The following is a 144,179-nucleotide window of genomic DNA, read 5'->3' as shown; positions in this document are numbered from 1 at the left end:
ATATGTTAAGTCATCTTTGCATTGCAGGAATAAATTCCACTTGGTCATGATGTATAATCCTTCTACTATGCTGCTGAATTTTGTTTGGTAGTATTTACTGGAATATTTTTCCATCAATATTCATAAGGGATATTCATCTGGAGTTTTATTTTCTTATAAAGGTTTTGTATGGTCTTGATATCAGGGCAATCCTAGCCTCTTAAAAAGAGTTAAGAATTATTCTCTTCTCTTCAATTTTTTGTTTGATAAGGATTGGTGCTATTTTTTTAATGTTTGGTGGTATATACCAATGAAGCCAACTGCTCTGGGATTTTCTTTGGAGTTTTTTTTTTTTTCTTAGTGATTCAGTCTCCTCACTAGTTATAAATATTTGTCAAATTTGTTGATCTCTTTGAAGAACCGACTTCTGGTTTCATTGATTTTTCTCTTATTTTTATATTCTCTATTTTACTTATCTTTATTCTAATCTTTATTTTTTCCTTCTTTCTGCTAGCTTTGAGGTTAGTTTGTTCTCTTTCTAGTTCCTTAAAGTATAAATTAGATTGTTGATTTGAGATCTTTCTTCCTTTTTAATGTAAGAAGTTGCAGTTATAAATTTTCCTCTTTACAGCATTTAGTGCATTCTATAAATTTTGGTATACTGAATTTGCATTTTCATTTACCTATAAGCATTTTCTAATTTCTTTTGTGATTTATTCCTTGATGCATTGGCTGTTTCAGATTGTACTGTTTAACTTCCATATATTTGTGATTTGTTTTCTGTTTCCCCTGGTTATTGATTTCTAGCTGCATCTTACTGTGTTCAGAAGATACCTTGTATATCAGTCTCTTAAAATCTGTTGAGGCTAGTTTTGTGCCTAAACATATATGGTCTATCCTGGAGAATGTCCAATGTATACTTGAGAAGAATACTTGAGAAGAATGTGTATGTTGTTTTTGCTGGGTGTTTCGTATACATCTGTTAAATTTATTTGGTTTATTGTATTGTTCAAATCCTCTATTTCTTATTTATTCTCTGCTTGGTTGTTCTATCCACAACAGAATAGGGTACTAAAATTTCCTCCTATTATTGTATGACTGTCTATATCTCTTAATTCTGACAGCTTTTTCTTTATATGTACTTTGAAGGTCTGTTATTAGGGGTGTAAATGTTTGTTATATCAACTTGCTATATTGAAATTTTATTATTATAGAATGTCCTTTTTCTCTCTTATAGACTTTCTGATTTGTCTATTTTGTATGATATTCATATACCCCTTCCCCTATTCTCTTGGTTACTTTTTATATAGAGTATCTTTTTCCATTCTTTCATTCTAAATATATTTGTATATTTGAATCTACAGTGAATCTTTTATAGACAACATATAGTTAAATCATTTTTAAAAGTCCATTTTTTGGGGGAGGAGCCAAGATGGAGGAACAGCATGGAAGTTTTTTGTGTTTCAAACATCCATGAAATACAGCTAGACCAACACTAAACCACCCTGCACACCTAGAAAACTGATCTGAGGATCAACACAACAATCTGCACAACTTGAACCACAGAATTCAGCAGGAATTCACCCCAAAATAAAGAGCAGGAAGAAATGAGAGCCAGGGACTTAACCAACACAGATACAAGCAAGATGTCTGAACCAGAATTTAGAATCACAATAATAAGAATACTAGCTGGAGTAAAAAATAGATTAGAACCCCTTTCTGTGAGATAAAAGGAGTAAAAGCTAGTCAGGATGAAATTTAAAAATGCTATAAGTGAGCTGCAATCTCAGATTGAGACTATGGTGGCAAGGATGGATGAGGCAGAACAGAGAATCAGTGATACAGAGGAAAAACTTATGGAGAATAATGAAGCAGAAAACAAGAGGGAGATTAAGGCAAAAGAGCACGATTTAAGAATTATAGAAATCAGTGACTCATTAAAAAGGAAAAGCATCAGAATCATAGGGGTCACAAAAGAGGAAGAGAGAGAAATAAGGTAGAAGGGTTATGTGAGCAAATCATAGTGGAAAACTTTCCTAACCTGGGGAAAGACACAGACATCAAAATCCAGGAAGAACACAGGATTCCCAACAAAAGTCCCAAAAAAGATTCAACAAAAAGTGACCATCAACGAGTCATATACTCAAATTCACAAAATACTCAGGCAAGGAGAGAATCATGAAAGCACCAAGGGAAAAAAAAGTCCCTAACCTACAAGGTAAAACAGATCAGGTTTGCAGCAGACCTATCCACAGAAACTTGGCAGGCCAGAAAGGAGTGGCAGGATATATTCAATGTACAGAATCACAAAAATATGCAGCCAAGAATTCTTTATTCAGCAAGGCTGTCATTCAAATTAGAAGGAGAGATAAAAAGTTTCCCAGATAAACAAAAATTAAAGGAGTTTGTGGCCACTAAACCAGCCCTGCAAGAAATTTTAAGGGGAACTATCTGAGGGGAGAAAAGATGAAAAAAACAACAACAAATAAGTAAGGACCAAAAGCAACAAAGACTAGAAAGGACCAGAGAACACCAACAGAAACTCCTACTCTACAAGCAACATAATGACAATAAATTCATATCTTTCAGTACTTACTAGAGTGATATAATATGTAATAAATGTTCTAAATGTTCCATTCGAAAGACATAGGGTAACAGAATGGATAAGAAAACAGGATCCATCTATATGCTGTTTACAAGAGACTCACTTTAGGCCTAAAGACACCTTCAGATTGAAAGTAAGGGGATGGAGAACCATCTATCATGCTACTGGTCAACAAAAGAAAGCCGGAGTAGCCATACTTATATCAGACAATCTAGACTTTAAAATAAAAACTGTATCACCATTATAACCAAATAACCTGTCTAGTCATTGTATATATTTATCTGTCATTTTTGACAGATTGGGGCCAGCTTGATGTTTTGAATCTTTAGCCCAATATGAAACCTAAAGTCTCATTAAATTTTTTGCCATTTTATTGAAAATATTTACAATCTGTTTTTGCAGTTTTATTGGTAATCTGTGCCATAAAATTTGAAGACCACCATAAATCAAGGGAAATTTTGTATTCAGTTCCTTTTCTAGTGTAATGTTAAAATTGTAGATTATTAATGCATGTCCACTGAATATAACCCTGGTTTTGTGATATAACTGCTTACATTTTATTGGTGATATTAGATTATTGGTTGCATTAAATAACTAAATTCCCATTGTGATTAATTGAAATTTTGTCTTTTTGCAGAAAATTATTTGTGCATATAAGCTTTGTGCTTAGAGAATGTATGTGTTTTTGTCAGTATGGGAGGATGTAAACTTTGCATCATTAGTGAATTTACTATATTTGTAATGCTTTGCAAAATATAATAGGTATTTGATGGAGCATTGAGTGTAGTGTGTGTGTGTGTGTGTGTGTGTGTGTGTGTGTGTTGGTGGGTTAGGTACTGTTTTGCCATCACTACCAATCAAGGTTTTGTAAAGTATTCTCTAAGTAACTTCTATACCCACGCTTTTAATTGAGGAACAAAAGGCTCACCAAATGTGGTAAGGGCCTTTGGATACATTCTCAATTTAAAATTTATTATGGTAAAATATGCATAACCAGATTTACAGTTTAAACCATTTTTATGGATACAAATCAATGGCATTAATTTAAGTACATTCAGTGTTGTGTACATCATCACTATCTAGTTCTAGAGCTTTCTCAGTATCCCAGAAACTCTGGACCCATTAAACAATAGCTCCCTATTCCTCTCCCCACCCTAAGCCCCCCAAGCCCCTGGTAACCTTTATTCTTCTTTCTTTTTTTGAATTTGACTATCCAAATCACCTTTTATAGGTGTAATCATATAATATTTGTCCTTTGCCTCTTATTTCATTTAGCATAATGTTTTCAAGGTTCATCCATGTTGTGTTGATGTATCATATTTTGTTTATCCATTTATCTGTTGACGGACACTTAGGTTGATGAACACTTTTTTTGCTATTGTGAATAATGCTACTATCAACATTTTTATACAAGTATCTGAGTCCCTACTTTAAATTCTTTTGAGTGTATATCTAGAAGCAAAGTTGCTGGGACATAGAGTAATTCTATGTTTAATTTTTTGAGGAACTCCAGTTTTCCAGAGGGGCTGCACCATCTTATATTCCCACCAGCAGTGTACAAGGATTCCAGTTTCTCTACATTTTTACCAACATTAGTTATTTTTGTTTTGTTTTTTGTTTGTTTTTAATACTATCCCAATGAATAAAAAGTATTAATTTTATTGTGGTTTTGATTTACATTTCCCTAATGGCTTGTGATACTAACTAAGCATCTTTTCATATGCTTTTTGGCTGTTTGTATATCGTCTGTGGAAAAATATCTTTTCAAGTCTTGCTCATTTTTAATTGGGTTGTGTTTTCTTGTTGAATTGTAGGAGATTTTAAAATCTGTTCTGGATATTAATCTATTATCTGGTATACAATTTACAAATAATTCTATCCCATTCTATGGGTTGCCTTTTTACTTTCTTCATAGTGTCCTTTGATACACAAAATTTTTTATTTTAATGAAATTTAGTTTGCCTATTTTTGTTATCGTTGCCTATGCTTTTGGTGTCCTATCCAAGAAAGAATTGCCAAGTCCGGTGTTATGAAGATCCACCTGTATGTTTTGTTACTCCTAAGAGTTTTAAAGTTTTAGCTCTTAAATTTATATCTTTGATCCATTTTGAGTTTTGTGCATGGATTCAATTTTGTTTTGTGTTTGAATATCCAGTTTTCCCAGCACCATTTGTTGAAAAGACTGCTCTTTGTCCATTGCATTGTCTTGGCAGTCTTAGTTGAAATTAATTGACCATATATATATATGAGGGTTTATTTCTAGTTATCATAACTAAGGGGTCTATCCACCAAGAAGACCTAACAATTGTAAACATTTAGCACCAAATGTGATAGCACCCAAAATATAAATCAATTAATCACAAACATAAAGAAACTCATTGATAGTAATACCATAATAGTAGGAGGCCTCAACACCCCACTCACAGCAATGGACAGATCATCTTATCAAAAAACCAACAAGGAAACAATGACTTTGAATGACACACTGGACCAGAAGGACTTAACAGATATATTCAGAACATTTCATCCTAAAGCAGTGGAATATGAATTCTTCTCCAGTGCACATGGACTGTTCTCCAGAATAAACCACGTAGTGGGACACAAATCAGCCCTCAGCAAGTACAAAAAGATTGAGATCATACTGTGCATATTTTCAGACCACAAGGCTATGAAACTCAAAATGAACAACAAGAAAAAATTTGGAAAGGTAACAAATACTTGGAGACTGAAGAACATCCTACTAAAGAATGAATGGGCTAACCAAGAGGTTAAAGAGGAAATTAAAAAGTATATGGAAGTCAATGAAAACAATAACACCACAACCCAAAACCTCTGGGATGCAGGAAAGGTGGTCATAAGAGGAAAGTATATAGAAAACCAGGCTTTCCTAAAGAAGGAAGAAAGATCTCAAATACACAACCTAACCTTAAAGAGCTGGAAAAAGAACAGCAAATAAAACCCAAAACCAACAGGAGACAGGAAATAATAAAGATTAGAGCAGAAATTAATGCTATCAAAACCAAAAAAACACACAAAAAAACCCCAAACAACAACAGCAACAACAAAAAACAATAGAAAAGATCAATGAAACCAGAAGCTGGTTCTTTGAAAGAATTAACAAAATTGATAAACCACTAGCCACTTTGATGAAAAATTAAAAGGAAAAGACCCAAATAAATAAAATCAAGAATGAAAGAGGAGAGATCACAACCAACACAGCAGAAATAAAAACAATAATAAGAGAATATTATGAGCAATTATATGCCAATAAAATGGGCAATCTGGAAGAAATGGACAAATTCCTGGAAACATATACACTATCAAAATTGAAACAGGAAGAAATAGAAAAGTTGAACAGACCCATAACCAGTAAAGGAATTTAATTAATAATCAAAAATCTCCCAAAAAACTAGAGTCCAGGGCCAGGTGGCTCCCTGGGGGAATTCTACCAAACATTTAAGGAAGAGTTTACACCTATTCTCTTGAAGCTGTTCCAAAAAATAGAAATGGAAGGAAAACTTCCAAACTCTATGAAGCCAGCACTACCTTGATTCCAAAACCCGACAGAGACCCCACTAAAAAGGAGAACTATAGACCAATTTCCCTGATGAAAATGGATGCAAAAATCCTCAACAAGATTTAAGCCAACCAGATCCAACAATACATTAAAAAAGTATTCACCACGACCAAGTGGGATTTATACCTGGCATTCAGGGCTGCTTCAATATCTGCAAAACAATCAATGTGATTCATCACATCAATAAAGAAAGGACAAGAACCATATGATCCTCTCAATAGATGCAGAGAAAGCATTTGACAAAATACAACATCCTTTCTTGATAAAAACCCTGAATAAAGCAGGGATAGAAGGATTATATCTCAAGATCATAAAAGCCATATATGAAAGATCCAACGCTAATATCATCCTTAATGGGGAAAAACTGGGAGCTTTCCCCCTAAGGAAGGCCAGGAACAAGACAGGGATGTCCACTCTCACCACTATTATTCAACATAGTATTGGAAGTCTTAGCCTCTGTAACCAGACAACACAAAGAAATAAAAGGCATCCAAATCAGCCAAAAGGAGGTCACACTTTCACTCTTCGCAGATGACATAATACCCTATATGGAAAACCCAAAAGATTCCACCAAAAAACTGCTAGAACTGATTCATGAATTGAGCAAAGTGGCAGGATATAAAATCAATGCACAGAAATCTGTTGCATTCCTATACACCAACAATGAAGCAACAGAAAGAGAAATCAAGAAATTGATCCCATTTACAATTGCACCAAAAACCATAAAATACCTAGGAATAAATCTAACCAAAGAGGTGAAAAATGTATACACTGAAAACTATAGAAAGCTTATGAAAGAACTTGAAGAAGACACAAAAAAAAAAATGGAAAAAGATTCTATGCTCCTGGATAGGAAGAACAAATGTTGTTAAAATGTTGATACTATCCAAAGCAATCTACATATTCAATGCAATCCCTATCAAAATAACACGAACGGTCTTCACAGAGCTAGAACAAATAATCCTAAAATTTGTGTGGAACCAGAAAATACCCTAAATAGCCAAAGCAATCTTGAAAAAGAAAACCAAAGCAGGAGGCATCACAATCCCAGACTTCAAGCTATACTACAAAGCTATAATCATTAAGACAGTATGGTACTGTCACAGAAACAGACACTCATATCAATGGAACAGAATAGAGAACCCAGAAATGGACCTACAATCATATGGCCAACTAGTCTTTGACAAAGCAGGAAAGAATATCCATTGGAATAAAGACAGTCTCTTCAGCAAGTGGTGCTGGGGAAACTGGACAGCAACATGCAGAAGAATGAACCTGGACCACTTTCTTACACCATACACAAAAATAAACTCAAAGTGGATGAAAGACCTCAATGTAAGACAGGAAGTCATCAAAATCCTTGAGGAGAAAGCAGGCAGAAACCTCTTTGATCTTGCCCGCAGCAACTTCTTACTCAACACATCTCTGGAGGCAAGGGAAACAAAAGCAAAAATGAACTACTGGGACCTCATCAAAATAAAAACTTCTGCACAGCGAAGGAAACAATCAGCAAAACTAAAAGGCAACCGACAGAATGGGAGAAGATATTTGCAAATGACATATCAGATAAAGGGATAGTATCAAAATCTATAAAGAACTTATCAAACTCAACACCCAAAAAACAAATAATCCAGTGAAGAAATGGGCAAAAGACATGAATAGATACTTCACCAAGGAAGACGTCCAGATGGCCAACTGACATATGAAAAAATGCTCAACATCACTCATCATCAGGAAAATACAAATCAAAACCACAATGAGATATCACCTCACACCTGTCAGAATGACTAACATTAACAACTCAGGGAACAACAGATGTTGGCGAGGATGCAGAGAAAGAGGATCTCTTTTGCATTGTTGGTGGGAATGCAAGCTGTGCAGCCACTCTGGAAAACAGTATGGAGGTTCCTCAAAAAACTAAAAATAGAATTACCCTACAACCCAGCAATTGCAGTGATAGGCATTTTTCCATGGGATACAGGTGTGCTGTTTTGAAGGGACACATGCACCCCCATGTTTATAGCAGCACTATCAACAATAGCCAAAGTATGGAAAGAGCCCAAATGTCCATTGATGGATGAATGGATAAAGAAGATGTGATACACACACACACACACACACACACACACACACACACAATGGAATATTACTCAGCAATCAAAAAGAATTAAACCTTGCCATTTGTAACTATGTGGATGGAACTAGAGGGTCCTATGGTAAGTGAAATTAGTCAGAGAAACACAAATATCATATGACTTCACTCACATGAGGACTTTAAGACACAGAGCAGATGAACGTAAGGGAAGGAAAGAAAAAATAATATAAAAACAGGGAGAGGGACAAAACATAAAATACTCTTAAATATGGAGAACAAAGGGTTGCTGGAGGGGATGTGGGAGGGGGAATGGGCTAAATGGGTAAGGGGCATTAAGGAATCTTCTTCTGAAATCATATGCTAACTAATTTGGATTTAAATTAAAAAAATAAAATTAAAATTTAAAAATTCAATTTTTTCCAGTATATATTCATTTAAGAGTTTAATCTATTTTTATTTTTAAACTATTTATTAATAAGTAGAAATTTGTTTCTGCCATTTTGCTTTTGTTTTCTTTAGGGTAATAGCTGTTTTGTCACTCATTTCTTGCATTGCTGTATTATTGTACTGAAGATTACTGTATTGAATCATTATTATTCTTTTCTCATTTCCTTCTGTGTACATACTATAGTTATTTTTTCTTTTTTAAAAGTTTATTTATTTATTTATTTATTTATTTATTTATTTATTTATAAGTAATCTCTACACCCAACATACAGATCAGACTCCCAACCCCGGGATTAAGAGTCACCTAGTCTTCTGACTGAGTTAGTCAGGTGCCCTGTAGCTATTTTCTTTGTGGTTACCATGGGGATTACATTTAACATCCTAAAGTTATAACATTCTAATTTGAATTTATATTAGTTCGAGTTTAATAGCAAACAAATTTCTGCTCCTATACAGCTCCATCCTCACCCTTTCTAGTTATTGATGGCAAAAAATACATATTTATACATAGTGTGCCACAAACCATGACTAGAAATTATTTTTCTATGTATTTATCTTTTAAAATTCATGGAAAATAAAAAGTGGAGTTAAAAACCCAAATTACAATAATACTATGTATTACCATGTATTTACTTTCATTGAAGATTTCAATTTATTCATATGGCTTTGAGTTCCTGTCTAGCATCCTTTCATTTCTACCAGAAGTATTTCCTTTAGTATTTCTTGCAGGGAGGTCTAGTGCTAACAAACTCCTTCTGCTTTTATCTGGGAATGTCTTAATTTTCCCCTCTTTTTCAAACAAATTTGCTAAATATACAATTCTCAGTTGACAGTTTTCTTCTTTTAGCACTTTGAAAATCTCAACTCAGTGCCTTCTGGCCTCCAGGTTTATGGTGAGAAACATGCTGAAATTTTAATGAGGGTCCCTTGTATGTGATGAATAAATTCTCTTTTACTAATTTCAAGATTCTTTGTTTAGCTTTCAACAGTTTGATTATAACATGTTTCAGCGAGGGTCTTTTTGATTTATCCTGCTTGGGGTTTGTTGGGCCTCTTGGATTTCTAGATTTATAGCATGCTTCAAATTTGGGAAGTTTTTAGCCATTATTTTTTCAAATATATCTCTGTTTCATTCTCTCTCTCCACCTTTAGAGACTCCTAAAATGCTTATGTGGATCTTCTTGATGATATCCCCTAGTCATCAAAGCTGTATTTTTTTTCTTTAATCTTTTTTTAAAATTTTTGTGCCTCAGACTTGATCATTTCAATTGTCCTTTCTTCAAGTCCTCCTGTTACTTCATCGTCCTGCCAAAATGTTTTTTTTTTTTTTACTTTTTTTTAACTATTTATTTTTGAGAGAGAGAGACAGAAAGCTGGGGAGGGGCAGAGAGAGAGAGGGAAAGATGGAATCCCAAGCAGGCTCCATACTGTCATCACAGGGCCCAAATCAGGGCTCAATCTCACAAACCATGAGATCATGATCTGAGCCAAAACCGAGACAGACATTTAACTGACCGAGCCACCCAGGCGTTCCACAAAAAAAATCTGTTTCTAAATTGCTTAATGTATTTTTCATTTCATTTGTACTTTTAAAATTCAGAATTAAATTTTGGTCCTTTTATGTTTTCCATGCCTTTATCATTGATATTTCTATTTTGCTCACACATCGTTTTTCTGCCTTTGTCCATGTGTTCCTTTGCTCTTTCAGTATCTTTAAGGAGACTGTTTTAAAGTCTTGGTCTAGAGCTAAGATGGAGGCATATTAGGAGGACCTTAGGCTTGCCTTGTCCCTCAAACATAGCTAGATAACTATCAATCATTCTGAATACCCAATAAATTGACCTGAAGACTTGACCTCTCCCCACCACCTCTGCATAGGTGCAGAGACCTGCTGAGGGTGACTAACCAGAACAAACTGCACAACTAGGGGGAGAGAAGACACCACATTGAGGAAGGTAGGGAATGTGGAGACACGATTTGCAGAGAAACGGATTGTGAGTGTTGCAGAAGGCAGGGAGCCCTAGTCCCAGGGAAATACAAGAGAGAGTGGAGTGCATAGGGATACACACAAGGAGAACACTTCCCCAAAACCATTGACTGTGTAAACAAGAGAGGCTGATTTTTGTTTTTGCAACCATAGGAGCTCAAACACTGGAGTCTTAGAGGTCAGCAGGCTTGGTTGGGATAGAGACCTGAAGGCACTTCCCTACTCCTGGAGAGAAAGCAGGCAAGTAACCCCATGGTAGACAGAGCAATCTGAGGACCCTCTAGGTAGCATGGGGAGAAACTGTTCAATCTTCTTGGAGCACATCTGTGAGAGATGGTGTTTGTAAGACAGGTCTCCCAGACAAAAGAGCTGGTCAGCAGCATTTCTTCCCCCCACCCCAATCTCTGCATAGATGCAGAGACATGCTGAGGGTGACTAACCCAGACACTGGCTGTTTAGCCTGCTTTGCTCCAAATCTCATGCCTCTGTGCTCTGGCATGAGTGCCCTTCTGGGTCAAACTTGCATTCACACCAGCATGGAGACACCCTCCCCCAGAAGACCAGCTCAGGACCCTGCCACAGTATGTCCCTAAAGTCTCGATTCTTAAAATCCAGCAGGCATAACTGGTATAAGGCCAAAGTGCACTGTACTCCAGGCAGGCAAGGAACTGGAAGACAGACAGCATGAAAACAGTTATCTGAAAAATGCCTGGGACACAGGAGGGGAAATTATTCGCTCTTCTGAGTGTGTTTCTCTGAGAGCAGCAAGCACAGAGACCCTCTGCAGACAAAGGAGCTGGCTGACACCATTTCCCTCTCCCACCGTTCATCATAAACCAACCTCAGTAAATAGTGCCAATACTGGCTTCCTAACTTACGCTGAATCCTGCCCCTTGCACTCCGCTAGTGCTGACTTTCCTGAGTAAGTGTGCCTAAGGACTAGCACAGTGGGCCCCCTCCCAAGAAGACCAGCTAAAAATCCCAAATACACCATATCTACTGACCATAGAGTTCTACAAGGCTTCAGTTCTTGTGGAAGTAGCATTAGGCCTCTTTTAACAAGCATACCAGAGCATTTCTAGTAAAAACTTGTCGCGCTGTGGACATCTCCAAGACTACCCAATGCAGGCAAAGAGAGCCTCTGCAGATGACTAACCTGAGGGACAGAACAGCCAAAACATAGCACCAGAGTGCGCGCACACACACACACACACACACACAACAAGTGATACGCCCTGACATTATATGATCTCTTCTTCATGAAGCCATTACTCTCAGGAGTAGGAAACATAACAAGATTTCCTAACACGCATAAGAAGATAGAGCTCTAGATAAAATGCCAAGACAGAGGACTTCATTCCAAAAAAAAAAGAACAAGAAAAGTTCATGGCCAGAGATTTAAGAGAAACAGATATAAATATTATACCCAATGGACAATTTAAAGCAACAATCATAAGGATACTCACTGGGCTTGAGAAAGGCATGGAAGACATCAGGAAGACCCACATCAAGTGATAAAATAGCTTAAAAAGTCAGCCAGAAATGAAAAATGAAATAACTGAGATTCAAATCTGACTGGAGGGGTGCCTGGGTTGCTCAGTCAATTGAGCATCCGACTTTGGCTCAGGTCATGATCTCGTGGTCTGTGAGTTTGAGCCCTGCGCTGGGCTCTGTGCTGACAGCTCAGAGCCTGGAGCCTGCTTTGGATTCTGTGTCTCCCTCTCTCTCTCTCTGCTTTTCCCTGCTCATGCTCTGTCTCTGTCTCTGTCTCTCTCTTTCTCTGTCAAAAATAAATAAACATTAAAAAAAAACTGGAAATAACAAAAGCAGGCCACCACCAAGACATTTGTATTTAAAGTGGCAAAATACAATAATAAAGAAAATCATAAAAGCATCAAGACAAAAGAAGTCCCTAAATTACAAGGGAGGATGCACAAGGCTAGCTGCAGATCTCTTCACAGAAACTTGGCAAGCCAGAATACATGATATGTTCAACATGCTGAGTGGGAAAAATCTGCAAGAGATGAAGAAGGGCACTGTATCATAGTAAAGGGAACTATCAAACAAGAAGATCTAACAATTATAAATATTTATGTACCCAAAATGGGAGAACCCAAATATATAAAACAATTAATAACAGTCATAAAGGAACATGTTGATAATAATATAGTAATAGTATGGGACTTTCACACCCCATTTATGTCAATAGATCATCTAAGGAGAAAATCAACAAGGAAACAATGGCTTTAATTACACACTGGGCCAGATGGACCTAACAGATATATTCATAACATTTCATTTTAAAAGAATCTGAGAGATTCTCATCTGAGAGAATACATATTCTTTTCAAGTGCACATGGGTCATCCTCTAGAATAGATCACATACTAGGTCACAAAGTCCTTAAGTACAAAAAGATTGAGATCACACCAGGCATATTCAAGAAGCAATAAAAATATCAAATCAACAACCTAATCTTAAACCTAAAGAAGATAGAAAAGGAACAACAAATAAAGTCTAAAACCAGCAGAAAATGGGAATTAATAAAGTTTAGAGCAGAAATAAATGATATGGAAACAGACAAACAAACAACAACAAAGAACAGGCCAGTGAAGGGGAGCTGGTTCTTTGGAAAAAAAAAAGTCACAAAATTGATGAAACTCTAGCCAGGCTTATCAAAAACAAAAGAGAAAGGACCCAAATATATAAAGATCACAAATGAGCAAGGGGAAATAACAACCAGCATCACAGAAATACAGTTATAACAATGTTATGAAAAAATATATTGCCAACAAATTGGACAACCCAGGAAGAAATGGATAAATTCCTAGAAACATATGAACTACCAAAACTGAAACAGGAGAAATAGAAAACTTGAAGATAGAAATGACAAGCAAAGAAATTGAATCAGCAAACAAAAGTCTCCCAAAAAACAAAATACAGTGCCAGAAGGCTTCACATGTATATTTTACCAAATATTTAAAGAAGAAATAATATCTATTCTTCTCAAACTACCCAAAAAAATGGAAATGGAAGGGAAACTTTCAAATGTATTCTATGAGGTCAACATTACCCTGATATGAAAACCAGGCAAAGACTCCACTAAAAAAGAGAACTATAGGCCAATATCCCTGATGAACATGGATGCAAGAATTTTCAATAAAATACTAATAAATTATATCTAATAGTACATTAAAAGTTTCATTCAAAATAATAGAGTCGGATTTATTCCTGGGCTGCAAGGGTGGTTCAATATTCTCAAATCAATCAACATCATACATCACATTAAAAGAAGAAATAAGAATCATATGATCCACTCAATTGATGCAGAAAAAGCACTTGACAAAGTATACTTGACAAAGTATAACTTCCACTCATGAGAAAAACTCTCAACGAAGTAGGTTTAGAGGAAATATATCTCAACATAATAAAGTTTATATATAAAAACTCCACACTAATATACTCAAAGAGGGGGAAATGAGAGCTTCTCCTCTATAGTCAGGAATAAGACAGGGTGTCCACTCTCAGCACTGTTATTTAACAGAGTACTGAAAGTCCTAGATGCAGCAATCACACAAGAAAAAGAAAACAAAAAGGCATCCAAACCAGCAAGGAAGAAGTCAAACTTTCATTCACTATTTGCAGATAACATGATACTTTATAGAGAAAAACCAAATGACTCTAATGAAATATTGTTAGAACAGATACACAAATTCAGCAAAGTCGCAGGATACAAAATCAACATGCAGAAATTTCTTGTGTTACTATACACCAATAATGAAGCAGCAGAAAGAGAAATCAAGCAATTGATTCCATTTACAATTGTATCAAAACCATAAGATACATAGGAATAAACCTAACCAAAGAGGTAAAAGATCTGTACTCTGAAAACTATAAAACAGTGATGAAAGAAATTGAAGATGACACAAAGAAATGGAAAAACTTTTCATGCTCATGGATCTCAAGAACAAATATTGTTAAAATGCCATACTACTCATAGCAATCTACACATTTAATGCAATCCCTATCACAATACCACCAGCATTTTCACAGAGCTAAAACTAATAATCTTATAATTTGTATGGAAACACAAAAGACCACAAATTCCAAAGCAATATTGAAAAAGAAAAGGCAAAGCTGCAGTCATCACAATTTCAGACTTTAAGTTACATTACAAAGTTGTAGTGATCAAAACAATATGGTACTGGCACCAAAACAGACACATAGGTCAATGGAACAGAATAGAAAACCCAGAAATGGACCCAAATCCATATGGTCAATTAGTCTTCAAAAAAGCAGGAAAGAATATCCAGTAGAAAAAACACCATTTTATCAACAAATGGTGCTGGAAAAACTGGATAGCAACATGTAGAAGAATGAACCTGGACCACTTTCTTATACCATACACAAAAACAAATTTAAACTGGATGAAATACATAAATGTGAGACAGGAAACCATCAAAATACTAGAGGAGAACACAGGCAGTAACTTCTTGAACATTGACCATAGTAACTTCTTACTAGACACACCAGTGAAGGCAAGGGAAACAAAAGCAAAAATGAACAATTGCAACCTCATCAAAATAAAAGTCTTCTGCACAGCGAAGGAAACAATCAACAAAACTAAAAAGCAACCTTCAAAATGAAAGAAGATATTTGCAAGTGACATAACTGACAAAGGGTTAGTCCCCAAAGTATATAAAGAACTTATAAAAATGAACACCCCCCAAAAAATAATCCAGTTAAAAATGGGCAGAAGACACAAATAGGCATTTTTTCCAAAGAAGACATACAGATGGCCACCAGATACATGAAAATATGCTCAACATTATTCATCATCAGGGAAATGAGATATCACCTCACACGTGTCAAAATGGCTAAACTTAACAACATGGGAATTACAGATATTGGCAAAGATGAGGAAAAGGGGAAACCTTCTTACACTGTTGATGGGAACTGTTGTAACCAGTCTGGAAAACAGTACAGAGGTTCCTCAAAATGTTAAAAATAGAACTACCCTACGATCCAGCAATTGCAGTAGTAGATATTTACCGAAAGGATACAAAAATACTGATTCAAAGTGATACATGCACTCTGCTGTTTGTAGCAGCATATCACAATAGCCAAATTATGGAAAGAATGCAAATATCCACTCACTGATGAATGAATAAAGAACATGTGGCATACACACACACACACACACACACACACACACACACGCGCGTGTGTGTGTGTGTGTGTGTGTGTGTAATGGAATATTACTCAGCCATAAAAGAGAATGACATCTTGGGATTTGCAATGAAGTAGATGGAGTTAGAGTGTTATGCTAAGCGAAATAAGTCAGTCAGGAAAGACAAATATATGATTTCGTTCATATGTGGAATTTAAGAAACAAAACAGATGAATGTAGGCAGAAAAAAAAGAGAGAGGCAAACCATAATACAGACTCTTAACTACAGAGAAAAAACTGAGGGTTGCTGGATGGGAGGTGGGTGGGCAGATGGGTTAATTGGGTGATGGGTATTACAAAGGGCACTTGTTGAGATCAGTACTGCGTATTGTATGTAAGTGATGAATCACTAAATTCTACACCTGAAGAAAAAATAAAATAAAATATACTATTGTAGCTATCAAGCAAAAGGAATATTATGTTAAGCAAATAAATCAGAGAAAGATAAAGACCATATGATTTCACTCATGTTTGGAATTTAAGAAACAAAACAGGTGAACATGAGAGAAAAAAAGAGAGGCAAACCAGGAAACAGACTCTTAACTATGAAGAGCAAACTGAGGGTTGCTGGAGAGGAGGTGAGCAGGGGGATGGGTTAAATGGGTGATGGGTATTAAGGAGGGCACTTCTTGTGATGAGCACTGGGTGTGGTATGTAAGTATTGAATCACTAAATTCTACACCTGAAACTAATATTACATTATATGTTAACTAACTGGAATTTAAATAAGAACTTCTTTTTTTTTTTTTTAATTTTTTTTTTCAACGTTTTTTTATTTTTATTTTTGGGACAGAGAGAGACAGAGCATGAACGGGGGAGGGGCAGAGAGAGAGGGAGACACAGAATCGGAAACAGGCTCCAGGCTCCGAGCCATCAGCCCAGAGCCTGACGCGGGGCTCGAACTCACGGACCGCGAGATCGTGACCTGGCCGAAGTCGGACGCTTAACCGACTGTGCCACCCAGGCGCCCCAATAAGAACTTCTTAAAAAAGTCTTTGTCTAGTAAGTCTCTCATTTGGTCTTTCTCAGTAATCATTTCTGTCAATCATTTGTACCTTTGAATGAGTCAGACTTCCCTGGATTTTTTGTTTTTGTGTGCCTTATGATTTTTTGATTTTTGAAAATTGAACATTTATATCTTTTAATGTGGTAACTCTGGAAATCAGAGGCAAAAGAAAGAAAGGCAGACAGACAAACTTTTGAATTATTGGGTGCATTAGGGCATATGCCACACAGTCTGACACTTTTATGTGACTTTTTATTGCTAGAAACTATTTACGAAGTGGGATAAGACCCTTACCTTATGTTTAAAAAGTGCAATTGTATGATAGATTTCTGATGTTTGCTAGGATATTTTCTGAGACCTTTTCCATTTCCACAAACTTGCAAATATATTTGTACCATAGCAGTTGAGTTTATTTCGAGGCACTTTCACAAAGAACAAAATCAAGTCAGACACTTAATCGACTAAGCCACCCAGGTGCCCCTCCCAATGCTATAAAAACTTAATCTTTATAGGTTTGTTTTCTCTTTTCCCAAGATTTCTTCAGAACATCTTTGGCTGTACTGTGTTGTTTTGTGTAAATGGAAAAATATATCAAGAACTTCATTTTTGTGGCTGAATAATATTCTATTGTATATATATGGTACATCTTCTTTATCCATTTATTTATTGATGGACAGTTGGGCTGCTTCCATCATTTAGCTATTGTAAATAATGCTGCTATAAACATAAGGGTATATGTATCCTGTTGAATTAGTTTTTTTTTTAATATTTTGGAGGCAAATACCCAGCAGTATGATTAATGGATCATACGGTAGTTTTATTTTTTTATAAGAGCAAATACATTTATTTGAGACCTAAATTGTTTTAAAATTTAAATCCACGTTATTTAACATATAGCGTAATAATGGTTTCAGGAGTGGAATTTAGTGATTCATCACTTACATGTAACACCCAGTGCTCATTCCAACAAGTGCCCTACTTAATGCCCATTACCCATTTAGCCCATCCTCCCGCCCCCCCTGCAACCCTCAGTTTGTTCTCTGTATTTAAGAGTCTCTCCTCGTATGTCTCCGTCTCTCTTTTTATGTCCTTCCCTTCCCCTATGTTCTATTTTTAACTTTTTGAGGAACCTCCATACCTCCATTCCAGAATGGCTGCACCAGTTTGCATTCCCACCAACAGTGCAAGGGAGTTCATTTTCCTCCACATCCTTGCCAACACTTGTTTCTTGTGTTTTTGATTTTAGCCATTTTGACAGGTGTGAGGAGATCTTACTATAGTTTTATTCAGCAATAATTGGAATGAAATCTTGCCATTTGAAATGACATGGATAGAGCTAGAGGGTATAATGCTAAGTGAAATAAGTCAGGGAAAGATAAATACCATATGATTTCAGTCATCTGCAGAATCTAAGAAACAAAACAAATAAGCAAAGAAAAATAAAAGAAAGGGAGAAACAAACCATGATGTGGACTCTTTATTACAGAGAACAAACTGACGGTTACCAGAAGGGAAGTGGGTGGGGGGATGGGTAAAGTAGGTGATGGGGTTTAAGGAGTTCACTTGTCATGATGAGCATTGAGTGATGTTTGGAATTGTTGAATCACTATATTGTACACCTGAAACTAATATAACACTGTATGCTAACTATACTGAAATTTAAATTAAATTTAAATTAAATTAAATTTAAAAAAGAAGTTCATTTTTGTAAACAATTCTAATTTTTGTTTCCTATATTTACCAGCTCCCCTTCCATTTCTCTAATCCTTTTTTTCAGTTTTATTGAAATATAATTAACCCATAACATTATATTAGTTTCAGATGTACCAGATAATGATCTGATATATCTATATGTTGCAAAATGAGCACCATAAAAAGTTTAGCTAACATCTATCACCGCACATAAATACAAAAATGTTTTCTTGTGATAAGAACTTTTAAGATTTACTCTGTTGGCAACTTTCAAATATACAATACAGTATTATTAAATATAATCAACATGGTGTATACTATATATCATATATATATATATATATATATATATATATACACTGTATATCAGAACATATTTATCTTATAACTAGAAGTCTGTACCTTTGACCAACTCTATTCATTTCCACCATCCCCACCACCTGGTATCCATCAATCTGTTTTCTGATTCTACAAGTTCTTTTTTGTGGGTTTTTTTTTTTTTTTAGATTCCACATATAAATGAAATCATACAGTATTTATATTTTTCTGTCTGACTTATTTTATTTAGCACAATGCCCTCAAGGTCTATCCACGTAACCACAAATGGCATGAATTTTTATGACTAAATAGTATTCCATCATGTGTATGTGTGTGTATATGTAATATTTCTTTATGATTCATCCATCAATGAACACTTAGGCTGTTTCCATGTCTTGGCTATTTTAATACTACAGTGAACATGGGGGTGCAGCTATCTTTTTGAGATAGTGATTTTATTTTCTTCAGGAGGTGGAATTGCTGAATTATATAGTAGTTCTATTTTTAACTTTTTGATGAGCCTCCATACTGTTTTCTACTGTTTGTAGCAATTTATATTCTCACCAATAGTAAACAAGGGCTCCTTTTCTTTACACCCTTGACAACATTTGTTATGTCTTGTCTTTTTGATAACACCATGTTATCATGTGTGAGATGATAGCTCATTGTGATTTTGATTTGCATTTCCCTGATGATTTAGTGATATTGAGCATCTTCTCATTTGTCTGTTGGTTATCTGTATATCTTCTTTGGAAAATGTCTAGTTCCCATCCCCAATTTTATTCAGATTTTATGCTAGTTATGAGTTCATTGTATGTATTTTAGGTATTAACTTCTTGTCAGACATATGATTTGCAAATGTTTTCTCCCATTTGAAAAGGGTGCCTTTTCATTTTGTTGATAATTTTCTTTGCTGCAAAGATGCTTTTTTAGCTTGATGTACTCCTACTTGTTTATTCTTGTTTTTACTGCCTTTTTTTAAATCAAATTAAAAAAAATCATTGCTAAAACTGATGTCAAGGATCTTACCCCCAGTGTTTTCTTCCAGAAACTATGTGATTTTAGGTCTTATGTTCATTCTTTAATCCATTTTGAGTTTATTTTTGTGGATGGTGTAAGATAAGCATCCAGTTTTGCATATGGCTTGTTCGATTTTCCCAATACCACTTATTCAACAGACTATCTTTTCCCAGTATATATTCTTAGCTCCTTTGTCACAAATTAACTGACCATGTATATATGGATTTATTCCTGGGGTCTCTATTCTGTTCCTTTGATTTATATGTGTTTGTATGTCTTACCTGTAGTGTATTGATTACTATAGCTTTGAGTTATAGTTTGAAATCAGGAAGTGTGATGCCTCTGGCTTTGTTCTTTCTCAAGATTGTCTTGGCTATTCAAGATCTTTGATGGTTCCATATAAATTTAAGATAATTTGTTCTGTTTCTGTGAAAATTGCCATTGAAATTTTGATAGAAGTTGCATTAAATCTATGGATTGCTTTGTGTAGTAATAGACATTTTAACAATATTAATCCTTCCAATTCATGAACATAGTAAATCTTTCCATTTATTTGTGTCTTCTTCAATTTCTTTTATCAACATCTTATAGTTTTCAGTATGCAGGATTTTTACCTCCTTCATAAAATTTATTCATAGGTATTTTGTTCTTTTCAGGCAACTATAAATGGGGTTGTTTTGCTAATTTCTATTTCTGATAACTCATTGTTAATGTGTAAAAATGCAACTGCTTTTGGATATTGATTTTGTATCCTGCAACTTACTTAATTTATTCTAACAGTTTTTTTGGTGAAATCTTTAGGATCTTCTGTATATTATATCATGTCATCTGCTAATAGATGCCATTTTACTCCTTCCTTTCTAATTTGGATGTCTCTTTCTTTCTTTCTTTCTTCTTTCCTAAAGAAAGGATAAAACAGGCATCCTTATCTTGTTTCTGATCTTAGAAGAAAAACTTTTAGCTTTTCGCCATTGAGTGTGATGTTAACCATAGTTTTTATCATGTTGAGGTGCTATGCTTTGTAAGTGTTGAAGGGTGCTCTGTGCTGGGTATCAGCCTACAGTGTAAAATTAAGGTCTTCTCGGGTCTTTTCTGAACCTGCATCTTTCCCTGGGCATGTGGGGTAACTTTCTAAATTCTCCCATATAAGCAATGCTTTTGAATGTCCTAATTCTTAAAGTCAGCCAAGCCTTTCCCTGAAAGCTGCAGGCCTTCCAGTAGACTTCCAGAGTCCCACAATCTGCCAGTAAAATTATTGTCTAGGTGGAGAAGAGAATTCCTGGAGTTTTCTACTCCATCATCTTTCCTGATCTCTCTACATTGAATTTCAGCATCTCCCTACATTGAATTTTAGAAGATCTCATCATCAACAGTGTGTATATATATATATATATATATATATATATGCCTAGTTAAAAAAATTACCATATATTTCATATATTACTCTGAGTTTTATACAATTAAACAAATATTAAAAATAAAAACACTTAAATCAGATTAATTCTTTTCTTAATATGAAATTTATTGTCAAATTGGTTTCCGTACAACACCCAGTGCTCATCCCAACAGGTGCCCTCTTCAATGCCCATTACCCACTTTCCCCTCTCTCCCACCCCCATTCTCAGTTTATTCTCAGTTTTTAAGAGATGGTTATGGTTTGCCTCCTTCCCTCTCTGTAACCTTTTTCCCCCTTCCCCTCCACCATGGTCTTCTGTTAAGTTTCTCAGGATCCACAGAAGAGTGAAAACATGTGGTATCTGTCTTTCTCTGTATGACTTATTTCACTTAGCATAACACTCTCCAGTTCTAACCACGTTGCTACAAAAGGCCATATGTCATTCTTTCTCATTGCCAAGTAGTGTTCCATTGTGTATATAAACCACAACTTCTTTCTCCATTCATCAGTTGATGGACATTTAGGCTCTTTCCATAATTTGACTATTGTTGAAAGTGCTGCTATAAACATTGGGGTACAAGTGCCCCTATGCATCAGCACTCCTGTATCCCTTGGGTAAATTCCTAGCAGTGCTATTGCTGGGTCATAGGGGAGATTTTTTTAATTTTTTTGAGGAACCTCCACACTGTTTTCTAGAGCAGCTGCACCAGTGTGCATTCCCACCAACAGTGCAAGAGGGTTCCCATTTCTCCACATCCACTCCAGCATCTATAGTCTCCAGATTTGTTCATTTTAGCCACTCTGACTGACATGAGGTGATATTTCAGTGTGGTGTTGATTTGTATTTCCCTGATGAGGGGCGACGTTGAGCATCTTTTCATGTGCCTGTTGGCCATCTAGATGTCTTCTTTAGAGAAGTGTCTATTCATGTCTTCTTCCCACTTCCTCACTGGATTATTTGTTTTTCAGGTGTGGAGTTTGGTGAGTTCTTTATAGATTTTGGATACTAGCCCTTTGTCCGATATGTCATTTGCATATATCTTTTCCCATTCCATCAGTTGCCTTTTAGTTTTGTTGATTGTCTCCTTTGCAGTGTAGAAGCTTTTTATCTTCATGATGTCCCAATAGTTCATTTTTACTTTTAATTCCCTTGCCTTTGGAGATGTGTCAAGTAAGAAATTGCTGTGGTTGAGGTCAGAGAGGTTTTTTTTCCTGCTTTCTCCTCTAGGGTTTTGATGGTTTCCTGTCTCACATTCAGGTCCTTTATCCATTTTGAGTTTACTTTTGTGAATGGTGTAAGAAAGTGGTCTAGTTCCATTCTTCTGCATGTTGCTGTTCAGTTCTTCCAGCACCATTTGTTAAAGAGACTGTCTTTTTTCCATTGGATACTCTTCCCTGCTTTGTCAAAGATTAGTTGGCCATACTTTTGTGGGTCCAATTCTGGAGTGTCTATTCTATTCCATTGGTCTATGTGTCTGTTTTTGTGCCAATACCATGCTGTCTTGATGATTACAGCTTTGTAGTAGAGGCTAACGTCTGGGATTGTGATGCCTCCTTCTTTGGTTTTCTTCTTCAATATTGCTTTGGCTATTTGGGGTCTTTTCTGGTTCCATACAAATTTTAGGATTGCTTGTCCTAGCTTCGAGAAGAATGCTGGTGCAATACAGACTGGGATTGCATTGAATTTGTAGATTGCTTTGGGTAGTAGTGACATTTTGACAACATTTATTCTTCCAATCCATGAGCATGGAATGTTTTTCCATTTCTTTGGATCTTCTTCAATTTCCTTCATAAGCTTTCTATAGTTTTCAGCATACAGATCTTTTACATCTTTGGTTAGGTTTATTCCTAGGTGTTTTATGCATCTTGGTGCAATTGTGAATGGAATCAGTTTCTTTATTTGTCTTTCTGTTGCTTCATTAGTAGTGTATAAGAATGCAACTGATTGCTGTACATTAATTTTGTATCCTGCGACATTGCTGAATTCATGCATCAGTTCTAGCAGACTTTTGGTAGAGTCTAACAGGTTTTCCATGTATAGTATCATGTCATCTGCAAAAAGTGAAAGCTTGACTTCATCTTTGCCAATTTGGATGCCTTTGATTTCCTTTTGTTGTCTGAATGCTGATGCTAGAATCTCCAAAACTATGTTAAACAACATTGGTGAGAGTGGACATCCTGTCGTGTTACTGATCTCAGGGGGAAAGCTCTCAGTTTTCCCCCATTGAGAATGATATTAGCTGTGGCATTTTCATAAATGGCTTTTATGATGCTTAAGTATGTTCCTTGTATCCGGACTTTCTCGAGGGTTTTTATTTAGAAAGGATGCTGTATTTTGTCAAATGCTTTTATTCATCAATTAACAGAATCATATGGTTCTTATCTTTTCTTTTATTAATGTGATGTATCACATTGATTGATTTGCAAATATTGAACCAGCCCAGCACCCCAGGAATGAATCCCACTTGATCATGGTGAATAATTCTTTTTATATGCTGTTGAATTCGCTTTGCTAATATTTGGTGAGAATTTTTGCATCCATATTCATCAGGGATATTGGCCTGTAGTTCTCTTTTTTTTTTTTTCTGGGTCTCTGTCTGGTTTCGGAATCAAGGTGATGCTGGCCTCATAGAATTAGTCTGGAAGTTTTCCTTCCCTTTCTATTTTTTGGGACAGCTTGAGAAGGATAGGTACTATCTCTGCTTTAAATGTCTGGTAGAATTCCCCAGGGAAGCTGTCTGGTCCTGGACTCTTACTTGTTGGGAGATTTTTGATAACTGATTCAATTTCTTCGCTGGTTATGGGTCTGTTCAAGTATTTTATTTCTTCCTGTTTGAGTTTAGAAGTGTGACAGATATATTTAGAACTCTGCATCCCAAAGCAACAGAATATACTTTCTTCGGAATTTGTTCATTTCTTGCAGGCTGTCCAGTTTGTTGGCATATAATTTTTCATAGTATTCTCTGATAATTGCTTGTATTTCTGAGTGATTGGTTGTAATAATTCCATTTTCACTCAAGATTTCATCTATTTGGGTCATCTCCCTTTTCTTTTTGAGAAGCCTGGCTGGAGGTTTATCAATTTTGTTTATTTTTTCAAAAAACCAACTCTTGGTTTCATTGATCTGCTCTACAGTTTTTTTCAGATTCTATATTGTTTATTTCTGCTCTGATCTTTGTTATTTCTCTTCTTCTGCTGGGTTTGGGGTGTCTTTGCTGTTCTGCTTCTACTTTCTTTAGGTGTGCCGTTAGATTTTGTATTTGGAATTTTTCTTTTTTCTTGAGTTAGGCCTGGATTGCAATGTATTTTCATCTCAGGACTGCCTTCACTGCATACCAAAGTGTTTGGATTGTTGTATTTTCATTTTAATTTGTTTCCATGTATTTTTTAATTTATTCTCTAATTGCCTGGTGGACCCATTCATTCTTTAGTAGGGTGTTCTTTAACCTCCATGCTTTTGGAGGTTTTCCAGACTTTTTCCTGTGGTTGATTTCAAGCTCCATAGCATTGTGGTCTGAAAGTGTGCATGGTTTTATCTCAATTCTTTTATACTTCTGATGGGCTGTTTTGTGACCCAGTATGTGATCTATCTTGGAGAAGGTTCCATGTGCACTCGAAAGTATATTCTGTTGCTTTGGGATGCAGAGTTCTAAATATATCTGTCAAGTTCATATGATCCAATGTATCATTCATGGCCCTTGTTTCTTTATTGATCCTGTGTCTAGATATTCTATCCATTGCTATAAGTGGAGGATTAAAGTCCCCTGCAATTACCACATTTTTATCAATAAGGTTGCTTATGTTTGTGATTAATTGTTTTATATATTTGGGGGCTCCCATATTTGGTGCATAGACATTTATAATTGTTAGCTCTTCCGGATGGATAGACCCTGTAATTATGATATAATGCCCTTCTTCATCTCTTGTGACAGCCTTTAATTTAAACTCTAGTTTGTCTGATATAAGTATGGGTACTCCAGCATTCTTTTGACTTCCAATATCATGATAGTTAGTGCTCCATCCCCTCACTTTCAATCTGAAGGTGTCCTCAGGTCTAAAATGAGTCTCTTGTAGACAGCAAATAGTTGGATCTTGTTTTTTTATCCATTCTGATACCCTATGTCTTTTGGTTGTAGCATTCAGTCTATTTACACTCAGTGTTATTATTGAAAGATATGGGTTTAGAGTCATTGTGATATCTGTAGGTTTCATGCTTGTAGTGGTGTCTCTGGTACTTTGTGGTGCTTGCGACATTTCACCCACAGAATCCCTCTTAGAATCTCTTGTAGGGCTGATTTAGTGGTGATGAATTCCTTCAGTTTTTGTTTGTCTGGGGAAACCTTTATCTCTCCTTCTATTCTGAATGACAGACTTGCTGGATTAAGGATTCTTGGCTGCATATTTTTTCCTTTCATCACATTGAAGATTTCCTGCCATTCCTTTCTGGTCTGCCAAGTTTCAGTAGATAGGGCCGCCACTAGTCTTATGGGTCTCTCTTTATAAGTTAGAGTGTGTTTATCCCTAGCTGCTTTGAGAATTTTCTCTTTATTTTATTTTGTCAGTTTCGCTATGATATGTCATGCAGAAGATTGATTCAAGTTACGTCTGAAGGGAGTTCTCTGTGCCTCTTGGACTTCAGTGCCTTTTTCCTTCCCCAGATCAGGGAAGTTCTCAGCTATGATTTGTTCAAGTACACCTCCAGCCCCTTTCTCTCTCTCTTCCTCTTCTGGAATTCCTATGATATGGATATTGTTCCGTTTGATTGCATCATTTAGTTCTCTAATTCTCCCCTCATACTCCTGGATTTTTTTAATCTTTTTCTCAGCTTCTTTTTTTTCTATAATTTTATCTTCTAATTCACCTATTCTCTCCTCTGCCTATTCAATCTGTGCTATGGGCACCACCATTTTACTTTGCACTTCATTTATAGCATTTTTTAATTCGTCATGACTATTTTTCAGTCCCTTGATCTCTGTAGCAATAGATTCTCTCCTGCCCTCCATGCTTTTTTCAAGCCCAGCAATTAATTTTATGACTATTATTCTAAATTCTTCCGTTATAGTACTTAAATCGTTTTTGATCAATTCATTATCTGTTGCTACTTCCTGGAGTTTCTTCTGAGGAGAATTCTTCCGTTTTATCATTTTGGTTATTTTCTGTCCCTTATGCATTTTAAAATCTTGTGTGCTCTGCACTTGCAAGCACTGCTATATTAAAAAAGAGGGTCATACACTGTCCAGGACCTGGCCCTCCAGGAGGTGTTTTCTCGGGGACTGTTACTTGCTCTCTGTTGTTGTGACTTTGGTAATTTTATTACCATACTCATAGTAATATTTTGTGCCTTCCACCTGGTGTGCTTTGATTTGTTCCTTGGAGTAGCCTTGTAAAGGAAAACAGATAGACAAACAGGAGACGATAACATGCAAACACACAGACAAATAACACAAATAAACAAAAACAAAAACCAAAGGCTAAAAACAAAAAAAACAAAAAGCACCTACTACAAGTAAAGAAGAGGGTGGAGGCAGTGCTGATGGAAGAGCATATACAAAGAGAGAAATGACAGGAGTGGGAGGGGAGGAGGATAAATGTTGATTAGGCAGAGAGACTAAAAGGCTTAATCCAGAAAGAGAGAAAGGAAAATAAAGAAGGAGGTGTGGAAGGAAAAAGAAGATAAAATTACCCAGACAGGGAAACTATATGGCTTGATTATTCCAGAGAGAGAGAAAGGAGTGTAAAGACAGAGGTGTAGAACATGTATCAAGACAATGGATTAAATATGCCTGTTTAGACAGATCAATAACCAGAGTAACCAGCCTAGGGGAGGGAAGAGATAAGGAGGAGAAATGGGGGGGGGGTAGTGGTGAAGAATATATCTATATATCCAGAATTGACGTAGAGTTAATCCAGGCAGTGCTGCATCACTTGTCAGGAGGAGCTGTCCGCAGGGTCTCTGCTGCTCTGGTGGATAGCTTTTACCCAGTGCAAGGGGGTGTGGTTTGGCTTATTCTGAACCCACCTCCACTATGAGCCCCAGGAGTTGATCCCTGAGTCCCAGCCTTGGTGGTGGCAGTGGTGGCAGAAGCAGGGATGCCGGGGGGGATGGTAATCTCCCAATCTCTTCTCCACAGAGCCAGACCCAGTGGACTCCATTTGAGACATCCTCACTGTACTGCAAGCGCAGACAGGGTGGTCCTTCTTGCTCCACAAACCCTCCCCCCCCCCCCCCCCCCCCCACCCCCCGCTTGGCTAGGATTCAAAGTCCTGGTCCATGCTCTCTGGCACTGGGGAAGTGCCTCTCATTGTGGCTATATGTGGCCCTGGCTGGCTTTGTCTGTGTCACAGCACTTCAAGAAGGACTGACTTCTCCTATTGTGGAATGAGCCACCGCCCTAGCCATGAGCCCCCAGGGGTGGCAGAAGCAGGCAGGCTTTGTCTTTTCCCACAGCACTCCACAGAAACGGAAACGGCCGCCTTATCCTTCTGCAAACTGAGCCCTCCACCCAGCCACTGTCGGGGGCGGGGGGGGGGGGAGACGCAGACGCAGGCAGGTTCTATGCTATCATGCAGCCCTCCAGGGAGGGAACCACTTTCTCCAGCTGTGGACTGAGCCTCTGACCTACCTCCACACCCAGGGCTGGCTCCCCTTCTCCCCAGGTGCGTGAACAGGGAGGGCCCCAGGCAGAAGGAAGCCCCGCAGTTAGAGATCAGATCCCTCTCAGTCTCAGTCTGAGGTCTTTGTCCTGTCCAGCTATGGTCCTGCACTTCCCTAGCCACTCTTTCTCTTCCCTTTGTCTCTCCGCAGAAGGGGGTCCCTCCCTTCCATGCCAGCATGGCTTTTTTTTTAATCTCCCCCAGTTCGCAGTTACCCACCTATCCTTTTTCCAGCTTTCCTATTTTCTTCCTAGTAGATTCAGTCTCTTTTCCTTCCAGGCTCTGGTGTTCAAAGTCCTTTGGCTTCTACACTTCTTTGAGAGATGTAGGACATATGGATCCCCCTACTTCTCCACCAGGTTGGCCCTCTCTCCCAAAATTAATTCAATTATTTTTTCAACAAAACATCCCAGTGAGAACAGACTGCAATTTGTTATACAAGTTCACATGTCAATAAATGCACTCCACTGATGCCTCACAGCCAACTTACCAACAAATGTCTGCTATAGACCACTATCCAAAATCACCCATATAGGTAAATCATTTCCAGAGGAATAAATAAGCAACAGTAAAGTTATAACTTCTTAATTATTATTGTAAAAATTTATTCTTACACTTTATATTTTTGGTAGAGTCCTCACTAGATATTCTTTGCATTAGCACATTAACTTTAGTCCTCATTACATGAGTTATATAAGATGGTAACATCCATTTGATTTAGTGACTATATTCCAACATCATTTTGAAAAACTTCTGCTACTACATTATGTTGGCCATTATTATCACATAATAAAATCATTACACAGCCATATAGTCAGAATTTTAATTTTTAAGTGTCCTTTATCCATGTTTACTTTGTAAGTATAAGACATCTCTTGGTTAAAGGTCCATCTCATAATGACCATTTCTCTAAGAACAGTCCCCAAACGCAGACAGACTTCTAGGGTTAGGACTCATCTGCATAAATGCCCCTGACCTCAGAGCCATAGTTAATCAACCCAAAGGTGGGCATCTGACCTAACCTGAGTCAAATTGTTTCTCCCAGGGATTTAAAATCTGGAAGTAAGAATCCAGAGATGAGGAGTTGTTGGAGGAAAATCATGTAATTGCAGTATCCAGGGAGTGAAGCCTCATGAGTTCCTACTGATCAAATTCTTGGAGACATGCTGGGTATATCTCTTCTGACTCTTAGTTGCTTTACTTTTCCTTTGATTCTGTAAGATAACCCATTGTTCACTGCCTAGCCAAGAACTCTCCTTTGTTCTTCTTTGCCTAAAAACCCCAGATATTTCCCATGATAGTTTCATGAGATGACTTTCCAGGGTTCCCAGACAACATAGATTATCTTTGCCAGAAACTCTATTTTTCATACTTCCTAGAAAAAAAAGTGGCCATAAAATCCAGTTCTAAGCAAGGACGCATAAGAGAAGTTTGAAGGAAGGATTCTAGAATGTGTCTCCCTTTTCTTTCTGGCCTTCAATGCAGACATAGTGTCTAGAACTGCAGCAGCAGCAGCAACAACAGCAGCAGCAAACACATTAAAGATGGTGGAGTAGACAGGGTGTCTAGGTGGCTCAGTGGTTAAGCCTCCGACTTTGACTCAGGTCATGATCTCATGGTTCGTGAGGTCAAGCCCTGCACTGGGCTGTGTGCTGACAGCTCAGAGCCTGGAGTCTGCTTCACATTTTGTGTCTCCCTCTCTTTCTGCCCCTCTCCCCATCCATGCTCTCTCTCTTTCAAAAATAAACATTAAAAAAAAAAAGATGGTGGAGTAGAAAGATGAAAGAGAAAAGAAATAAAAGATCCCGATGGACAACCCAACTTTGATCTCACTGCCTCCAGATCTCATTTTATCACAGAAAAAATATATCCCTATTTCTTTAAGTCACTATAGTCAGGTTTTTTATTTGTAGCTGCAAACATTCTTCACCAATGCTTTATAGTAGCCAGAATAATAGTCCTTCAAAGATGCCCACATTCTAATCCCTGGTACTTGTAAATATTTGCTTTACATGGCAAAAAAATGACTTTGAAAATGTGATTAAGGTTAAGGACCTTGGAATAAAGAAATTACCCTTGCCCAATGTAAACATGTGAGTCCTTAAAAGTGGAAGATAATTAGGGGTGCCTGGGTGGCTCAGTCAGTTGAACTTCCTACTGTAGCTCAGGTCATGATTTCATGGTTCTTGGGTTTGAGCCCCACATCAGGCTTTGCGCTGGCAGTGCAGAGCCTGCTTCAGATTCTCTGTCTCCCTCTCTCTCTGCCCCTCCCCTCTTTGCTCTCTCTCTTTCAAAAGTAAATAAACATTAAATAAAAAGTGGAAGACAATTAAAGAAGAGCAAGTCAGAAAGATGCAATATGAAAAGGATTCAAGCTGTCAATGCTTTGAAGACAGAAAAAGCACCTAGTGACCTCTAGAAGCTGTAAATGGCCCTCAGCTTACAGCCAGCAAGAAAACATGAACATAGGCCCTACAACTGCAGAAAATGAATTTTGCACACAAACCAATGAGAAGGTAACAGATTTCCCCCTACAATCTCCAGAAAGGAATGCAGCCTACCAATACCTTGATTTTTGCCCTTTGAAACCCATGTCAGATCTCTCACCTACAGAACTGTAAGCTAATAAATGTGTGCTGTTTTAAGCCCCCAGGTTTGTGGTAATTTGTTAAAGCAGGGATAGAAAACTGACACATACATAGTATCAACTTAGTAAATTCAATTTATCTCCTCTAGAATGAAAAGAATCTTCAGTAATTCAATAATTTAGTCTTGTAAAATTAAATCCATATATTCTCTGAATTAAAAATAAAATATGCTCTTCCCAAACTCTCAGATATGTGCCTGGCCTTGCCCAGGTTTATCTTTCATTAGTCCCTACTCTAAGCAGACAAGGATAGTTCTATATTGTTATGTGTTGTTCTTCAGAATTAGATTTGGAGTTGTGGTTCCTCTTTGTTGCTTCCTCCACCAACGTAGATGAACTCAGCCAAAAAAAGGCAAATATTTGGCAGATGTTCTCCTTTTAGCAGAATTAAAATCACAGTAGATGTCTAAAAATGTAAGTGCATGAAATTAAAAAAAAAAACAAAAGGTTCTAAATCTGTGATTCTGTTAGTTCAACATATAAGAACTCTGTTAATATTATTAAAAATTTAAAATAAGTTTATTATTAAAAAATAGTTGTTAGAATTCCATATGGGATTGTATGTGATTATCTATAATGAAATACAAATAGTAGGTAAGTATCCATACTGTAGAAAGAGTTCACATTAGAGTAATGGTCAAGTGCTATTGCTCTGAAGCCACACTGCCTGGATACAAATAACACTCCTTCCACTTACTCAGCACATGATGATGAAGATTTACCTTCTCTTAACTTCTCTTAGCTCTTAATTCCCAATTAAAATGGGCTTATAGTACCCAAATCATAGAATCATAAGTATTAAATCATTTAATATATTTAAGGCATGTAGAAGAGTGCTGGCCTACAACAAATAATTAACAAATATTATTATTTATTGAACATCTTATGAAGAATATATTATAAATGAATATTTCAAGTATCTTTAATGAGATTTATCATCCTGAATTGGCAAGACTATTTTATTTTACATCTGGGCATCATTAAGAAATATTATTGCCAAAACAATTGCTTTCTTATTGGCTATGATGCTTTTAGCTGCAACAAATAAAACTCAACTAAATGTGCTTAAATCATAAAGAAATTTATTGCTTATCCAATAATTCTAGTTCCCTTGGCTTTTCATATAAATTTTAGAACCAGCTTATTGATTTTTACAAGTAATCTTTCAGGGACTATAAATGGGATTTATACTGAATCTATAGAAAAACTTTGGGGACATTTTACATTTAACAATGTTGAGTTTTTCAATTCATGAACATGGTATACCCTTACATTTATTAGATATTCTTTAATTTCTCTCATCAGTGTTTTGTTAATTTTAAACACACAGACCTTACACATATTATATTTACATTGAAGTATTTCATGTTTATTGGTGCTATTATAAATGGTAGGTGCGTAGGGGGATGGTTTAAATAAGGTCATGGGGATTGAGAAGTGCACTTGTGATGAGTACCAACTGTTTTATGTTGAATTACTAAATTGCACATCTGAAACTAATATTACACTTGTATATTAACTAACGGAACTTAAAAAATATAAAAATAAAATACTTAAAAAAAGAAAATTAATGGCACTATTCTTTAAAATTTAAATATCCTGGGGCACCTGAGTGGTTCAGTCGGTTGAGTGTCCAACTTTGGCTCAGGTCATGACCTCACAGTTCGTGAGTTCAAGCCCCATGTCAGGCTCTGTGCTGAAAACTCAGAGCCTGGAGCCTGCTTTCTATTCTGTGTCTCCCTCTCTCACTACCCCTACCCCACTCTCTCTCTCTCTTTCAAAAATAAATAAACATTTTAAAAAAATAAAATAAAATTTAAATATCCAAACCGAGGGTTGATGGGGGGTGGGAGGGAGGGGAAAGTGGGTGATGGGCATTGAGGAGGGCACCTGTTGGGATGAGGACTGGGTGTTGTATGGAAACCAATTTGACAATAAATTTCATATTAAAAAATAAAATTAAAAAAATTTAAATATTCATTATTTCATTCCTATTTTATTTAAAAAATGATATTTTTATATTGATCTTGTAAGCTGTGGATTTGTTAAATTCACTTACTAGCTCTAGTGATTTTTTTGTATATTTTTAAAGATTCTCTATGTAATAATTATGTAATGTACAAACAGAAGCAGCTGTATTTCTTCCTTCTCAATCTCTATTATTTCTCCCCCTGCCCTTCTTTAGTGCTTTGTCTAGGATCTCTAGTATGATGCTGAATAGGAGCGGTGAGAGTGGACATATTGGCATTGTTCTTGATTGTAAAGGGACAGCATTTAGTCTTTCACCATTAAGTAAGTTTTTTTGTTTTTTTTTTTTAACAGAAATACCCTTTCTCAGGTTGAGAAAGTTCCCTTGTATTCCACGTTTGCTGAGAGTTTTGTTGGGAATGGATGTGGGATTGTGTCAGATGTTTTTGGTTTCTTTTTCTTTTCTTTTTTTTAATCTGTTCAAATGGTCATTTTTTTTCTGTAGTATATTGATATGGTGAATTACATTGTTTGATTTTCCGATATTGAATCAACATTGCATTCATAGAATAAGTCTCACTTGGTCATAATCTGTTATATTTTTATATATCAGTAAATTTGATTTGCTAACATTTTGTTTGGGATTTTCACACCTAAATTCCTGATAAATTTGGCCTGTGGTTTTCTTTTCTCATATTGTCTTTTCTGATTGTGATGCCAAGGCAATACTGGCCTCACAGAATGTGTTGAGGAATATTCTTTCTCTATTTTCTGGGGGATTCTGTGTAAGATAGTACTGTTTATTCATTAAATGTTTGGGATATCTAACTGTGAAGCCACCTAACCCTTGGAGTAATCTGAAGTTATTTATCAATTTTAAATTTTGTGGTAAAATATACATAACATACAATATGTCATTTTAACCACATTTAAATGCACAATTTAGTAGTGTTAAATATACTCACAACGTTGTGCCACCAAAACCACTGTCCATTTCCATAACACTGGCTTTTAAGGTTTTATTAAATTCCAGTTAACATACTGTATAAACATTAGTGTCAGGTCTACAATATAGGGAGTAAACAGTTATATACAACACATGGTGCTTACCACAACAAGTGCCCTCCTTAATACCTACCGCCTATTTAGCCCATCCCCCCCTGCTCACATCCCTCTGATAGCCATCAGTTTGTTCTCTATTAAGTTAAGAGTCTGTTTCTGGTTTTCCACTCTTTTTAACCCTATATTCATTTTGTTTTGTTTCTTAAATTTCACATATGAGAGAAATCATATGGTTTTGTCTTTCTCTGACTGAATTATTTTGCTTAGCATAATACTCTCTAGCTCCATCCATGTCCTTACAAGGGACAAGATCTCATTTTTATAACTGAATTAATATTCTGTTTGTGTATATGGAATTATAACTGAATTAATATTCAATTTTGTGTATATGGAATTATAACTGAATATCCCATTTTGTGTATATATATATATATCCTATTCCATTTTGTGTATATGTGTGTATATATATATTCCATTCTACTAGTATATATATATACATATATATATATGTATATATATATTCCATTTTGTGTATGTGTGTATACATATATATACACATATACATACATACACAAATATATATATATATACACACACACATATACACAAAATGGAATATACATATATATATATACATATATATACTAGTGGAATGGAATATATATATACATATATATGTATACATATGTATATTATATATGTATATATTCCATTGTATACATTGTATACATTGAATATACATGTATACATGTGTATATGTATATATATGTATATATTCCATTCCACTTATATATATATATATATATATATTCTATTGTAAGTGTGTGTAGATATATATTTATATATTTGAATCATAGGATAGGTCTGTTTTTAGCTTTTTGAAGAACATCCATACTATTTTCCAGAGTAGCTGCACCACTTTGCAGTGCAAGAGAGTTCTTCTTTCTCTATATCCTCACCAACACCTCTTGTTTCTTGTGTTGTTGATTTTATCCATTCTTATAGGTGTGAGGTAATATCTCATTGTAGTTTTGATTTGTATTTCCCTGATGATGAGTAGTATTGAGAATCTTTTCATGTGTCTGCTGGCCATTTATATGTCTTTGGAAAAAATGTCTATTCATGTCTTCTGCCATTTTATAATTGGATTATTTGGTTTTTTGAATGTTGAGTTTTATAAGTTCTTTATATATTTTGGATATTAACCCTTTATCAGGTATATCATTTGCAATTATCTTTTCCAATTCTGTAGATTGACTTTCTGTTTTTGATTATTTCCTTCACTGTGCAGAAGCTTTTTCTTTTAATAAAGTCCTAATAGTTTGTTTTTACTTCTGTTTCCCTTGCCTCAGGAGACATCTAGAAAGAAATTGTTATGGACGGTGTCAAAGAGATTACCACCTGTGTTCTCCTCTAGGACTTTTATGGTTTCAGATCTAATATTTAGGTCTTTAATCCATTTGGAATTTGGTTTTGTGTATGTTGTAAAAGGAAGTTGTCGAATTCATCATTTTGCATGTTGCTGCCAGTTTTCCCAACACCATTTGTTGAAGAGGCTGTCTTTTTCCCACTGGATATTATTTCTTGACTTGGTGAAGATTATTTGATTCATTTGTGGATTCATTTCTGGGTTTTTTATTCTGTTCCAGTGATCTGTGTGTCTATTTTGCACCAGTACCATACTGTTTTGATCACTCTATCTTTGTAATATAACTTAAAGTCTGGAATTGTGATGCCACCAGCTTCGTTTTTCTTTTTCAAGGTTGTTTTGGGTTCTTGGGATATTTTGTGGCTTCACACAAATTTTAGGATTGTTTGTTCTAGCACTGAGAAAACTCCTGTTGATATTTTGATAGGGATTTTTTTTTAATGTGTAGGTTGCTATGGGTAGTATAGGCATTTTAACAATATTTGTTCTTCTGCTCCATGAGCATGGAACATCTCTATTTCTTTGTGTTACCTTCAATTTCTTTTATCAGTGATTTATAGTTTTCAGAGTACATCTCTACCCCTTTGGTTAGGTTTATTCCTAGGCATCTTATGGTTTTGGGTGCAATTGTAAGTGGGATTGATCTCTTAATTTCTCTTTCTGTTGCTTTATTATTGGTGTATAAAAACGCCACAGAATTCTGTACATTGATTTTGAAGCTGGGGACATTACTGAATTTCTATATCAGTTCTAGCAGTTTCTGGTGGAGTCTTTGGGTTTTCTCTATAGAGTATCATGTCATCTGCAAATAGTGAAAGTTTGATATCTTTTATTGGATTTGATGTCTCTGATTTGGATGTCTTTGATTTCTTTTTGTTGCCTGATTGCTGTCAGTAGGACTTTCAGTACTCTGTCAAGTAACTGGTGACAGTGGCATCTCTGTCTTATTCTTGACCATACAGGAAAAGCTGTTTTTCTCCATTGAGGATGATATTAGATGTGGGTTTTTGTATGTGGCCTTTATTATATTGAGATGTGTTTCCTCTAAATGTATTTTGTTGAGGGTTTTTATCATGAGTGGATGTTTTACTTTATCAAATGCTTTTTCTGCATCTATTGAAATGATCATATGGTTCTTATCTTTTCTTTTATTAATGTGCTGTATCACTTTGATTGATTGTGAATACTGAACCATTCTTGCAACTGTGGAATAAATCCCACTTGATTGTGATGAATAATTTTTTTAATCTACTGTTAGATTTGATTTGCTAGTATTTTATTGAGAATTCTCGCATCCATGTTCATCAGGGATATTGGCCCATAGTTGTTTTTTTGGTGGGGCCTTTATCTGGTTTTGGTATCAGGATAATGGTGTCCTCATAGAATGAATTTGGAAGCTTTCCTTCCATTTCTATTTTTGGGTACAGTTTGAGAAAAATAGGTATTTTCTCTTCTTTAAATATTTGGTAGAATATATCTGTGATGCCATCTGGTCCTGGGCTTTTGTTTGTGGGAGTTTTTTGATCGCTGATTCAATGTCGTTGCAGGTTATTTACCAGTCTGTTAAAGTTTTCTATTTCTTTCTGTTTCAGTTTTGGTAGTTTATACTTTTTAGGGATTTTTCCATTTCTTCCAGATTGTCCAATTTGTTGAAATACAGTTTTTAATAATATTCTCTTATAATTGTTTGCATTTCTATGGTGTTGGTTGTTATTTCCCCTCTCTCATTTGTGATTTTATTTATCTGGGTCCTTTCTCTTTTCTTTTTGTTAAGTCTGGTTTATCAGTATTTTTTAAAGAATCAGTTTCTGGTTTGATTCATTGATCTTTTGTGTGTGTGTGTTGGTTGGGGGGGTTGTTTGTGTGTGTGTGTGTGTGAGTGTGTATGTTTTAGTTTCTATATCATTTATTTCTGCTCTAATCTTTATTCATTCCCATTTTATGCTGACTTTAGGCTTTGTTTTTTGTTCTTTTTCTAGCTCTTTTAGTTGTAAGATCAGGTTGTTTATTTAAGATTTTTCTTGCTTCTTGAGGTAAGCTCGTATCATTACATACTTCCCACTTGGGATTGCTTTTGCTGCATTCCCAAAGTTTTGGACCATTGTTTTTTATTATTGTCATTTGTTTCCATGTATTTTTATTTTTTTTATTTATTTATTTTTTTGAAAAGGTTCTTTTTTTTTATTTTTTTTTATTTTTTATTTTTTAATATATGAAATTTACTGTCAAATTGGTTTCCATACAACACCCAGTGCTCATCCCAAAAGGTGCCCTCCTCAATACCCATCACCCCCCTGCCCTCCCTCCCACCCTGCCCTCCCTCCCACCCCCCATCAACCCTCAATTTGTTCTCAGTTTTTAACAGTCTCTTATGCTTTGGCTCTCTCCCACTCTAACCTCTTTTTTTTTTTTTTTCCTTCCCCTCCCCCATGGGTTTCTGTTATGTTTCTCAGGATCCACATAAGAGTGAAACCATATGGTATCTGTCTTTCTCTGTATGGCTTATTTCACTTAGCATCACACTCTCCAGTTCCATCCATGTTGCTACAAAAGGCCATATTTCATTTTTTCTCATTGCCACGTAGTATTCCATTGTGTATATAAACCACAATTTCTTTATCCATTCATCAGTTGATGTTTCCATGTATTTTTAAAAATTTCTTCTTTGATGTCCTGGTTGACCCACTCATTGCTTAGAAACACGTTTAACTACCATGTATTTGTGGTCTTTCCAGATTTTTTCCTAAGGTCATTTCTAGTTTCATAGCCTTGTGGTCAGAAATGGTGCCTGACCATGATTTCAAACTTTTTGTATTCACTGAGACCTGTTTTGTGACTTAATATGTGATCTATTCTGGAGAATATTCCATGTGCACATGAAAAGAATATGAATTCCGCTGATTTAAAGTGGAATGTTCTGAGTCTATCTGTTAACTCCATCTGGTCCAGTGTGTCATTCAAAGCCATTGTTCCTTGTTCCATTGTTTCTGTTTAGATCATCTATCCATTGATGCCTATAGTAAGTCCCCTACTATTATTGTATTATCAGTTTGTTCCTTTATATTTGTTATTAGTTGTTTTATATATTTGGGTGCTTTCAAGCTGGGTGCATAAATATTTACAATTGTTGTATTTTCTTGTTGTATTGTCTCCTTTATGATTATATAGTGTCTTCTGTCTAGTGTTATTGTCTATGTTTTAAAGTCTAGTTTGTCTGATATAAGTATTGCTACTGGGGCATCCCTCACTTTCAATCTGCTGAAGTCCTTAGGTCTAAAATGATTTTCTTGTAGGCAGCATATAGATGGGCGGGTTTTTTTAAAATCCATTCTATCACCGTATGTGTTTTGATTAGGGCATTTAGTCCTTTCACATTCAAAGTAATTATTGGTAGATATGTATTGCTATTGTATTATTTCTTTTCTTGTTTCTGGAGATTTCTCTGATCTTTTATTGTCTTTGTCACTTTTGGTCTTTCTACTCAAAGAATCCTCCTTAAAATTTCATGCAGGGCTGGTCCAGTGGTCACAATCTCCTTTAATTTTTCTTTTATTTTGTTGGGGAAAATTTACTTTGCAAATTTAATTACAATATATCTTGATGTTGGCCTGCTTTTGCTGATTTTGGTAGGAGTTCTGTGTGGCTCCTCAATCTGGATGTCTGTTTTCTTCCCCAGATTAGGGAAGTTTTCAACTATTATTTCTTCAAATAAATTTTCTGCCTCTTTTCTCTCTTCTTCTTCTTCTGGGTCTTCTATCATATGAATGTTATTATGTTTGTTGGAGTCACTGGGTTCCCTAATTCTATTCTCGTGTTTCATAATTATTCTTTCTCTCTTCTGTTCAGCTTCATTACTTTCCATTATTTTGTCTTCTAGGTCACTAACTCATTCTTTTGCTACTTTCATTTTTTTCTTTTCATTGCATCAAGACTGTTTCCAGTCTCATTTATTTCATTCTTCATCTCTGATTGATTCTTTTTCAATTCCTTTATCCCTGTGGTAATGGTCTCCCTGATGTCTTCTATACTTTTCTTAACCCCAGTGAGTATTCTTATGATTGTTGTTTTAAATTCTCCATCAGGCTTGTTACTTATGTGTTTTGCTTAGATCTATGACTGTGACCTTATCTCATTCTTTCATTTGGGATAAATGCCACATTGGGATAAATGTCATTGCATTTTGTCTAAGTCTCTACCTTCTTAGTGTTACAAAATTAGTTATGTCTCCTGATTCTGAGTATAATGGTCTTATAAAGACAATGCCATGTAGCACCCAGGGCTTGGTTCTTCAGGGAGTGTCTCTGGTATATGCTGTGTGCACTCTGTTGTTGGGTTTTTGCTGCTATATCCTTCAAGCCAGTCATATGCAGAGTTTCTCTTGCCTGCTATGAGCAATGTTTGGTCCTTGGCTGAATGTGATGAGTTTTAACCAGGTGTGCTCTTGTATGCTTGTGAAATGAGACCTGACACTACTTCCACCAGAACTGAGGCCCTGCAGAACTCTCTGGTTGGGAGACATGATGTGGGCTAGGGTTTGTGCTGGTCTTCTGGGGAAGGAGCCCACCCTCCTGAGATTAAGGCTACCTTGACTGAGAAGAGCAATCCCACCAGGACACAGGGGGTTGGGGCCTACTGTATGCAAGTTAGGCATACAGTGTTGGTGTGTGCTGCTTCCCACAGGTGACACTATGTTTACACTGAGGGGCATGGAAATAAAATGGCACCAGCCAGCTCTTTTTGTTCTCAGAGAGGTATCTTAGTGAACTCAGCCTCTCAGGGACATGCTCTGAGAAGAGTGAATAATCTCCCCATTATGTGTCCAACGTGTTCTTCAGATCTCTATTTCCACACTGTCTGCCCCTGGGTTGTTTTCCTGCCTTCTCTCCAGTAGTAGCATAATGCCCTCTAGGCTCTATCCCAGCCAAGCTTTTTGACCTTTAAAACTCCTTGCTTTAAGACCCTCTGGTTGCAAGAACTCTCAGAATTCATCCTCTCTCATTTCCCAAGTCCATGGGTTTGGGGAAACATTATCTTTGTATATTCCCGTGTATTTCTCTCTCTCTCTCTCTCTCTCTCTCTCTCTCTCTCTCTCTCTCTCCCTCTATCTCTCTCTCTTCCTACTCTGTGACCATGCCTCCCTCCCCTCCCTAGCACCTGTGATCCATTTCTCCCATAAATGACATCTCCACACTTCTTACCTTCTTCACTGTAGTCTCTACTCTCCCTTTAGCTGTGGAATTTGTTCTTTCAGTCTTCAGGTCTATTTCTGTGGTATTTAGGATGATATGATTGTTATCTAGTTGTGTTCATGGGACAAGGTGAGACTAGGGTTCTTCTACTCCACTGCCATCTTCCCCACCCAACCCATTTCCATAACTTTTTATCATTCCCAAACAGTAACTCCCCATTACTTCCTGCTCCCAGCCCTGGTAACCTCTATTATACTATCTCTATGAATTTGCCTATTCTAGATACCTTTTATACATGGAATCATACAGCATTTATACTTCTTTTCTGGTTTATTTTACTTAGTATAATGTTTTTAAGGTTCATCCTTGTATGAAAATTGCCTTCCTTTTAAGGTTGAACAATATCCCGTTGTATGTATAGACTACAGTTTGTCTCTCTATTCATCTTTGTTTTTCTACTTTTTTTAATGTTTATTTATTGTTGAGAGAGAGAGAGAGATAGAGAAACAGGTTGCAAGCTGGGAAGGAGCAGAGAGAGAGGGAGACACAGAATCCGAAGCAGGCTCCAGGTTCTGAGCTGTCAGCATAGAGCCTGATGCAGGGCATGAACTCACGACCCATGAGATCATGACCTGAGCTGAAGCTGGACGCTTAACCAACTGAGCCACCCAGGTGCCCAACTCTATTCATCTTTGATTTCATTTGAGTTGTTCTATGTTTGGGCTGTTGTGAATAATGCTGCAATAAACATTGGGGTACAAGTTCGAGTGCATACTTTCAATTCTTTTGTATATACACTCAGACATATAGTATCTATCCCTAGAAATGGGATGACTCTTCAAAGTATTTAATTCAGGAAGTTGAGTCAATCTGGTCAGGAGTTGAGTTGAATTTGGGCTTTGGTTATCTTCAGTACACCACTGGCTTCAAATTCCTCTGGTATTACATTGTGCTTAGGGTAGAATCTCAGGTCCTAGAGAGTTTTCTTTAATGTTTCTGCTCCATTCTCAGCTTTGGCATTCCCTGGGATCCCACACCACACACATATTCTCCATGCTTGCCACTTCCCAGTGGTAGACTAAGGCAGGCCTAAGCGTGAAAGCTGGCTTTAGCCATTTTTTAAATTTCTTTGAGCCTAATTTTCTTATCTATAAAAAGAGAAGAATAACACCAAACTTCCAGGATTGTTAGGAGGAACTAGAAACAGTAAATTTAAGAAATCTGGTGGTGAAAACAATAACTACAGTAACATATATCTATTACTATGGGCCAACTAGAATTCTAATTGCTTTATTAATACTAACTCACTTGTTATTCCAGACTTAGTTTGAGTCACCTCCACTAGGTCACCTTTCTTGATTTCTCAAGACTTCATTAAATGTCTTTGCTGATTATTTCTATTTGTGTCTCCAGATCTTACCATTCTCTGTCTTACAAGTGCCCTGAGAGACTGTACATATGGAACACATCTCTTGGGCACCTTTTCTGGCTTCCATGAGGGTTTGACTTTTAAGTGAGATCAACTAGCAGTTGGAGAGCAAGGCCAGGATGTTTCTTCCCCATGGGCTTACTGATTGAGTTATGTTTCTAGCAATTGCTGTTTCCTTCTCTGTATTAGTTTGCTAGGGCTGCAGCTGTAACAAAGTACTACAGAATGGGCCAAAAACATCTCTTATTTCTTTAAACAACAGAAACTTATTGTCTCACAGTTCTGGAGGCTGAAAGTCCAAGACCAAGGTGTCAGCAAGTTCGGTTCTTTGTGAGGCCGCTCTCCTGCGCTTTTAGATGCCACCTTCTCCCTGTGTCCTTATAAGGTCTTCTGTGTGTCTGTATCCTAATATTCTCTTCTTTTAAGGACACCACTCATATTAGGGCCACCTCAATGACCTCATTTTACCTTAATTACCTCTGTAAAGATCCTCTTTCCAAGTGCAGTCACATTCTGAGGTACTGGGGAGTTAGGCCATCAACATATGAATTTTGGAGAACACAATTTAACTCATAAAACTCCTCAACTACAGCTCCAGTCAAGGGGCCTTTGTCAACCTCCTTCCATGGCTGCAGCTTCTAGTAGGCTCCAATCAATCTAGTCTTCCTTTCCTTAATTCAGGCCTAGGGATTACAACAGCTTCCCACTGTACTGGTCTCCTACTACCTTAGCAGTTATCTTGGGTTCTGTTAACCTTGAAACCTTTCACTAAGAAATTCTTCATTGCAGTTACTTGCACAATCTGACTGGATTCCATTTCTTCCTGAGATACTATTGTAGTGCCTTCCCTGTGGATCCCCTTATCAACTTTCCTCTCCTGCTCCCAATACCTAGCACATTATGTGGCAACTGTCCAATTCCTTGTCCATGTGCCCTATGGAACTGCAAATTCCTTGGGGGTAAAATATGTGTATTTTCATTTTTATATATTTAGGGCCTAGTCTGGTATATGGTGTATAGTAGGTGCTAAATGTTTGTTGTACAATTAGTCACTGACTAATGACTCATTTCCCCCTCCCCCACCATCACTCTCTTTCCAGCATTACATTTATAGAACCCTAATACAACATCTCTAGACTATGAAAACAGCTTCCTAGTGGGCCTCTGTTCCATCTTCAGAACTAATGACAGATTAATCTTCCTAATAAATTATTCTCAGAGAGATGTACTATTCATTTAAGGCATCCAACTCAACCTTAACCTACCTTCAATTTCTCATTCTCCTACTATGCCCCTAACTGCCAACCACTTTCCAGATGCCAGCCTTTGTGCTACTGCTCACACAAAGCAGTTGTTACTCTCTTTGTCTTCAGCTGGAATCTCATCAAGCCTCTAAGGGGTGGATGTTCATAATATCCTTATATTGGTTCATAATATCCTATATGGTATTGTAGAAATTGCATAAGCAGCTCGGAGTAGGAGCAGGGCTTAAAGTCCTAAAGTCTTTAAGTTTAGGGTACCATGGGTAAATCTAGTTTCTAGGTAGTGGGAAGGTTAGGGTATCCCAGAGGAGGGGCCTGGGTAATGAGAGGGGAACCTGGAACAGCAAATAATTTCTGCTACTGCTTATCTGTGTAGCCCTAAGAAAATCATTTAATGTTTTGATACCTGAGTTGCCAAATGTCTTAGACTAGAATCTGATGATATTCAAAGGCCCTTTGAGTTCTACAATTCAATTTTCTTTAGTATATACCAAATATGATTTGCTGATTTGGCTCATTGTCAACCGTCTATCTCTTGAGGCCAGGTTTTCCTCAAAACGTATAGGAGAAAAGGCTTCCCTTCACAAGGCTGAATATTTCCCAAACCTACATACCTGTATTTATGTATGTATGTATGTATGCAAATATATATGTATATATATATATATAATTATGTATGTATGTATTTATAATTATGTATGTATGCAAATATATATATATATATATATATATATATATATATAATTAAGCTGCTTTTATTTATTTGCAAATTCTATGAAGTTCAAAGTCTTCCCTTAAAGATGTTACCTGTAAGAATATGATAAAGGACAAGGTGAGAAGGTGGGAATTGGTGAGAGGTGGGAAGCCACTATAATCAGTTTGGCTTCGAAGGAAGAGCACATTTTGACACTGCCCTTATTATGTTTAGACATAAAGCATATGCATCACTTCCTATAATATCACTTTTGGAAATGACACCTTATGAACCAAGAATTTCAGAATGTGGCATTAAGACAGGTCAATCTTATATTACTGGCTCTAAATAACCAAAATCATTGTGCTTGAAACATGCATGAATGTATGTATTTGTAAAGAACCTGCATACCAGAAATAAGGAAATGTAAGAGCCAGCTAAGACAGTTCCATAAGTCCTTTCTGTAAGGTCCCAAAGCAAATTTTACAAACTCCATTATACCACATTACACGGAAATTATTTACATGTAAGACCTTTCCCATGGGCTTAGTGAATAAATGTGAGTTAAGCATGGGGGCAGTTTTGGGGTGCCTGGGTGGCTCAGTCAGTTAAGCATCCGACTTTGGCTCAGGTCATGATCTCACAGCTCGTGAGTTCAAGCCCTGTGTCGGGTTCTGTGCTGACATCTCAGAGCCTGCAGCCTGCTTCCAATTCTGTGTCTCCCTCTCTCTCTGTCCCTTCCTTGCTCGTGCTCTCTCTCTGTCTCAAAATTAAATAAACATTAAAAAAAACACATTTAAGTGTGGGGAAGTTTTGTTTATATTTCTGTATCCTGAGCATCTAACACAATGCCTAGAATATAAGTTTTCAATAAATGTTGGTTGAATAAATAAATAAGCCACCTCAATTCTTGGATGGGGAACGTGCATGAGGACATCCAAGACCATGTTACCTGGAGAGCATTAATTGGACTCAGGGACAGTAGGAAGTGAGGGGATTTAAGAAGTGGAAGAAGATGATTCGTTAATGGATTTATGTACCCAAACCCTCCACTTTATGAAAATATAACCACTTTTAGAAGACTGTCCGTTTCCTTTGAAATAATTACTCATTCTTTCAAGCATTGTGATATCTTCAATTTAATATCATGAGGAAAATATATTAGGCTCTCATAGTTATTCTGAAATAGTTTCTAGGAAAATATTCAAATGGAACCTAACACAACTCTTGACTTATTTGGGGAAAAATAAAAATATATTTTTCTCCAGGGAGAAATACTAACATTGGCTTCTCTTCAGCCAATATTTCCCTCTGGAAAGTATTGATCGCCCATTACAAACCTTTAGGAAATCCCAGTTCTTGCCTTTTGTGCAGCTTTCAGAGCTAAAAACAGCCTGGCCCTGCTTAGTGATGGGAGGCAGCTGCTCCTTTTCAACATAAAACACATAGAACTATTTTTAAATAAAGAAGAAGATGCTTAAATGATAAGTATTTGTTCTCATTTCAAATGAATTCATATTTCCCTGAAATACATCATAGCTGTAGGGTAACTGGCTGTTCTGGGTTGCCCAGGACTTAAAGGGCTTCTGGGGACACAAGACTTTCAGTCTTAAAAGCTGCAAAATCCGGGGGAAACTGGGACAAGTTGGTCACCTCACATGACAGATGCTTTATACCTACTCAGAGAACCAAATTTTCCCTTCTTTTTATGTGATGACTAAATATATTAGAAATAAGAAATTCTATAAATTTAAAAAGAACAGAAAGTGACTGATACAAACAAAAACCATATATTTCTTTAGGAAATAGGTAAAGAGGGCTAAGGGATTATTATCTTAAGTCCACAAAACGAGTACATTTAATAACTGGAAGCAAGCATGGTCTGTTTCAAGGTAGTTCTGCAATCAATTAATTAGACATTTTACCTCTGAAGCCCTAAGACAGACAGCTATGCAATTCTGGCAATTAGAATCAACACTTAGACTCATCCTGAAGTTCTAGAGTTGCTATTACTCAAGAAAAGAAAAACCCACAAACATACTTTTATCCAAAAAGAGTGTTCATACCATGGTTTGAATAAAATAACCACAATGAGGAAAGCGTCCTCCCCATTTGCTTGGTTATTATGACTTGAACAAAACCATATTTTAAAAGCAAAAGTTCATTTTAAATTGGCCATATCTTAAAAATTATTGCAGTGAGGATGTATTGAAAATATCCACATAACAATATTTATTCTTCCAATCCATGAGCATGGAATGTTTTTCCATTTCTTTGTATCTTCTTCAATTTCCTTCATAAGCTTTCTATAGTTTCAGCATACAGATCTTTTACATCTTTGGTTAGGTTTATTCCTAGGTATTTCATGATTCTTGGTGCAATTGTGAATGGGATAAGTTTCTTTATTTGCCTTTCTGTTGCTTCATTATTAGCGTATAAGAATGCAACTGATTTCTGTACATCGATTTTGTATCCTGAGACTTTGCTGAATTCATGTATCAGTACTAGCAGACTTTTGGTGGAGTCTGTTGGGTTTCCATGTATAGTATCATGTCATCTGCAAAAAGTGAAAGCTTGACTTCATCTTTGCCAATTTGGATGCCTTTGATTTCCTTTTGTTGTCTGAATGCTGATGCTAGCACTTCCAACACTATGTTAAACAACATCGGTGAGAGTGGACATCCCTGTCGTGTTACTGATCTCAGGGGGAAAGCTCTCAGTTTTTCCCCATTGAGGATGATATTAGCCGTGGGCTTTTCATAAATGGTGTCATGATGTTTAAGTATGTTACTTCCATCCCAACTTTCTTGAGGGTTTTAATTAAGAAAGGATGTTGAATTTTGTCAAATGCTTTTTCTGCATGGATTGACAGGATCATATGGATCTTATCTTTTATTAATGTGATGTATCACGTTGATTGATTTGCAAATATTGAACCAGCCCTGCAGTCCAGGAATGAATCCCACTTGATCATGGTGAATAATTCTTTTTATATGCTGTTGAATTCGCTTTGCTAATATCTTGGTGAGAATTTTTGCATCCATATTCATCAGGGTTATTGGCCTGTAGTTTTCTTTTTTTCTGAGTCTCTGTCTGGTTTGGGAATCAAAGTAATGTTGGCTTCACAGAATGGGTCTGGAAGTTTTCCTTTCCTTTCTATTTTTTGGAACAGCTTGAAAAAGATAGGTATTATCTCTGCTTTAAATATCTGGTAGAATTCCCCAGGGAAGCCATCTGTTCCTGGACTCTTATTTGTTGGGAGATTTTTGATAACTGATTCAATTTCTTCACTGGTTATGGGTCTGTTCAAATTTTCTATTTCTTCCTGTTTGAGTTTTGGAAGGGTGTGTGTGCTTAGGCAATCTACACATTCAATGCAATCCCAATCAAAATTGCACCAGCATTCTTCTCGAAGCTAGAACAAGCAATCCTAAAATTTGTATGGAACCATAAAAGACCCCGAATAGCCAAAGCAATATTGAAGAAAACCAAAGCAGGAGGCATCACAATCCCAGACGTTAGCCTCTACTACAAAGCTGTAATCATCAAGACAGCATGGTATTGGCACAAAAACAGACACATAGACCAATGGAATAGAATAGACACTCCAGAATTGGACCCACAAAAGTATGGCCAACTAATCTTTGACAAAGCAGGGAAGAGTATCCAATGGAAAAAAGACAGTCTCTTTAACAAATGGTGCTGGGAGAACTGAACAGCAACATGCAGAAGAATGGAACTAGACCACTTTCTTACACCATTCACAAAAGTAAACTCAAAATGGATAAAGGACCTGAATGTGAGACAGGAAACCATCAAAACCCTAGAGGAGAAAGCAGGGAAAAACCTCTCTGACCTCAGCCACAGCAATTTCTTACTTGACACATTTCCAAAGGCAAGGGAATTAAAAGCAAAAATGAACTATTGGGACATCATGAAGATAAAAAGCTTCTGCACTGCAAAGGAGACAATCAACAAAACTAAAAGGCAACTGATGGAATGGGAAAAGATATTTGCAAATGACATATCGGACAAAGGGCTAGTATCCAAAATCTATAAAGAACTCACCAAACTCCACTCCTGAAAAACAAATAATCCAGTGAAGAAGTGGGAAGGAGACATGAATAGACACTTCTCTAAAGAAGACATCTAGATGGCCAACAGGCACATGAAAAGATGCTCAATGTCACTCCTCACCAGGGAAATACAAATCAACACCACACTGAGATATAGCCTCATGCCAGTTAGAGTGGCTAAAATTAACAAATTAGGAGACTATGGATGCTGGAGAGGATGTGGAGAAATCAGAACCCTCTTGCACTGTTGGTGGGAATGCACTGGTGCAGCTGCTCTGGAAAACAGTGTGGAGGTTCCTCAAAAAATTAAAAAAATCTACCCTATGACCCAGCAATAGCACTGCTAGGAATTTACCCAAGGAATACAGGAGTGCTGATGCATAGGGGCACTTTTACCCCAATGTTTATAGCAGCCCTTTCAACAATAGCCAAATTATGGAAAGAGCCTAAATGTCCATCAACTGATGAATGGAGAAAGAAATTGTGGTTTATTTACACAATGGAATACTACTTGGCAATGAGAAAGAATGAAATATGGCCTTTTGTAGCAACACAGATGGAACTGGAAAGTGTTATGCTAAGTGAAATAGGTCATACAGAGAAAGACAGATACCATATGTTTTCACTCTTCTGTGAATCTTGAGAAACTTAACAGAAGACCATGGTGGAGGCGAAGGGGGAAAAAAAAGTTACAGAGAAGGAGGGAGCCAAACCATAAGAGACTCTTAAAAACTGAGAATAAACTGAGGGTTGATGGGGGAGGTGGGAGGGAGGGGAAAGTGGGTGATGGGCATGGAGGAGGGCACCTGTTGGGATGAGCACTGGGTGTTGTATGCAAACCAATTTGACAATAAATTTCATATTAAACAAAGAAAATACCCACATATCACACTGTCTTATATATCAGTTATCTAGCTATCTTTCTACCCATCACTGTATTTGTCCACCTGTTGGGCTGCCCACAAAAACCTTACGAAGCAGAAAGAGGAACTGCCATTTAAAAGTCACAAAGTAGAGACCGATTTCATATCACCTTCGAGATGAACTATGCCTTTAATAGGGAAAAAGCACCATCACGGACCCTTTAATTACAAGAGAGGTAAAATAAGTACTTCCCTATATTTTGGAGCAGAATAGGGAATGAACTGATGTCATTATAAAGCCAAATATAAATGTTTTCAGATTGTGACATTGTTCTAGTATGTACAGTATGCAAGTTGTGTATCAGTGAAGCAGGGGTCGCTTTGCCTTTGACTTTCTTGCCCTTTTTAGGGGTTACTGGATGTATGAGTAGTCAAAGAGAAATATACCTTAACTTCCTCTGAACTGAATGTTCCCCATGCTATGACAGCTTGAACCTCTCTGCAGCTGTGGTTCTTGTGTTAGTCATTTGCACAGATCTGAAGTTGAAACTCTGCATAGAAAAGGCACACAGGTGTGACCAGCACTTGAAAAGTAATGGTCTTTGAATAACACAATGTGGCTCTAGGTGAGATCTTCTTGGCTGGGGGTTGGGGGTAGTTTGGGTGGTGAAGAGGAAGGTAGTCTCCTGGAGAACAGGTTTTCAGTGAGAAAACATCCTCACTTTGGTGTGGATAAGAAAGAAGATAATCCTGGTCTGTAGTCTAGCCTGAGCAGCTCTTTATGTATGACGGTTTTCTCATAATTCATAGGGTTTTAATGATGAATGACTAATCAAAATAATGATCAATGTTATCTAATGTAAAATCCAATAGAGTGTTAAATAATGACACCATTGTGTCATATGAAATGGACTTCCCCTCTCATGATAAGTGAAATTTCTTTTGGGACATTCCATTCTCTGAGGAAACCCCCTCCTCTCTCCAGCCCCCTACCCAGACATTTTAAGTATCTTCAGATATAGTTCAATTTCTGTTTCACACAAAAGGGTAAAAAACAAACAAAACTTACCAACACACAGCTTTTCACTGGAGAAAAACTCTAAAGGAACATTTAGCAGATGGATGTTATGTTTGCTAAGGAGGGCTGCTCTTGCCCAATCATTCCTCAGAGCTGGGGCTTCCCTTGCCATCTTCCTTTATATCTTCACTTCTGGGCTGCCCTAGGGCCCTGCAGGCATATTAAGAAGCAGAAGTGTGCCTTTAAGAGGGTGGCTGCCCATGCAGGTGTCATAAATGTGGACAGATGGGAACTCTGACCAGCGACATTTAGGGACCATCCCACTCCCCACTAGATATAAGGGTATGTGGTCACTTTGAATCAGGTTTTATGAAGATTTAGAATCCATTAACATAGTACTACATAGAAGGTAACTGATCAGAGCTCCTGGTGTATCTCTTCATGCCCAGGTGAGTTAGGGTAAGAAAGCAAGGCCCAAGCTATATTTTAGACCAGTACTGTCAGGCAAATTAAGAAGATGAATATTCTAGTGAATCTAAAAAGACATTAGTAGTTCAGATTTTAGTAGCTTTGGGCTTGGATCATCAACCATGAAAAAGCTTTCTTTTTTAAATCATGCAAATTATTTTTTTAATGTTTATTTATTTTGAGAGAGAAAGAGGCACAGAGAGAGGGAGAGAGAGAATCCCAAGTAAGCTTCATGTTGTTAGCACAGAGCCTGATATGCGGGGCTTAATCTTATGAACCGTGAGGCCATGGCCTTAGCTGAAATCAAGAGTTGGATTAACTGACTGAGACACCCAGGATCCCCTAGACCATGGAAGATTTTAAAGAACCTGTTTGTTGTCTCAGATAGACCTTTCTTGGCAGATATAGGGAAGAACATAGGTCAATTGCACACAAGGAAAATAACCATAGCCAACCTGAAAGATGGATATTCATAAACCAGGAATGGTTTCTTAACCAAAGCTCAAAGAACAACATGATATCAAGGGCAAAACTACAGAAAGTACTGGGCTCCACCAACTACAGCTATGGCTGCAACTCAAGCAACAGAGTACAAGAGTACAGAGTACAAAGAGCTATGCCACATGGAAACTATTCTAAAAAAGGAAAAACAGGTAGATGAGGTATTGATAGAGTATCTAGCATATAAAAGAATGAATTATTCTTGAGCCTCACATGACAAATGCAAAAACGTCCCAGCTGTTTTCTCTCTTTAGTTAAAAAAAAATCTGACAGTTTCCCCACATACTAGGAGCTATTATAGGTACTAGATACAAAGATTGATGACAACAAGTCCCTGCCCTCATGAAGCTTAGAATTTTGGAAGTTAGGTGTACTCACAATACACATGCATCCATGTTATGACTTGTAAGCTGACAATAGTGTCACCTTCTACTTGATTTTTAGGAACCAGGGCTCTTATTTCCTCCTTTGCCTGATAGTCCACGCTATAAACTCCTTGATAACCCCATTCCTCCAACACTGGCCTTACCTCTGCCACCCCTCCCAAGAACTCTACATGTAGCAGATTTTATTGGCTCCCAACTATGTCTGATAGCATCTCTCCACTGGCCTCCTCCCATATTCTCCAACCCCATCTCTCTGCCCTGCTTACCTACCTGCACGCCCATTCCTCTGTTCTTCCCTGATCTCACCAAATGCTTGTGCTCTGAGGTCTGGTCTCTCTGAACCTCATAAGGGGAAGGAGGACGCCAAGTTCACAATCAGAAGACTACTTGGAGGGCTGGAAATTGGTGGCCTTTTAAAGGTTGAAGTCATTGAGGAGCCTATCCTTATGGTCAGGATGAGGTTGACCCCAAACAGTCAACTGGGTACCCTCTTTCTGGACGGTTTTGGAGAAACAAAGAAAATGTTTTGTGCTCTTGCTTAGTAGTCCTAGGCTCCAACTTTCTTCTCTCCACAATTTCTTAGCTTGCTTTTACTTTCAGTAATGCTTTGGTTATATTAGTTCTTCATCTCAACTTCTTGTTCTTAGATTGTTCTTGTTTTACAGCATAGCCTAAGAATTCTGTGGAGGATTAACATTATCTAATAGTATAGATTTAACTTGTTATAAAGTGAGAGAAAGAGAGAGAGGAAGAGTGACAGAAAGAGATTTCATCTCTAAAAGATCTCATCCTTGTGGCCCCATCATTCAGATGATAATGGCAGAAAGTGCCTTTTGCTCTCCAAGGACTAGAGATATTTCTCATTGTCACAACTGAGGGAATGCTACTGACATATAGTAATAGAGACCAGGGGTATTCCTAAATAGCCTACAATGCACAGGATAGCCCCAAAAGCAAAAAAAAAAAAAAAAAAAAAAATCCAACCCCAAATATCAGCAGTGCTGAGGTTGAGAAAGTCTGGACCAAGGAAGACCAAGGAAGATTACATAATTCCTTTTCACTTGGGCAGAGGTTTATCTCAATTCTCTGAAAATATCAGTAACACTCCTAATGATTTGGTTGACTATAATGATTGAGCTTCTGCTTGTGGGCTTTTGCATACTACTACCTTAATGTTCAGTTATTACTCACTAAATAACACCATTAACTGGTTGTCCTTCACCACATGTGTACAGACTCAGCTTAATAGACTACTCCTCTCTTGTGCACATGTGAAGGCTTTACTTATTTGGAGTCATTACCAAAATTTGTGGTTTTGATTGTGTTGAGAGACAGGAAAATGGCAAGAAGGAAAGTGGAAGTAAAAATCTTACTTGGAATGAAATTCCTCTAGGCTTATGATGACTTAAAAATTTTATGAGAGAGAATGTAAATGAATAGTTTCTACTTTAGATGTGAAACTTGCCAGCTTCATCTAGGAGTCTTCTATCTTCCCTTCTTTCTATAATCAGGAGCTATAAAGAATAAAAGAAGACAGGAAGGCACTTGGAAATGGGAAGGTCACCTGTTAAGCATGAAAACTGAATCTGAAAATCTCTGAAGTGTTGCTATGAAAATGAAAAGAGAGAAAACCAGGATGTGTGGCCAAATTGGATAAGACTTTCCCTTTTCCATTTCTTTAGCCCCAAACTTGCAAGATATGACAAACTGTTAATTATTGTGTGCTGATGAAGAAAAGTAGGGTTAGGTTCTATGGTAGGATGGGGGAGTGCAGGCAGATAGTCTCCCCTCCCCGCTCACAAACGCACAAGAATATATTTTAAAAATCTGATTCTTCTGATTTCTGATGTTAATGGTCTCCTCTTTTCTCATTTAACCAAAAATTAAAACTTGCAATTGTGAAATGAGTTCTGGGCATGTGGATCTTGTGGGGCCACACTGAATGCAGGGCAGTGCACCCTTTTTGACTGTTAGGAGATAATCATTGCAGGTTCTGAGCCTAGGAGAGGTTGTAAGAAATGAATAAGAGAAAGGAAATATTCCAAATAGATTATAGAAGAAGAACTGGGTATGGATCTGCCATTTATGGGAAAATACTAACTTATGAACTTGTGTTCTTCAAAGTTCATCTGACTCCCGGAACAACATCAGTAAAGTAGAGGGAAAAAGCAGTAGTTCATTTATTGCTAGATAGTATCTTCAAAAATTCAGTCAAATGCTCTCATTTTAAGGAGAAATAAAATGGTTCAGAAAAGTTGATTATCTTGCCCAAGATCACTCTGAGATTTAGGAACAAAGGTTGTTCTTGGGATTCCCCAGGCAGTCCGTTAACCATGCTTTGTTATTGATGAGCAGGAAGTCAGTAAAAATAGCGATTGTGAGGAGCAGAGGGATAGGAGTGACTTCCAAGTGACTGGAAGGTGGAGAGGAGAGGTGGACTGGAAGGTGGTAGAGAAGGAAAACTCCAGAAGCAAGGGTTAGGAAGGATGATGCCTGATCTGGGTTCTATCCAACCTATGGGAGCCAGTTTGGGTGTACACTGAGTGGGGGTTTCCTACATGTGGGGTTCTGGTCCCTGCTATTGCCCAGAAGATATGGAATATAAGGAGAGAAGTGGCTCAGATGGAATCTGGAAGTTCTTTTCAAAGTATCAGCATCCCTCAGAATATAACGGCTGTCTTCTCAGTCCCCTAGAATTCATTAATTTATTCAGCAAATATCTATGGAATCCCAATTTCTTGCCAGGTATTGTCTCAGGCCACATGACTATAGTAATGAATGACACCAAGTCCTTTTCATCTGGAAGCTGCTTTCTAGTGAGACAGATAAAATGTAAGAAAACAAATATGATAATGTCCAATTATGTTAAGTGCTGTGAAGAAAATAATACAAGGTAATATGACAGTGACTTGAAAGATCTACTTTAGATTGGGTGGTCAGGAAAAGCCTCTTTGAGAAGGTGACATTTAGGCTGAGACCAGAGCCAGCTTTGCAAAGAGCTAGGTCTGTGTAGGGGGCACAGTCCATATAGAGTGCAAGGTTCAGCCTGGCAAGTTCAAGAAGCACACAGAAAGCCAGTGTGGCTGTAACTTTGTGAGCAAGAAGGAGCAGCTGAAATGAGGTCATCAGGGGTGAGCCTGGCCATATTAGATTGATGCACATGCTCATTTAACAAACATTTAAGCTCATATTGTGTGCAGAGCATTGCTGAAGATATACAAATAAAACTGAGAAACCTCTACCTCAAGGATTTCATCCCCAGGGAAGAAAATTAAGAGTTTAGTAGGGGGTGACAGAATTCTCAAAACAATTCTGCCACAGCTTAGAAAGTGTTCCACTCTAGACAGAATCATAATGCAGACATTACTACGTTGCATAGCAAGGACAGGGGCTTTCCAGAAGCAATTATATTAACACAACTATGCACCTACTACAGTTTACAATCTGAAGATGGGCACACACTAGTCGTCCAAAGCCACGGTAAGAGGTCTGAGATCCCGCCATCTGCTCCCCCAGGGTAGGGAGGTTAAGTCATCCCAGAGATGAGTCATTGAGCCCACCTTTTCCCACCGGGTGAGCCTTCTCGGTCTCCGTGGGTGGGGCAGGGCCATAGGAATCCCCCAACCCGGGCCTAAATCTGTCGCACTCAGAAAACCCAGGCAGGGGAGCCGCGAAGACCAAGGTTAGCACCTGATTCACCGAGGGAATCGAGGCAGGGTGGTGACTACTGGTAACAGGCCCCCCGAGTCGCCCCAGGGGAAAAGGTCTGCGGGAGTTTTGGTGACCCCGATCTCGGGGGACCTGGCCTAGAGACGCGCTGCGGCCGGGTAGAGGCGGTGCCTGCGCGACCACCAGACCCCGCCCCCGCCCCCGCCCTTCAGTCTACCTCCCGGAACGCGCGCCCCAGCAGTCCCCGAGGCTTGCGCTGCGCGTGCGCTTTGGGTTTCGGCTCCCGCCGCCAAGGAGCTGTGGGCCGCGCGGGGCGGGGCGAGCGGTTGCAGCTGCCGGGAGCCAGACTACAAGTCCCAGGGAGCCGGTCCGGCCAGGGAGGGGCGCTGGGGCGCACACGGGGCGTGCACAGGCAAAGCAAGACCATTTCCCGGCAAGGGCGCCAGTGCCTCTGCTCTGCTCGTCCGGGAAGTCCGGGTCGGACGAGCGGAAAGCCTTAGAGTCCAGGCCGGCTCCCTGGAGCAAACCCAGTGGCCTGGATGTCCCTGATTATTATTATTGTTGTTTATACTGCGAGCACGAAATTCTTCCCCAGGGCCTCCTCCCCCGCCCGCCCCACCTGCTCCCTCCTCCTCGTGTTGTAATATGCCTTTATTGAGCCTGCGACCTCATTACCAAGGGTGCTAGAGTTCGCATTCAGCCACCATGGGGAATGGGATGAACAAGGTAACGTGTCTTTCTTTCATTTGTTCTGGTTTTGCTTACACTTTTCAGCCTTCCCCGAGGCTGGTGTTTGCTGGGCAAGGAGAGAGCCTTCGACGAGTGCCCTGCTCTCGCTCCGACCTGTCTGGCCAGGTTCCGTTCCACAGCGACTTTGACACCTGGTGCGCTTTCCCCTGGTGGGAGCGGGAGGGCGGGGCGGCGCGCCTGTAGTGGTGCTCGCGATGTTTTTGTTTTTGAGGTGCCCCCGTCTCCAGCTTCCTGCGGGCTTCTGGGTAAGCAGTCTTCCGCACCTACCCTGCCATCCTGTGTGCTCTGCGACTGAGAGCAAGCCGTGCTCTTTAAAAGCGTTGACACTTGTTCCGCGGAGACCTCAGCTGAGCTCAGAGGGGTTGTGGTTTCTTTTTCTCCCTTCCCCTTCTCTCCCAGAGTCGACTCTTGAAGCATCACCACCCACATTATTAGTAAACTAGAGTAGCTATTTAATTCCTGTTTCTCCCATATTCTTCTTCTTCTTCTTCTTCTTCTTCTTCTTCTTTTTTTCTTCATGTGGACAAAGAAGTTGACAGAGACCTAAGTCCTGAGGTGTTACCTGGCAGGGGAAGGAGTTGTTGAGAAAACAGATTCAGATTTGGTTTATCCTGGATTGTATGGCTCCTGCAGCAAGGGCAACCTGTCTGACTGGCTGTTTGTGCTGATTTTGCCTCACAGAAAATCCATATTGGTCTCTTCTTTTTGTCTCTGTTTTGCCCCCCACCCTTTACTCTCCAGTTTCCCCAGAACCCCCTTCTCAGGTTGTGTTTTTCCTGACAATGGAAGATACCAGGTTTAGCCCTGTAGTTGAGAGTTGCCTGGGGTTCATGTCACCCACAAGGTTAAGGATTTTGTGATCTGGTACTGACTGGTTTCAAGGAGAGACTTAGAAAACTTTTAAAAGTCCTCACCAAAGATAAGTACCTCTTCATAGGCCTTTAAATGATCTGCCTCCATTGTATTCCACACACCTACATCTCCACACAGACTCAGCTTTCATAGTTGGTGGGTATAACAATGTGGCTGTCTTTCTTTTCTTTTTTTCTTTGTGCACTGCGGTCAGCAGTGGCTTGGTTCTTTCAGCTAGAGTGTGAAGTGGGATGGGGGAGTATTAGAACTCAAGGTTGGGAAGAAGAGTTCAGTTAGGCATAATCCTGTGTACCCAGTTAAGTTTTTTTCACCTGCCTGTTTCATGTTTATTGTGTTCTGCAGACACAGTTTATGGAAGAACTACTGTATGATTTAGGCCTGCATATCTGAGTCTTTTGGCAACCAGAATTGTATTCCTTGTGTGTACGTATGTGTGTGTGTGTGTGTGTGTGTGTGTGTGTGTGTGTGTGTTGGGGGAGGGGGGCAGTGATCAAGATTAGAAACAGACTATTTCTCTCTTGGGTAAATACTTGCATTATGTCCCCATTAGCACTGAAATCCATCAGCACCATGAGCCTTCTGCTTGTTAAATGAAAACAACAATAAAGGTGCTTCCATAAATTTGTGGTCTCTTTTTGCCTTCCCACTAGTTGTAGTCATACCTTAGCTTTCCTTTAGTTCTTTCTACTTTTTTTCCACTTGACTTCTTCACTCTCCACCTTTTTCAGCATTTAATTTGTAGTATTTTAATATTATAAGTCAAAGAACATAATACCAATGATTGCCTGAATGTTCAAAATTAATTTAAGGCTTTTCAGCAAAAACAGTCATAGTCATGATTTTTATCTTTTGAAGAAGTAATACATTTCTTGTTATTATCTTAACCATCTTGTAAACAGAGCCATTATATCTAACGTGCTGTGCTGTGCTAGTTGTAAGGGCAGAGGGAGAGTATAGTGGTAAATGACACAAAGGTTTTTCATAGAACCTTTGGTATAGACTAGCAATTGAACCAACGGAGGTGTTTGCCTCCATTGTCACAAGTGAGTTTCCTATGAAATCCATGGACAGCTTGATTTCCACAAGGCAGGATGCTTTTGGAGGACACAGAGCAGTGAGGAAAAAAGGGGCAATCAGCTTGGGCCGCTGGGTTCTGAATGAAGTAAACCAACCCTGGCAGTCAGTCAGGGGTTAAGGTGTCAGAACCAGAGGGTCCTCACATCCTACCTATAATGGTAGTGCTTTCTTTATCCCACGTTTAGGTGAGTAATTCAGGTTGACTGAGATAAAAACATGCACTTGGAGAAGCATTTAGAGTGGATTTCTCTGACATACTGCTCAGAGAGACTAGATTTTTGTTTGTAGTGGGACATTATAGTACTTAAAATTAATAAGACAGTATAGGAGTTTCCATTATAGGTCCTCACCCAAAAGCGTAGGAGGTTCAGGAGCTTTGCATCAACTGGGAATTTTCAAAGACTCTACAGAAACATGACATTTTCATGCAATAGCCTATTTAGTTTAACTCTAATCTCACTATAGATGTTTACTAGATTGATCTTTAGCATCTTAGTGAGGCACTCTGCATTGTAGCTATGAGCCAGACACCTGTCTTTGAGTCCAGGCTCTTCCACTTACCAGCTGGGTGATTTTGAGTAGGTGATTTATCCTCTGTGCACCTCATCTATAAAACAGGGATGAAAACAATAGCACTTCATGGGGTTATGGTGAAGATCAGATGAGTTGCTCTGTATGGTAAAGTCTCGAAATAGGGCCTGACACATCATAAACTTATTAGTGATTACAATTTTGGCCAATTCAGAGAATCTATTTGGGAATTGTTTTAGTTGCCTGCCTTTCTCTCCTCCTTTTATGAATCTCAAACATGAAGGAAAAGAAAAGATGGCTTTTCCTATTTTGCAATTAATTTGGAGCTCTGGGGAGCTTTATCAAGTTATTTTTCAGAGTCTTTAGAATTCACTCGGGATAAACTGCCATCCTAGCACAAAGAAAAGACCTCCACTAACTACCTTCACAATCAATGGAAACTAGGTTCCAAACCTAGCATTAGGAATTTAGTCATGTTACTTAATCTCTCTGATGGTCCATTTCCCACAAAGAGGAAAAGACAGACCTCCCGGGGTTATAGTCAGGGTTAGACTTTTTATGCTAGAGGCACATGACATGAGGCTCAAAACTAATAGATCACAAATGCTGTGTTCTCTTTCTCTACATCCTCACATCTTTAACTGGCCAGAACACAGAAGCCTCATTCCCTTAAATTGCCTGTGTTATATGCTCTGTCCACCTAACTGAGACATGATGTTTACCACACAAGAGACAGGAAAGTATTGATGAGAACATCTTCCATGAGGACATGGAATATAAGTAAAAACTGCTATTCTTGGAGCAGTCGTAAGAAAATCTACATTGTTTAGTTCCTAAGTTTTCTTTTGCTTTGCTCTCAGCACAGAGCCTGCTTGGATCCTCTGTCTCCCTCTTTCTCTGTCCCTCCTCCAGCTTGCATGCATGCACTCTCTCTTTCTCTCTCTCTCTCTCTCAAAATAAATAGATAAATATATTTTTAAAAGATTTTAAAAAATAAAATGTGGCTAACTGCAAATGAGATGTGATTTAAGTTTAAAATACACACCAGACAGTACAAAAATTGTAAACCATTCTATGAATAATTTTACATATTGGTTACAGAAATAAGTTTGTATGTTGTGTATTATAAATATTATGAATATATATTCTGAATATATTCTGAATATATTTCAGTTAAGTAAAATATATTTTTAAAATTGATTTCATCTGCTGCTTTTTACATTTTATGTGACTACTAGAAAATTTTAAATAACATGTGTGGCTCACATTGTATTTCCATTGGGCCACCACCGTGGTAAAAGACAGAGGGGTAGGGCTATCACAAAGCCTGATTTGGGGTATCTCTACCACTCTGCTGCTTCATGAGTGTGATCTTGAACAAGTCACTTACTGTTTCTGAGCTTCAATTTTTTTACCTCCTTCAATTCATAGAGACGGTGGTTAGCTTATCTAGTTTTCTTTGCTCTAAAACAAATATGATGATACCTCCTCCAGATACTACCAAGATTCTTGAGAGAAGCAAATGAGAATTTATTAGAAGACATTCCTGCAAACTGTAAAGTACAAATATGCACTGCTATCAGTGTTCTTAGATTTGTCCCATTAATTGTTATAGTGATAACATTGGTTTAGGATAGCTGTGTTCTGCTTAGGAGGATAAGGGAATATAGTTGAGAAAGGAGTTTAGTTCAAGGGGAAAAGATCAAAGACATGAATATGCCTCCTTAAGCATATGGCAGGGTTCCTCAACTTCTACACTATTAACATTTTGGACAGGATCAATTTTTGTTGTGGGGGCTGTCCTATGCATTGTAGGAGGTTTACCAACATTCCAGGCCTCTACCCACTTGGTGCCAGTTGCCCCCTTCCCCCATTGTGACAACCAAAAATGTCTTCAGGTATTTCCAGGTGTCTCCTGGAGGGCAAAATCATCCCCCATTGAGAGCCACTGGCCTAGGCTTCTCCACTCAGAGGAGAAGGTGTGTGTGACTTAGGACTAGATTGTTATCAAAAGGTGTAATAGGGCCTTAAAAGTTGAGAAGCTCTGTTTTTGTATAGTAAGGGGCTGGAAGGTTAGACATCCTTGTGCTATGAATGCCACTGTTTCCATGTGACAGCACCTGACTTGGCCACCTTCATAATTTATTCATCTGTTCATCCCCCTGTTTATCATATTATATTATTGAACACCTGCTATTGTCAAAGCACTGTGCTAGAGCCTGTACTGGGCTTCTTGTCAAAGACAAGAAGACCCTGCCACCTGGCCCCAGGCAGCTTACAAGAGGAGTACTTCTGCAGGAGGTGAATATACCATGTACACAGCTGTACAGATAAAAACTGCTCTATGCTGGTAATCTCTGTCTTTGGTCCTCTGTACTACCTTCTGGATATTTTTTCTTTTCAACATTATATTTTTATTTTGTATTGAAGGAAAGATGCTTAAGGCAATGTTCTAAGTGCATACGAGAGTATTCTCAGTTTCTTCCTTTTGTAAATGCAAACTGGTTAAGTCCATGGCCAAATGGCATTAAGAAAGTGTGTGAAATTTAACCCTTCTGAGAATCCACCAGATTCTTTGAAACCCAGAAATTTCTGACTTGGGAAGAATTAAGATTCTCCTACCCCCCACAACCTTGTACTGCTGCCTGATCGGGAATTTTATCTCTTAAATCTGTTTGGGTGATGTTCTTAGACTCCATGTCATCCTGAAACACTAAGAGAAATGTTTAAAAAATAAACTCAAAATATTTACTGCCTTAGAAGTAGAATTCTTTTGTTCATAAGTGCTTTTTTTGTGGCTAAGGATTTGGTTTTATGTATTTCTGTATGGCCAGTGTTAGTATAGTGTGGGTGTGAACAATATTGATGAAGAGGATCCATTAACCATGGAAAATATTTAGCATGGTCTCAAAGTATTTCTTCAAGAGTCTGCCTTCATTTTCTATTTGCATACAGTCTTTTATCAGAAAACAAGAATCTTTTTTGACTAGTGTAGTGCCAGAGAGCATCTTCTCTTGCAGTTCATGCTATGCTCCATCACCTTTTATTATCTCTTCATGTGCCAGACTCTGTGGCAGGCTTTTGAGACAGAGTAGGGAACACAATAGAGACCTCCTTCAAGGTCAATCAAAAAAGCAAGCAAATAATAAAATAATTTTAAGTTCTGATAAATAAGATGAAGAAAATAACAGAGTGGTGTGATGAAGGGTGTCAGGGAGTTTAGTGGTCAGGAAAGCTGACCATCTCAGGAACTGTCATCTCATGGAGTATCTAAATGACAAGGAGCCACCCAGGTGAACAATGGAGGAAGACCATTCTCAGCAGAGGGAAAGAACAATTATTTTCCAGAAGGCCCAAAAATGATTAGGACCAATCTGGTTCTTATTTTAGAGTCATAGAACATTCCCAAATGCATATACACACTTCTTTCCTTGGTCTATGCTTTTCTTTCCTTCCAGGTGGTAATGATTTTCATGTGCTTTGCGTTCTTGCTTCTGGCTTGAGCTCAGACTTCATGAATTGACTGATTGATCAGCCACTTTGTCCCAGATGAACATTCTGCTCCTCCATGATCTCCTCTACAAGTCATCTTTATGCTGGAAAATGATTGTATTTCATTTTTCTCTTTCTCTGTACTTAAGGATTACCAGCAACAAGTGGATGGGTCAAATGTTTTGAGTTTCAAGTTTGAATTACGAAGCTGACTGGAGTAAAAGTTTAAATATTCATGGGGTTTTTATTTTTCTTGAAAACAAAACTGTAATTTCTCTTTCTGCCAATGGCCAGTCGTGTAGCCTTCCTTTATCTTGTTGTGTAATTCTATATGGAAAAAACTAAAGAAACTGGGATTGAGCTATTCACTTTCTTCTTTTTTTTCTTTTTTTAAATTTTTTTTTTATTTAACGTTTATTTATTTTTGAGACAGAGAGAGACAGAGCATGAATGGGGGAGGGTCAGAGAGAGGGAGACACAGAATCTGAAACAGGCTCCGGGCTCTGAGCTGTCAGCACAGGGGCCCGATGCGGGGCTCGAACTCACGGACCGCGAGATCGTGACTTGAGCCGAAGTCGGCGCTCAACCGACTGAGCCACCCAGGCGCCCCAGAGCTATTCACTTTCTATTTACAGCCCTTGAAACACTAGTTTACTCTCCTGGTCTTGAAAATGGAGTTAAAAGTTGACTGAAATAGCTCTGTCACCTCTTTGCATATGTGGAATTTAAGAAACAAAACAGATGAACATGGAGGGGGGTGGGAAAGGAGGCAGACCAGCAAACGGACTCTTAACTCTAGTGAACAAACTGAGGATTGCTGGAAAGGAGGTGGGCAGGGGGATGGGTTAAACAGGTGATGGATATTAAGGAGAGCACTTATTGTGATGAGCACCAGGAGTTGTATATAAGTGATGAATCACTAAATTCTACACCTGAAACTAATATGCTGTATGTTAACTGAAATTTAAAGTTTTTTTTTCAACGTTTTTTATTTATTTTTGGGACAGAGAGAGACAGAGCATGAACGGGGGAGGGGCAGAGAGAGAGGGAGACACAGAATCGGAAACAGGCTCCAGGCTCCGAGCCATCAGCCCAGAGCCTGACGCAGGGCTCGAACTCACGGACCGCGAGATCGTGACCTGGCTGAAGTCGGACGCTTAACCGACTGCGCCACCCAGGCGCCCCTGTTAACTGAAATTTAAAAACTTGAAAAAATTAAATCATAAAAGTTTAAATGCATGCAAAAAAAGTGCATCTTAAATTATTTTTAGTAAATTGGCTGTTTGATTTTGGTAAATTTAAGCCTTCCTCTGCCAGCACTCTGCTCTGGCATCCCAAAGGGATGCCACTCTCCTCCAACACTGGCCCCTGTGCTTCTCCCTCCCAATATTTAAGGTGGTTTTTTTTTTTTTTAATGTAGTTGATAACAGTTGAAAATTGGGCTGTTTCCCTTAAAACCTGGATGCTGGAATTGGGGGTCCCGCTCTGCATCTTTGTGTGGTCACAAAGCTATGGGGAAGTTTGGGTAAAAAGCAGGCATGGGGCTGTGGCTGAAGACATAGCAACCTGAGTTCGTGAAGGTCTCTCTTGAAGTGCCAGATTTAGGCTTCATGGTGATAGATACTTGGAACCCTGAGAAGGTTTTAATCTGAAGAGTTACATACTCAACTTTGCACCTTAGAGGGGAGTTTGAGGATTCCTTTTGAGGGACAAGTCCAGAGGTAGGGAGATCTTTAGGCGGCTGTTACAATAAGCTAGAGGAAGTTGAACAAATGTAGTAAACAGAAGTTTCAAGAGGAGCAAATAAATTGGGGAGCTATTAAGGAGTAGAAGTAAGTGTTTAATGGGGTGCTAATAGAGTCCAGAGAAGGGAGGAATCTCTTGTCAGAGTGATCTCTAACTGATTCTGGGAGTGCCAATGGTGCTGCTGTTTACAGGGTGGATAGGACTTTGCTAGTCTGTGACTTGCCTGAAGGTCTGTGCAGCTCATTTGCATTTGTGCATTTTGTCTGGGTTGAAAGGCCTACATCAGGGGCTGTGGTTGTAAGCAACAAAAGCCAAATGTGGTTGCTTTGGGTATAATAGGTAGGATGGCCAGGAAGGCTGGAGAACCAAATTAAGGCTACCCTGCCAGAAGCAGATCCTAGAACTTGTCTGGGGAGAGCATTTCTGGGGCTACCCAAAGATACTGCTGCTGCTATTGTTAGGCTCCAGATGTGCCACCAGCCCTGCTGCCCCTAGTGTAGGAGAGAATGCTCTGGGTTATCTCTGGTTTCCAGTCTGGAGCAGCTGTGGAGACCTCTTGCACTTAGGTCACATTTCCATGTCACAGCAGCAAAGACAAATGAAAGTAGATATCTGGGTATTTGCAGCTTCTGTAGTAAAAGCTAGGCTGTGCTTCCCACCACTCTAAAGTGGGTGGTCGGGGGGATTCCTCAAACATAAGAAAGGGCTTCCGTGGCTAAGAAACCAATAAAATAAAATAATTGTCCATTGGAGTGTTTATAATTTTTTTAGTATAGCCAAGGGGGATGAGGGACCCCAAATAGTGGGGACTATTTCTCTGTTTATGTTTACAATTTTTTTAACGTTTATTTATTTTTGAGACAGAGAGAGACAGAGCATGAACGGGGAGGGTCATAGAGAGAGGGAGACACAGAATCCGAAACAGGCTCCAGGCTCTGAGCGGTCAGCCCAGAGCCCGACGCAGGGCTCGAACTCACGGACCGTGAGATCATGACCTGAGCCGAAGTCGGACGCCCAACTGACCGAGCCACCCAGGCGCCCCTATTTCTCTGTTTAAAGAGAATATTGAGAACAAAGAAATGTGACATTGCAAGGTAGGACCAGTAAGGGGTAATAGGAAAATAGGGGTTACTTGACTTGGCTGCATGTTAGAGAGAAATAGGGAAAATCCTTCAGGGGTAAGTTGGAACCATCCTGTGGAAGCCAAGTTGAAATTTTCAGTTAAAATTCAGTTTTGGAATAGAAATACCACATGAGCCAAGAATTCTACTATTGGGTATTTACCCAAAGAAAATGAAGACACTAATTTGAAAAGATATATGCACTCCTATGTTTACTGAAGTATTAGTCACAGTAGCCAAGATATGGAAGCAACCCAAGAGTCATAATAGACAAGTGGATAAAAATGATGTGAGATCTATCTATCTATCTCATGGAATATTACTCAGCCATAAAAAGGAACAAGATCTTGCCATTTGCAACAGCATGGATGGACTTAGAGGGTATTTTGCCAATTAAAATAAGTCAGAGAAAGGCAAATACCATACGATTTCACTTATATGTGGAATCTAAAAAGCAAAACAAGTGAATAAGCAAACGAAAAGCAGAATCACACCTATAAATACAGAGAAAACACTGGTGGATGTCAGAGGGGAGGCGGTGGTGGGGGGATGGGCAAAAATGGGTGAAGGGGTGTGGGGAGTACAGGTTTCCAGTTATGGAATGTGTAAGTCATGGGGATGAAAGGTACAGCATAGGCAGTATAGTCAAGGGTATTGTAATGGTGTCATGTGGTGACAGATGTTAGTTACACTTGTGAGTGTAGTATAATGTATAGAATTGCCAAATCACTATTTTATACACATGAAACTAATGTTACAGTGTGTATCAACTATAATCAAATAAACATATTTTAAAAAATAAAAATAAAATTCAGTTTTGACTTTCTTTTTTCTAGAAAATAAAGGGTTTGCTATGAAACATCTAGAAAATGACCCAGTGAGAATATGACATTTAAAAATTAATTTGATGGGACAGAGAAGTTAGTTCAATGGATACTACTCTAGCCCATATATGAACTGAGGCTCTAATCTGGGGTGGTGGCTTTGGGCCAAGGAGCCAGGACTGTTCTGGGAATTTGTAACTCACTGGGGAGAGAGAGGCACTAAGGAAGAGAGAGGGAGGTACTGTGGTGGGAGTAGCCTCCAGGTTTTCACTCTGGGTGACTGGGAGAAGGTGACATCATCAGGAGACTTGAATTGATAATGTGGGTGGGAAGATAATGTTTGGTTTTAGATAGCCTTGCAGGGAGTGGAAGCCAGACTGGCGTTGGCTTCTAAAGGATGGATTTAGGAATCATAAAACTGGGGCACCTGGGTGGCCCAGTCAGTTAAGAATCTGACTCTTGATTTCGGCTCAGAGCGTGATCTTGCAGTTTGTGGGTTCGAGCTCCACATTGGGCTCTGTGCTGACAGTGCAGAGCCAGCTTGGGATTCTTTCTCTGCCCTCTCCTGATTGTGCTCTCTCTCTCAAAATAAATAAATAAACTTAAAAAAAAGCAATCATAAAACCATGGCTCTTAAAGCAAGGAAGAGAGGTGATCTCAAGTTCTTGCTTTATTTTATTTAAAGAATAATATGAAACATATTTATTTTAAAAGAGAAAGTAGTAGAAGTACAAAAAAGAAAAGAAAAACTGGGCCATAATCTTTTCCCCAAATAACCCCTCTTGACTTAAAAAAGTAGGGGCACCTGGGTGGCTCAGTCAGTTAAGTGTCCAACTCTTGATTTCGGCTCAGGTTGTGATCTCATGTTTCATGGGATGGAACCCCATGTTTGGGTTGTGCTGTTAGCACAGAGCCTGCTTGGGATTCTCTGCCTCTCTCTCTGCTTCTCCTCTGCACATGCTTATGTGCACTCTCTCTCTCTCTCACTCTCTCTCAAAATAAATACACTTAAAAAGAAAAGTAAATTGAAGTAATGTTCGCATGAAGTTAGACCATCTAAACCATATAGAAAAGTGCAAACAGCAATACAAAGTGGCCCTACCTGGACCCTCCCCACAGCCCCCCGTGTTCCCTTTACAGAGGTGAACATGATAATGAATACATTGACTACATATACAACTTTACCTTTCCTGTATTTTTATCATGACATTTCCAAGATATGTTAAATAAAAATATATGAAAAGATATTGCTAATGGCTACACACATCTTAATCATTTTAGTGGTACTTAATCTAGAGCCCTGAAAGCTTTCCATGGCTGTCTGTGTCTGCTGCATGCAGCCTGGTCCACAATCTGGACCACAGCCTCCTGTTCTGCCTTCTCTGTCTCTGCCTCCCTCATGTTCTCTCCTGGTAGATATTGGCCTTCTTTCTCTCTACTGGCAGTTTCTGTTGCTCCCCTGCCTGTCCTTCCCTCTCTCCTGGCCCACTACCCTTGAGCTGCAGGTCTCCTAAGTGTTGCTGCCTCCTGGAAATCTTTGGCGATCCCAGAGTGGTCAAGTCACCTCCTCTTTCCCTAGGCAAGGAGTTCCACAAGGGAAGTAGGCCTTTGGCAGGACCATGTCTCTCTCCATCACCCCTATATCCTGAGTGCCAAGCATGCTGCCCACATGTGACCAGAAATCAGTAAACATTCATCTACTGTTATATGTTCTGTGATTTTTGGCAAATACACATGCTTACATTATAGTTCATTATAATTGTCCATTTTATGAATCTGGAGCCATTTGTGGTCAATGTTATAAAAGAAAAATTATTCTGACACTTATTAAAAGTGGTAAAGAAGACCTTATTTGACGCTATTGAAATAGGGGGAGGTACTATTGCAGGTGACAGAACTCAACTCCCAATACAACAGGAAAAAGTGGGGATTTCTAGCCAACAGGCAAGTTGAGGGAAGGATGGAAAATTACTGAAAAGAACTTGATTAAGTATAAAAGGTATGAAATGAGCTTGACTGGATATCAAGAGTGGGAGGATTCTTACTAAACAGGCTTAGCAGGATTCTTTGCCAAAACTGGCAGGCCACAGATGAGGCCTAGTCAAGAGGAAGGCTCAAAGGAGCCTAACTGAAGTTTGGTCAAGGAGGAAGTCATTGTTACTATCAGCCAAGAGAGCCATGTGACGATTATACCCTTTAGTATCTAATGTTACCTCCTAATAAAGATAGGAGAGACCCTGTACAACAGGAGATTGCATATGAAAAAGCTCTATGCAGCCAAGAGCTGCCAGAGACTATCAGTTTGATCTATCTCTAAGATGAACTTGTATTGTTCTTATATTTTAAAATAGGAATAATGCAGTATTTTCTCCACCCTTCCTCCCAGGAGAATCCCAAAGACTGATTATGTTTCAAGAAAGACCTGTCAAATGTTTTAGCTCCTTGGCAATGGATGCTGGTGTTTTCCCCTGAGATACTGTTTCACATGTTCCTGGTTACAGATCTAACCTGGCTTGCCTCAGTGCTGTGACTTCAGTCATGAATATAACTGACCTCTCAGTCCCCAAGGGAACTCTCCAAACTCAGTTAGCCATGGTGATCACACATCCCCATGCCCTGCTCACTTCTGGGTCTTGCCTATTGTCCTGGAGTACTGTTAATCCTTGAACAACACAAGTTTGAAATACAAGGGTCAACTTGTACAAGGATTTTTTTTTTTTACAGTACTGTAAATGTATTTCCTCTTCTTTATTATTTTCTCAACATTTTCTTTCCTTTAGCTTACTTTATTGTAAGAATACAGTTTAATATACGTATAACATGCAAAATATGCATTTATAGGCTATTGGTCAGGCTCCCAGTCAAAAGTAGGCTAAATTAATAGTTAAGTTTTGGATAAGTCAAAAGTTATTCATGGATTTTCAACTTTGTGGATGGGGTTGATGCCCAATATCTTCATTGTTCAAGGGTCAGCTATAGTAATAAATTCTTTTTTCCTTCTCACAAGTATCCCTATTTGGTCGCTATGTTCTGTGGCCCCTCAGCTTGGCAACCTCTGTACCCCGGCACAGAAGCTAACCCTAGACCTGTATTGCTGTGTTCCAGCAGGCTGCCTTGACAGTGACACAGTACCTTCTGCCTGCAGTGACTTGCACAGATGCTATCAATTTTTAGCAAGGTAACTGGTTGTCAGGAAGATGCTCAAAGAAATCCAGGCATGTGAAGAATATTACCACATGCTGCTTTCAGCTTTCTTGGTGGGAGTGGATAAAAATAGGGAGTGTGAAGCAAATGGAGCTGAGGGATGGTGGAGCAAATGGAGCTAGGGTGTGGGGTGGTAGTACTGACAGGAGGGTGTCACCAGGGCACCAAGGGTCTGCAGTGGCCAGTATTCTGTATGCATTTGAAAATCATGTCAGCTTCCAAAAGCAGTGTCTGTATTTGGATTTCGAACTCTTTATACAAAGTAATGCCAGATAAGAATTAGCTTTGTATTTTGCAAAGTGGGGAGTTGCGTGTGAAAAACCCTGCCCTGGTTCTTATCTCAGATTTACTGAATCATTCTATATGGCAGCTGGGGCTGGGGCTTGTTCATAAATCTGAATTTTTAACACCTTCTGGTGATTCTGATGGATTGTCTTGTTTGAGAACCACTGCCTTAGGAGAAGTAGACATTTTGGAGCAAACATATGCTTTTATTAACCTGTGCATTTCTTTTTTTTTTTTTTTTAATTTTTTCTTTTTAACGTTTATTTATTTTTGAGACAGAGAGAGACAGAGCATGAACAGGGGAGGGGCAGAGAGAGAGGGAGACACAGAATCTGAAACAGGCTCCAGGCTCTGAGCTGTCAGCACAGAGCCCGACGCGGGGCTCGAACTCACGGACCGCGAGATCGTGACCTGAGCCGAAGTCGGCCGCTTAACCGACTGAGCCACCCAGGCGCCCCTAACCTGTGCATTTCTAAATGCACAGTTGATTCATTCATTTAGTAATTCTTTATTGAATAGTAATCATGAACCAAGCCCTGGGCCAGGAGCTGGATATACAGCAGTGAGTGAGAGGATGTGTTTGCTGTCCAAAGAGCTTTCTAGCCTAGCAGAGGAAACAGACCTTCACCTAGCAATACCCCTGTGACATCATCACTATAAGGGGAATACCAAGGACTGTGGGTGCTGAAACTGGGGCCTACCCCAGACTCTGGACTCAGGAAAGGCCTCCCCAGGGTGTGAGTCAGAGCTGAGACCTGATGGATGAGGAGAGTAGGAGTATAGCTTCCAGACTTGGAAAGAGCATGCACCAAGATCTCAGCAAAGGGAGGTTTTCTGGAGCTATGAGATAAGTTGGGGGGGGGGTATTTACGGTGTTATGAGAAAAGGAGGAGTAGAGGGGGAAGGGTAGGGAGGAGTGGTAGATGGCTTGGATTTGGGCCCCTTTGGTTTGGGGCTGTACTCTCAGAATGCTAAGGAGCATTGCAGGGCTTAAGTGAGGGAGAACATGTGGCTCTCTGTGAGGATCTGTGGGGGGATCTTGGTCTTTAAAGTCCCATGAGCTGATGGGTACCAACATGCAGCTATTCACAAGCTATTTGAGCAGGCTTTCTAGTGGCTGTGGGCAGGGCCAGAGCCCTGGAAACAAGGATGCCCAGTCATCTGTGCTGTCCATATAGGAAGGTGCCGGGAAGTGGGCATGGGAGGCAACAGGCCTGGGCTGTGCTCCCACTGCTATGGTGAGGGCCCAGCCTCTGTGCTTCAAGTCTGTAACACTCACATTTGATCTGTGTCTCTCTCCTAGATCCTGCCTGGCCTATACATTGGCAACTTCAAAGGTGAGTTATCTTTTATTATTGTGGTAACATACACATAATATAAAATGTGCCGTTTATACCATTTTTAAGTATAGACTTCAGGTGACATTAAGTACATTCATATTGCTCTGCAACCATCCGTCTCCAGAACTCTTTTCATCTTCCCAAACTGAAACTCTGTGCCCATTAGGCACTATTTCCCCCACCCTCAGCCCCGTAGAAACCACCATTCTACTTTTTGTCTCTTTGAATTGTACTGCTTTAGTGTTTGCAGTGTTTGTCCTTTTGTGTCTGGTTTATTTCACTGATCATAATGTTGATTCATATGGTAATATGTGTCAGAATTTATTTCCTCTTTAAGGCTACATATACATATATAGCCTTAAATATATATATGTATACATATGTATATATTTTTTATGTATACATATATGTACATATGTATGTATACATATATGTATATATGTGTGTATGTATATGTCTGTATATATTTATATATATATATATATATATATATATATATATATATATATATATTACCTTTCATCTATTGATGAACATTTTGGGCTGCTTCCACCAAAGGTGAGCTTATTTCTTAAAAGATCAGCTTGAAGCTTCTCAAGCATGATTGAGTCAAGGTGTCGACTCAGTTTATACAAAATCTGATCTGGACATAGCCACCACTTTTGTCCAGGCCCCTTGCTGGGACCTCATACTTGTGCTCAACCCCTTAACCAATGGCTGACAGAGTGGTATGGGGCCACATAGGTTCCAGCTTACCTTTGATCTTCATTTTAATTCTGCATGCTTGCTGGAACATTATTATCAAAAGAAGATGGCTAAAAGGCACATTTAGCAGCCATGTAACTTATCTATAATCTTTTATCACTTTTGTTTTCTGGTTATTGTTAATACATTTTCAGAAACCTGGGAAAAATAAGTGGTAATTTTATCTCTGGTAGATTATCCTCTTCTTGTGTTGACTTTTCTTCTTACATATTTCTCTGCATCTTGTTCTATGTGTATTGATTCACTGTTAGCTACTGACTTTTTTTATTTTTAGTTCATCTGTCTCAAAATGCTCTTTAGCAGTAGAAGGGTGAACAGGCTTTTGTTAGTTTCCAGGGAGGGGCCTAGTTCCCCTTCCATGTGATGTTCTGAGTGTGTTTAAGTGAAGACACTGGTTCCTTACCACTGGAGATATGTATACTTAATAGAATGGAGTAGACCTAGGAAACTTGCAAAAACAAGCCTGCCTGTTGGAGAGAGCCTAATCTCCTCAGAGGGCTCTGAAGTTCCTCCCCCCTGGAGCAAACCAGAATACATTCCTGTCTGCTTTGAAGTTGTTGCTTAAATTTGGGTTCAAGTTCAAAATGACTGTTAAAACAATCTTTTTTTTCCCCAATATATTTTAAATTACTTTAATGTCATAGGAAATTAACCATTAAGATAATTACTGAAAATATGCATAAAGGAACACCTATCTTTCATAGCCATATGATGACTATATCCACAAATCACTTAACTGTGAGATCCCATTACTGTATATCTATTTCCCTGTGAATCTGTATCAGGTTTTCTCCCCCCAAACAATTCTGCACTAGTAAAAAAAAATGCTATAGCATGCTATATTTACTCACCAAAACCATCAAAAAAGACTTACCTCTGTAAAGTAAATCTTGCTAAAGTGGTATATGAGAAACCAATAAAACACACATAAGGACAACCCAGAAAATTTTAGGTTCTGTACCCACTGATTAATAAAAATGCCTCAGGAGAAACCACATTGAATGAGAAAATGCATAATGCTGCTCTTTTTTAATTCTCTGCATAATGTTTATTTCCTTCTTTTCTCCTGCCAACCACCCCTTTTGGCTCCTAGTGCTGTTAATTGCCCTCAAAGAGAATTGAGCATAGGGAGCTGACAGCTGCTAATTGCTACTAGAACATTTTAAAAATAGTACTGGAGTTCCTAAATTAGTAAGCTTTGTAGTTCTGAAAAAGCAGCAAGTACTTTGTGGTAGGTAGGCGGTAGTACTGGAATACATTAAGAAGCAACTATCTTTTGGGGTTACTTAGGGAGTTATTAACTACTTTCATGAAGAGAGGGGAATGTCTTTGTGTTTGAGAACAGAGTTTAGGATAAATTCTTAGAAGTAGAATTGCTATGTGAAAGTGTTTACAAATTACAAATTGTAACGAATACCAACCCAATTAAGTATGTCTGCCAACAGTTTATGATATTTTTATCCTTATTCATAGTAGGTTACTTTCTTCTAGAAGGTCATGGGCGCATAATTACAGGGAACATTTAAAACTCTTTGTACTATGGGGTGCCTGGGTGGCTCAGTCGTTTGAGCATAAGACTTCGGCTCAGATCATGATCTCATGGTCCCTGAGTTTGGGCCCCACCTCGGGCTCTGCACTGACAGCTTGGAGCCTGGACCCTGCTTCAGATTCTGTCTCCCTCTCTCTCTGCCCCTCCCCCATTCACGCTCACGCGCACGCTCTGTCTGTGTCAAAAGTAAATAAACATTAAAAAAATTTAAGCTCTTTGTACTAAAATCTATACCTATTTTCTAAGTATTCAGTGTCACGGGAATCCCTCACAGTTCCTGGATTCTTGCTGTGGGTTTTACCCATTAGAGATGTCTACACCAGCCCATACCTCTCCTGTTCAGATGGTTGATATTTTTTCATTGTCTTCATTTATTCTGACATTAGTATGTGGCCGTTTTTTATTCACTCATTAATTCACCAAACATTTATTTAACACTTACCAAGTGTAAGGCTTATCTAAAACAAAGGAATAATGATACAGTGAATGGACAAGAGGCTGGAAGGAAGTGTTGCTCTCCATACAGTTGCCTGTGAATTAATTCATTAATTTCATAAACATTTTGCAAGTGCCACTGTGCTGGGAGTCTGACGTGAATGTACATTTTGGTCCTCAGTGGTTCAAAGTCAAGAGGAGCAAGTACAGAACAGGGGAGCAGGTCCTACCATGGAGAGAAGCAGTGAGGCAGTCTGCCTTGGAATCTGGTTACCCCCCACCACACACGAGCCAGATGTTACCCTAAGACACATTACACAGCCTGGACACCAAGGGGGCTGTGATAAGGATGAACTAGACAGTGCAGCTGATACACTCCATTCAGTGTCTGGCACATAACTGGTCAGCAAGTGTCAGGCTGTTCTTGCCCTCTCTATCTGTGGAATAGGAACCACACACTTATTTCAGGATGTTGTGGAAAGGAGATAGAGCTCATACAGCACCCATGCCATGGTAGGTGCACAGTAGGCATTGATCATTGTTAGCTAGTAAGGGTGGAAGACCAAGGTGAAAGGATCATGACTGCTCCTGGAAAGTGAATCCAGCTGTCATAGGTTCTTTAGCATGATGTCTCATTTGTCGTTTTCTTCTCTTTTTAAACTACAAATAACACATGCCTACTGTAACACAACAACCGATACAAAAATGTATAAAGAAAAATTAATGGAATTTTTTTTTTTTTTTTTTTTTTTTGCCTTTCTGAGAGATCTTCATTGTTTTACAGCATGGATTGGCACTGCTATTCAGGTCTTGGTTCTAATGGCTGTGGTCTCTTCAATCCAATCATTGAATGGTCTCCTGTCCTGGCTCCTTCCTCCCCTCCTTCACTCCCCCATCTCTTTTGCCTCTCTTCTCTTCCTTTCCTTCCTTCCTTCCTTCCTTCCTTCCTTCCAGTGTGATCCTTTACATGTCACCCAGAAACCTCCTCCTTTTTCTTTTTTAACTTTGCAATGAATCACAAATGGTTTTCCAACACCTGGTGATTTTTCTACCTAGAGAAAAACCCACAAACCAACCCAGCTTCTGGAGTCTGGTCTTTGATGAGGTTCTCTCAGTTGAGGTGTCTTAGCTGAAAGCTGGCTCTGCCTAGAAGCTAAGAGGGAAGGCAGGAGTGGAAGCTTGACGAGGAGCTCCAGGACAAGAGGCTAGGGTTATCTGCCGCTTCACAATTTGGCAGATCCCAAAGTGGATGTGAACTGACAGAGGACATGTCCTTGTTTGAAGGTGTCCACAAACTTCTAGAAATGTGGGAAATAAGCTCACACCTTATGTGTGTGCTGGTTATGTACATAGAGACATGCTTGAGGTCTCAGAGCCTTTGTTCTTCTGCATCTGCCAGTGAGAATGGCCATGGTTCCCAGTGGTAGTTCCCCAGTTGTTCAGATAAGGCTGACCTGGTGAACACTGATCTTTGGTAATCTGCTGTTAACTGAGCCTAAGAGAATCAGATGGTGAGTGATGAGCATCAGGTGGTAGAGCAAGAGCTGGAATTCAGATGTCTTCGAAATAAGCATGTATTTGGAAACATTCAGTGGTAATGGAGATTGAAGCCCATACTGCAGCCTTGAAACTTAATCTGGTCCTAATGATAATAATAATGATGGCAATGATGACATTTACTACATGTCAGCCAAACACTATTCTAAGCATATCATTTAGTATTTCCAGCAGCCCTTTGAGGTGGTACTCTAACCATTTTCCCACTTTAAAGGTGACAAAAGTGAGGCATAGAAAAACTTGCCCAAGGTCAACACCAATAAATGTTACAGCCCACATTTAGTAAAGAAGGGAATAGGTAGGAACTGCCCCATTTTGGCCCTCAGCCCAGGTTGGAAATGTATCCACTTAAAAGTTGAACTCACTAACAGCTAATTTATAACTCTAGAAGGTATTGTGACATACAATAATTTGTAACTCTAGAATTCATTAAATTTCACAGTGGGAAGTAGAACTACAAAACAGATCAGAATCACTTACCCACCACTGAGCAGATCTCAACTTGGAAGGCAAAAGTTGTTTGGGAAATGACTCAGAACATGGCTTGGGGATCAGGGTCAGAGCAGAGGGAATTGGGCCCTTCTAAAACAGAGACCTTCATTCTCCTCTTCGCTCACTCATCCTGCATGGCCATGCTTTTAAGTCCACAAATCAGTGTAGCAGGTACTCTGAGTATTGGAAAGGCATTATCAAAGAAGTTCTTTCCTGCCAAATATCTGTTTCTCTAGAGTGCTTGTGATAATGGTGTTATTTTCTAGTGCTTCTTCCAATATATTTTTGTTAATTTTTAAATAAAATCAAAGACAATTAGAGACAATTCTGCTTGACTTTGATGGACTAGCTTATTTCCCATGGCCACTCTGGCATTTTTCACATCTTAGGACTGGTTACCCCTGTTCATCTTCTGTATCAGTATAAGATCTAGAGCACTAATTCCCCTTCCTTAAGGAAGCATGTGGCTGCCACTTTACCTTTTGAAGACAGCATCTTTCAGGAATCCACATGTTCCCTTAGCAAGGTCTTACCAGTGATAGATGGGATCTTCTGCTGAGGGAATGTGCAACACCAAAGGAGAAAGATCAGGTAGGTGTTTCTATTTCAGTGCTCCCACTATGTAAAAATGACATTTGCTTCTTCTGAAGTCCACATGAAGCCTCAGGGGGGTAAACAGAAGCAGGTAGCAAGAGTGGGCAAGAGTCCAGGGGTCAGGGGAGATGTTGAGAGAGAGAGAGGAAAAGAACATAGTTAGCTGTTTTACCAATGAAGGATTGACTATTTGTTTTACTTATTAATGTAATTTATGTTGAATTTTGTGAGTAGTGTGTTTTTTAAGTTTTCTTTTCCTGATTATAAAAGTAATGTAGGCTCATCAGTCAAAATAAAATAAAAACTTTAAAAATCCAAATGTGATAGAAATATGTTAAATAGAGTGAAAACTTCCCCAAACTCTACATCCCAGGGTAACCATGGTCAGTGTATATTCTTCTAGACTTTTTTCCATGGGAATTCTAACTTGTAATCATCCAGTTGGCATTATTAATGCTATTGCATTAATAATGTTACATTTGTGATTGCAAGTGGCTGTGAGTTGTTTTCTGGCTTAGAAATGGCATTAAAATGGCATGCTACAGTGGGGAAGGGACATCATTGGCACCAAGTCATAGCTCACTCCCTGGAGGCCCTGCAAAGCTCCATATGTACAGGGCACACAGTCTTCTGGGGTTCTTATTCAGATGCATGTTCTGATCATGTAGTTAGGTAGTGGGCCTGGGAGTCTGCACTTCCAGCAGGTTCCCAGGTGATGCCATGTTGCTGCTTGACAGACTCTGGTTTGAGCAGCAAAGGACTAAGTTCCACTCTTTTGATTTTGTGCCCAAGGAGAGCTGGTGTGAAACTTCATATGCATGTGAGTGGGCTGATAACCCCATGGTCATGTCTTACAGCTGCATTCACAGCTTGTTACCACAGTGCCTATGGCTGTAAGTAGTCATCCAGAACCATCAATAATTTGTAGTCCTAAAGAGTAAGAGTTCCGATGTCATCATCCAAAAGTATTGGTTAGGCACTTTATGTACTCTCAAATAGTTAGAGCATGTGCTTATGGAATAAGGTAATCCCAGAGTGGTGTATCAGTACAGACGGCACTCTAATAAAACAGAAAGGAGCACAAAACAAAAGGAACATTATTGTCTAAGAGTTGTTTCTCCTTTCTTTAGAGCCCAACAATCTGTTGTCTCATATGTGGTGTCAAGTGGTTCTCTGTATTCAAAACAGCATACTTTTATTACCAAACCACATTTTTTGTTTATTTTAATTTGTGTTATAAAAGTATATTTATGAGGTAATGAAAATGTTTTAAAGTTAGATTGCAGAGGCATCTGGGTGGCTTAGTTGGTTAAGTGTCCGACTCTTGATTTGGGCTCAGGTCATGACCTCACAGCTTATGAGTTTGAGCCCTGCATCAGTCTCTATGTCGTCAGTGAGGAGCCTGCTTGGGATTCTCTCTCTCCCTCTTTGCCCCTCCCCTGCTCTTATTCACTCTCTCTCAAAACAAAGAAATAATCTTTAAAAAAATGTCTAAAAAAAAGTTAGATTGCAGTGATGGTTCAAAAACTCTGAATATACTAAAAACCATTGAATCATATACTTTAAAAGGGTGAATTTGTAGCATGTGAATTATGTCAAGGAAAGCTATTTTTTAAAAAAGGAAAAAGTATATTTAAACAAATATTTAAAATTCAAATTCTGGGCAGAATCAGAATCCAGAAGATCCTGCCCTAGAGTGTCAGGAGGCTGCTTTGAAGCACTCCACCAGCTGCTCTGTATTGTCCCACCCTGTATTGTCCCACCTTGTCTGGGCTCTTCTGTGAGCACCCAAAGCTCTAGCTTGATCTTGCTTTACCACTTGGCTAAAACATACATACTGGTGGTGATTAGAAAAATTGCATGTTGGTGAGAATGTGGAAGCTAACTGCCAGTGAGATCTTAAATGATTCTAGTTCCTATTTAATTCAAACTCACTGATGCCAAAACTTGTGATAGTTGGGGGCAGAGTGGGGGATGGTGTTTGGAATTGAATCCCCCTATGTTTGGTGTAGATGGCTGCTGTGTAAATCTGAATTTGAAATTGGAGATGGTTGATTGATGAAGAAAACCTTAAAACCAACATTTTAGTATTACTTTTAAAGATTTCTTGTCTGACTTTATAAAGTGGTGCATGTTTATGAAAGTGCAAAATGTTTATGAAAGTGTTTCAGTCTCTACATAATCATCAAGGCTTATTAAAACTGCAGATTCCTCAGCCTTGCCATAGACCTTGAACTAAATTGGAGCCCCGAACAAGCCCCCCAGATAGTTCATAGACATGTTAAGTTTTCAGAACCAGTTATGTTGAGTATACCAAAAAAAAACCCCCAAAAAAACCCAAAAAAATATAAAAAAAATATTAAAACATGTAATTCCATCTTTTCAAGATTATCAGTATTAGAGCTAATTCCTTGTAGCAATTTTTCCATATATGTGTTTGTCTTTATTATGCTTTTATAAATTGAGCTCATATTCTACTTATTGTTTGGTACCTGCATTTACAGTCTGCTTAACATTATATCCAAAGCATTTTCCCATATCATTAATATTTTCCAGAAACATGAAAAACATTTGACTTTCAGTCTTTTTTAACTTTCTATCATTTTACCCTGTGTCATTTAAAAAAGCTTGTCCCAGATCAGGACATGGGCATAGGGGGAGCTGTTTCTTGGTGGACCCGTTTTGTAGGTTAGCAGAAGGGTTCCAACTTGAGGATATTCATTCAGTCTTTCTTGTACAGTATTAGACAGGAGCATTAGAAGAGAATGTAATTTGGTGTTTCACTAGTTTCATACGCAAATAATTTAATAACCAACTGGTAACTTATGGACAATTCTGTTTGAGATTTCCAGAAAATGTTCCATTTTTACTTTGGCCCTGAAGTGAATTGTAGGTGTAAAACACAGTCTTATCTGCATTTAAACCCATCCCTGCCTTTAACATCAGGGTAAAGTCATCCCTAGCAGATTCCTATATGTTACATAGCAAGTGGCTCTTTTGTATTTGATTGTAACTTAGATTATTAATTATTAAGAGGTAATTTTTTAATATTAATACATATTAAACAACTTTATAGTTAATATTTCATATAAGACTAACCTGAGGGTCTACAATTTAACAAATGGCAACTATGAAATGACCTCATAGTTTCACTTCCCTTAAACAGCAACAATCATGATTACATGATTCTAAATATAAATATAAATCTACATAAATCTAAATATATTTCAAGTTTTAGGTGACCACTTTGTATCAAAAAAAATCTGCCAATCACAAATAAATTTAGTTATCTGCAAAATACATTAAAGCAATAGTCCTAAATTTTCCTAGATATAGATTATTCTAGATTGGGTATGGCCAATTATGAAGTTTCAAGAAAGAAATATGCAGGTCATATTGTATTTTTTCCTGGCTAAACTTTAGGATTAATTCATTTGCAGAGAAGAATAAAATGCTCATGTTCTTTCTTCTATGACAGATGCCAGAGATGCAGAGCAATTGAGCAAGAACAAGGTGACACATATTCTGTCTGTCCACGATAGTGCCAGGCCTATGTTGGAGGTAAGGGAGAGCTACATGCATTTATCTTTATTTGTGTTTCCTGGGAGTGCATAGGACATTAGTGAAGGCAACTACCTTCTCTCTGACTCAATGTGCCCCTATTCATGTTGTGTACCTGTGGGCATATTAATTTTGTTTCCAGGCCATATTTCTGTCTATGCCCTGTCTGTGGCATGGCAGAAGAATGTATTCTTTTTCTGATTATACTCCTGCTACATTGCTAGCTTGGCTTTCTTCGCTAAGTACCAAAGAATAAGTTGATGCCGCATTTACCTCTAGATGTTAAAGACATTTAAAACTCATTTGCATTCTTTAAAAAAAATTTTTTTTAAATGTTTATTTATTTTTGAGAGAGGGAGCATGTGTGCGCAAGCAAGCGGGGGAGGGGCAGAGAGAGAGAGACACAGAATCTGAAGCAGGCTCCAGACTCTGAGCTGTCAGCACAGAGCCTGACGTGGGGCTCAAACTCACGAACCGTGAGATCATGACCTGAGCTGAAGTCAGACGCTCAACTGACTGAGCCACCCAGGCGCCCCTGTTTACTTTGTTTTCAATAATATCCTTAGCTTTAGAATCCAAAAAAATTCAGCCTGCTCATTTCCTGATTTTTTTTTTTTCCCCATTTGAGCTCAATTATCTACCATTTACATTTAAGGACAAAAGACAATGGAAGATAAATTGTCACTGGAGATTTTCCGGGGCTTCTGGTACAGGGACTATCAGTGTAGAAGCTCTTGTTATGGCTTAGGTTTTCGAGTAAACAGGGTGTGTCTGCCTGTACACTAATTCCAAAAGCACCTTCACGTCTTCAATTTTACCCTAATGGATGGTTTGAGCTGTTGGCCAGGAGTAAAATCTACTTCTATTTTTTAGCCTTGACAGAGCCCAAGTTACCTTTTTTTTTTTTTAGAAAATAATACATGTGTGGTTGTGACCCATAGGTGTTCTTCTATTTTAGGATGGGGTATTGGAAGGGGAGGGGTTACTTGTTCTGGAAGAAATAATCCTAGTTCAAGCTGTTTTCATTTAAATTCACATTATGCAAGAGCAGGTAACATACTTTTATTTTAAATTTATTTTCCTTATCCATTAGAGCTGCCAGATTTCAGTTAGTGTAAAGACATGAGAACATAGTGTAATAAGTAATTCTATTAAATGTTATAGTACCAGAGAACCATTGATGGTGAACAAACCTCTGTTCACTTCTCCAGATCTGTGAGTTCATACTTCCTTCTGTTGTTTCAGCTCTGGTTTTTTGTTAAGGTGCTATAATTTGTGTTGCAGCATGATTTTATTGAAAACAATAACAACAGCACATCATTTTTTGGAGATTAACAGTTCCTTTGAAAATAGCTACTCTGTTTCTTCATCTGTCAACAATAGTTTTATATTTAAAATATAGCCAAGCTATGGTCAAGATAATAAGTTAAACACAAACTGGTCATGATTGACTTCCTCTTAAATCACAAGATGAGGCTTGAGGTTTCCTTTATTTTAATAAATTACATAGATGTTCTTTCCACTCTCATCCTCCGGGCCTGCCTCACTACTTTATACTCCATATAATGGAACACATTGCCATGCATGAACACGGCCCTTAAATCTGTTCACATTGTAACTTCTGTCCAGAACCAAGACCCGCACATTAGAAATAAAAAAGCTCTGGACCTTTTTTGTCCAATCTCCCCCACGTTACATGTGGGAAACAAAGGGCTAGAAAGTAAAACAGGTTGGATTATAACCCAATATAAAGAGACACTCTTTGTGTAAAAACCTCAGAGCTGTGGAAAAACTGTGTTTCCCCATCAGTATTCTTTTTCATTCCCTTACCTCAGTCTATAAGGACTGCCTTGGGAAAAAAAAAAAAGAGAAATTCTGTGCCTTTTCTTTAGAGGTGGCTTGTATTTAGCAACATCCTGTTGTAGTCTTTGAATGCTGTTATTTACCTCAGCTTGATAATAAGTACTTTCCAAAGTTGCCTTTAAAAAATGGTGAAATAAAGACATGCCAGTCAAACTCAAAAAAAAAAAAAAAGTACTTTCCTGTGATTTAATATTCATTAAGAGTTAGACCATCATTTTATAGCATAATATACTTTAATGTTTCTCCTCTTATTTTGTTCAGTTTTAACTTCACAGGTAATTAATAAATACATTCCTATAAAAAAATTAAAACAGTAGTCTCTCTGTACAAGTGGGAAAACTCAGTCACCAAAAGTTATTTCAACTCATGTGCTCACATTAAGTTACTGGGATACAGGAGATTCACTAGGGTCCCAGAAGTTGCAGAACTTTGTTTAGCTCTCTGCCTGGTGCATAAAGGGACTCTTGTGTCTTAAATTGTAAATTCAGTTCCAGAAGCCATGATCTTACCCAGCCTGAGATGAATCAGGGAAATTGTTTGGAGTTGGTAGATTGAGGGATGGATTTTATTCTTCAGCAGCTCTGTGTTATGCTAGCCTTGATCACTGGAGAGAAGTAGAGCAGGGATGAAAGTGAGAGGGCAGGTTGTGTGCAGAGCCAAGCAACTGCAATAAGTTGAACCCCAAACTGGTAAGAAGCCCTAATATAAGGTGAAGGGATAAGGCATAGGAGACGAGATAGCTGGGACCTCCTTCGTGATCTGAAATCTTCAAAGCCATGCATGTTTATTGAATGGCCTCTAACTTACTCTGGGCAACACTAGTCTGGAGCTGGTCTGGGAGTGGCAAGGTTGTTATTATTGAAAATCGGAAGGGTTTCAGTGCTACTAATTCCATGCAGGAGTTTCCAAGCCCTGCTGCCATGTAGCCACTACACTGTAAATACTTCTTTTGTTCATTTCCAACAAATATTTGAATGGGTTTAAAAGCAATGGGTGCTTAGCATCAAATATCAAAGGCTTTTATAATCTTTACGTACGCTCTTATTGTAATGGAAGCTAGGTGAAAGAGGGTAGTCATATTGTGCAATATGGTTTCTAGTACAGAGCTCATAGGTCAAGGGCTTTGTGAAGATTCTAAAAGGGTAGATTGTTGAACAATAGCCCTGGGATGTGATACTTTGCAAAAAATAAAGAAGTTTAGGGAATTTAGCACACTATTGGCTCCTCTGGAAGATCCACATATTTATTAAAAGCTCTCAAGTTCTGCATTGAAGATACACACTTATCAATCTTTCTAAACAGGGAACCAGTTTGTGTGTGTGTGTGTGTGTGTGTGTGTGTGTGTGTGTGTGCTGCTTATGTAACACACTATCTAATAACATCCCATGGCACTATTTTCTGCTGAATAGAGTCATGGACATTTAGATTAAGGAGGACTCAGGAAAGGGGTCTGCTGGCCATTAGAGTCCAGGGTGAGCTTTCTGGGTGAGCACTTGTTCAGAGGGATACTTACACAGCTAGTAAGCTAAGGTGACTGTGATCAGGGAAAGGGTGCTAAACCCGATCTTATTACCAAATGGGGCTGCCTTAATATAGATTGTTGTGAGAACCTAATATTGGTAGGATGGAAAATTGCATAGTTTTTGTGCTTGTTACATCTTCCGTGGTCATAATGATTTGTAACCTGTTGTAACACCTGACCAGTGACCATTCTGGTGCATCTGCCATGAAAAGCCTCATGAATATGCTAAAGACATCTTTAGTTATGCATTTATTGATTTTACTTTAGGAAGGACTTTTAAGGAACTTGTGATTTGGTTGATTTCAGTTAAATTGGATGTGATTCTCTATTATTTAGGTACTTTTTAGAAGGGTTTCCCAATATAATGTTAGGGTGTTGTACTCTTTCTAACAATCCAAAGGCAGAAAAGAAATGAAAGAATAAAAGGTGCTGTTCTCAGGGTGGAGGGGCTGGGCCTCACCTCACCTCTGGTCATCTAGTAAAGCCAGGTGGTCTTTGGTGCTTCTTCAGTGGATGAGACAAGGTTTATTTATCTTTTGAATCATGAGGCAAGGTGGTCAGCCAAGATAAAGAGGTCCAAAGCCCCAATTTCTTTTTCTCCAGAAGAGTATCTGAGGAGTAGATTTTCTGGGATGATGATTCTAAGAAATAGTAGAAACTTGGGGGCCTATATATTCACTTGAGTCAGCCCTAAATTAACATCTACAATTCTGAAGAGCTCTGACTCCATTTCTATGCCTACTTTTTCTGTGTTTGACATAGGAATCCCAGATGAACAGGGTCCCAGAGATCACTTACTTTGATTCTACATTGTGTAGACAAAGAAGCTAAAGTTCAGAGACATGAAGGGACTTGCCCACAATCCCATAGTTGATCTGTGTAGCTTAATAGGAACCTGGATCTTCTTTCCCAAGCCAGAGATTTCCCCAGAGTGCCTTACTGCCTTGGTCCTCTCCTTGCAGGACTGATGCTTCTGAATCTGCAAGCAATATTAGTAGATATTGCCACATATGCTTTGGAAAGGGTTATACCATTTGTGCCTTTGCTGGCAATGTATGAAAGTTCCTGTTTTCCAATACTGCCACCAGCACAGAGTTCTATTCTTCATTACTTTTAATTGGCAATATTTTTTTTTGTTTGTTTTATTTGTTGTGAATGCTGTCCTCACACTGTTGAGTTTCTTTTCCAAACCGTTCTTGCCTTTGAAGGCAGGGAGTGATTGATTGATTGACTGATTGATTCAACTCCTGCTACGTGCCAGGCCCTGGGACAGATGCTGGAGATAACAGAAGGAATTAATCCCAGTATTTTCCCCAATGAAGCCCTTAGAGTGTAAACAAGATATATATTATGGGTATTTTATAAATACCAGTAATAATTAAGTCCAGTGCAGGAAGAGCTCTGGCTCAGGGTAGGCCCTTAGTACTAGGAATCAAGTAGGAACAGAGGCCAATGAAGATCAGAGAACAAGGTTTTTCCTCTGCCACATGAATCTGGAGACATTTGCAGTTGACCAGGCATTTGACTGGGTTTTTGGAGATGATAAGAATTTGAAAAATCTGGTCTGTTGCATTCCAGCCAGGAGGAAGCTGGTAGTCCCAAGACATGACTTTTGGTAGAGCTCTGATTCCATGACAGTCATACCAATCTCTTTCAATCCTCCAAAAAGACTGAGAGCCCAGCAAGGCGGATGGCAGTGTTCTGGTTCCTTCATAGCATAATCAGACCTGGTGACTTGCTCACATCACCTGTTAGCAAGTGGCAGGGCCAGGGGGAAAATCATTGCCACATTCATTAATTTCAAACAGAAGTTAAGTCCAGACCTGTAATTTAAATATTGAAGGCGGAAAAACCCCTTTGTCTATTTCTATGTGTAGGACTTGGTTGGGGAGTTGATTGCTTTTTCTGGAGTGTTTCCTTATCAGTGAGCTGTGTCTTCAGTGTCTACTGATTGCTCTAGATTTGAGGGGTAGTGAAAACTCCTGTCACAAAGATGGTGTTTTTTTCATATCAGGAACCCCATATTGTTTGTAGGTGCTAAGGAAGTAATATTGAGCAATGAAAGATTTCTCCCTTCCCCTGAAAAAAGAAACAGAACTCTATCTTTCTAATGTAAAAATTTCAGAGGTTGTTTCATTTTTCATTCTGTGTACTTAACCAGAGCACCTGCAGGAAACAAAACTATTTTTTGCTATTAACAAAAATGCTTTAAAAAGTATTCTCATTCCTTTGCTGAACTAATCCTCCAAATACTTTTAATTTTTAAATTATTTATATTTTAGGATTACTAGAAAAAAAACCAGTAGTTTATATGCAGATAGTCAAACCAGGGTATTTTATGTATACCAGGTAGGTTTTTTGAGCTTGAGTTCAGCATGGATATGTATTCTTTCCATTTTAAGTTTTGGCTTTTATACTTTGAACCACTTAAGTTTTTTTTTTTTTAAGAATAAGATGTTTTCATAAAAGACATTTATTCTTGGTGGTTCTGTTTTATATTTCCTTTAACACTAAAGACATATTTTGAGGTGCCCATGCTCACAATTTCATTTTGTTAGTTTTGTTTATAGTTGGCCACATCTTCTGGTTCTGATACTTATTGTTATCTATATCTCTGTACTGCTGTCTTCATTACCCACTTATTTTGAGGAAACTCTCACCAAGGTGAGATATTCAGTCTACTTGGACAGTGGTGTTGGCAGACTGAGGGGCTCCTTGATGTACTTTGGTTGTCTGCTACATGTCTGTCTGGTGACCCTCCTCATTTCACTACCTCAAAAGTTAAGTTGGTTTCCCAAGTGTAAATCAAACCAGAAACAAGGTGTTAAGTGGCATTTAAAGTTTAAGAAACTTCTATATGCTCTTCTTTCTTCTACCCTATTGCCTGCTCAAGCCCTACCCTTCCTCACAGCTTGGCCCCAGCTCTCCTTCTGAGAAGGACACTCCCAGTTTCCTCCAACCTCAGGACTTCTTCCCTTTTTTCTGTAGTATTTGTAGTTTGTACTCTGAGCTGGGTTGTGAATTGTATACACTCTGTGACAGCCTCTGTAGTCTATCAAATGGCTATTTAATCTCTGTTTGATATCTAACTCTTTACTGTGTCCAGGCTCCTCAACTGGCTTCAGGCCTACTGCAGGCAAGTACTACACTGAGATTTCTTTGGGGTCTCCAGTACTCAACCTGGGTCTGGTACACAGGAGTCCCTCTGCAGACACTTACTGATGAACTGAGAGCCACATGCATTTTCAACTCCATTCCAAAGTGGGAAATCAGGTCTTTGACCATTTGTAGTTCATTGAGAGGTGTGAAAGAAGAGCTGTGCCAAGAATGATTTATTAACCATGAGTTATAAGTGAAGCCAGAGGATCTGTTTAATACAGTGTAGCCTCATTTATGTGGTTTGTTTGTTGTGTTCCTCACTTGTCAGTAAGTGATAGCAAAACTTGATGTACTGTTTTGTGGAGTTCTTATGGACTCTAGTTCAGAATTCTCTTTTGCTAAGTTATTATAACCAAGAATTCCCTGTGATACTTCTATGATGTTCTGATTGATCTCTTAAGGATCCTTTAGCCACCTTTGGTTTGAATTAGAAGCTTTGTCTTACAAGGAGGAAAGTACATTTTAAGACACAGACAGTGAATGATCAATTAGAAGGTTTGCCATACCCAAGGCAGTATGCTTGAAGTACAGGCAGAGTTGGTTGAGGCATTGTCTCAGACTTCAAGGACTTAATAGCCAGATCATGAAAAGCTGAGAGAACATTCAAGCATAGGGGCTTGTGTTCTGGCTCATGAGAAAGATCCTGTGGTCTTCCTTTGGCAGCCACATAAGCACACTTGCAGGGTGTCACCCCCAGCTCTGCCTTTCTACCTGGTATCCATGTTGGTCCTCAGCTTTCAGGACCCAAGGGCCCACCCTGCCCATGACCTTCAAGTCACAGGAGCTATAGGACACATTTCCCCTAGGAGGATAGGTAATTAATGAAAGCCACATGTTTTATCTTGTACTCACAGAGGTATGGGCAATGATGTTCACTGCAGCTCTGTTTGTAATGGCAAAAAATTGGAGCCAACCCACACATTCAGCAGAAGGGTAGTAATCAATTATGATACAACCATGTTAAGAAATACTCTGCAGCAATTCAAAAAGAGAAAGGTTTATAGGTATACACAGGAAAAAGTTAATTGTTAAGAAAAATAAGCAAGTTGTAAAATAATATCTACAATATAATCCCATTTATATAAAATTAAATATCAATTATATATTTCTGTGTGTACATTTATATGCATGTAAATGTACAGGTAAGGGTTTGGAAGGACCATGCCAGATTCTTCAGAATGGTAAGTGGGGTAGGATGGGAAAAGAGGGTAGGAAGGATGAATTTCACTTTTGTGTCTAGTTTTATTTTTTTCACAGTGGGAGTCTCTTCATAGTTTCTTTTTGAATGAAGAAAGGTAGGGAAGGGAGGTAGGCAGGTGGGTGGCCATACCCCTGGTCTCTGTAGTAGTGACAAGTGGATATTGAGGCTTGGCCAGAATGGGTTCTGTGGTAAAAGTGTTCCCTATGGATTCATGTGTGCATGTTGGACATCAGACACATTACATCCTTGTTGTCCATGATCAGGGGATATAAACCATTCATTTCAGTTATCTTAATCTTGAAAGGGAGAAGGTAGCCCGAGACAAACCTTTCAACTGTCTAGATTTTATTTTTGGTATCAATTAACTTCTATTTGATTGTTTCAGTTAAATGAATTTATGTCCTTTCTTAAGATTCACAAATCCCCTAGTGCAGCTTGAAGCATTGGGTGAGATTTCCTATGTAGATTGGCCAGTGTATCCAATGTGGATGATTTTAGTTAGTTTATTGGCATTGCAGAACCTTCACACTATCAAATTGCTAATGAGGTCCTGGGCCTTTGAAAACAAATCATTGTTTGACCATGGTTTTCAGATTGACAATTGTTTCCAGTGAACCCCCATTGTTTTCACCTCTCTAGGAAAGTCTTTGATGCCACCCAAGTATCAGTGGCACCTACCATACCAAAGGCTTGCAGCAGCTTTCATGTGTTGAGGTAAATTTGTTTGAAGCCAACCCCAGACTTAAATAGAAATGACTCAAATAGAAATGATTATGGTAGGTATCGAAAACTGTCTAGTAATCGCTCTTTCTTGAATCAAGCTGTATCTGAGTTCCGTGTGTGTGGGCAGTCAACTGCGTAAGAAAGTTCCATCTGGCTGCTGACCCCTCTGTGACAAGCTCACTTGCAAATGGAGTTATAAAACCAGAATTCCAGCATGAATGGACTAAAAGGGGCTTGAAATCTTTATTTCTTCTAGAGAGGAAATGGTGCTTTTTTGTCTTTAAGTGAAACAGATCTATGTTAACCTTTCTTTTCTCTGGCTTTCTAGAGCACCCTGCATTTCAGATGTGAACCTTCTCTTTAGTACTCATATTTATTGTGCAGCCTCTCCACATAACTGAAGACTTTTACAAAGCACTCTTCCTAAACTTTTCTCTAAATCAAGTCCCAGTTTTTTTAGTATTTCTTGCTGAGTGCCCTTTTTTGTCTTTCCTGTCCTGACTCCCCTGTGTGTTCAAGTACTGAGCACACTGTGTGTTGAGTGTTTCTGAAGTGGGTTTGCCTTGTTTGCATCCCTCCTTTTCTTCAATGGGGAATATATCCCATTGATCTGTCAATATCTCCAAACCATGGTCTCAGGAGAAGTATGTAACTTGTGGTCTCCCCTGTGTGCTTCAGCTGGAGTGATAGTATGCATTGATACAACTACATAAATTGCCTATAAATGCTGAAGCACATGGTAGAAATTCTGTCTATTTATGCAAAATATTCAGACTCATGGGCTGGGAAGTTTGGGGAAGACTTTGTAAAGAGGGGTGTTGAGGCAACCTTGTAGAACCAGTATGGTTTGGTTCAGTGGGGAGGTATGTCTCGACTAGGAGCAGCCCTTCGCAGCCCTTCCGGACTGGTCAGGAAGGGGGAAATAAGCCCTGGAGCCATAAGAGATGTGTGGAGATTGGCTGATTATAGAGTGGAGAAGGTGGTCAACATGGTGGGGTAAGGGTGGGGCCATACTCAGTTCTCCTTTTGGCTAAATTAGGAGTTATTCCTTCAGATTCAGCAGATGTTTACTTACCTTGTAACAAGGATTGGGGATAAAATACAAAGAAGTAAGATGGGGCCCAGCATTAAGAAGAGACAGGCACAGAAATCCTTGTAACAGTGCAAAGTTGTGAATGCATAACAGAGGTGAGGGGCTCTGGGGCACTTGTGAAAATGGCTAACCCAGCCAGGTCAGCCATGATTTGCCAAGGAGTTGACAATTTGGTGTGGTCTCAAGAGATAACAAAAGTTTTTTAGGTACTGATGGTGAACACAGACAGGGTGGGGGAATGAGATTTCTCTAGGCATGCAGAGGCACCAGATGTGCAAAGGCAAGGCATGTTCTGTGACTTGTGAAAGGCTCATCAGGGCAGAGTGGCCAGGCTGCAGAGACAGGCTCAGAGCAGATTGGAAAGTTTTTATTTGTCAAGTTGAGGAGTCTGAGCTTTATCTGTGAAGCAGAGACTCAGCAAAGATTTATGAACCAAGTCAGGTGACACATTCAGGTTCCTTTTCCAGGGTATTGACTAGGGAATGGGATGAATGAGGGTAATGGATATCAAGGAAACTTTAGGAAGCTCTTACAATAATCCTGGTCAGAAATGGTGACGGTTTGAACTGGGATGCTGAGAGTGGATTTTTCTGTAGAAGTGGAAGAGTCATTTCCACAACGTGACACAGCAAGGTTAAAAATCAAAGGATGAGCAAAGATTTTTCAGCATAAATGAACCAAAAGAAATGTGGCATAGGAATATTTTTATCAGACAAAATAGAATTGAAAGCAAAAGAATAAAATTGGATTAAGGAGGAACTATATAAATGAAACAAAGGAACAATCTGTCAAGAAATTTTAACAGCCATGAACTTGTAGGTACTTCATAAAACGGCTTCATAATACAGAAAGCCATTTCTAAGAATTGTTTATAATTAGATATGGGGAGTGAAGCAAGGGAGAAGCCAGGGATGTCTGAGGCCACAGCATGATGGGCTAAAAGACAGATGTACCACCAATGGATGGATGTGAGCATTTGGGGAGGCAGAGCTGGAATTGAAGAAGCAGCAAGATAAGTTCTGGGTGAAATGCTCATGTGATATTCCCAAATGAATAGAAATATATGTCCAGGGCTCAGGAGAGAGATCTAGGCTGGAGATGAAGGTTTAGCATCATCATTGTAGACTTGTAGCTAAGCCATTGAGATTGAATAAAACCATGCAAGAAAATGCTTCAACAGGATGAATAGGAGGCTAGAGAATGAACAGAATCCTGGGAGCATGGAAGCGTCTGACTTTTATGTGGTGTTAATAACATTGAAAACATATAAACACATGCTCCCATCAGTCACGTGTCAGGTGAGGTAGATGAATCTTGATTATTATTCCTAAATTCACACCCCTTGATGGGTGCTAGTTAGTCTCAACTTTTTTGAGTACAGTCCTTGAGGTACTCTTTAGGGGCACCCCAGAGCACAGAGGGGTTAGAGAGAAAAGAGCTCTGGTGCAGATATAATGCAGTTCTGCAGTTCTTTGGCCATCAACCCTTAACAAGAAATTCTTGTGCATGGTTGTGCTAGATGCTAGCACTAGAAGGCAGGAGAACAAGTGACATAGGAGCAAACTCTGGAAAGCTTTTAATAGGGGCCCAATTTTACTAAGGAGTTTAAAAGGGAAGAGCAGCTTAATTTGGAAGATACAACCAAAGTAAGTATCCTCAGAAGGAAATATGTTTTTGGTTCCAGGTTAGGACAGCACAGCATGTAGCTGGCAGACCTTCAGGAAATCTGAGCATCATGGTGGTAATGGCAGAGGATGTCTAGCCCAAGGGAATTGGACAAATTGCAGGCTCCTTGGGTGAGGGGACTTTGAGTCTGTAGTCAGAAATTGGAATCAGAAGTTAAAGGTTATATTGGTTGGTTGGTTGGTTGGTTGATTAAGATCCAAAGCAGGGTATAATGGCTCTGTAGGCACTATTGTTTTTAGCCATAAGATAAAAAATATTTAAATGTAGTCTGGTTTACTGAAGATGGTTTAAGCAAATTTGCCATTTTTAGGTGCTCCTAGTAATTCATTGCTGGTAGGCACTGCAGGTGGACCTTGTGTCTGCCACAGCTGCAAGGGAAGTGATCCAAACTGACTTTAAAAGCCCAAGAGTAAACCAATGGCACCTAGCTAAGAGTCATCATCTCAGTTCAGGCTAAGTGGACAGGTCATGCCCATACTACTCTTTGAAATGTTTCCTCCTCTCTGTGGTCTGACTCCTGAGGTGTTTTACAGACCTTTATGTGTATGCTGGGGCAGAGAATTGTGTCAAACCCTGGGTTTGAATTGAGAAATTATTTCTCCTTTCAGTTATCACCACAACTAGTACAGATGTTGAGTTTCAACATGCATTACTTAGAAGCATCTTCAACTAGCTCTTATCTGCTTTTCTAATGGGAAAGCAAATGAAATACATGGTGAAAGTTTGAACTAGTCAAGCCATACCTGCTTATAGCACTGGTGAGGGAAAAGTAGTAGATGCATCCAAGATCTGAATTAGAGCCTTCTTCTCTTGAGGGCCAATATGGACATACTTATTTGCTTCTCAGATTTTTCCTAACTAAAGGGAAATGATCCATAATATTCCTTTGGTGGGAACCGTAGCCAGCTTCCAGAGAATGGAGAGGACATGGGAAAGCTGCCATCAGGCTATGCCTTTACCCTTTAAATGGCTGCAAAGAGATAGCTTTTCTAATATTGTGTGAGCATGGGGTAAGGCATCACAGACAAACAGAGCTGATCCCAGACCTCAAATTGAACCATGGAAACTATTCCTAAGCAGAGTGGTTTAGAAATCATCTCAGAATTTACAGATCTTTAAAGCATTTGGGGCTTCAAAATGGTGGAACTGGTCCAACTTGACTTTACCTATTTAGTGAAATACCTTGTCAAGGAGACCATCCCCACAGCTACCCAAGCAGAAGGTAATTTCAAAGCTACTATAAATGATTAATTTAAGCTGCATTATAGAATGCTCTGATACTATGCCCTAAAGAACAAAAATTATCAGGGCACCTGATCAGGGCATCAGTCAGTTAAGTGTCTGACTCTTGATTTCAGCTCAGGTCATGATCTCACAGTAATGAGATGGAGTCCCACATCTCTCCCTCTCTCTGCTCCAGCCCCGCTTGTGCATGCATGCACACACATGTTCATTCTCATTCTCTCTCTCTCTCTCTCTCCCTTTCTCCCTCTCCCTCTCCCAAAATAAATAAATAAACTTCTTTAAAAAAATAACAAAAATTATGTCATAGCTAACAAAGAATAACATTTCTAAGTATTTGGTTTTTTTTAAATGTTCCTTTACACTGAGGCTAGCCAGCTTTTCCAATGGAAACCTCTCTTGCTGTTGCTCCTGTATGTGTGGTGGCATTGTGGTTGAATAGTTCCAAACAGTAATTCTGAAGTCCTGCTGACCCCAATGAAGGAGGGACCTTTGACCTCCTTGGTGGCCAGTGCTCGATCTCTCCTTGTGAGTCCTACATGGGCTCTAACAAAAGTGGTCTGGGACTTCCTTCTGTGCCTAGTGCAAGAGGATGCAGCTGTCAAAATAAAAATAGCCCATCAGATTTCTTTCAATGGCAGCAGTGGGGGAGGGAAGATTTGGTAAAATGCTGCCCTTTCAAAGGAAGGCCATGAAACATTGGCCAGCCGATCCTTAAAACAGAGCAAGGAAAATGCACCCCCCCATTATGTTTGGGTAATAGGACACCCCTTATCTGTTGTACATGAATGTTACATGAAACAGAAATTTAATGCAGTCTCTAATCCACATTTACCTTCATTGTAGAGGGATACTCTTCCTTATATTCAGGAGAAATGGGAGAGGTTCTGTTCTCTGCCCTACTCCTCTCTACTCTTCAGCCCATAGCTCTTTCTTACTGTTCTGAGTTCCATGGCCCTTCTTGTGTGGCTCGTGCACTGGCCTTTACCACCTGTAGCCTTTGCATGTCATAAACATTAGCCCTACCCATGTATGACTGGACAGCTCATAGGGTCAGTTTTGTTTCAAGAATGAAACCTGCTTGTTTTCATTCTTGAAACAAACCACTTCGAGGTCTGATCCCACATAGAGGAGGTGATGTTAGGCCCAAGAGATTGAGTGCTCTTTAGAAAAAGCTTCTTAGCTTTTTCAAAGCTGCAGATTGTATCCAAGACTGAAGACAAGTGGCAATCTACAAAGTCAGTAACTCAGTGTTCAGTGAATTTATTATTCTATCATAAGTGAGAGAGTCTGAGAATTCATTTGTTTAGTAATCTCCAAAAGAGGACACAAATAATGTTTGAAACAATGCTATGTTCCTCCCTGAGTAGAGAGATGTATTTAAGAAGGGAAACAGTCACCTTCTTGCTGAAAAGGTGAGGATGACTCAGGCAGGTGTGCTCATCCAGGCCTAGTAGACAAACAAGAGTGAATGTGGCTCTTCCCACTGGTTCTAGTGAGCTGTCTGCTAACAGCATTCTGAAGCCTGGTCTGTGTGACACTGAATTTGCTGGTAACCTGGGGCTGCAATCAAGATAGAGATGACTGACAACAAACTTGCCTTTTCCAGTTATTGAGCACCTACTAGCAGCACTTAGTGTGTTTCACATATTGCATCTAATTTCTTTGTTAAAAATGTCCTATATTAGAGGAAGATTCCTCTGTCCCCCTCTTTTGCAGAGAAAGAAGAGAACTGAGCACAACTAATGATTTAGAATATTGCAATTCTAAGAAGTTGCTGTGCTGTATCAGGAGCACCTGGGTGGCTCAGTTGGTTAAGCATCCAACTTCAGCTCAGGTCATGATCTCGCAGTTCATGAATTCAAGCTTGCATTGGGCTCTCTGCTGTCAGTGCAAGCCTGCTTTGGATCCTCTGCCTCCCTCTCTCTGCCCCTGCCACATTCACTCCCCACGTCTCAAAAGTAAATAAACATTTTTTTTTTAAAGAAGGTGCTATTCTGTATCGGATATCATTTAAATATAGAAGAAAAATTTGACATGCAAGATGAACTTGAAGCCATGAAAATGACTGTGAAATGTCATTGACTAGACCAGGGCTCAGCACACATTTTTATCAAGGGCCAGATAGTAAATATTTTGATCTCTGTGGGCCCTAAGTTTCCTGTTACAGTACAGTACTGTCTCCTGTACCATGAAAGGAGCTATTGACAATGTATAGATGAACAGGCATGACTGTGTCCCAATAAACACAGGCCTGTTTGCAAATCCTGCCAGCGTCATCTAGGAGCCTGTGTTGGGTCTAAAGCCTGGGGCCATTTATTCCCCAATTTAATGCAGTCCTGAAGATATCTGAGCATTTTTCCTGCCCTCACCTTAGTTATTATTTCCCATTGTTAGTGAGACTGTTCACAAGATTCTGCTGAGACCATTTAGAGCTGAGACCATTTAGAGCATGTAGTAAACTAAATATGGAGACCTAGACCTTAAAGACCATTTGTGCCTGGCCTGTCTGCACTGGGTCATGACTTTGGAGCCAACTGCAAGTGCCTCTGGCCAGCCTAGGGCAGTGCTCAAGGACATATATGGGCCATTCTAGTAATTTTTTAAATATAATTTATTGTCAAATTGGCTTACATTCAACACCCAGTACTCATCCCAACAAGTGCCCTCCTCAATGCCCATCACCCACTTTCCCCTCTCCCCCACCACCCATCAACCCTCAGTTTGTTCTCTGTATTTAAGAGTCTATTATGGTTTGCTTCCCTCCCTCTCTGTTTGTAACTAATTTTTTCCCCTTCCCTTTCCCATGGTCTTCCGTTAAGTTTCTCAAGATCCACATATGAGTGAAAACATATGATATCTGTCTTTCTCTGACTGACTTATTTTAGAATTAAAATTGTGAAAATGGATCTTCTTTCCCATGCATTTCTTCCTTCACTTAGCAACCATTCTTTGAAGAGAAGGGTACTGGGACACCGAAAGAAAGATGACTAAGATAGGATTAGGCATTTAAAGAATTTAGGGTCTATTGTGAGAGACCATTCATAAGACAGTTATGGTCCTCTATTCTGTGGTCTTGATGCCTGTGTGCCAGCCATGTTGTGTGTTGTCAGGGCACTTGGAACAGGGAGGTGGAGTCAGCCTGAGGTGGAGGGAGATGATGTCAGGGAAGGTTCTGGGCATGCGGCTGGTAGGTTACATCAGGGGAGGTTCCACCAAGGAAGTACCCCTGGGAGGAGTCCTGAAAGAGAAGGGTATTCCAGATATGAAAAAAAAAATACTGGAGAGAAGAAGGAAGCCTGGGGAGAAGTGGGCAGGAAAGTACAGAACATTTGGAGAGACTCTCAAGCAGCCCAGATACCGGGAGTTTGGTGAGCTGGGGGAGGTGAGCTTAGGAGGTAAGTTGTAGAGAAGTACTGAAGGATTTTGAAGTGGATCTTCTTTACTTTACAGATATAATAAGGAGCCACTGAATGTGTTTTAGCAGCTGAGGCATATGATCGGATAAAAATTTATCTTTGTATCTTTTACAAGTGGTATTAGAGAATGCTCCTAAAATATCTACTGCTGATTTCTCCTGATTTACAAGCATCCATTTTCAGTCATGGTAATTTTTTGATATGGTCATTTATCATTAACATTCGTTAAGTAATACTGCAGAATTACTTGGTTTGGAGAGTTTTCATGAGTCACACTGGGTACATCAGCAGTGCTCAGACACAACTGAAATCACAGAAAACGGCTTTCAGTGGTGGGTTAGAGCTGGCATGAATCTCCCTCACTACCTTCCCATAACCCACCCATGTTGGCTCACTATGTGTGATGTGCTGACTATGCCCACTTTAGCCTTCATTGAAATAGCTCGAGCAAAAATAAGCATTTGGGTCCTCATCGGTTGATCTGACGAGTCAGATGTATGTCGTTTTTTGACTAACCTGAAAGAAGCCAACAGGTGTTGGAGGTTTCTCATTTGCATTTTTTCTCACAAAATCAAACCAAGGGCTAAATCTTGTTTCTCCACTCTGACCTTCCCACCCCTCCCCACCCCATCAAGTACCACAGAGTTCTTGGAAGTTGTTATTTGTAGTAGTGTTTCCTAAATTTAGCTGGTGCAGGAAGAATCAGTGGCAAATGGGTGCCTGAAGAAAATGCATCTTCAGTTTAGAATCTAGACTCAAAACATTTATTATATAGCACAACAAAAGGATTGCATTTATTTTCTGTGGTGATTTTCTACAGTAATTCCTTTGAGATTTTGGTTACGGTACAAACAAAAAGAGAGATGGCTGAGAATCTCATCCCCGGACCTTATCTGTTCATGTTTTTTTATGCCGACTTCCAGTTCTTAGTCCACAGACATACATAAGTTTTTCCATATGTAATCTTTCTGTGGATATAATTTTGTATTCTACTTTTTGCCCTTAAAATGCTATTGGCCATATGAAAATTATTAAATTGAGGAGAAATAATATTCAAAATGTGTGTGCCAGCTACTGGGTTTGGCATCCACATACACAAACTGGATGAAAATCTTCATATGCTTTCTCTGGAGTGAGACACTCTGTGAAGAGGTGGCTTTATAAAGGAGAATAAGGTTGTCAAACCTGTGTACATCTGAAAACAATTTCAAGTCAGCAATTGCCATCTCTTGGGTCTGTGACCTTCCTAGCGTGGCTAGACTAATTTTTTCAGAGTTTACTTTAGGTTTATATGAAAGTGCAGAAGCAGTCAAATTCATAGAGACGGAAAGAGAGTGGGGGTTACCAAGGACTGGGGGAAGGGTTAATGGGGAGTTAGTGTTTAATTGACATAGAGTTTCCATTTGGGAAGATAAAAAGTTCTAGAGATGGATGGTGGTGATGAGAATGTGAATATACATGATGCCACTGAACCATTTAAAATGGTTAAAATGGCAAATTTTATGTATATTTTACTACAATCAAAAAAAAAAAGCAGAATGTGACTTTCTCGATTGGGAGAGACCTTTGTTTTTCACAGTGGTGTACAAACTGTGCTCTTCTGATCAGGTGTGGTACAATCTAAACTTAAATCTTTTAAAATTTTGTTTCTTTTTTGGAGTCAGATTTTTTGATAATTGGGTGAAATTAGGTCTTAATAGGGCCCCCAACTTATTTTGCTCAATTCAGTCATGGGTGTTAGATGATCAGTGTTAATAGAGTTCTGTGTGTAAGAATTACAGAGTCCGATGTCAGTGTGCCACACTGATATCTTGTAAATGTGATTGTCAAAGAAAAAACTGTCATCTCCTTCAGAGGACAACTCCATATTGCTACTAGTATTTGGATGGGATGAGATAAGAAACCAGGGTTTCTAATAAGGTCATTTTTATTAGCAGCTAAAATAACTTTTCCATCACATGGATTTCCTGATTCTGGCCCCTTAGTGAACTTCATTTCCTATTATGTTTCCTCTTAGTTTGTGAATAAGTCCTTACAGAAAATAGTTATATTCTATAACTGGTTTTTATTAGTTTTCCTGGGAAAGAGAGAACAGATTCTGAAGGGCTTGATCTTTCTTTAGAAAAGTAGAATGTCAGCTAGGTTCTTCAAAAGCCTCTTATGTTTCAGAAACAAAAGAACAGTGAATTTTAGAAATTGTACTTGAAACAAGCGAGAGTTTGATCTCTTACTAGTCCTGAAATCAGAATCTTGGCCCTGCTTTCCAAGTACTTGTCTATGTATCGTTTTAAGTGTAATCTTTAGTTTCAGCCCCAAAGAAAGGCAAAAACCTTACTTTTGGTGGTTACTATGCTTGTTGAAACAGAAAACAGAAAAATATTAGAACTTTTGAGAATATGGACTTAGAAAGCTTTAAACTTTGCTCAAAAAGAATATTCTGGAATACTTTCTAAACTTTCTTTTCAGTGAATTGATGTCTGCGGTGTCTTTCAAAACCTAACACAAAAGCTTTACCCAAAAAGCTTTCTTTGGATGATCTCATTGAAATGTAACCTCTTTCCTGTATTTTCCTAATTTTTTTTCCATACTATGTAATATTAATTGATGTGTTGCTTGTTATGAATATTCAGTATGTATGTGGTCAGTGTAAATATGAGGATTTTTCTTAATTCTTTGCATTCTTCCTCCCTCTAGTCCCCATCTTATCAGTATTAATAGCGTTCGCAGGATGTGTTAAGCCATTCAAAATGCCATGTAGTCAAAAGAAATTATCTGCTCCTTCTTTGTACCTCCTAGAAATCATGACAGTCTTAAAGCATATACTGAGCCCCTTTCCCTTAACTGAACTGTTTTTGTATTCGTGGGCCAGGAACCTAACTTGAAAATCTGCAACTTGATGCTTACTAACTCCATAAAAGTTTAATGGTAATTGGCTTTCCACCAATCACTTTTTTAAAACATTATGGAAAATACTGAATTTTTATTTATTTAATAATAATTTTATTTCAAAGGTAATAAACTTCAGTTTTATTTGTTTTTCTTTTAGCTTTAGAGGTAATATGTAGGAGTAGGAGTAAATATCACACAGTAAGTGCTATACTAATGAAAACATTACTGTTATTTTTTTTATTCCTTTATAGTTAACATACAGTGTCATATTAGTTTTAGGTATATAATATAGTGATTCAAGAATTCTATACACATTACTCAGTGCTCATCATGATAAATGCACTTTTAATCCACTTCTCCTATTTTACTCATCCTCCCACCCACGTCCCCTCTGTGTTATTTTTATTACTTATGAATTTTTCAGATTGTTCTAGAATTTTGTTCTAGAGTAAGATTTTTATTACTTTGTTTTGTTTGCTATGCTTTCCATAATTTATCTAAACACATTGTGCCCCTTTTCTCTGTCTGACCTCAACATTAGAGAATGGTCTTTTGGGGTTCTATTAATACTAGGATAATTTTAAGTCTATCCAGCCTTCTTGTAGCACTGAGTTCCTTAATGGTGTCAGCACTCTTGCTGCTTTCTGAATTAGTAATTAACTGCCATGAATTGTACACATGTGCAGGCATCTGAAGGCTTTTTTCAGGTACTTCATGTTCTGCAGTCTGTGGCCTCCAAGAGAGATACTTTTCGTGCTTTGTTAATGACTAAGCCAAGTCATTATAGATGTTCTTGGGTGGTGAGCAGCTGAACCTTTTTGACAGTTTTGACTCCTTTCTTTATAGTATTTGCATAGTTTGTTCACTGTGTGGACAGGCAGGAGACATCTGATGTCTGGAGCTTGTGCAGGGAACATGCCCTTCCATGGCATAGCTAAAAGTTCAGCTCCCTTGTTTTAGTGGTCACCAGGTTAAGGCACGGTCACTTTACAATATTTTTCTCACTTGTAGTATTCTTATAGTATGATCTTCATGTTAATTGATTTTCACCTTGTTCAACAGATATTTAGTGAGTGTTTACTATGTGCCAAGGTAGGTTATTGTTCTGTTTTTGAGAGAATATGATCTTGTGTTATATATTTTTTCTGTCCTTCCTTAAGAGTAGGGGATCCCCAAACTTGTGGCTGAGAGCTACTTTGTTCCTCCTTAGAGCTTCACAGATGGGAAGCTGTAGCTGCCACATGCCCATCCCAGTTAGTGAGGGTGAGGGGCCTAGCATGGCTGAAAGTCACCTCCTCATCATCTGTGTGCATGGAGGGAAGGATATCCTTTGCCATCTTCGTGCAGTTTTCTCCTGCTTTATAGGGCCAGTATCCTTTTCTTTTTTGCATTAGGCACCAAAAAGGGGAATGTGACCCCACTCACGGAACACCTAAAGGAAGTGAAGTACTTTCCAGTCACACTGATGTTGGCATTTATAGTAAATGCTCTTAATAAGCTAAGACCTATTTAGCCTCCTCTTCTGTCCATTCTCTTTATTTTTTTTTCTTTCCTCCCATCATATGGGCTGGGCTGATTTTAGATTCTGTTAGAATTAAGTGGCTGTCAGCATGTGTGACAGGCATTTTTATATCTTATGTTAGAAGGAATCCACCTCAGCATCCTTGATTGATTGAAGGTACTCAGGCTATGACAGTCACAGTGGAAGGGAGCATGGAAACCTGAAAATCCTTCACATCCCTCTGGAAGTATTGGTCTGAAAGAGGTTGGAGGAAGTGTGTGGGAGGAAAGAATTTCATAAGCTTCTGGGCCCGATCCATGGCCAACTCTCACTTAAGAGTAAAAGAAAAGAGTAAATGAGTCATTTCAATGACGGGTGTATGAAATGACCAGCATGTGTATCTATACTAATAAGCTTTTTGACCTTGATGGAGGGAAGGAGTGAAATCACTTATTTTTACAGTATCATTTCCTTTTCCATTTTTTCCTTTTAAATTACTTCTTTAATACCTCTTTGGGTTTGGAGGTGCTTTAGAACTTCAAACAACTGCCTTAATATTTCCAGCAGAGCACAGTGCCCAGAGTCCAGGGAAAAATGAGGATAGAGAGAAAAGGAGGCAATTAGGGATAACAAAGCAAAAGTTAAATGAGGGAGAAACTGCTGCTTCACCATCCTCTAGCGCTGATCCTTAAACCTTACCCTTGACATGTTTAATTGTGTTTGGTCTCATGCTGAAGTGTTCTCATATGTATTAACAGTGGTAAAACTCATCTTCTTTAAGAGTCTTTGCTGGAAGATGTAATGATTGACTCAAAGCTGGAAAAACATGAATGTGTATATGAATTAAACAGGAAAAAAGGGTTTTTCTGACTTCTCATAATAGTGGGAGACAGGGAGGGGAATTTTAGGGCTCAGGTCTTAGTTACAGACAGCTGATTCTACTCTGAGCCAGTTTAAGCAGGAAGGGGTTTATTAAGAAGTTGTTGAGAGCTTATGGTCTCCTCAGAAGAGCTGGAGAAACAGGCTTTCAGCTGAAGTTAAAGGAACAACACTCAGACCACATCACACAACTGGCCCAGTAAGATCTGCTGCCACGTCTCCCCACCCGCCCCCAGTACCACCTGCCTCTGCTGCCACCTGCACCTGCCAAGCAGGTGCTCTTTACCCATCTAATTCTTCCCATGTCTTGTTTCCAAATCCACTTCAAGTAGGTGTGTCAGGTGATGCAACTAAATCCTGAGTCTACACCCTAATAGCAAAGGAGATTGAGAAACATAATTTATGTGGATTCTGTATTGGAATAGTGGGATTCACAATGTTGGGAAGTATTGAAATGTGGAAGTCTGGAAGGGTTTGGGGTGGCTGCAAATTTAGATGTTCCTTATAAGACTACATTAGCAAATACAACACAGAAATGCCTCATAATATGAATTAACAGTAAAATTTTATAATCAACTGCAAAAAAAATGCAACTCTAGAAGACAAGTTCCTTTATGGCTTTATTTGCTGAGGGACTTTTGGTAGTCTATATCATGATTCTACATATTTCTCCTTCATTTACTCTCTTAGGTTGGTTATTTTTCTAGTGTTTGATGTGTTTCTTCTCCTATTTATTATCCTTGACATGGCAAGATCCCATCAGATTAGGCTATCAAAGGAGGAAGGATTTAAAAATCATTCATTTAAGTCCTCACAGAACCATATTCTTTTGAAGAAGTTGCTGAGATTTCTAGATTTTGTACTTCTACTTGACATTGAAGACCTTTGGAACTATACTTTCAATCCCCCTGAAGAAGAAACAACTAGGTTTTTAATAAAACAAATTTAGCTTGAGTTTTTGTAGCATGAATTTACACACTTTTTTTACTCATATAATCCATTTCAGATCTTTATTTTACTTAAGTCACTAAAGATAGACTTTCCCTCTTCCTCATTATTTTTTATTTTTTTTAATATATGAAATTTATTGTCAAATTAGTTTCCATACAACACCCAGTGCTCATCCCAAAAGATGCCCTCTTCAATGCCCATCACCTACCCTCCCCTCCCTCCACCACCCATCAACCCTCAGACTCCCAGACCTACCCTCCCCTCCCTCCCACCGCCCATCAACTCCTCAGTTTTTAGGAGTCTCTTATGCTTTGGCTCTCTCTCCCACTCTAACCTCTTTTTTTTTTTTTTTTCCTTCCCTTCCCCCATGGGTTTCTGTTAAGTTTCTCAGGATCCACAAACGAGTGAAAACATATGGTATCTGTCTTTCTCTGTATGGCTTATTTCACTTAGCATCACACTCTCTAGTTCCATCCACGTTGCTACAAAGGGCCATATTTCATTCTTTCTCATTGCCATGTAGTACTCCATTGTGTATATAAACCACAATTTCTTTATCCATTCATCAGTTGATGGACATTTAGGCTTTTTACATAATTTGGCTATTGTTGAGAGTGCTGCTATAAACATTGGGGTACAAGTGCCCCTATGCATCAGTACTCCTGTATCCCTTGGGTAAATTCCTAGCAGTGCTACTGCTGGGTCATAGGGTAGGTCCACTTGTAATTTTTTGAGGAACCTCCACACTGTTTTCCAGAGTGGCTGCACCAGTTTGCATTCCCATCAACAGTGCAAGAGGATTCCTGTTTCTCCACAATCTCTCCAGCATCTATAGTCTCCTGATTTGTTCATTTTGACCACTCTGACTGGCGTGAGGTGATATCTGAGTGTGGTTTTGATTTGTATTTCCCTGATGAGGAGCAATGTTGAGCATCTTTTCATGTGCCTGTTGGCCATCTGGATGTCTTCTTTAGAGAAGTGTCTATTCATGTTTTCTGCCCATTTCTTCACTGGATTATTTTTTGGGTTACACAGACATTTTTAATAGATTTTTATGGAGACCTATGTGAAGTTTTTGGTTTTTTTTTTCAAATTGGGCCATTCTTTTCTTTTTTTTAAAATTTTTTTTAACATTTATTCATTTTTGAGAGACAGAGCCAGATAGAGCATGAGTGGGGGAGGGGCAGAGAGAGGTGGGGACACAGAATCCAAAGCAGTCTCCAGACTCTGAGCTGTCAGCACAGAGCCCAACGTGGGGCTCAAACTCACAGACTGCAAGATCATGACCTGAGCCAAAGTTGGACATTTACAACTGAGCCACCCAAGCACCCCAGGGGCCATTCTTTTTAAAAAATGTATTAGTTTGGTACATAAACTTTTACTCTTTTGAAAAGCAAGCAAAATATATCAAAATATTTTGCATGTGTAAAGTTCCTACTAATGCATCAGTGAAATTGTAACTCTCTGATTACTAAAATATGATATAGAAAACTCTGTAACATAACATTACAATTTTTACTTAGCATGTTAAAGTTTTTACTAACAGTGCTTCTTTTTTGGCTACTCAAGATCTTAAATGAAATAGATTTTAAAAATGCTAAATATGTAAACAAGCATTTGAAATCATAGTTTTGAAACTTGTTGACACTTACTGGGAAGCCCTCAATTATTTCACTTTTTTGATAAACCCTGTCTAAACCTACAAGCTGTTTGCAAACTAGAGCATAAATATTTGTATGTATGGTCGCGGAAAATAACCAGGAACCTTAATTAAAGAGTTTTTCCCTGGTTCCTTGGCAACAAAAGATGAGTGAAAAACTTCTCCTTTTTACTTTTTATTTTTTGACCTGAGTAAATAGTTCCTTTAAATATTTTTCTCCACTAAGTATCGTCTTTTTACTTAAATTTTTTATATCATTCTACAGGGAGTTAAATACCTGTGCATTCCAGCAGCGGATTCGCCATCTCAAAACCTGTAAGTTGGTTTTTTCCTATATTTTTTGGAGATATTAAAAACAAATAAAGGACAGTAAAGTAAAGGACTGTGAAATCATTGGAGCCAATGGGATGCTTCATGCCATGCGTAGCTGCTGCTCTGCAGGGGAGGTAACAAGGCCCATAGGAGGTCTGTGCTGCCAAGTTAGGCAGAGCTGCAGCTGGAGGCATGCTTCTTGTTTGCCAGTCCTTCAACTACACAACACTGACTGATGGGATGTCTATAAGAGCCTAATTTTTATTTTTTTTTTTAATTTTTTATTTTTTCAACGTTTTTTATTTATTTTTGGGACAGAGAGAGACAGAGCATGAACGGGGGAGGGGCAGAGAGAGAGGGAGACACAGAATCGGAAACAGGCTCCAGGCTCCGAGCCATCAGCCCAGAGCCCGACGCGGGGCTCGAACTCACGGACCGCGAGATCGTGACCTGGCTGAAGTCGGACGCTTAACCGACTGCGCCACCCAGGCGCCCCTAAGAGCCTAATTTTTAAAAAGGATGCCTTAAACCAAACCTTGAGCATGTTCATCTCTTCTCTAGAAGTAAACCCTTAAGGAAGCTATTGGGTTTTGTCTAAAAGCAGCACTGTCCAATAGAAATAGAATGTGGACCACAAATGTAAGCTGTGTAGGTAATGTTAAATTTTCTAGGAGTCAAATTAAAAAGAGTAAAAAAGAGGGGCACCTGGGTGGCTCAGTCAGTTAAGCATCTGACTCTTGGTTTTGGCTCAGGTCATTGTCTCATGGTTTGTGAGACTGAGTCCCAAGCAGAGCCTGCTTGGGATTCTCATGCTCCCTCTCTCTCTCTATGCCCCATCTCCCTCCCTCCCTCTCTCCCTCCCTCCCTCTCTCTCTGTCTCTTTCTCTCTCTCTTTCTCTCTCTCTTTCTCACTCTCGAAATAAATAAATAAACTTAAAGAAGACCATGATATGGAGTAAAATTTTACTGAAGCATGAATTTGAACCTTGCAGGCTAAGACACTGGGGCAGAAATAAAGTACTTAACCACTCATTGCCTCCAGTAGATACCAGCCCCTGCTTCCAAGGCTGGCCTTGTGCTTACATTGCAGGTCAAACGCAACCATGCTAGAATTATAGGTTGCTGCATCTTATCTGGGAAGTTACAAGCTATGGTGATGTTTGTGAATTTGGGAGCCCACAGGCTTGTTGGGATTCATCCTTCGTGATTCTTAAGTTCTATTGCCTACAAATCCTGCATATTGGAGTTACAGACCATATAATCTTATGTTTAGTATCCCAATTGTTCATCTTTTCTGAAAGCTATCAAATACTGGAACATTCGCAAATCTTGATTTTTGATTGCTAGAGAGCAGTGAAATCCCAGGTTACACAATAATTTTGTGAGATCTACCTGTTTGAAAAAAAAATGGGGCTAGAGTCAGATGGATTGATGTAGGGAAGGGTGGGGGGTGGTATAGGACAGGGGATAGGTGGCATAGGATTAGATGAGATAAGGGCAAGGGTAGATTTGAAGCAGGGACAAATATGTTCTTGCATAAGGCCTTTTTTTTTACACTAACTCTCCATATTTCACAGAAAAAGCCAGTCTTTAAGGCTGAGGATGACAGAGGAAAGATTTTACTAGGATCACTAGGAAAACAGTAGTAGCTTGGGTCTAGGAGGAGAAGAAGCACCAGAGAACTTCCTTGGTTACTAGTCGTGTCAAGAAACAGAAGTGGTTGGAAGGGCATGGTGTATACGGAAGGAAGTGAGCCACTGCCTTTCTCTGGAGACCACAGCAATCTTCTGCCCATGTTTTGGTGGCTATTTTTAAAATGGTTGCTTTGTTCTTATCTCAAACTGAGATTCTAATATACTGCTGAACTTGTCAATACCTGATTGGCAATATGACTCTTTGGAGGAATCAGATTATAACACATCCTGGGCATTTGTTGTGAGGTAAGGTGGCCACCTGTACTTGATTGCCCTCAGGACATTTCAGCTTTGCTAGGAGCCAAGCATTGTGCTTGATGTCCAGGACAATAACTGACTTACCAAACGAAGATTGAGCATTGAGCAGTCCTGCACTATATAGACAAGTAAGCAGTAGACCTTGATGTTAGATATCTTAAATTTAAAACTAGTTGTATCTACCTTGGGCAAGTCATTTAAACCCATCTGAACTTCAGTTCCCTCATGTAAAAAATACCTGCCTTGAGGATTTTTGGAGATCAGATCACGTATGAAAGTGTTCTCTATGAACTCTAAGCACTTTTGAGAATAAGAATACACTTTTACTCTCTTAAAAGTGTATTCATATATCTTGAGAGTTATAAAAGAAGATAGTTGAAATAACAAGTTTTGGTGCTCAGGAGACCCACTTTAGTGGGAGATTTGGAAGATATGCTTACATGGAAAGACCAGAGTGACAGAAAATGTAGCAGAAGCTTCTCCAAGTTCCAGGGTCTCATGGGTCAGTTCAGGTCTTCTGGCAAAACCAGCCCAAACACAGTCACCTTGGGTCCAGAGGACTAACCTGTAAGATTTGAATTTGTTCTCTCCTGTCCCAAATATGTGCAGAGGTCTTGTTAAGCTGTGTGATTTGCCTTCTTAACTCTTTCCTTACATCTTGGTGAAAGTGTAGGGTGGGACACCAGGTTTCAATAGGTAGTTACCATAGCATCCATGTTTGGGGCTAATGACAGAATGACTTCAAGAGGACGTGCCATTGCTGCTATGTTGAGGGAAGTCCTACAGCTGTACAACCTCTGTTTCAATTGGAAAAGAAAGTTAAGACCGTAACTCATTGAAAGGCAGAAAAGCTGGCACTCGCCTGTTAAAAGTTATGTTCATAGGCATTTATGTGATTCTTTGGGAAAACTTTTATTTGTAATCCATTAGTAATCGCAAATCTTATGCATAAGTAAGACTTTGGGCACATCGATGTCCATGAGTTTATAAATATTTCTTGCTCTACTGAAGTTACATGGAAATTGTGGAGTTAAGTTTGTAATTTGAGTGTACTGTGTATGTTAAGAGACAGCCTATGAAATAGCTTGAGTTTCTCTTTCCGTGTTACAAATGTTTGTTTGGGAGCATAACATACCTTTTAACAGCAAGCATGCTTTCATGATATAATTAGACTATTAACCATTGGCAAATGGAATACTTGACTTTTTATATGGCCTGTTCACTTCAGGTAGCCTGTGGTCACCAAATATTAGGAACATATAGCTGACAGTGAACCTTCACTTTTTGTACCCTCAACCAATGCAGATAGGAGATAAATACTCTGGTTAACAAAAGCAAGAGAAATCAAGTCCATCACTTGGAAAATATGCTCTGGCTAACTCAGACAATTATAACTAGTAGTTCTTTAGTCTAGCCACTTTTAATTACTGATGCCTGAAAAGTCTTATATTTAATGACAAAATAAATTCTAGAAAACTGTATCACTTATTGTTTTAAACCTACAGATTTTTTAAATTGTTTAACTTTAGATGTAATTTAAAGTTTTATATCCTAAATATTACCCCACAAACCCCTATACCAACAGGAATTCTTCTTGCTAATTATGCTTAGTAAGAGGTTTGTGACCTTTTGAAACTAACTGCTTTCACTTGGCATTCAGTGGTTGTAAGCTGCCCAGAAAGGTCAATTTTCTGTCTTGGCTTTAATCCTCACAAACTCCCCCATGATCTCCAGGAACTTAAAATGCAGAAACCTGGTTAAGATAACATTAACACATTAAAATTTTACCTCAGTTCCCTAACCACCTTGCCTTTCAAAGTCAGGAAATGTGAAAGTTCAAGTTCTCATAGTTGTAATACCCCCACAGACCCAGGCTGGGGTGTTTTGCATGATTTGTCACAATTAGAGGCATCCTAGAGCTTATATCACATGCATACACTACATGATCTCTGAGTGGCTGATGTGGGGTGGGTGGTGAATTGAGGCTTTTAGAAATACTTGCTTTTGCTTTCTCTGTGTACTTTCTTATGCAAGTCACTTTAACCTCACTTCTCATCTGTAAAATACCTATCTCACACAATTTTTGTAGTATTAGGTTAGATAAGTGAAAGTATTTTTTATGAACTGTAAGCAATTCCAGAAATAAGATTATATTTGCTATCCAAGTAAGGAGTATTAATGTATTTCAAGAGTGAATTATTGGATATATGGTAGATAATTTATTCATTCTTATTTTAATATTTATTAAATTGGTATTTTTTATTTAGATATTGTTAAGGGAATACTTTTTTTAAATCTTCTAATGTCAAGTACAGGAGAGTTTGGTCTGTGCTGTGGAGTTGGTGGCATTGCATCATTGCAGTAGAACTTTTGTGACATTCAGTGGTTTGAGTATCGAGCAGGTCTCTAAATTTCTTGAGGTTTTTGTGGGGAGAAGAGGTAATTAGCAATACAGAAAGCTTATATTTAAAGTACCAGTAAAACTTCCTTGCCTTATTCTACCTCCCTTTTTGTGTATGTTTTCTTTAATTTAGCTGATGTCTTCTGTACATCCAACTCTTTCGTCCTCTTATAGTTTTTCTGTGTTGTAATTATTAAAAAGAAGTTTTGCAAAATCAAAGCTAGGTGGGCCCTTGGAGTGCTGTGGTTCTGTTTCCAGACAGATGCATACATACTTGAGCATACATGTGCACACACACACACACACACACACATGATCACACATGACTCCAGAGGACTTTGCAGCCCATAGGAATGAGAAATACACAGAAAATGGATATTGAGTTTTTTCTATAAGACTTCACTTATTGAACTTAACTGTATTTTAGTCTTAAACTTTCTTCTCCTAGTTTTTCTAGTGTTCAATTATTCTTTGTGAAATAATGTTATAGTAGATGGTAGAGAGGTTTTTGTTTTGTTTTTAAAATGACCTTATGTAGCAAAATGAAAAGCATGATAAAAATCCCCCCCCAATTAAAAAAATGTTTAAGTGCAGGAAATATAAAAGTTGGGGAATCATTGATGTAAATATGAGTTAGTTGTATGTGTTAAATTCTGTGCACTGATAGAGCAGCTCTGCCAGTGTCTGTACTGGTGGAGAATGTTCCTGCTTGCTTCTGGGTGGGGTGAGAGTGTTCCAGCTGAGGGAGCCTACATGGTTTCTGCCCCAGGAGGAAACAGCTCTCCTATCTGAGCTCACCTTCCAGAGCACAGGCTCACTCAGATAGAACATTCCACCCATTTACTTTTTGCTTTATCTTTTTAAGTATTCCTTTTCCAGGAAAAAAAATCTAAGAGTGCTTACCTTTCCTGTTTTTTTTTTTCCTCTTTTGCTTTCATATACAACATACATGCACAGACGTGTACACGTGTCTGTGTGTACACATGTGGGAAGGAAAAGTGTCCTCAGTCGCATGGCTTTGCTGTCAATACAGCCTAGTCTGATACTGCTGGCTTTGGAGTGAGCCCAGCTCCCTGAGCTCCTGCTCATATAAGCAGAGTCTTCAGCAGGACAGAGCTGCCTCAGATCCCACAATGGGGATCACAGCCTTAAAATCTTGCAGTGTTGGAGTGAGCACACATTGTTCAGCCTCAAAAGATGATCATCATGTGGTGTAGTTTTGCTAGATCCCATCCACCAGTCTTTTTGTGTACTCTCTGAAGGTCAGGAAAACCTGGCTGATCCTGGCTTTTGGCCTCTGGACAGAGAGAGAGAGGAAGCTGTTCAAGAAGGACAGCCAGCACAGACTGAGGAAGTGGAGGAAGGGCAACAGTGGCTGCTGCAGGGCTGTTTGCTGAGTGCTCATGGAGGACATGTCTCCTTGAGGGCCTACCAAAGGCCTGCCCCTCTGCCCTACCCAAGGTGTTCTCTTCAGATTATTGGCAGCAGCAACCACTGTTACGTGACTTTGTGACACACATGTAGGTCAGTGAGCCTCACTGGCTTTCCTCCAACAGACCTTACTCCATGTGTGGGTATGCAAGTGAAGGTACAAAATGAAGAGCAGGAATAGGGAACCTGTGTTCATTGAAACAGTCTGTGTTGGAATGGTGTTTGAGATATGTGCTTCTGCTTCACATCAGAGAATTGGGCAACAAGGGCCAGAGTTGCGGGTATTTCCCGCTGTGGAGGAGGGAGTTTAATGACCAGTGCTAGAGCTTATGTCATCAGCTTCCCTGGAAATAACCCCCACTCCTGCAACACACCAAAGCAGTAGTGAATGCGCATGCCTCCTGGCTTTACTTGGAAAAGGCATTTCTAGGAATGTCTGCTTGCCGTGGCCTCCTGCCTAATTGTGTTTATGACTCAAGTTTTGTGGTGGGGCTTTAAGCCATCCCTTCACTAGCATCATTACACTCTCAGGCTGGGCTGTGAGCCACCCTCTCTCTCACAGATGCCTGCTGTGGGGTTCCTCAGCTCTTGCCCCAACTCAGTGGTGGACAGGTGCTGTTTGTGGGTTTGTCTTAGGCTTAAGATTGATGCAGTTAGAACTAAGAGAAAAGGGCTGGCAGGGAGCAGAGTAGGAGCACCTCCTCATGACTTCCTTGCCCCCACAGCTCTTTCATATGCTCTCTCTGGTCTCTGACAGGTCTGCATGTTACCCTGCTGACTCCACTCCACCCCACACTCTTATTCTGAGAAGAGGCAAAACTGACTTTAGAACCCAGATACACCCGACAATATTTAAGACCCAGGTTTCATCATGCATGTGGTTTGGGACATGCAGGTATAAAATCCAGATATAAGCAGTTGTTCCCACTTTCAGGTTTCAGTAAAGGGATTCATTTGTTGTCACTTGAATTTTTCAAGTTCTTGATGAGCTCCATAGCACTGACCGTGTTCCCGTAAAACACTAAGTTCTACCCACTTAGAGTGGCATAGTTAACTTTCATGGCACTCGGGCTTTGCAGTGGGTTCTGGGGCAGTCTGTGACTTCTTCACTAAACTGGCAACTGTCATTCATTTCTAGATTTATTTTTCCTTTTCTGGTTACTGTATTCTTCTCTGCCTCTCTTATCTCAGATGCAGCTCTGCACGATTAGAAAGAGACCCATTAAATAGGCATGAGCATGGGCTGCAGGCATGGAGAGGACTCTCAGAACTCTTGGATATCCCAGCATGGCTACTTAGTGGACAAATATGTGTGCCCTCTAGCCACACCCCTCAGCTGCCAGGCTGCAGTCAGGGGTGAGCCTTGGGTTCTGGGCAGCCTGTCCTGGTCCTGGGATCTATAGTCAGACCCACCCCACCCTCTGGCGTGTCTGCCACATGCAGTGACCTACAGAGGAGGACAGGCTGCACTGTGCAAACCATGAAGCAGATGGCAGAAGGGCAGCCTGTAGCCGCTCCTAGGCCAGATGAGTTGGCTCAGTGTTGTTAAAACTATTGAATTGGTTGCTGATACTGGGTAGATTGTATTTGGCTGTAAGTAGCAGAGTGTCTGATTGATAATGTTTTAAGTTATAAAGAAATTTAGTTCAAGCCTTGACCAAGAAACCTGGTGATGGTTGCTCCCAGGCCAGGGCATCCCCTGAGGTCCCTCTTTGTATCCTTGCTGCCTTTCCACCCCAGGGGCTTATCACCAGTGGTTACAGAGCAGCTGATGTAGCTGTAAGCATGACACTCACTTCTAGTTTCCTAACAGAAATCTGAGGCAGAGATAGATAGCTTCCCTTTCATCAGGAAGGGAAAACTTTTCCAGAAGTCCCCACCTCACCCCACAACCTTTTCTTTAGTTCTCCATGGCTGGAGTCAGAGTTTTGACTCCAAAACTGGAGTCAGTTTTGCTTGAGAGATGGGAAGCTCTAACAGCACCGAGCCTTCACTCTTGCCTACAGTGCCTTGCCCTTGGGCCAGGATTCTGCCAGTCACATCACAGTGCCCGCATCCCTTCATCCTTCTGTGTGCTCTGCTACACTGCCTGGCTTCCATGGGCTTCTGCTTTACGGTCCTGTCTGAGGTCTGTTTCAGTGTTGACACTTCAAATTTCAGGAATTACAGCAGGAATCTTTTCTTGCCTGCTTTATACCAAGCAGTGTTTGCAATTAGAGTTGCAATGTCTTGAGTCATTTTATAAGTTTATGTCTGGGAGCATTTGTGCCTGGGAATGTTAGCAAAAGCATGTCTTTCAATATTCTGGTAATTAGAAATTTTAGGTAAGAATATGGAGCCCTTGGGTTAGATGCCTAGGACCTTCCATGTTTAGTGACATCATGCCTTATGGTGGGTTATGGAATATGTACAAGTATGCATGTGCATTGAGTTTCCTGTATTGCTTCTCTGTCTTAATCTAGCTGGGCAGCTACACTTAGGTTGCTAAGTTTCTTCTGGATTTGATACCTGGATGAGTTTGTTATGCCACACCTGAATTTCCCAATCTTTTTACATTCATTTGTCTTGTCATCCTTCATAGAACAATGGACCTAGCTTATGTGGTTAGAAACTACATCTCATTCTTCTCTGAATCTCCTGCAGCACAGTTCCTGGTAAATAGTCAGCACTCAGTTGGTGTTTAAAAGAAGATGAATTTATTCCATGGGCAACTTCAGGTGTTTTACTGCTTTACAAGTCATTCAGATGTAGAAGACCTCAAAAAGCACGTGCTCTGTAGGTTCCCTTGGAATATTTATAGTTAACCCACTAGGCAGTCCAGAATGTGCTCTAAGTGGTTGGTGCTGCCACACATATGTAGGAGAAAGGGTTTTTAAAAAGCTAAGGATCAGAAGAAATAAGGATCATGGTTTCATCATTATATAGGACTTTATGGTTTGCAAAGCATATTGGCATATATTACCTCATTCCACCCTGTAAGACATTATTTCCACTTTTTAAGTGAGGTTGAGGGAAACTAAGTGACTCTCCCAAGGTCACACAGCCAGTAAGCCACTGAGCAGGGATTGAAGCTGCACTTACCATTTTCCCACAGCTCTCTGGTGACATGCTGACAGGACCTACCAAAGTCAAGGGAGACCAATATGGGAGAATATGATTAACTTTTTCAAATCATCAGAAGTAAACTACTTTTTTTTAATGTTCATTTTTATTTTTGAGACAGAGATACAGAGCATGAGTGAGGGAGGGGCAGAGAGAGAGGGAGATAGAATCCAAAGCATGCTCCAGGCTTTGAGCTGTCAGCACAGAGCCCGACTTGGGGCTTGAACTCACAAACTATGAGACGCTCAACTGACTGAGCCACCCAGGTGTCCCAGAAGTAAACTACCTTTTATTTATTTATTTTTTAATGTTTATTTATTTTTGAGACAGAGAGAGACAGAGCATGAATGGGGGAGGGTCAGAGAGAGGGAGACACAGAATCTGAAATAGGCTCCAGGCTCTGAGCTGTCAGCACGGAGCCCGACACGGGGCTCGAACTCACGGACCGCAAGATCATGACCTGAGCCGAAGTTGGCCGCTTAACTGACTGAGCCACCCAGGCGCCCCGTAAACTACCTTTTAAAACTGGGAAGCCTGAATGATAAGGACACCTTCTTCACCTGAACATCTGTGAATGTGCACAACTGGTGTGCAGATCATCAGTGTGGTGTCACTGCTATGGTCCTGAGTGTTCAGAGGCACCAATGACCAATGGGATAGGCAGAAGCCCCCCCCCCCCCCCCCCCGACACACACACACACACACACTGGTGAGTGGCAACTGTGTGTTTCAGGGATTCCTTGCAGAGAAATTCTGAAAATCCCAGAAGATGGGCAGCCCTTCCCAAGCCTCAGCATTGTGTATGAAAGGTTCTAAAGCTGAGGCAGCTCCAGACCCAGACAATGTGACCACGGTTTTGAAGCTGTGGGACTCTGAGACCTTTTCAAGAAACCTCAGATGGATTTTTTCTTTTCATCATATGTTGAGTAAAGTAGAGAGATGTCACTTCTCTCTTTTTTTCTCCCCCTACAGGACAAGACATTTCAAAGAAAGTATTAAATTCATTCACGAGTGCCGACTCAGGGGTGAGGGTTGTCTTGTACACTGGTATGTATGCCTCTACCTAATTAATAATAGCTTAGCATTGCTTCTCAACCTGATTTCTGTCAAGTGTTTTTCTGTGTGTGATTAATTATTTCAGCTCTTAATAGTTCGTCTACCATCTGAATCTTGAACATACACCCCATCTGACCCCTGCCATTTGTTAGTCATCATTAGTTTTTGATGACAGAGAACCCTATGTTTTTTTTTTATTTTCATTTTCACAGTAGGATTTCTGTAGTGACTGTCAAGGTTACTGGACAACAGAAAACTCTTTTCTAGCCTATGTCTATCATTCCCTCAAAACAGCCTCCTGTGGAGGGTACAGATTTTGTGGGCTCATCCCTGAAACTTCAATGACCTTCCAAAACACCATTTCTTTCTGGAGAGTTTTGATCACATATGTGGGTGTTTAGCATTGTATTAGTGTAACACCAAAATAACCATTTCTTCTACATATGCAGATTGGGGCTTTTATGTATGTTTAGCTTAGTACTTTGAAAAGATAATAGATTCTTAGAAATAAATAGTTTATATATAGCTCTCTACCGCATTCAGCTATACTTTGTGTGGATATGTATATACATACACGAGTACGTACACACTACAGAGAAAGCTGTTAAAACGCACATAATCCAAGGACAATGTACATAAAGTTCTTAGCACTGTACCTGGCACATGGTAAGCTCTCAGTGAGTGTTGGCTCTCATATTTTATTTTTTTATTTTTAATTTAAATATAGTTGACATTAGTTTCAGGTGTACAATGTAGTGATTTGACAATTATATATATTATGAAATGCTTGTTACCACTAGTATTCATACTAATCACATAACTAATATGTCAAAGGAACCAGTAGCCAACATCCTAGAGCTGGAACTCTGCTGTTCATTAAAGTGCAGGCTGAGCATTTCCCTCTTTATATTGAATGAGGCTCCATATTGAATACTCTTCAGCCACAGAAAAAGATAAGATCTTGCTATTTACAGCAACATGGATAGATCTAGAGGGTATTATGCTAAGTGAAATATGTCAGAGGAAGCAAATACCATAAGATTTTACTTATATGTGGAATCTAAAAAACAAAACACATGAATGAACAAACAAACAAAAAACAAGCAAAAGGCAGAACCAGACCTGTAAATACAGAGAACAAACTGATGGTTGCTGGAGGGGAGGAGGTAGGAGGATGGGCAAAATGGGTGAAGGGGAGTAGGAGATACAAGGTTCCAGTTTTGGAATGAATAAGTCATGGGTATAAAAGGTACAGCGTAGGGAATACAGTCAATAGTATTAGCATTGAATGGTGACAGATGGGAACTACACTTGTGGTGAGCACGGCATAATGTAAAACTTGTAGAATCACCTGGAATTAATGTAACGTTGTATGTCAACTATACACAGTTTTTTAAAAAAGAGACAATATTATATTGTAAAATATAGATATTTTTAAAAAGCTTAACAGTCCTTTGAGTTTCCCCAAAGAAGTTGCTGTTGTAGTGAAAGCTCTTTGGAAATGTGAAGTGATGTCTCCTGGGCTGCGTTGCTGCTGAGATTGGTGATAAACTTGTCTTGACCAAGGAGATCCATTGCTTGATATCCAGGAGAGCCATCAATGAAAACTAAACTGTTCAAAGGACCTGTAACCCGTAATAGGAGAGCAGGGATAGTAGATCATTTGATTGCTTTAGAAAAAAATAGCATTCTGCAGTTTTATGCAGTTCTTGAAATAGTGTGATTTACTTTTTTTACTTTTAAAAAGAGTAGGACATGTAACACATTGTGGGTTTTGTAATGGTAATCTACATTTGATTAAAAGCACTTTGAGGAGTGCAGCTGGGACCATATAAGGGGAGTTCTGAAATCTTGTGCCTGTGCTTCTATGGCTCCTGGTGAATTAGAATCTCTAGGTTTGTACCCCAAGAGGATGTATTTTTTTAAAAGCTCTCAGTATTTCTGAAATAAAACCCTAAGAAAGAGCCACTACTTGAGAGTCATTGTTTTATTATTATTATTATTATTATTATCATCATGATCATCATCATTTGAATATGTATAGATATGATATTCTAGGAATTTGTATTTCATATGGTTGTATAAATCTGAAGATAGGCTTTTCTAAAAATGAGAAATTTTCTAAACTTCCCCATATTAAACCGTTGCTAGAACACTCTAAATCTGATGCAGCACAGCCTTCTGTGACCACCTTAATTTGCATATGCATTTAAAATTGGTCCCTTACTCAGCCTGCCTGATATAATTAACCGTTCTTGACCCATACATCCCAGAGCACATGGAATGTGTCCTCTCTTGTACTCTGCTTAGTTGTGTCAAGAAGAATAAATATTTCCTAAGAGCTTCTGTATTTAATGGGTTTTTCAGTTATAGATTGAGTTTTCATTTATCTAAGAAAACCAGACTTAAAAAAAATGAAGTCTTCTAAACTGCTGCAGTTTATGAATAGATTTATTGCATAGATCCAAGACCTTCAAGTTCCTTTGATGTGCTTTGGTTAGGTTTTTTTTTCTGTCCTGGGAAATGGGGAATATGTGAAGGAAGAGGGGCTAGGGAACATAGAAAATCATAAAACTGAAGTGTCCAAAGCCATAGCCAGTAGGAAATCTACAAAAAAATGAGGCTAACACAGATACTGAATGCCTGAGATTCTAGTGTATAATAAAGTAGAAGCGTATAATAAAGTAGAAGCTTATATGTTTCTGAATAATTTCATACTGGCTTGGTGTCCACTCATAATCCAAGGCAGGACGACTTTCTCAAACGAGATCCACAGACTCTCCTGCTCTCAGTGAATCATAGGATAGACTTCTGGACTGAAACCCTTTGCCCATGTGGGTTCTTTTGGCCCTACAGCCTGGCTGGCGTCTCCAGGAGCGTGACTCTGGTGATCGCATACATCATGACTGTCACCGACTTTGGCTGGGAGGATGCCCTGCACACTGTGCGTGCAGGGAGGTCCTGTGCCAACCCCAACCTGGGCTTCCAGAGACAGCTCCAGGAGTTTGAGAAGCATGAAGTCCACCAGGTAACCATGTTCAGGAGACTTTGGTGATGTAAACAGCAGCCCCTGGGAAGATGCCACAGTCTTTCTGTACATCATGGAGGTTGGAGTTAGAAAGGCCCACAGAAGACATCTAGTCCAAGAATGCCCCACCTGCATCCCCATTAAAGTCATCAGCTTAGAACATATCTTTTACCATCAGACCCCATGTTAGCTTCTGTTTATCTCCCTTTGGGTCAAGTACCATTTTCTTGGTTTGGCTTGCTTTCATGTCCTCAGGCCACAATCTGGAAGAAGCAGTTATTTCTCTTGCTTGACACTGGCTGGCCAACCACAGACCCATGATTACCCAATGCCTATTTATTCCTTGTTTATATGTGGCAAAATCTGTACCGTTAAGTAATAGGTAAAATCTATGTGAATGCAGGTGTGTGTGTGACATTTTGGTTTTTTTAACTTCTCCAGTACCGACAGTGGCTGAAGGAAGAATATGGAGAGAGCCCTTTGCGAGATGCAGAAGAAGCCAAAAACATTCTGGGTAAATATAAAGAGCAAGGGCGTGTGGAGTCCCAGCCTGGTACGAGGCGGTGGAGCAGCTTTCAGACCCTGCCTCCTCTGGCCTACAGCAACTATACGACAGAGACCTAATAGAGTGATCTGGTGCCTGCCTTTCCATCCCTTGTCTTCAGTGCATTTCTGCTGGGTGCCCTGGAATACTGACTGCCCCCATGGAGGACAGGAGAGGGAGGGTGGCGAAGGTGGATCCAGGCTTCTTCTCCATGAACCCACCCCAGGCCCCTTCACTCAGCCAACTTCTGCCCTGCCTGAGCTTGGGGAGTCTGCTTGATTGCCCCGTACCAACTCATGTGTGCACCTGTGTGCAGGCAAGTGTGCATGTGTGCCCATGAGCGTGAATGTTCATATTGCAGCAACAGTAACAAAATCCATGCTGACAGCCTTGGTATCACCACCCTTCCTTTTTCCAAGACTCCACATGGAAGTCATTTGAAGTTAACATTTTAAAAGCTTCTCAGCCGGAAGCAGCCTGTGGCTGTGAGCAAACAGAATCCAGGGTGGTCATGGTGAGAGCAGCAGGAGTCCAGACTCCCTCCTGAGTGTTGTTCCAGGGGCCCTGGAAGACAGAGAAGGGGTGCTCTGAGCATTGCCTCAATCTTTCAGTGAAAGTGTCCCAGGCTGTGGCTCCTACCACCTCAAGTCAAGACCCCCTTCTCAGCCCATCATATCCCTGAGTTCTACTTAGTGTTTGTTCTTGGTGGCACTGACTATATTTAAGTTCCATGGGGAGACCAACCACTTCAACACAGGCTGTATGCCCAGAGCGCCCTTCCTTTCTACTCCTGTCCAGCTTCACTTGCTCTCAACCTCTTGTTCTCTTGCTGTTACCACTCTGCAAGGGCCTCTTTGCAACATTTGCATGCATCTTCAGGAATTGGGAAGAGCATTTATTAGGCACTGTAGCAAGTTTGCATTTAAAAATACATTTTAAAATGCCTGAGCACTTATTAAGCACTTTTGTGTATGCTGTGGATTTGATATTCGACCTCAGCTACCTCATTAAATGTTTTTTGAAAAGGTGTTTTCGTTACTGTAATCAACTCATCGTTGAAAATGTTTGGTCATGATTGCTTTTGAAGCCAAAGTACAAAAGCATCAGTATCAATGGGCTATTTAAAATTTTTGACTGGAGCTCCAATGATGCTTTCTAGTGGGTAAAATTTCACATTCAGGCCGAGGCCAGCAGGCCTGGAGGACGTCTGCAGTTTGCAGCATGGGGCAGCAGGAATCTTGGAATGCTGCGAGCAATCTCGTGGTTCAGTCTTTTATACCACCTCAAATTGTTTAAACACACAAAGCCACAAGAATGAAAAAGTATGCTTGGCCTCTCCCAGAAAAGATGTTGCAACCCAGTTTCTCCAAATTCCACCAACAAAAGAGTCCCTGAATAAGAAGAGCAGTTTTCCTGTGCATATAGAAGGTATGTCACAGGTGAGCTCTTTGGGGACCAGAGAAAACTCTACACACCCACATAGGCCCCTGATATACACTGGGAAAGGGAAGCGTGGCCATGGACTTTTCCATCTACAGCTGAAATAATTTGTCTATAAGGTACATTTTTTTTTTCTTAAACCAAAAGGAAATGTAAATATGTTCACAGAAATAATATTTAGGATATCAACTGGAATCCTTAAATATGTGTGTACATTTATGAACATCTAAATGTATTCTTATAGGTCTTAAAATGTTGCTTTAATATTTGTTGCCAGTAATATTCTTTCTCCACAGCCACTCCAGGAATTCTGAAGTATTGGGCCTTTCTCAGAAGACTGTAATGTACCTGAAGTTTCTGAAATATTGCAAAGCCACAGAGCTTAAGGCTGGTGCTGCCAAAAAGAAAAGCAACCTAGGGGCGCCTGGGTGGCTCAGTCGGTTAAGCGGCCGACTTCGGCTCAGGTCATGATCTCACGGTCCGTGAGTTCGAGCCCCGCGTCGGGCTCTGTGCTGACGGCTCAGAGCCTGGAGCCTGTTTCAGATTCTGTGTCTCCCTCTCTCTGACCCTCCCCTGTTCATGCTCTGTCTCTCCCTGTCTCAAAAAATGTTAAAAAAAAAAAAAAATTAAAAAAAAAAAAAAGAAAAGCAACCTAGAGTTTATTTTTAAGTATCCAGAAGTGATTTGTAAACTTGGTTTTCATTTTAAATTGACTACATGTACGATGGTGGTGATATATGTTGAGAACTAAGGGTACTCTTTTAGCAAGAGAAAATATTTTTACCTTAATTCCACTGCTGCATCAATTTCTTTAACCTTAACTTTGATGTTTAAGCAATTTTTTTAAATGTTTATTTATTTTTGAGAGAGGTGGAGAGAGTGGGTTAAGGGCAGAGAGAGAGGGAGACGCAGAATCCGAAGCAGGCTCCAGGCTCCAGGCTCCGAGCTGTCAGCACAGAGACTGATGCGGGGCTCAAACTCATGAGCTGTGAGATCATGACCTGAGCAAAGTTGGACAATCAACCGACTGAGCCACCCAGGTGCCCCATGTTTAAGCAATCTGAAGAGCCCTGCTGCACTGCTTTGGTTACTATTTAGTAATCATGATTGTTTCTCATGAGAATTACGCTGTGTAAACTCTGCCTGTATGTTCTTCAATTCCCCAGCTTGGGACATATCTCTTGGTGTGTGTTTCACCCATGGTTTGCGTTCTCCATGGTGGAATTTACCAAGAGCTACACATTTTTGTTAATGAAGGGCAACCTAGCATTTAACTTCATGGGCAATGCATTCTTCCTGAGGTGAGGGGTGGACACTGTATGTGTTTCTGCCTATGAGGGTCATGATACAGGATTGGAGCCTGCTCTCATAGCAGTAATGCTGGTTTAATTGCAGAGGCAATGAAAAGTAAATTAATTTCACCATGAGAGAAAAATTGATCTTCAATGTAGAAAGAAATTCATAAATTGGACTTATAGTTTGTTTGCACACGTGTGAAAACTGAATATTTGGCACCCCTGGAATTATTGCACTTATCTTAGGGGTGTGCAGCCCAGGTACTCCATGATCATTTGCTGCACATTGTTGAATGCATTTTATTCTGATTCCATATTCAGCTTTTAATTTGAAGAAACACACACTGGCCTAAAGAGCAATTTAAGTCAATTTCCTAAATTTTCCATTTCTAAATCCGGGGGAGAAGGAAGGAAATTTGACTTTTTAGTCTAAGGATAGGGTTGGCTTGAACTAAGGGCAGGTGAACACAGGAGCTAATGTACCTGGACCCTTTAACTGTAGGTGGCAGGCTTGACCTGTGTTCTAAGTTTCTGCTTCAACCAGGGAGGGGCTCAGGGAAGGGGCTGGGAGCTGTGTGTTGGGATGAAGAGGACCCTCTGTACTGGCAACAGCCCCTGATGGGTGTGAGATGATACACACTGATCAGTTTGGGTCATTAAAATGCTTATTCTGACTCAGCAGGCCTGCCTGAATGTAGTACGGGTAATCTAGTTGTAGGAACCTTTGAGTACTCCCATGTGTCATACTTAAAAGCCCCAAGATGTTTCCACTTCCCACTTGTGAGGATATGCCAGAGCCTTGTCTCTGGAAAACTCAGGGGAAATGGCCAAGGCTGAACACAGAGCCTTAGGAAGACCTCTGTTCTGTGTGTAGGACATGAGGTGGCAGAATTAGGAAAACAGGTTTGCTGGCAATGGCCCCAGTCCAGTAGGGTCACCCACCCCTTGCAGCCTGACATCCTTTCCTGTCCACTTCTTCTTGCTATAGGACGAGATCTGGCACCAACAATAATCATCTAATAATTGGTGTTCTGTGGATTACAAACTATCACTGCAAAGCTTTATAAACCCGCAGACAGGGTTATTCATTTGAGTCTCAAAAAGGCTAAGAAATACACTGGAAAGTGAAAATGTTAGTGCTTCTTTGCCTGAATCTGGATCTTTTGATCCCAAATCAGTGGGTAAAGTGAGAGGGAGGGGCTGAGCCACCTCTGGGCTTTGCACTTAGAAGTTTGTGAGCCTCTAATGAGGGCTAAGGGAGAACAAGCACCCCTGTAGCAAAGCTGTATGGCTTTTGAAGCCAGAACCTCTTATTTGCTTCTCCCCTTTTTTCCCTAGGGAGTTTGTTTTGATCCCCATTAATGGTGTTGACAGGAAAATTGACAATTACAGAGTAAGTCCTAAGGACTAGTATAGGTGATCCCAAAATGTGTGGGAAAGGGAAAGAGAAACACCATTCCAGTTTTGGGGTGAGTTAGGCAGTGTTCAGGGAAGGCATCTTGGAAAAAGTGATACTTAATTTGAGACTTGAAGCTTAAGTGCTAGAATTAGCTGGGCATAGTGGGAGGAAAGGGAGTCCAGGCCCAGGCTCAGCATGCATGTTAAGTTGGTGGCATGAGGGAACACAGTGCACTGGGGTGACCCCAAGTCATTGCGTAAACTAAAGCAAGAACCAAGGGGTGGGCATTGGTGGTAAGTGGTACAGACAAAGCTGCACACACAAGCAAAGACTCAGCTGGCCAAGGTGATACCATTGCTTAGTGTCTGTTGTATAATAACTGGTTTACTTCTTATACCAGCCCTTGGAGCTGATCAAGCTCAGAGGTCAGGTGCCCTGCCAGCTTTCCACAGGCTGATTCTTGAGCTTGGAACCTCATGAGCAGCATGAGTACCATTATGCAGATATAATGGATATAATGGGTGGGGGCTCATTGAATGTGCTGGAGCAAGCAGGAACCATGGTTGGTGTGTAGGTGGAGAATTAAGGGTGGGGGGTGGCAGTCAGGGGGCAGCTGTTATGTCATCCAGGTGATTGAAACTAGTGCCCTGAACAGGGTCATGTTGATAGAGATGAAAAGGGACAAAGGAAGCAAATAGATTTGGGATTGAGGGAGGTTGGGGAGGGAGAAGCAAATTCTCTTAGTATTGGGATGAACATGGGGGACTATGGGTTTTGTGGCCTTGCCACTCTGGAATCTTCCAACACAATGGTTCTTTGTACCAGTATCCTCCTTCCCCATGATGATTGTTTGTAGGCTCTGAAATGTCAAGGTTAGATTTAAGGGGGCTGCCAGACCTAGGACCTCCAAAGGCAGTCATCCCAGCTTTGCAGATTAGGGCCTCAAGTTTATCCGCGTACACAGGACAGACTCCCTGGAATAGACTCATGACAATTAATGTGGAATTCAAATGTCCAGTTTCATAATTTATCATGAAAAATAAAAGAAAGTAGCTTTATGAAAACCAATTTTATTCACTAGACTATCTTTCATTATCAGATTTGTGGGGGAAGCCAAATTAGTCATTAGGCATTGTCTTGTAAGATGGACATGGAGCTAAGAGCCTTAGTGGTGTGCAGGGAGTAATCCTGATCCGGCATTCCCCCATGATTGGAGTGCTTTTCCCATAACATGCTTGAGTGGTGTTTCTGCCAGGCTCCTGCTTTGCTTCCTGAAGTCACTTTTCCAGGGTCTAGCAGACTACCCAGTTTATATACTTTTTTTTTTTCCCCAAGGTGATCTTTGGTTTAAATCATGTTTTTTAGAGCACCTTCATTAACCTTGGGTATTCTCGTGTGTCTTCAAAAGCATTTATGCTTTTCTGTGAAGATGAGTTCCCACTAGTGGCTTTTTTTATTTATTAGGTGCTTGTTCTTTCTAGTTTCTGTCTCAGCAGGGAACCCCATTTACAACTTCTGGGGCTTCTTTGTGTTACTCATGCACAGAGACAGCCTATAAATTCTGGTGATTTGTGTGCATATGTGTGTGCACATACACCTGTGTTTTTTTGGTTCTTAGTTTTTAGAGAAATCTTTAACTTTCAGGAGAGTCATGCGTACAACAACAAAGGTACCTTGAACTCGGGTAACCTAGATGGCAGGTACCTGGAACACCCAGGGAAATGTCAGAGCTCATGTTGCACAACTAGAGCTCGTCACGAAGGGCTGCTCTTTACACCAGTATCTAGTCATAAAAATAGGGAACACACTAAAATTCAAAACCCTGTGATCCCACACTAGATGACTCCTCCCATCCTGGCCCTAAGTTATTAATAATTTTATTAAGAATGTGCTTTCAACACACTTATATTTATATATGTACTTAACAAGAAATCACCAAGACTTCAGAGGGAAGTTCCTCTTCCCTTTCCTTTTTATTGCCCAGAGAAAGGGAGAAACTGAGAAGCAAAAAAAAAAAAAGAAAAAAAAAAAAAGCTGCCTTTGATTTGTAACTGAAGGCTTGAGCATGTCAGTCATTACCTTAGGATTTAGTAGGGTCTCCTTAAACCTTGGGCTCATCAAGACTGTCATGGACTTGGATTCGTATAACACAATGGCCACATTTCATCATGCAGAGAGATCTTGACACTTTGCTCTTAGTTTCCTACCCCTGCTATAGATCTTGAGACCTGTCACTGCAATAACAGTACATAATTAGTTCAGCCAGTACCAAAATTAGTAATCAAAATTAGTATCTATTTTGCAGCTTAGGCTTAACCACCTAATAAGCATCTGACTAAAGGTTACAAGTGCTGTGTCTGTGTCTCTTTCCATCTGGGGAAAGAATTGCCAGTACGTTTTTGAACATCTGCAAGTTTGGGTTTATTTTGACTCTGGATATCTTATGCAAACTGTTGATCAAGAGTTAGTAATTTGCAGTTAATTTTCCTGAAGCTTCTAGTTCAGTTATTAGAGTCTGGTGTCAAAAGAGCTATTTTAGCAGGTGACTGAAATTACTAGGCAGTTCAACATTCTGAGTGTGGCGTTCACTGTTTATTTAGAAGTAGGGTTAAGAGATGTTTTAGATAGGATTATACCTGATCACAGCCTTTGCACAAAGGCCTATTTAAGAAAACTAGAGAGAGGGGGAAAAATAAAACTGATTTTTACAGGGTTAACAATTCCTTCTAGGAATAATGTCACTTGCAACAATTTTGGGAAACAACACTGATCATGCCATTTCACCATTTGTCCAACTTGACCCAAGGAGGCCCCATTACAGGGGCCTTTCCACTCAGCTGCTCAGTCCTCCAGGGCCCACATCAGTGACAAGTGAAAATATAAATAAGAAGTTGCCATCGACATTATGTTGGCCTCTCTCTCCCCTCAGAGTCCATTTATCATCAAGTGTTTTGCCCTCAGTTTCTTGTGCTCTTCCCAGAAGTGGCCAAATCAGCACAAACAGGAACCATACTTTCTAGTGAGCAGGTTTGCCTTTTGTTGGTTGGCTGTGGGATTCCCCAAGGCACTGATATGGAGCCTTTTGGGAAAATAAAAATCAAAAGGCCTCTACATTGTGCACTAAAGAAATGTCACCTTCTGCTTTGCAAAGGGTGTGCCCTTCAAGGCAAGAGACCCAAGTGGCACTGAGCTTCCTCAGAATGGGAGTCCCTAGAGAAACTTGTCATGTGCCAGGAGTCAAATGTTTGGATGCTCCTTGGTTTGTATTAAGCCACACTGATGTGGTGACAGACAGAAAGTCAAGAAGGTGTGAGAGGAGAGGACCATTTCTTGACTGTTTGCAGAGGCCTTCACGGATCTCCCAAAATCAGATGCATCCCAGAGGTGTATTGCAGGCGTGGGCTAAAACCCACATTTCATGCCTTGATATTCACTGCCCCACAGCACACAGCCCTGTTCTCTGCTTTGCCAGAGCTCCTTCCTATCATCTTCCACCTTCCAGGAGGAGGAAGGCACAGGTCCTCATTAAGCAGGTTGGGGGATAGAGGTGGTACTTAGTAAATGAGAGGCCAGGGCCCTGGACTGGTGACCAGGAAGCCAAGATAGTCACATGTCAGGCAGGCCTGACTCAGGTCCAGTTTCATCCTGGTTCTCTGGAATACCTTGGGGAAGTCCCAGAGGAGGCAGCCCACTCATGTGGGGAACTTCTTCTAAGACAGGAGTGAAAGAAGCTCCCTAGGAGGGATGAGCAGTGCTAGAGGGTACCCTGTGTCATGGCACAGTGATGTGGCCAGAGGCAGCCTCACAGCCTTCCTGGGTGGCATTTTATGTGTCTATAAAGGCCCTTCTAATCCTGAGGAGCTCACATCTGGATAACAAGACAATCAATCTTGTGATAGTCAACAATTATTGAGTACATAATGTGGGAGAGAAGCTGGCATTGAGATTTTTCCTTGAAATCACTTCTGGCAACAATCCTGTTGGATAGATTTTACTATTATCACCATTTTTCAGATGAAGAAACCAAGTTCTAGAGAACTTGAGCATTTCCCAGTCTCAGGGCCAGAAAGTGGCCAAGTGAGAATTAGAATCCAAGCAATCTGACTGAGGTGTGCATAAATGTCATCACTCCTTTCAAAATGCCACTACCTCTCAGAGGCTAAGCTAATGAAATACTAACAGTCATGTGCTTTCATGTTCAAGTTTTTTTCTGAAGGTGGGTTTACATTAGATCACAGGAATAGTGGGGAGATTAAGGTGGAATATAGGTAGATCTATGTAAGTAGGCACATGAGAAAGACTTTTTTTTTTCTTTTCATCAAAGCCTGCCCATTGTGCATACACTATGGCTACCACACATACTTCTGACTGGGCATTTCTGACTTAGCCTAGAGTAGCAGGCAGAGTACGGAGGTGTCCTGGGGCTCCAGGAAGTGCTTTGCAAGAATACAGAATGGCCCATGTTTGTATGGGAAGGGGGACGGGGCTAGTGCCTGGTACTTTAAGCAGATGGTATTTTGTACTTGATGTACCCTCATTACATAAATGGAGGAACTTCTGTGAGGGTTTTGCAAGAAGCTTAGGGATTTGCTGTCATTCAAGTCAAATAACTCAAATGAAGACACTCATTGAGGACAGAGACATGGGAAGCAACAGTGGATGTCAAAGCAACCAGAGACTGACAGGACCTCCTTCCAACCCCTGGGGCTGAGGGCCAGGGCTGGGAGATAGAGTTACTATAGCCAAGTAAGAAGTGGGCCGTGCAGGGCTGCCCAGAAGGACCTGGGCAAGGAAGGTCTTTAAGAAGTATGGGAGGTTGGGAGGGAGCAGAGTAGAAATTTCCCATCTGATTTCCTCCTGTCCTATCTCCCTGAACCTAATGGGAAGCTGGCCAGCAGAGGATTCTGAATGCTGTGATCTTGGGGGACGGAACAGGATGATTGCCATACAACAGGCAGACCTGGAACTCAGCCTTGGGTAGGGCGGAGATTCAGCGATAGGATGGAGGAAGTGCCACAAGCTTCCAAGAAGCATCTGAGTGTCAGCAAGCTGATACTAAAAGTGGGTCTGAGTGGGGAGTCTGGTTCTCCTACACACTTTGTCCTGAAGTGTGCTATGTGGAGCTTGGCCTGTGACTCACTGCTTTCATCTGTAGAGAGCATTTAGAATCATCCATGCCTGCCAATGTGCCCTCACTGATCTGTGCTTTCCTATGGCTGGTGAAATGGCATCCCCTGAGAGAAGACCACCAGGGTCAGGTGGCATCTGAGCATCTGCTACAAACTTTGCCCTTGTGGGAGTCCCCCCTCCCCTGGACCACAGCCCATGAAGAGCAGGGGAGGATATTCTGCAGTGCCTCAATCATGCTACAGTGCCCACAGCTCACCGGGAGAACCACTTCATGAGATGTTTATAGAGCTAGCACCGTTCAGACTGCCATGAGGGAAAGGAAAATGAGGCAGGGCAGCCTTGTCTTCAGATTTTGAGTTGGGGATAGAAGAGAGTCACTCCCAAATGTTCTGTGAACAAATGCTGAGCATAGAAGCATGAATGCAGGCCAAGTGGACCACGGATGCTTCACGGAGAGTGTCCTGCTAGGAAAACTTGGAAGAAGAATCAAGTGCATCCAGGGAAGAGGGTGATATGCAGGTAAAGGCACAGGCAAGAGTGAACATGGTGTACTTGGAAGTCCAAGACCTTAGAGAAGGTGATTGTGAGGGAGGTGAGGGATGGAAAGTAGAGTGCTTAATCCCGTCCTGTCGTATAAACTGTAGGCAGCCGTGGGAGGGCCTTGGATTGATTTGGGTCCACCAGGATGGGCTAGAGTCAGGAAGTTTGAGCAGTTAGGAGACAGACAGGCTCACTGGATGCCCCATGGGACCTCTCCAATGACAAATCTACCAAGTGAGGCAACATATATAGTTACCACCTTGAAGCAATTATAGGCAGTGCTGGTTTGCTTTCTCCAGAAGCAGAAACAGAGTTAGGGGTACAAAGGATTATTGGCAGATAGCATCTGTGACAGGAGGGCAGTGGGGCTGTCAGGAAGACAGTCCCACCTCCCCATCAGAGGAGCCTAGGGGCAGGCATGGCTGGTTGCCTCAGAAGAATGGCCTGTGCTGCCAGAGAAGGCACCCCTGAGAGGCCAGAGCTCAGGGATACTTACCATTCTCACACAGTAGGACAGCCTGATGCTCTCCAGGGACACCTGGTACCAAAGTGCAGCCTTGCAGAGATTTGTCTCCACAGTGTCTCATACAGCAGGACTTCCCAAAATGCTTTGCCCAAACTCCAGTGCTGGATTCTTCAATGTGGCTTGGTCATTTGGGTGCCTCTGGCAACTGAAAGTCCTCTCCCCTCTTCTCTCCTTCTCCCCTTGTCCCCCCTCTGTCCTCCTGCCCCTTCTCCCTCCTCACTCCTTCCTCCTCCTTCACTCCCACTCCTCCCCTCTTCCCCCCAGTTCTCAGATTAGAACTGGGTGTAGAGAAGGTTGAAAGCAATACCAGGGTTTAGCGGATTCCAACCATTCTCCTCACAATAATTGCAGCCTCAGCTGCCACCAGGGATGCAGCAGGACCTCTCCACTCCTGGGGCAGGAGATGTACAGACACACTGTTTATATAGCATTTATTAAAAACAAACTTTAGTAACAAGTAAAAGGGAATCTTTTATTACCAGCCAGAGCCACAATCCTAAACCATTCCAGTGATAAAATATGTCTCCCCTCAAAACTTACTTTGTTGATCTAAGTTCTAAGTTTAAACAATGGCTGTCTAGAGTTTTAATAATATATACATAAGGTTAAAATGTACATGTTTTTATTATATCCTTTAATTAACAATATGTTCTATATGGAAGAAGTGAGTGTGGAGAACTCCCAGTTAATGGGCATGACTGGGACATAGGAAATCAGCTGGTCGGTTGTGTTGTTTTGTTTTTATTTTCTTTTCCAGTAAATTCAGAGTGATTTGGAATCAAAGCTCCAAGGGGCAAGTTTGGTCTCCAGTCTCTGCGAGATTACATTTCTGCACTTGCAGAGTAGATTTGAAATAACCAAGGGTTTTATACTCAGCTCCTTTAATCTGGCATTCTGAGTGACCACTTGAATGTTTACTTGTCTAAATATTTTTGGCTGCAGACATATTAGAAAACCCCAAGAATTGGTCCCAAAGAAACCTAGACATGCTATTTATAGAATTTGATGTGGAATGGGATTTTTATGCATCTTGCCCTATCTTATCTTTTTATTTAACACTTTTTCTACCTACTTGTGTATCTGTTGTTCAACATGAAATAAATTTTTCAAAATAAACTAAGTGTTCTATGACCAATGATGAGTGAAGATCAACTGACAAATCTCACATAAAGGGAAGTTCAGTTTTGACAAAATCATTGACAAATTCATAGAAGTTATGGCTTAAAAATTGTAATTGTTCATTAATGTGGCAGACCAACATCTAGGTATATGTTCCTCCCGTTTTTCAACATATGCATTACTGTAATTAAAGAGTATTCATACATGACTTTTTCCTTTTTACTGTGATTTTTTTATTTATTATGATAATACAAAATTCAATAAAAGAACATTTTTACAGCATGTGTAAAATGGCCCCTATTATTCTTTACTTCATGACCATTACTGATTGTCACATAGAGGATCCAGGTGTGAAATGCACAGGTATGATTCTGGGTTCGCAAGGTCCTTCAGTGAAAAACAAAACACATTTTTATGTGCTTCACTTTCTTCTTTCTGTATTGCCTCTTTCCTTTCTCACTTGCCTCTTTCCTGAGGCAATATTGGAGGCCCTGAAAGCCTGTCTGATTTCACTGTAGCCTGCATTAGTGGGTGCCCTGTGCCCCTATTCTAATTTGGTTTTATCACATTTCCTAACATGTAAGATTTGGCTGTTTCCATTCTCTATAGAGACAACAGTGAAAAGATAATGAAAATTCTCCAGCTTTTCACATGTTTCTTTCATTTTTTCTGGTTCTTTCTTCAAAGATAATTAAAGATTACTTTGGTTATTTTTGAGGACGGTGGGTGGGAAAGCTGCTTTATTTTCCCTGTGCTGTGTTCTCCTGTGGGTATACCTTCCATTAAGAAGCTCATTATAAGAGGGGCGCCTCGGTTGCTCAGTTGGTTGAACGTCAGACTCTTGATTTCAGCTCAGGTCATGATCCCAGGGTCATGGTATCAAACTCCATGTCAGATTCCATGCTGAGCATGGAGCCTGCTTAAGATTCTCTCTCTCTCCCTCTGCTACTCTCACTCTATCTCTAAAATTAAAAAAAAAGGTAAAATTTAAATAAAAGAGGCTCATTATACAAAATTCTACATTTCATAAGAGGTCAATGGAGGCTGAAATTTCCCTTTTCTCTTTGTTAAAGAATTCCCATTAGTGTACCATCTCCCTTAATATATTTCATAGAGTCAGATATAAAATTGCTCCATGTATATATAACTTATTAAGACTACTTCTTCTATTGAAAACATCACAGTACACCTCTGGTGATGGGACCTAATTAAAATATTTGTGCAGTTTTGATGACTCCCAGTCATAAAACATATCCTTCCTCTGTGCCAAAAATCACCAAGTCCTTTGGTCTAACAGAAGTATAGGCTTCTACCAGTAGACCATTAGCTTCTTGAAGACAGGACCTGGTGCACAATAGGTGCTTACATTCTTTTCTACCATGAACTCTTGTCCTGTGGTTTTCTTTGCTCCTGCCAGCCTTTCCTGCTGTCAGAGCCTCTTATGGTCTTGCTCTGTTTAGGTGGTCGCTGCACCCTTTGGGCCAGCAAGCATGGATGCAGGACCCCCTAGTAATTAACACTTTTTTAACACCAGGTGCCTTGGTTCCCCTCTCTGCCCTCCAGCACCAGAACTCCAGGGCACAAAATCTGTGCTTTTACTACTACAACTTCTCTCCTGTTTCCTTGCCAATGTGAGTGCTTGGAGCCACATGTTTTCTATCTCTTGTGTGCTGGCCAAACAATCTACCAATGAAGAAAAAGCCCCTCTTGTTCACTGACTCCTTCCTGCCCACCAGTTAGCACTTTGGGAATTGTAGAAACATGAGCACCGTGGAATGGGTAGGACCTGGTTTAGCACCTGGAGCTTCATTATCTTCCTTATATGCTGACGTCATTTGTTTCTGAGCCTTTCTTTAAAAAAATAGTCAAATGTTTGAGAATTCAATTTTAGCTTCTTAAACTTTCTTATCAAGGCCTTCCTACTAGCATCCTAATCTTGTTTTATTTTGCTTTTTCAGCAAATAAGAGGCTAATGTGTTCATTTCCTTTTTCTGTGTTTGAGACAACCCAAATTATTGGCAACCCCACCATGCATTCAGCAATGGGTTAGACCCCTGTCCAGCTGAGCCCACATGTCCACTCAAGAGGGTTGAGGACTGCATTTGGGTGCAGAGGAAAGGCCTTTACCAGAGTCTCCTGTGAATTGCTTCTGCAGCCCCAACCAGAGCCCATCCACCCTCTTCTGGCTTCACATATCTTCTTGTGGCTTTGATTTTTAAACTATTATATATTTCTTACAATATCATTGACCTTGTCACCTTTCACTCAAATCCATGCAGTTACTATCTGATAGCCTTGTTCTGTTTCCTGGATTTCTTCATTCACTGCCTTTCTCACAATTTATACTCATTTCTCAGAAGAGTTTGATGCTGATTGTTTGCTGTGAAATTAGCTCTGAACAAAGTTCATGGTACCAGTTGAAATAGCTGTTTAAAGCAACTTTTCTTTTAGAGATACACAGCGTCTGTTACTGGAATCCCACACCTCTCTAGAAAAGAACTGAGCTAACATCAAGCAATGTGAGCAATAAGCCCTAAGCCAACATGTTGATGGCCAAGACCCCCATGAAGAATCTTGATTCAGATCTGAAGTGTCTTTGGTATACTGCCATACACAAACAGTATCCAAGTATATAACTGTTTTAATTTACAACATCTTTTCTTCAGGTTTCTTTGGGGAAATATTAGACTCTCAAGATTTTCTGTCTAACAGCTTCTTTCTGAGATCATGAAAATTTCTCCCCACCAGCACCTAAATAAAAGTAGTCTACAATAAAATTCTGAAAATTACTTTTATTTGGCCAATTTTGTAATGCTTTATGTTTTCCACTTTCACATATATTAATTCATTTTACCCACAAACCTATGCATCCATATTTAGGGGCTAACTAGAAGGACCAGATCTAGATAGATGTCCGTTCTGACTCTTAGTCCAGTGCTCTTTGCACTACACCATGTTGGAGCCAATAGACAGCAAGCTCTTAATCTGAACAAAACACAAATATAACCTGCCAAAAGGATTTAGAAACAAATATTGAGGCAACTTTATCATGTGACATAGTTCTCAATGGATTGATTTATGAATTAATGAAGCAGAAATGAATAACAAGAGAGGCCACAGTTGACCATGAGGGAGTGTTGTCTGTACAAGATACATTTATGCTAGAAAATTCCTTTCTTCAAGGATAACTTTAATATGATATTGTCTTTGAGGCTTATGGACTTGAATTGGTTGTGCCTGGGATCCACTGAAGAAATCTGAATAAGCCAGTGGGTGGCATCTAGATTAGGAGGGGCAGCAGACAGAAATGGGGTCTTTCTGGGAGGGACACTGCTGGAAGAGCCAAGAAAAACCACGCTAGAAGAACTAAGAAAGACAAAGTTGCAGAAAAGAAGAAAGGGGCAAGGCAGAGGCTGTACAGGAGAGGGAGTGGAGGGTGGGGACCAAGAACTGAGCAAACAGCAGGGAATTTGATCTAGGTTAGGAAGAGTCTTGCAGGAGCAGGTGTTCACACAGAAGGAGTACCCATGTGCTCCTGGGAATCTGTGAGGGGCAGTGAAAGGATGCTCACCATCTATAGTTGGACAGGTCAAGTGTGTACTTACACTTTTTAAGAAATACAATTCTGGACCAATGACATATTCAGTCTAATACCAGATCATCAGATGTAAGTTAATAAACCTTTAAGACCATAAAGTCAATCTTCTTTTGCCCAAAGGTAAGAATTGTTTTGCCCTAACCTTCCCCCCCCCCCAAAAAAAAACCCACACAACTCTGAAGTTCATAGAAAAGAATCCACTTTTTCCAAAGAAAATTTTGAGTAGGAAAAGAAGCAACGGGACAACTGAAAAGTAGTTATGACAACCATTTTAGAGAGACAATGAGTAAATATTTAAAAGGACAATGATTAAGTATCATAGTGAATATATCTCTTTCTTAACTAGAGTAAACCTAGTCAAGATGTTGAATCAGTACTCCCCACACACACTTTGGTTTCTGTAAGTTTAAAACTCTAAAGTGAAAAAGCAGAAAACCATGATGTTCTTTGGAAGCAAAATACAACTTAGTATTTCAGAAAATAGCCTAACTTACACCACTTAGGTAGTAAGGATTTTATTTTGTCCAACCCATATGTTTTTCAACCTGATTATGGAGCATGACAATTGTCAATACATGGAAAGAAAACTTTTCAAAATTATTTATTGACAAAAAAATAGGTAAGTAACATTTAAGGTAAAAAAAAATCTTTGGATCTTCTCCAGCAATGTCACCTTTTTCTTATTTCTATATTTTAGGAAATGCTTATTTTTTAAATGTGTTTGTTTCCTGAATCCTGCTCAGCAAAAATGGTGTGTACATATTTCACAAAATATGCATGGGACAAATACTGTTGTCTTGATAATCTTTCAGTGCATATTGTCCTAGTTGATCAGCAAAAATCAAAGAAAATGTTCTACATGACATTTTCTAGGAAATTGGTGGGATTTAATCAGGTAGATCAGCATCCTTCCTGTTCTCAGCCTCCAGTTTGCAAACTGGGCCTAATCAGAGTTATTTATTGCTTCAAATATTTTTCTTGTAATGTTGGCAGGCATCTTTATTGGGTGTATTGCCATCCTGGCTGCCTTCTTGCTCAAGTTGAATATGATTTCTCTGGTACTTAGTTTACTAGGCCTGAAAATAAAATAGGGGCAGAATTTCTCAGAATTATAATGTTCTTAACATATCAAATGTAGACTTGTTAAAAGAAGAAAGTATCTTTCATGTGTGTGGCTTTTGGGAAAAATTTAAATGATTGAAATGATCTCTTTCACACAGTTTCCAGCTGAATGGCGCAGGGGGAAGGGATGCAGAGGATGACTTTACTATCAATACCTTCCTTTACCCAAAACTTTGCCAGATAAAAGTCTTGGTATAACTTACCGAAAACGCCCCATTTCTAACCCATTTCTCTCTTTTCTTAGCTCCATCAGAGCTGAAGATTCTAGAAATTTCAAGTGCTGCCTCACTTAGGGTTGTGTATTCAGCCAAATTAGTGTTAATAACTTGACCAGGGAAGGCTCCTCCACCCCCTTTGCTTACACCCCAGACAGGCCATGAACCCCCTGAAAATGTGTAGGCCTCTAAGCAAAGAGTACATATTTTGGGCAGTAAATAATTTAAACAGCAGCTGGGCATTCTCCAAGAAGACATGTGCTGTCCCGTTTACAATAAGAGAGTCCCCAGAATTTCTGTGAATAGCAACAACAGCTGTCATTTAATGCACACCAAATAAGATAATTTTTTTTTCACCATGGCAGAAGTTTAAGTGGGTAATGGGGATTCTGGGTGATTTCAGATCTTTTTCCCCTTCACATATCATGTCACACTAGGCATGTTTCATATTAATTGGAATTATTTTATATGTTAACAGAAAACATAGAATGTCTTACAAGACAAACCCCTGATAATCACCCTGTCTTCTTTGCCATGTTGAACATGGGTGACCATGCATACACATTATTTTCCATAGAAAGATACACACCAGAACTAATTAAACAGCCCGTTGAGTTGCATCAGGTGCTAACAGACGTTGCAGCTGTCTGGCCAGCAAAAATATTGTGGCCTGCCCTAACGGTCATTTGGTTTGATAGAATGTGGGAAATCTGATCTCTCTGTTTTTAGGAGACTACTTCCCATAGTTAAAGGAAATCTATGGGATTGTGTTTACCTCATGTTTTCTCTTCTGCAATACATTTTATCCCCCTATATTTTCATGTTTTTAAAAAATACAGACCTCAGTAAAGAGGTCAAATTTACATACTATAAATGCATCCATCTAAAGTGTGCAATTCAATGATTTTTAGTACACCTACCAAGTTGTGCAGCCGTCACCATTATCCAGATTCAGAACATTTTCATCATCCCAATAAGATCCTTCATGACCATTTGCAGTTAACTCATTCTCACCCCCAACGTGACAGATATTAATCTACATTCTGTCTCTGTAGATTTGCCTTTGCAAGATATTTCATGTAAATGGCATCATACACTATGTAGTCTTTTGTGTCTGGCTTCCGTCAACTAGCATAAAGTGTTTGAGATTCACCCACAGTATAGCATGTTTTGGTGTTTCTTTCTCTTTTATTGAATAGCCTGGTTTGTTTTTTATTGGAGTTAAGGGCTGATTGCTGGTGGATTGGACCAGTGGTTCTTCACTAGGACTTGATTGAGGGATATCTGGAGGCATTTTTGATTGTCACAGCAGAAATAGAGGCTGCCATGCACAGGACAGCCCCCATTACAGAGAATTACCAAAATGTTAATGATGCTAAACTTGAGAATCCTGGAGTTAGACTTTACTGAATTTTCACTTATCATTGGGGTACATATTTAAAACCAAATGTTGCATTGTGGAAACCCTTCATATGACTGTACTACATGTTTTTGCATTAGGGTTATGTTTGTCTCATTTTTATGTCTGTTTAAAATATGAACTCATTTGTGAAACAGATAACTTTTTTTTACCACTTGGGAAAACTGAAATCTCCTAAAATATTATTCAGTAGATTGAACTGTCTACCAGAGATAGAGACAAGAAAAAAAGTACACAATTCTTGTTTCCTGGTTGAGATCTCAATACAATCTGGCTGTGAAAATTTAGCAACAAAAAAGAAACAAATGATGTTGGTTTATACAGCATAAATTCCCAAGAATCTGCAGGAACTGTTGGAAGCCTAATAATAAAGGCATTTAATAAAGTACATTGTCTACTTAACAACAAATTGCACCATCATTTTTGTGGCGTGACCACCAATGTTACACACTCTGGTTATATTTTTTCCAGTTCAGCTCCAGAATTTTGAATCTACTGTGTTATTCTTAACATTAGTAAACAAAGTTTTCATGGGGCAGAGATTAAAGGAAAACAGTACTGAAAAAAACAAAACTGAAGACTTCTTATCACCCAGCATTTGATGCATAAAACCCCTCTTAGGAATAAGAAGAAATTAGCCAGAATTAAAATATTTTGTTTTATCTGAGACCAGGGACTTGCTGGCTGCCTGAGTTTTTCTCTGGGGTGGTTGAGATGCCAAGAGGTGGAATTCCATCTCTTAGGTCTTTTGAATTTTGTGTGATGATGAATTAGAAACAAAGTACTCTGTTTGGAGCTTAATAACATAAAAGGAGACTGATGTGATGTGAGTCAGTAAACCCTACTTGGCAGAGGGTACCTTTGGGAATTTGACAAATAAACAGTGGCGTCTCAGCTGCCCCAGGCAACTTCTCCTTGCTCTGACCCCTCTTTTGTTCCAGTGAGCAGATCTTCTTCAGCCCTGCCAGATATAGGCAGGGACTTAGAAGGGTGAGGAGGTGGACAAGTGGGGGTAGGTGTGCTGTCTGGGAGGAGAGAGGGAGCAGAACTGGATCTTCTGGCAGCTCTTCTGCATTTTAACGTCCTTTATTATCTCTGAGTCTCATTAGCACCTCTTGTTTATGCTAATAGTAAATCACATCAGAAATATATGGTGGAAGTAAACTGAGAGAAAAATACATGCATAAGCATACATGTGTGCATAAATGCAACATGCATACATAATACACACATGTATACACATGCACACCAGTATGCACACTATATGCCTGTACAGTCATGCACAAATGTCTGCACATACACAAATATGTATACACAAACATACATACATCCATGCATACATATATGTGTGCACACAGACATACATACACACATACCTCAGAATTACCGTAAGCACCCTGTACACATTTATTCATCACTATCAGATTTTATGTGTCTGTGTTATAGTTGGGGATACTTATACTCCGAGAAGTTAAGAAATTTCCTCAGAGCCACACAGCTGATAGTAGAGCCAGGATTGAAACCTAAATTTTCTCTAAATCCAAATTCCAAAGAGAGAATTAGTACAAAAGAAAATTTTGACTTTAAAAAGATGTAACTCTGACAATAAAAAGATCAGTGGATGCAGGAGTAAGGGGAGATGAGCACATAGGCAGTGAAGATACTCTATATGATATTATAAAGAAGGATACATGTCTTTAGACGTTTGTCCAAACCCATAGAATGTATAACATCAAAAGTGTACTAGGGGCACATGGGTGGCTCAGTTGGTTAAGCATCCAACTTTGGCTCAGGTCATGAACTCGAGGTTCATGGGTTCAAGCCCTGTGTCGGGCTCTGTGCTGACAGCTCAGAGCCTGGAGAGTGTTTCAGATTCTGTGTCTCCCTCTCTCTCTGTCCTTTCCCTGCTCATGCTCTGTCACTCTCTGTCTCAAAAATAAATAAACATTAAAAAAAATTTTTTAAAAAGTGAACTCTACTGTGAACTTTAGACTATAGACTTTGGGTAATCATGATGTATCAATTGATTGTAACATATATACTACTCTGGTATGGGATGTTGATGGTGAGGTAGGGGAGAGGCCTATGGGAAATGTTTGTACTTTCCTCTCAATTTTGTTGTGGATTTAAAATTGCCCTTAAAAATATTTTCTGTTGAAAAAAAAGAATTCATAAGTGTTCCAGGTCAGTCATTCCAAGACTGTTCACAGATGATTCAACTGAGTGATCAAATGACCTATCTGAATTTGAAGTTCAAGAATATTATAAACCTTAGTCTGTGTGGGCTTTTGTGTGTGTGTGTGTGTGTGTGTGTGTGTGTGTGTCTCAAAATAAAACTAGAGTTTTTACTGAAGATAAAAATGACATGTGCTAACTACTGAAATAGTACATATGTATATGAAATATAAAGAAGAAGTAAAAATTATCTCCATTTCTTCACCTACAGATAAGCCATCTTAACATCTCTTGAATATTCCTGTTGCTATCTCTTGAGGTAGGTAGATAGATACAAAGATACATAGATAAATAAATAGATGGTAGATAGAGTTTTATATAAATGAAACTATAGTATAGATACTGCCTTACAGCAAAATTTTTTTACTGAACATGTAGATTGACATTTCTCATTACTATATCTAATTCTAAATAATCATTATAAAGGCCACACTGATTCTAATTATAATATATTTAACTTATACTCTCTTTCTTTAAGCCCTACTGTGAGGTTGGAACAAGACAAGTAGACCTCACAAGTCCAACAATGGGGCAAAGGATGCCAACGAGAAAGGAATCAAGCCAATACAATCTGCATTAAACAAACCTTCAGCAAGTCAAAACCTCTTGATTTATTATTTCTTAAAATTCTAGAGCTATCTTCAGCCTAAACTCTTTAAACCCAGCTGAGTATACTAAATACTGGATTTGGATTAATGCAAAAGTTTGACCCAAAAACTAATACAGTGGATACCTATGACCTGAAGAGTCCACACTATCCCATGAGCATGCCTTCCATTCTACAGAGAGCCTCAGTCACCTCTTTGAGCTGCTCTCCTTCATTCTAGAAAGGCTTCAAGGATCTTATGCTTGACCTTCTTGCTTACATCAATGGATTCATGGTCTGTGCTAAATGCTAGAAAGATAGATTCTCTTTTTTTGGACATTGAGATTGCAGTCATTTTTTCCCAGTGTTATTCATTTCATTTAACAAGTATTAACTGAACACCTATTGTATGCCATGAAGTCTTCTAGGTCCAGGGATACATCAGCAAACAAGACAAACATGAATGCTAGTGGGAGGGGAAAGAAAGTCAATTTCCACAAAAGGAGGTTAGCGAGTATGGGAGGCTGGGTAAGTACAGCACTCCCCTGCACACCCTCATGTACACAGTTTTACAAGGGTAAGTGATTTTCTCCTTAAGGTTATTTTCCAGAAGTGCTATCATGGGTCAATGGATCTATCTACATATTTAAACATTCTCCAGAAATACCAGATCAAAGTGTACATCATACAACAGAGCAGAACACTGGATTTTGGCTTTCCATTTAACTTCTCTCTCTCTTCTCCCTCTCTCTCTCTCCCTCTCTCTCTGGCATAGGTAATTAAATTAAAGAAATGTAGGGGCACCTGGGTGGCTCAGCCAAACATCTGACTCTCAATTTCGGCTCTGGTCATGGTCTCTTGGTTCCTGAGTTTGAGCCCCACATTGGGTTCTGTGCTGACAGTGTGGAGACTGCTTGGGATTCTCTCTCTCTGCCCCTCCTCCCTCAAAATAAATAAACCTAAAAAAAAAAAGAAGGAAATGTAAGTGAAGGCCTCCTCCCCAACCTTCACCCTTTAATTAAAAAATTAAAAACTATTCCAGGGATAAGTATTTTGAGTTTCAATGATGAGAGAAGGGAATGTTCTTAGAATCATTTGTGTTCATCTCCCTCCAGAACTTATTAATGGATGAAGCTCTCACAATCTCATAGAGGAGCAGTTGTTATTTGTTCTTCTTACTATACTCATTAAAAATGTGTCTGTTCTTCCATTAGGATGCTACTCTGTGCTCCTGGGAAATGTTTGCCTCCATCAGAAAACTAAAAAATCTCTGGGAGCCAGAAACTCTCAGGTTAGAAGCTGTTACCTTTTAGAACTTTATCCCCAAACCTGTGTTCCTTGGATGAAGCTTAGCTCTACTTTGTCAGTAGTTTCTCTTCCCTCAGTACCTCCCTCCTCTTTTCAAGCCTGCCTTCTGTGATCTTCTTCTCATTCTTAGTCATCTTTGGAGACATTTTACTTTTTACATAAGATTTAAATTACTATTATTTTTAAAATGGTACTCAGGAAATGTTTATCCCAATTTTGGAGATCTGAAGTGCAGTGAGGAGGGAGAAGTAATGTCAATTCTAGATGGTGAAATACTGTCAAGTCATCCAGTGATTGGCAGACTCTGGCTTCCTTCACCTCAAAATGAGAGAATATGCTCTTTTGTATTTATGTGCTATCTCTTCTACTGAAAAAGCACTAAAAATTTGACAAGATTTTTTTTAAAACCCTCATAAGACTATCATTAGGAAGAAAAGGTACTATTATTGGTCCTGAATGGAAAGTAGATCTATTTCATTTTTACTCTATCACAGAGAACAGGATGATCACTAGAAGAAGATGGTACCACCAACTTGTAAAGGATTTTATAAGCCTCATGTGTTTCAGGCCCAGGTTAGTAGCAATATTTCCATTCTCAGTCTGTTGGGAAATTTTATTAGGATAACATAATTATAAATTGTGCAGCCATGACTCAAACTGAGTGTGGTCAGATCCATGGGCATGTTCTTGACTTTGCCACATACTACATAGGAACAGAAGTGCTATGGGCAAAAATGCCCCCATGAGTTCATGCCTTGCCCTGGAGCCAAGATGAACCCAACAGTAATCCAAAGAGTACAGATCCTAAATGTGCAGATTCCCATGGTCCCCTGAAACATAGGCTCTGCAGGAAGGACCACACAAGCAGCCTCAGGCATAGCACATGCTCCACCCTTGGTCATGTAGATGCCTCAGAAGAATTGATGAGAAAGAGTTCTAGATTCTGAACCTTGAATGGAATGGGGCTGAGGAGCAGAGTTGTCAGCCACTTAGGGTCCTAAGCTTTAGTGGCTTTAAAAAAGAAGAAATGTGGGGTGCCTGGGTGGCTCAGTTGGTTAGGCGACTGACTTTAGTTCAGGTCATGATCTCACGGTTTGTGGGTTCAAGCCCTGTGTCAGGCTCTGTGATGACAGCTCAGAGCCTGGTGCCTGCTTCAGATTCTGTGTCTCTCCCTCTCTCTTCCCCTCCCCTGCTCAAGCTCTGTGTCTCTCTGTCTCTCAATAATAAATAAACGTTAAAAAATTAAAAAAAAGAAATACAAAATATACAAAGTACAATATGGCAAATATCCAAGTTCTCACTGTTAAGAATTGGTAATTTAATAGCTTATCGTATTTACTTTTTTCTATAAAAGAATATGTTACAAATATAATTTCTATAACCTTTAAAAATAAGCAAAAATATTATTTACTCTTCACAGATGGGCATATAAAAGCTAGAAATAGGTAGGAGGCTTATGGGCCCAAATCACAGTTGTGGTGGCCTTTGAAAAAGTTCTGGGGGTAAGACTAGGGTGAAAGAAGCTGCAATTTAGGTGGGTCTCCATGAAGCCAGCATGTTCATACAGACATGTGGCACTCTCCTTCCCAGGACAATGGGATTCACTTGGAAACCACAGGGTTTACAGGCAATTTATGGAAGATTCATCTGGCATTTGTTACAGTCCTTTAGCTCTCTTGGAGATGCTGTGTGGCCCATGGGCAATGGTATGTGTGTGGGAAAATTTGACAGTCTGGTGGCCATACACATGTGCCCTTCATGATAGTCTCCATGTTGCCAGGTTCTCTCCTGGGGCCTTTTGCTGTCCTTTATGTATGCTGCACATCCTAGAGCTTCCTTGCTTCTGAGTGAGCTGATCCCTCAGTGTGGGCTGCTTCTGTCTCATAGAAGCCTGTCTCAGAGGGAGGCTGCTGCTGAGCCCCCTCTTCTCTAGGACTTAGTTCCTCATCCCCTGAGCCCTCCTTGCTTCCCCACCACATTCTTTGTTACACCTACCAAACTTCATCCTGCAGGAGTCTTCTTACATACCATTTGTCACATTATATTATGCAGTGTGTGTGCATGCTCACACATGCTCTCTCACAAGCCCCTTGAGGCTGGAGATGGGTATCTTATTCATCTCAGCACTCCTGACTTCCAACATGCTGCCTGGTGTAAGTGTTATAGAATGAATCATACATTCAGTGAGTGTAGGGTTGGGGTGATTCTAAGCCTGTACTTTTACATAATGTATCTCTGTGGAGTGGGAAAAAGTTAAGCTCACACTTCCCATCCCCTGTGATAAGGTTGATATCAGTAGCTAATACCTTAGAGTAAAATATATATCTAGTATGAGGATCAGTGTTAATGACTAGAGCATGGAAATCCATTATAGTCATTTATTTGAGCTTCTGTAACAAACTACCACAGACTAGGTGGCTTAAACAATAACTATTCTCATGTTTTGGAGGTTGGGAAGTCCAAGATCAAGGCACCAGTAGATCTGGTGTCTGGTGAAAACCCTCTTCCTGGTTCACTATGTCCTCACATGATAGAAGAGGCTAGGGTCTCTTATATAAGGTAAGGTATCTGAGGTCTCTTTTATAAGGTACTAATCCCATTCATGAAGGCTCCACCCCATGACCTGATCACCTCCTAAAGACTCTTCCTAATACCATCACTTTGGACATTGAAGTTTCAACATATGCATTTTGTGAGGATACAACCATTCAGTCTACAGCAACCATATTTTAAATAGCCATTTTGGGAATTTCAAATGTAAGAGGCTGAGTTCTTGTTAGATCTTGCTATATTAGCACCAAATGTCTTTAATCTGGAGAAAAACAGGCTCTGCCATTTCCAGTTTGCTTCCTCTTTATTACTATTATCTTTCATTCATAGTTTCTTTCATAATAGTTCTTTTTGGGGTTGTCTACTTAACACCAGAAGATTTTACTTGCAAATTCACTTGAAGAGGTCCCTGTAGTGTGCTGTGGCAGTCACCATGGAAGCTACTATTGCCAGCCTCTGCCTCAGGGAGATCCACCTCCTGTTAGGACCTTCCTGTGTGTATCATGAAGCATGATGGCCACCTGGGGTGGCCAAAGTGGGTCCATTGTCACTCTCTAGCTAAGGATGAGTTCAGTTTATTGTTTAAATTTTAGATTAAAAAAATAGAAGCAGATGTTCTAATATATTCTTTTGAGATCCCTTTTGTGCTCTGCTCACTAAGGATGTAAGATCTCAGGGGGCCAGGAGTTGCCCTATACCTACTGTATCCCAGCCTCTAGAATAATGCTTGGCACATGATGGATACTCAACACATGCTTACTGAAGGAGCAAAAGTATTTGGATTGAAATCAACTTTTTTGTGAACCAAAGACTGACTTCATAGCAGGTAATAAACATTCAGGTGGAGTTCTGACTTCATGTCTAGACCAGTCTTCTCCAGACTGGAGCCCCCTCTAGTCTGGAAGAACATCAAACTCCCCAGACTCACACACTGCACCCATAGAGTCTGAACAAGTTCTCTAAAAATTAATAGAGGGGTTATGGAGTGGCTAGTACACAATTTGGGGGCCTTCAGATATGCAAAGAGTTTACTAAAAACAAAATTTGGTTATAGCTTCTCAAATAGGGTAAAAATGTAAAAGTAGTAATAGTCACAGCAGCAGCAGTAGAAGTAGCAATGATGGCAGTGGTAGTAGTATCAGCAGTAACAGCAGTAGCAGTAGTAGAAGTAGCAGTGGTGGTTAGTAGTAGTAGTAGCAGCAGCAGCAACAGTTGTAGTAGCAACAGTGTCAGTAGATGTAGTAGTATTAGCAGCAGTATCAGTAGATATGGCAGCAGAATGACAGCAGTAGCCACCCTTTATTGAATACCTCCTCTGTGCAAAACACTGTCCTGGATGTAATCTAATTGAATCCTGAAAATGGCTCTGTTTAAAACTTTTAGTAGCTTCAATTGCCCTTAAAATAATGTCTGAGCTCCTTGACTTGACTTACAACACCCTTTGCAGCATCTAGCTCCACTTACCATCCTCTAGCCACATGCCCCGCCAGCACTCAGCCTGCATCCTTCTTTCAGTTCCTCTGCACATCCTGTCCTCTCTCCTGTTCAGGTTCTATGGGAACAGGCACCAGTCCTTACCATTCCCAGCCTCCTAGCCCACCCCCCACCCCACAGTCTTAGCTTATAAGCAGTCCTATTAGGTAAAAGCAACTCTATGCATGGTAGTTCTGTGTTATTGTAATTGCTTGTTTAACACTTTATCTGCTCCTATGGAGTCAGAAAAGAAGGAAGCACTCAAAAAAGGATGGGGACATATCAAAAGGGCACAAAAGCCAACCTGTTGGAGCTCCCAATGGCAAGAGCAGGAAGAGTTGAGCAAAAGAAAAAAAATAATGATAGTATGGGATTCTAATCCATAGGAAAAAATAAATTTCCATGGGTCTATGTTAATATAAAAAATGCAGACCCGGTAAGAGGAGGAATTCACTTGTCTTGCCCACTACCCATTATTGTATCTCTCTAGTGTCCAGAATACAAGATGACACATAGTAGGTGCTTAATGAATAAGACTTAAATGAAGGAATTGTGTTATCACCATTTCACAGGTGGTTGAAAAGTTAAATGATTGCCTGACGAAGTGCAGTTAGTAAGGAGCAGAGCTGGGATTTGAACTCAAGGATGTCTCTTTAAACTCTGCTTTTTTAAAACTCTTACCTCCCAAAGATGAGGCCCAAACTCAATTAGCTTCCTAGTTGTTGTCTTGTCATGTGAGTCGGGAGCCAGGATTGACACTTACCAATTTTGTAAGATACTGAAACCTTTGGCTCCTCATTGTAAGGTGTATAGAACTACTATTTACACTGTAATATGCCATAACTCATCAATCTTTGTGATTCCAAGCAGTGAATCTCCTTGGTTTAACAATACAATAATGGCAAATGGAAAGATTGTTCTGGCATATCTTATGCCATTCAAACTTTATTTTTGAAAAGTTAATTGAGTTAGAATGTTTTGCCAATGATAAAGATAACTGATAAATTTTAAAGTACCTTATTTTAGATGAGTTTAACAACATTTAGCAGAAGCTCTAATGCTTCATACCTTGTTATTTGGAGTCAGCCTTATTCCAAATATTCTTATACATATTTGACTACCTGACTGAGCAGCTAATTGGCTGTCTGTCAATTGTTGGCTTATAAATTTGGCATGTGTGTGCCAATGCATTCTTTGGAATTTGTGTCAGTATTGCACATTGCAAACCAACCATAATGATTAATGGTTACTGACATGTCATATGATATATCCCTGTTTCCTTATTGCTTGAAGTAGCATTCAAGCATGTGGTATGACTTATGCTCTCCTAAATTCTGTTGCATTTAAAAACTATATTTAGAAAAATTGGGACAGAGATTTGATTGCTAGTTTCAGGCTTCCCAGGCTGAAAGAAGCTAGAATTACTTCAAAGCCAGTCACCAGAACTCTCTGCTGAGTAAAGAGAAGTCCCTAAAGGATATGGGAGTAAGCCAACCTGTGTGCATACAATGAAGAACACCCTGTGGGCTCCTAAACTATGTTAGGGGCTGTTTTGGGTGGTATGGGAATAACCATGACCAGGCAATGTCCCCACTCTCCTGAAGCCAAAGTCTCCATGAGAAGTTGGTGACTGGAATGCAATTATGTTTTAAAAATGTGAGGATGGATTTTGTGGAGATGTGGTTGATTCCAATGTACAATGGAATATTATTCAGCCATAAAAAAGAATAAAATCTTGCCATTTGCAA

At 39.5% G+C, this 144,179-nt stretch overlaps 1 protein-coding gene across 4 annotated transcripts; it reads left to right on the top strand.

Annotated features, from left to right (window-relative positions):
• The first annotated feature begins 54,983 nt into the window (after positions 1 to 54,983).
• On the top strand, positions 54,984 to 128,325 carry DUSP22 (dual specificity phosphatase 22). Of its 4 annotated transcripts, XM_049611313.1 has the most exons (8): positions 55,001 to 55,391; positions 69,872 to 69,905; positions 78,779 to 78,861; positions 102,915 to 102,964; positions 112,820 to 112,894; positions 115,760 to 115,931; positions 116,373 to 116,445; positions 118,212 to 128,324. In XM_049611313.1, the coding sequence occupies exons 1-8, from the start codon at positions 55,371 to 55,373 to the stop codon at positions 118,256 to 118,258; spliced, it is 555 nt and encodes a 184-aa protein (XP_049467270.1). In that variant the 5' UTR covers positions 55,001 to 55,370; the 3' UTR covers positions 118,259 to 128,324. The 4 variants fall into 4 exon arrangements, with proteins under 4 accessions (XP_049467268.1, XP_049467270.1, XP_049467267.1 ...); XM_049611311.1 differs by having other exon boundaries at positions 54,984 to 55,391; positions 116,373 to 128,324; XM_049611310.1 differs by lacking the exons at positions 55,001 to 55,391; positions 78,779 to 78,861 and adding an exon at positions 67,903 to 68,257 and having other exon boundaries at positions 118,212 to 128,325.
• Positions 128,326 to 144,179: the final 15,854 nt, after the last annotated feature.

The sequence above is a fragment of the Panthera uncia genome, assembly GCF_023721935.1.
Source record: "Panthera uncia isolate 11264 chromosome B2 unlocalized genomic scaffold, Puncia_PCG_1.0 HiC_scaffold_25, whole genome shotgun sequence".
Classification (NCBI taxonomy): Eukaryota; Metazoa; Chordata; class Mammalia; order Carnivora; family Felidae; genus Panthera; species Panthera uncia.
Note: the sequence above shows the minus strand (reverse complement) of the source record. Positions and strands in the feature narration are given on the sequence as shown.

Coding starts and splice junctions, on each gene's coding strand:
- DUSP22 (XM_049611310.1), top strand. CDS start 68,013: ATGGGGTTGATGCCCAATATCTTCATTGTTCAAGGGTCAGCTATAGTA. Junction 102,965..112,819: donor GATTCGCCATCTCAAAACCT/GTAAGTTGGTTT, acceptor CTCCCCCTACAG/GACAAGACATTTCAAAGAAA. Junction 115,932..116,372: donor AGAAGCATGAAGTCCACCAG/GTAACCATGTTC, acceptor TAACTTCTCCAG/TACCGACAGTGGCTGAAGGA.